General features: G+C 31.8%; 13 protein-coding genes across 21 annotated transcripts; 6 read left to right on the top strand and 7 right to left on the bottom strand.

Moving 5' to 3' along the window:
* Nucleotides 1-2681: 2681 nt before the first annotated feature.
* On the top strand, nt 2682-17284 carry LOC113871229 (tubulin-folding cofactor D). 2 transcript variants are annotated; one of them, XM_027508183.1, is made up of 17 exons: nt 2682-2916; nt 3030-3577; nt 3846-3948; nt 4053-4229; nt 4942-5106; nt 6508-6624; nt 6779-6883; nt 8258-8428; nt 8523-8738; nt 9323-9521; nt 10289-10494; nt 10611-10835; nt 10915-11493; nt 11579-11848; nt 12624-12668; nt 13635-13820; nt 14176-14742. In XM_027508183.1, exons 1-17 carry the CDS (start codon nt 2737-2739, stop codon nt 14464-14466), a joined length of 3783 nt encoding a protein of 1260 aa, XP_027363984.1. In that variant the 5' UTR covers nt 2682-2736; the 3' UTR covers nt 14467-14742. The 2 variants fall into 2 exon arrangements, with proteins under 2 accessions (XP_027363984.1, XP_027363985.1); XM_027508184.1 differs by lacking the exons at nt 2682-2916; nt 3030-3577; nt 3846-3948; ... (2 more) ...; nt 6508-6624; nt 6779-6883 and adding an exon at nt 16336-17284 and having other exon boundaries at nt 8324-8428; nt 8534-8738; nt 14176-14398.
* Nucleotides 17285-17349: 65 nt separating this feature from the next.
* On the bottom strand, nt 17350-25438 carry LOC113871231 (ACT domain-containing protein ACR12). The gene is made up of 10 exons (XM_027508185.1): nt 25159-25438; nt 23879-23933; nt 22677-22799; nt 21966-22060; nt 20719-20803; nt 20472-20531; nt 19415-19470; nt 19126-19231; nt 18970-19038; nt 17350-18717 (listed from the first exon to the last, which is right to left on the bottom strand). The coding sequence occupies exons 1-10, from the start codon at nt 25293-25295 to the stop codon at nt 18655-18657; spliced, it is 849 nt and encodes a 282-aa protein (XP_027363986.1). The 5' UTR covers nt 25296-25438; the 3' UTR covers nt 17350-18654.
* A 3359-nt stretch (nt 25439-28797) lies between these two features.
* Nucleotides 28798-40507, top strand: LOC113872452. 2 transcript variants are annotated; one of them, XM_027510013.1, is made up of 15 exons: nt 28798-28993; nt 30501-30744; nt 31636-31913; nt 34345-34497; nt 34601-35380; nt 35493-35587; nt 35973-36035; nt 36152-36240; nt 36329-36394; nt 37076-37702; nt 38208-38282; nt 38428-38498; nt 38636-38693; nt 38998-39244; nt 39473-40507. In XM_027510013.1, the coding sequence occupies exons 2-15, from the start codon at nt 30631-30633 to the stop codon at nt 40150-40152; spliced, it is 3396 nt and encodes a 1131-aa protein (XP_027365814.1). In that variant the 5' UTR covers nt 28798-28993; nt 30501-30630; the 3' UTR covers nt 40153-40507. The 2 variants fall into 2 exon arrangements, with proteins under 2 accessions (XP_027365814.1, XP_027365813.1); XM_027510012.1 differs by lacking the exon at nt 28798-28993 and adding an exon at nt 29700-30250.
* Nucleotides 40508-41449: 942 nt separating this feature from the next.
* On the top strand, nt 41450-44058 carry LOC113872607 (lipoyl synthase, chloroplastic). The gene is made up of 6 exons (XM_027510295.1): nt 41450-42103; nt 42440-42530; nt 42632-42789; nt 42940-43111; nt 43378-43488; nt 43596-44058. Exons 1-6 carry the CDS (start codon nt 41640-41642, stop codon nt 43683-43685), a joined length of 1086 nt encoding a protein of 361 aa, XP_027366096.1. The 5' UTR covers nt 41450-41639; the 3' UTR covers nt 43686-44058.
* Nucleotides 44059-45855: 1797 nt separating this feature from the next.
* On the top strand, nt 45856-47246 carry LOC113872958 (germin-like protein subfamily 3 member 2). Its single transcript, XM_027510868.1, has one exon. The coding sequence runs from the start codon at nt 45984-45986 to the stop codon at nt 46611-46613; it is 630 nt and encodes a 209-aa protein (XP_027366669.1). The 5' UTR covers nt 45856-45983; the 3' UTR covers nt 46614-47246.
* Nucleotides 47247-47760: 514 nt separating this feature from the next.
* On the bottom strand, nt 47761-49486 carry LOC113872959 (protein trichome birefringence-like 36). Its single transcript, XM_027510869.1, has 5 exons — nt 49140-49486; nt 48718-48889; nt 48467-48648; nt 48152-48310; nt 47761-48058 (listed from the first exon to the last, which is right to left on the bottom strand). Exons 1-5 carry the CDS (start codon nt 49469-49471, stop codon nt 47761-47763), a joined length of 1143 nt encoding a protein of 380 aa, XP_027366670.1. The 5' UTR covers nt 49472-49486.
* Nucleotides 49487-51777: 2291 nt separating this feature from the next.
* LOC113872042 (diphosphomevalonate decarboxylase MVD2, peroxisomal) lies at nt 51778-59121 on the bottom strand. The gene is made up of 10 exons (XM_027509233.1): nt 58533-59121; nt 57148-57346; nt 56035-56098; nt 55867-55930; nt 55698-55778; nt 54148-54234; nt 53390-53547; nt 53227-53275; nt 52408-52529; nt 51778-52312 (listed from the first exon to the last, which is right to left on the bottom strand). Exons 1-10 carry the CDS (start codon nt 58746-58748, stop codon nt 52090-52092), a joined length of 1263 nt encoding a protein of 420 aa, XP_027365034.1. The 5' UTR covers nt 58749-59121; the 3' UTR covers nt 51778-52089.
* A 2411-nt stretch (nt 59122-61532) lies between these two features.
* On the bottom strand, nt 61533-67515 carry LOC113871947 (proteasome subunit alpha type-5). 2 transcript variants are annotated; one of them, XM_027509040.1, is made up of 10 exons: nt 67368-67515; nt 67236-67273; nt 67014-67095; nt 66782-66862; nt 65963-66076; nt 65779-65880; nt 65371-65429; nt 62759-62861; nt 62082-62147; nt 61533-61970 (listed from the first exon to the last, which is right to left on the bottom strand). In XM_027509040.1, exons 2-10 carry the CDS (start codon nt 67247-67249, stop codon nt 61878-61880), a joined length of 714 nt encoding a protein of 237 aa, XP_027364841.1. In that variant the 5' UTR covers nt 67250-67273; nt 67368-67515; the 3' UTR covers nt 61533-61877. The 2 variants fall into 2 exon arrangements, with proteins under 2 accessions (XP_027364841.1, XP_027364842.1); XM_027509041.1 differs by having other exon boundaries at nt 61652-61970; nt 66812-66862; nt 67368-67446.
* Nucleotides 67516-68791: 1276 nt separating this feature from the next.
* LOC113872640 (pentatricopeptide repeat-containing protein At2g35130) lies at nt 68792-72932 on the top strand. Of its 2 annotated transcripts, XM_027510345.1 has the most exons (8): nt 68792-68889; nt 69051-69235; nt 69325-69557; nt 70079-70328; nt 71072-71217; nt 71313-71518; nt 71832-71956; nt 72225-72908. In XM_027510345.1, coding segments are annotated over exons 1-8 (1731 nt in total). In that variant the 5' UTR covers nt 68792-68887; the 3' UTR covers nt 72809-72908. The 2 variants fall into 2 exon arrangements, with proteins under 2 accessions (XP_027366146.1, XP_027366145.1); XM_027510344.1 differs by having other exon boundaries at nt 68883-69235; nt 72225-72932.
* A 4380-nt stretch (nt 72933-77312) lies between these two features.
* On the bottom strand, nt 77313-85704 carry LOC113872263 (protein indeterminate-domain 5, chloroplastic-like). Of its 5 annotated transcripts, none has more exons than XR_003505861.1 (5): nt 83033-85704; nt 82280-82676; nt 79078-80307; nt 78413-78463; nt 77313-77722 (listed from the first exon to the last, which is right to left on the bottom strand). XR_003505861.1 is itself a non-coding variant. In XM_027509686.1 (4 exons), the coding sequence occupies exons 1-3, from the start codon at nt 83184-83186 to the stop codon at nt 79125-79127; spliced, it is 1734 nt and encodes a 577-aa protein (XP_027365487.1). In that variant the 5' UTR covers nt 83187-85704; the 3' UTR covers nt 77325-77722; nt 79078-79124. The 5 variants fall into 5 exon arrangements, 2 of the variants coding, with proteins under 2 accessions (XP_027365487.1, XP_027365488.1); XR_003505863.1 differs by having other exon boundaries at nt 77339-77722; nt 78413-78457; XR_003505862.1 differs by having other exon boundaries at nt 77445-77722; nt 78413-78478.
* A 7524-nt stretch (nt 85705-93228) lies between these two features.
* On the bottom strand, nt 93229-94758 carry LOC113873499 (soyasapogenol B glucuronide galactosyltransferase-like). The gene has a single exon (XM_027511639.1). The coding sequence runs from the start codon at nt 94756-94758 to the stop codon at nt 93229-93231; it is 1530 nt and encodes a 509-aa protein (XP_027367440.1).
* A 10914-nt stretch (nt 94759-105672) lies between these two features.
* Nucleotides 105673-107519, bottom strand: LOC113873479 (soyasapogenol B glucuronide galactosyltransferase-like). The gene has a single exon (XM_027511609.1). The coding sequence runs from the start codon at nt 107436-107438 to the stop codon at nt 105912-105914; it is 1527 nt and encodes a 508-aa protein (XP_027367410.1). The 5' UTR covers nt 107439-107519; the 3' UTR covers nt 105673-105911.
* Nucleotides 107520-110645: 3126 nt separating this feature from the next.
* On the top strand, nt 110646-112260 carry LOC113871911 (protein ACCUMULATION AND REPLICATION OF CHLOROPLASTS 3-like). Its single transcript, XM_027509003.1, has 3 exons — nt 110646-111008; nt 111762-111820; nt 112160-112260. Exons 1-3 carry the CDS (start codon nt 110689-110691, stop codon nt 112258-112260), a joined length of 480 nt encoding a protein of 159 aa, XP_027364804.1. The 5' UTR covers nt 110646-110688.
* The last annotated feature ends 2641 nt before the right edge of the window (nt 112261-114901 follow it).

The raw sequence follows: 114901 nt of genomic DNA on the forward strand, positions 1-114901 counted from the left end.
AAATATTATTAAAACAATGAAAAAACAAAATGTCGTATTCGCTCTCCAATTACTCTCACCTCAAAGAAAATCAATTTTTCCAAATGTGTTCACCTTTTCTTTTATTTTTTAACAGAAATTATATAATTTTATTTCTCACTAAACATGTGTATTACGAAAGCTTTCCAATTGAACTTAAAGTTTTAAATATACCCTATAATAATTTTAAATGACTTGAATTATACCTTTAGTTTAAATAAAATCATAATATTTTTTCTTTTTCTTCTTAATTTTATTAAAACTAATAATATAATCCTTTTTTTTATTTTTTTCTGCCAAACAGAGCGCGAGGGTGAAAATAACTTCTCGCTAATGTATTAATTTGCTCTCTGGAATAGATACTATTAATTTTTTTTAATAGACAAAACAAATATTATTAGAGAGAATTCAAGAGAAACTCAAAACTCATATAAAAAAAAACTTACTCAAAGAAATAAAAAACAAAAATATACTTATACAAAGTTAAAATAGATGCAATTTTACAAGTTCAAATATCAATCAGCTAACAAAATAGTTTCTCTCTTACTAACAAGTGATGGCCATTTCCAGAACTTTAGAATAATAGAATATAAGACTTCTCTCTCATATAAACCATTATTGGAAAACACGATTCTATTTCTATGTAACCACAAATACCACATTGTACTTACCCAAACAATTAATAAGCATATCCCTTCTCTTTTACTACAGTAAACATCAACCCAATAAAGCAAGTGAGTCGATAGATCTAAAGGCAAAACCAGTGAGAATCAAAGCTAACGCGCAGTAAAGTACCAGATTTGAGATGAAACTGAGCACGTTAAAAATAAATGAGTTAAAAGTTCTTCCAAACCATGACAGAAGCAACAAGTTATATTATCAATTTGAACACCATGATCAATCAACAAACTTTTATAAGGAAGTACATTCAACAACAATTGTCAAGAAAAATATCAGACACTTAAAAGGGACATTCCCTCTCCATAGCCTTTGCAAGGTATTTGTTGTATACTGATCTACACTATTAGGACAACCAAAAAGTTTAAATAACCATGAATACGCAGATTGCACTGAATAACAACCTGAAAAATATGTCTTCTATACCCATTTATGTTCTTGTAATAACTTAATAAAAACCCCATCCATAAGCTCCAATAAAATATTAAAACTTTATATCTCATTTTGAAAGAGTCCTTTTCGCCAACTAACATCTCAAACCCACCTAGTGTCATCTTGAAAATTATTCTCCAATATACATGATTCAGCATTCATCGTCCGCAAACAATCGCATAAATGTTTCACACAATCGTACCCCGTCTACCCATTTATCTATCCAAAAAAGTGTGTGTAAACTTGCACACACACTCCTATCAAACTTTTTATCCAGCTATAAATTTCTTTGATGAATAACCTTCAGCAAATCACGCCACCACAAATAACATCTGTTGTAAACTGATGAATACTAAATAGAAGAAACTAATCTACCATACCTAGATTCCAATACCCGCACCCACAATGAACTAGAACAATTAACACTCCTTGGAACGGATACTATCAATTAATTGATCTTTTGCATTATGAAAGATGTTAATTTGGTTTATACCGTCATTTAATTTTGTTGTTCACGTTGCAAAACGAAAATGACAAATATCAATCAATAATCAACATTCTCTCAAATATTTTTCTGTCTAGTAAAAATGTGCTTAAAACTATAAGTTTGTAATTTATGATTATTGTGAAGTCACTTTAAGACTTTAATAATAGATAAAGCATATAATAAATTTACAGTTATATATCTTTCTTTGATAAGCATGAATTTAAAATGTAAAAATTTTAATTATAAAAACCATGAATTGCATATATAAAATTTTATAAATAATTTTAAATATTTAAAATATCATTTAACGTTATATTATTTTATAAGTTATTTTTATTATAAATTAAAATTGAACACATGTATATAAAAAAAAATAGTTATTAATAAATTATTTTAAAATCGAACACGTATTTTAAAAGTAATTATTTTTATTACAAAGACATATTATTATACATGCAAGATTTGCATGAAAAAAAAATTAGCTATCAATAAAATTTTATAAAAATTTATAATAATAAATTTTAAAAGTTGAAAGAATAATTATAAATATAAAACCAGTAATATCAAATAAAAGTAAAAGATATAAACTATTATTTCTTTTAAAATATATCTAACGATTTAAAATAATAACTCATTCGTGTGCCACTTAATTACGTCAGCTGAGCTAATATAGTAAACATGTTTTTAATATTTTTTATTACTCTTGTGTACTTTAATTTAAATTTAAAATTCATAATTAGTAAAATATACAAACAATTTAGAGAGAGAGAGAGAGAAAAAAAAACTAACCAACTTCAACCAAAATAATCTTACGAGGTTTGACAAGAGTTGTTTGCTTTATAAAACTAAACTTAATTTTAGCTCCCTTGTTTACCTTAATTTTAACAAGATCAAGATACAGGGAAAGGAAACGTGAAAAATATCATTATTGATTATTTTAAGGTCCATGGGTGCAACAAAAAGCACTGATTTTGTGATTCTTTTAGTTGGAAGGGTAGAACCGAGACCCGGCCCATTGCCTTCACTCGTGACTCGCAACTGCAACTTGAAACTCCGACGAGTGGTTCTCTACTCTTTTTCTGAGCTCGATCCCGCCAAAATACCATTCAGCCCCAGAGGCGATGGAACCCAATCAAGAAACGGTGACGGTGAACCAAGACGACGACGAATTGGATTCCAAGGAGAGTGTGCTGCAGAAGTACTTCCTCCAAGAATGGAAGATCGTCAAGTCCCTACTCGACGACACCGTTTCCAACGGCCGTGTCTCCGACCCTTCCTCCGTTCACAAAATCAGATCCATTGTACTCTCCCTCCGCTCCTCCCATTTTCACTTCCATTTCTTTCACACTATCACGCTATCACATGCACATGCTTTGCTTCCTGTGAATCTTGAACACTTCTTCCTTATGTACAGATGGACAAGTATCAGGAGCAAGGTCAACTTCTAGAACCTTACCTCGAAACTATAGTTTCTCCACTCATGAACATTATTCGCTCAAGAACAATTGAACTCGGTGTAGCTTCAGATGAAATTCTCGAAACAATTAAGCCAATATGTATTATTATCTATACTTTAGTAACAGTTTGCGGATACAAATCTGTCATTAAGTTTTTTCCGCATCAAGTTTCTGATCTTGAACTTGCGGTGTCTCTCTTGGAGAAGTGTCATCACACAAAATCAGTGACGTCATTGAGGGAGGAAAGCACGGGAGAGATGGAAGCCAAGTGTGTGATGCTGTTGTGGCTCTATATACTTGTATTGGTTCCTTTTGACATTTCCAGTGTTGACACTAGTATTGCTGGCAATGACAATGTAACTGAGTTCGATCTTGCTCCTCTTGTGTTGAGAATAATAGGGTTCTGTAAGGATTATCTCTCAACTGCTGGGCCAATGCGTACTATGGCAGGATTAGTCCTCTCAAGACTACTTACTCGTCCAGACATGCCAAAAGCCTTCACCAGGTTTCTTTAATTTTATTTTATGGCTTATTTAGTAGTGTTAACTTATATTTCTCTCTGTTTACAAATGTAAGAAATGCTTTTCTTATATCTCTTAAAAAAATGTGTATATTTTAATTGTCGCTAGTTCACAACATTATGTCTTATCACTTCAGTCATGTATGCGTGCTTGCATTTGTGTTGTATTGAAGCTTTTGTTTTACTAGTCATCATGGGAAAAAATGAATTGCCTGATAGTTTCTGCGTAGACTTACTTTTCTAATTGCTTCAGCTTTGTTGAGTGGACACATAAGGTCATGTCCTCTGTTACCGAAGATTTACTCCATCATTTCCAATTACTTGGTGGTGTTGAAGCACTGGCTGCTATTTTCAAGGTTTGTTTTTGTCCTTTTTCATTTACACACTCAAATGAAAATGCTTTTATCTTCATTTGTTACCTTCAATGATTCTAACTGTTATAACGTCAATCTGTAAGCAGGCAGGTAGTCGGAATCTCTTGCTTGATGCAATTCCAGTTGTATGGAATGACACTTCAATATTGTACAAGTCCTCAAATGCAGCTAGAAGTCCTTTGCTCCGCAAGTATCTGATGAAGTTAACCCAACGAATTGGACTTACTGCTCTTCCTCATCGTTTACCCTCATGGCGATATATGGTTAGCTTTTCTCTGACCCAATTTTGATGGGATCTCGTATTTAAATTTTTGAAGACATCTTTGTTTGTCATCCATATTTTAGTTATTTTTACTTTTAAGTTTCAATTGGCATATAAAGATACAGGAATTAATTAACTACAGTTATATTATATGCATTATTCAGAAATGCATGTCATGCTGACAAAACAACAAATGCTGCTCATGCAAGTCAAGAGGTGGATGTAGAACTTGAAACAGAATTGGATGGGTGAAATTGGAGCTCTTATTGATAATGGAAATAAGAAAAGTTGAACTCAAAGATCCCTTAGTAATTTGGCTATGGCATGCTAGATAATTTGTCTTCTTGAAAATTTAAGCTACTCTAAGGTAATGAAATAATTTTTATCATGTTAAGCTACTATAAGGTACTCTTCATGAAATAATTTTTATCATGTTACAGAACCAAGTCAACTTAGTTGAGCTAAGCGTTAAATGTAAACATCTTGAAATTAAGTTGTTTGGTCCCTTGATCAAAGCTAACTGTACTGGCAACAAAAATTTTTACTCCAGCATTTGATTTTCATCAGTGTTACATGATTATGGATTACAAATATTTGGGCATCATAGCTTCTTTTAGCAGGACACTTGTGTATTAGTAATTGTCTTATCATAAGCAACTGTAGAAGCTTCATGTCTGTCATCTTGCCTTAATGACTCTATTGCTATTATGCAGGGAAGAATCACCAAACTTAATGTTTCTTTGAATACATCCAATGCTGTGAATGACAACTACTCCAACACAAATGAAGTTGCAGATGGGGAAGAAGATGAGGATATGGATGTTCCAGAATATGTTGAAGAGATTATTGAGATGTTGTTATCTGGTTTGAGGGATATGGTATGTCTAAAGGGTGAGATTCTTATAGTGAATTTTGTGTATCACCTTTATGCTATGCTGCTTAGTTCTGGTGACAAAAGATATGAAATTACGACTAAATGCATGCCAATGATGACACGTCCGAAAGGAAATGGATGACTCGATTTCTTTGTAAATTGTTTGTATATAGGAGCCTTTTAAACTATTGAAAGTTGTAATAACTCTGTTGATATTGTTCATTTGTCATAAATCATGAGATAGTTCTCTTAAAAATATCTAAAAGCAACATTGTTGATGTCATTGTATGAATTTGCATGAGATGTGAAACTATGCTGATATTGCATTTATCTGTGCAATATAAAATAAAATTGATCCACTGAACTGGATGAATGCTGTTGGATATGAAGGAGTTCAGACATTATTTGATATAAGTGAGCTGTCTATGTTTGAGATACCAAAATGGAGAAGTATTCCAAATGACTAAAAACACTGCTCCTGTATTGGTGTGGTATCGTAATGATTTATATTACTGCTAGCCCCTTTATTTTTGTGGTTTCCATAGATCCTCAAACATGTCTTGTCTGATTTGGGTTGTATACTGTAGTATTAGGTGTAGGGTGAATAGCATTGCTCTATCAAAATAATTCAAGGGCTTTTGCTTAACAGTATAATCTATTAGGATGAGTGATTCTTTGTAATAATACTGGAGCCCAATTGACATGGTTTGAACCTTATTGTTTATAATATGTATTTATATTTCAGTTTAAATAATTGTTTTGTTTCAATACCACTTAGAAATAGTTCTGAGCATTTACTTTGTCCATGTCAAAAATCTGATCACCTTTCACATGAGATAGTACTAGACTTGAAGCTTAACAGCTTAAGCTTTTAGCTCATTTCATTTTAGTACTTTAATCTGAAACTTGGTGTGGACATTACTTAATTGGTGCAATTCTCATATCTATCTTTTCCTTCTTGTTGAAAAATAGCAGCCAGTGAAATGACAATAACTTTAAGGGTGTGGAGGAGTTAGAGAAGCTATGAGTTGTCTGAAGCCCAGGCCTGTGTTTATACCAGAGGGAAGAGAATAAAGTAGTTTCATTGTTGGTCAATTTCTCTTCAATTAAAATCCCAACTAACAGCAATCAATTGTCTAGAATCCTTTACTGGTACCTCATTCCTTAGTAGTTTTTCTATAACACACCTCTCCCCCATGCCAAGAAGGGCTTGTGGTAAATTAATTACGTGAATTGTCCGTTGGTGCCTATAAAGAACATGCCATTACCAACGGCATACTATTGTTTAAACATCACAGAAATTCATGAAGTGCTACTTAAGATGATTATATTTTCTTCATCCTGTTTCTCTCTCTCTATTTTTCATCACTTTAATGAGAAAATCAATTCTGGCATTGGATTGTAGGATACTGTTGTCCGCTGGTCTGCAGCAAAAGGTATCGGACGCATAAGTTCACATCTGACATCTTCCCTTTCTGAGGAGGTTTTATCATCTGTTTTGGAGCTGTTTTCACCTGGTGAGGTGTGAGATACTAAACTTTTGTTTGCATAAGTTCCTGAGCACTGTAATTTACTAATTCAATTTACATCCACCTAGTTTTATATCAGTACTGCATGGCAGGTTTACTGTATTAACTATTTCCACTGTTATAGCTGATGTGTAAACCTTTTTTCAGGGCGATGGTTCATGGCATGGAGGCTGCTTAGCTTTGGCTGAACTTGCTCGGAGAGGCTTGCTTTTACCTGCTAGTCTTCCCAAAGTTGTTCCAGTTATTGTGAAGGTGGTGTTTATAATTGATAGATTATAACAATAGATTTATGGATATAGGATTTGTGACTTCAAACTATTTTGGCTGCTTATAATTATTTAGTTTTTTTGGAGTACTTTGTTTATATGCTACTGAGACTTGAAACAAGAACCTTAAGGATAGCCTTGACATCTTGTAGTACCTTAGAGGTGACATGATTATCTTGGCAGCTCAAACATTTAACATGTGAGTTTCTGATGCATATGACTGAGAAAAAGATAGAAGACGAAGTGATCAGTTTCATTTTGAATCATACTAAATGTTAAACCACTATACTACACCTGCCAAACCATGCTCAATAAAATTGCTTAAGACCATATAAGAATTTTTGGAGTTAGCAAACATTTCCTGAAAACTTATGTTGAGAAAAGAAGCCAGGAAGTTACTCCATATATATTTTTTCTATACATTATTGATATCTAATTGATAAAGAGGTCAATGACAAATGATTTCCATAGATAAGATCAAGCAAACAAAGGGCATTTTGACTATAGGAGAGAATGTGTCATCATAATTCGAACAAAAAATTAGGTGTAACTTTTGGTTACTAGACCAGCCTTCAATTGGTTCACTTTGTTGTCAGGACCAACTTTAACAGTGTAGACCCATTGATAACCAACAATAAACAGCACACTTCCTAAGGAGAGGAATGAGGTCCCAAGTACTATTATGTTGGAGCGCACTCATCTAAGTCATAACTTGTTTTCTGTCAAAATGAGCTAGGATATTACTTGTACACTTGAGAATTGAAATAGAAGATAAAGAAGACAAGCAAATGTAATAGAAAAAAGATAAATGATGCTAACTAATATTAAATAATGAGAGATAATGATTGAGTATAACGTATACTTTTACAAATCAAAATGGAAATGTCTGACTTAGGAAAATGGCAAGAGAGAGTGGATGATGTGCCACCAAAGGTAAATCAATAGCAGAATAATTATATGTTGATGGTGGAGTAAGAAAGAGTTGATGTCATTGATAGACCTGCAATAGGCGAGCAAGAAATGAAGCAACAGTGAATCATAAAACATGATAGACTCAAAAAAGAAAACATTAGGGGATATAAGATGATGACAAAGAGTAAGAGAATATAGCATTTGTACCCTATTTCAAATTGAATATAGCCAAGAAAGATACATTTGTTGTTGACCTTACAAGAGTACCAATCATTGTTTTGATATAACTAGATCTATTCTTTGCTGCATATATTTAATAATAATGAGTTTTTTTTTTGGATATTTCTTGCTATTGGCCAAACATTTTATTTTGTTGTTTCTTATTCGAGAGATGGATCCTATGTTGCTATGTAACAGCAGTAATAATAAGTATACATTTTTATATTAGGCACTACATTATGATGTTCGAAGAGGTCCACACAGTGTTGGGTCTCATGTACGTGATGCTGCTGCATATGTATGTTGGGCATTTGGACGTGCATATTATCATACAGATATGAGGAGCATTTTAGAAGAGCTTTCGCCACACCTCCTAACAGTGGCATGCTATGACCGCGAGGTCCTTATATCTTCTATGTCCTTCTCATGACATTATCTGTTTTAGAAAGATTCACTCATGTAAATAAGATGGCTAACTAACCTGTGATACTTAGGTTAACTGCAGAAGAGCAGCAGCAGCAGCTTTTCAGGAGAATGTTGGAAGACAAGGAAATTATCCACATGGCATTGACATAGTGATAGCTGCAGATTATTTTTCACTTTCTTCGCGAGTAAACTCTTATCTTCATGTTGCTGTCTCCATTGCTCATTATGAAGGATATCTTCTACCATTTGTGGATGACCTGCTGGATAGAAAAATTTGTCACTGGGTATGTCTAATTAAATCTCTCTCTAAGTTGCCAAATCTTCTGCTCACTTTTTGACCCTAATTGCACTAGCAATATGGATTTATGGTTTATTTTCTAAATGAAGGCCATATAACACAAGCTATCTGGATGCTGAATAGAATAAAATTTTTTGTAGAGAAATCATTCATAGGAGAGAGGTGACAGAGGTATTTTTTCAGTGTGTGCGTGCTTTTTGGTCACTAATATGACATTTGATGAAATTTTCTTCTTTTCAGGAGTCATACATTAGGAATATTTCTTTATAGTTATATACTTTTATTGTTTCCTCAAATTTATTTTTTAAATCATTCAAAGGATGAAAAGGAGTTATGCCTTGTGTATATATTTGCTTTGTTATACGTGTGACTAAAGAGCAAAGAGGATGGTCTAGCCTTTTTATTTTGTTTATATTTTAGTCTTATTATTCCTTGTCACTATATATATTTTTGGCTTAAATCCATTCAGATCTTGGCATTTATCAATAGTTTATGGTTTTTTTTTGTTGCTTCCTGTTGCTCAATTTTCTTAATATATTGAGAGAAGTTACTTGGAAATTATATCTCCAGGATAAAAGCTTGCGAGAACTTGCTGCAGAGGCCCTTTCTCTTCTTGTAAAATATGATCCTCAGTTTTTTGCGAGCACTGTCATGGAAAAATTAATTCCTTGTACTCTTTCATCTGATTTATGCATGCGCCATGGTGCAACATTGGCAACTGGAGAACTTGTGTTAGCTTTACATCAATGCAATTTTTCTCTTCCCTCAGGTTGATGCTTTCTTGCAACTTTTGATTATGCTATTGCCTTTTGTAATGGAAGTAAAACAGGTTTTCTTCTAAAAAAAATGAAGGAACAAATATGGAATAGGACGCTATTGCTATCTTCTTTCTGTTAATGTATTTTTGGTTATACAGATCTCTGTATGTATCGTCCATAATTTAAATTTGTTTTTAGAAATTGAAGAGATGATTTCCAAGTGTCTGATACACACTTAGAAGCTGAAATCCCAGTCTTATCTCACATATATAAATTCAGAAACTTAACTGTTCAGAGTAGTGACTCCAATATTATCAGGCATACTTTCGCTTTTTTCTTTCCCTCAACTTTATATGGTCATATATAAAGTTGCTGATTTTCCATCTGACTTTTAAGTGAACTTAATGATTACTGCACCATCCAGTTTTATTACAGACGAGTTGAATGATTTATTTTTCTTTTGTTTTCTTATTTACATGAGATTGAAAGAGAATATCATTTATTTCAGAAAAAATACTTTCAGTAAGAAACTTGCGAACTTAAATTGCTGGAACAATTTAACTTTATTCCTTAACATGATAAGAATATGAATACGAGTCTTGGACTGAGGGATTAGTTATGTGGCTTGTGATTGAGGATCAATGAATAACAAGTTTTAGTCAAGTCTGTCTTGCCAACTAATTGTCATGGTTTAACCTTCTCTTCATTGAAGGTGATTAGTTTCAAAATATATATGATGTTTGCTGAACCGTGACATTTTTTAAATTGTCATTGACAGATAAACAGAAAAGTCTTGCTGGCGTTGTTCCTGCTATTGAGAAAGCACGGCTTTATCGTGGAAAGGGAGGAGAGATAATGCGTGCAGCTGTTTCTCGATTTATTGAATGCATCTCCATATCAAAGGTGGCATTATCAGAGAAGATAAGAAAAAGCTTACTTGATACTCTTAATGAGAATTTGAGACATCCTAATTCTCAGATACAGGTTCTATCCCTTTGATAGAAGCAATTTGCATTACCATTAATTTTTGTTTAATTAGATCAGCTTATGTCAGATGCACATGAGACATCATACAAGCAATATCTTCACTTGATGTACAGAATGCTGCTGTTAAAGGCCTGAAACACTTTATCTGTGCATACATGCATGCTTCAGATAATAAAGGTACAAGTAATGTGACAGCAAAGTACCTCAGTATGTTGACTGATCCAAATGTTGCTGTAAGGAGAGGGTCTGCGTTGGCAATAGGTGTTTTGCCATATGAGTTATTAGCCAGTCAATGGAGAGAAGTGCTTTTGAAGCTTTGTGGCTGTTGTACAATTGAGGTGCTTCACGCAGTCACAAATGCTATATATTATAATATCTTGGTTTCACTGATTGTGTTAGATTTTTTCCTCTGTGCAGGAAAATCCTGAAGACCGAGATACTGAAGCACGAGTAAATGCTGTCAAAGGGCTCACATCAGTGTGTGAAACATTAATTAATGAAAGAGAAGATACTGCTACCTCTTTCATTGAGAATGATTTTTCTCTGTTTATTCTGATAAAGAATGAGGTGATGATGAGTTTATTTAAAGCTCTTGATGACTATTCTGTTGATAATAGAGGTGATGTAGGTTCTTGGGTTCGTGAGGCTGCTTTAGATGGCCTTGAAAAATGTACATACATGCTATGTAAGATAGACAAGTTGTTGTTCTGTTTGTCTGGAAGATCAGACGGAAATGAAATTGAATCTATTGCACATCCTTCAACTGATACTGTGCTTAAGAACAACCAAGACTTGTCATTATTCGATGAAAATCTTGCTACCAATTTAGTGGGAGGAATTTGTAAGCAAGCTGTGGAGAAGATGGATAAGCTGAGAGAAGCAGCAGCCAATGTTCTCTGCAGAATATTGTACAACCAGATGATTTATATTCCATATATACCTTTCCGAGAAAAATTAGAAGAAATCATTCCTCAGGAAGCAGATGCAAAATGGGCTGTAAGTTTATATAGATATGTCATCAGTTCTTGATGTTGGTAGCATAGAAATTTTTTTATTGAAAGACAATTCTGCTTTATTGTAGGTTCCTTCCTATTCTTTCCCTCGCTTTATACAGTTACTTCAATTTGGTTGTTATAGCAAAGATGTGCTATCAGGTTTAGTTATATCTATTGGTGGGTTGCAAGATTCTTTGAAGAGGGTATCCCTCTTGACACTATTGGAATATCTTGAAGGAGTTGAATATGAAGACCCTAATACAAGAACATCCAGGGCATACATGCTATCTGTTGACATCCTGTGGGTTCTCCAACAATATAAGAAATGCGACAGAGTTATCATACCCACATTAAAGGTATTAAATTTCTTAAACAATGCTTAATTATTCTTGCTTTGTCAAACTGAGCATTCAAAAGATTTGGTTCTATTTTATACAATTTTTTCTTTCTTGGGAAAAAACAACTTTTGTGTAAACAGAGTGCTAGTTCTAAGCTCAAAATCAACAACCCATCACGCAACAACTCACTCAATTGAAATCACAAGCATAAATAATAGCATGACAAGCAGTCATGTACTCTCATCTTGAATTAGGATATCTTTTCTTTTTACTGAGGAAGGACTTTGATATTTAAGTATCAATTTGATGCAGAAATGTATTATAAAGGGTGAGGGAGAGAAAGAACCTAAGAGAGAAGGAAGGGCTACTGTATAATGGAATACACTATCTTCATTTTAGTTTGGTTTCAATTGCGTATTTATTTATTGTAATAAATCAGGTGTAGTACTAGTGGAGTACAATGTACTACTACTCAAACAGCCTCAAAATCTAGAAAAGGCTACATGTGACTTTCTGACCAAAAACAGTTTGGGTTACAAAATGAAGATTATTTGTAAAGGTCCAATAATTCCACTATATTCAGTTACCTACAAGGTAAGAATGATCCGTGGGTTGTAGTTGAAAGATTTCTATGCTTGGCATTCCTAGGCATTTATGTTTTGAGCATAAAAAATCCTGTTTAGTTGCCTACTTGTGTGCCTCCTCTGTTGTGAAATGTAAATCTACATCCATGATTTGCACTTAGTATTATCCATGAATCTCTAATATACTGATGAACTATTCTGCACTCCAGACCATCGAGATTCTGTTCAGCAAAAAGATATTCCTTAATATGGAGGTTAGTCTGCCATTTTATTCTTTATTTTTCATCTTTCCTGTCAGTAGGTCTTCTAATACTCCTTTTATTGTCTATTTCTGCATTGGTTTGGTGATCAAGTAACCCACTATATTGATCAAGTAAACCAGTAACATTTAAGTGGAACTGTGGAAGTGATGAAAAGGTAAAACGAAAAAAGGAAGAAAAAGAATAATGACAAGTATTAGAAGGGAACTTTCTACAAAGTCTAGATGCATTAAATCTTTATCATGCAGACATCTTGAACCCCAATGATAGCAACTCCATATGTTCATTTAACCTCCTTTAGTTGTGAACTCTTTTTGTGTAACTTGTAGAACATATTGCTCAGTTACCTGTTTGTGCATTAAGACCAACAAGGTTTGTATAATGTTGAAACGTCAGAAAACAGTGCCTACAAGGAAAAAATGCATGACTCAGCCACTGCATGTTAAGGTTATCTGGGTATCCTCCATTTTTGTTTATGAAATACTATATACTTCAGTATATAGTTGTTCATGGGCTTTCAGAAAATGTATTTTCTTTATTGTGACAAGAAAGGGGAGAGTATATAAGATTTAGTAACTTGGAGACAGACAGAATACCGCAATTTCTCTTCGGTAGTGGATTTAAGAGTACTATATGTAGTAGATCCCACTGATTAAACCACCAAGAGAATTATGCAGTAAAATGATTTAATATGCAAAATCATGTTAGCTGAAATTGGATGAAGTACGTACTCAATATAACTTGAGCAACTAAAGTCTAAAGAATGACAGGATTAAGGATTGCAGAGAACAAGACAAGTAAAAAGAATTCGGGGATTCATAAGTAAAAATTGGTCAAGATGCATATATTTCTGTTTAAAAAATGAGCCATGGGAAGTTTTTGGTTCCATCCTTCTATTTCTTGATTTTATCTTACAAATGCTTGGTGCAAGCATTTTGATTAATAAATTATATTTTACAGGCTCATACTCCAACTTTTTGTGCTGCTGTTTTGGATTCTCTGGCAATTGAATTGAAGGGATCAAAAGACTTCTCTAAGTTGTATGCTGGTATTGCAATACTTAGTTATGTAGCTTCGTTGTCAGAACCAATCAATATGAGGGCCTTTTCTCAGCTTCTTAACTTTCTTGGTCATCGTTACCCTAAGGTAAATCCAGAATATTCATCAGTGCGAGATTCTCAATTTGGCAACTTGTTTTTCGCTTAAAAGAAAGCAATCACCTCCAAAGTAGATAGAGCTCTTTTTCCCAATTAAGGGATCATTTACTTGCGCTTATTTTAGAAGGAATTTTTTTTACTAAATATGTTTAAAAAATTTATATAACTTTTTTTTTTTAATGTTTTTTAGTGTTTTTCTCAAACGATAAAAAAGAGTAATTAAAAATACTGTAAAAAAAGGTGTATCATAAAATTACTTTTTGACTTAAACAAATGGGTCATTACTTTTTTTCCTTGCTCTGTGGCTTCTCATTTTGTTTTATTTTGGTTTGTTCGTTAATCAGATTCGAAAAGCTTCAGCTGAACAGCTCTACCTTGTACTCTTGCAAAATGGGAATATTGTGGCTGAAGACAAGATTGAGAAAGCACTCGAAATTATTTCCGAGACTTGCTGGGATGGTGATATTGATTTAGCTAAACACCAAAGATTAAAAATGTATGAGATTGTAGGTTTGGAGGCGGGACCACTTGGCAATAATAGTGATGGAACATCAGGGAAAACCAGCGGTAAGAAGCCTACGGTCTTGGATGAAAATGCATCATATTCCTCATTAGTTGAGTCATCTGGATTCTAATTTTTGTTGGACCGATCCCAGAGTTGCTGTTTTATAATGTAACTTGCTATAGTTGACACTAGGTATGAAATTTTCATGGTCATTGGTCAATTTCCAACCATACTCGTGTCCTCAAAGGATGTTATGCATTCACTGGAGTGAAGATTTGGATTATGTGAGGGTTTTTGTGTGTGTGTGTGTGTATTACTGAGTCTCACTTTTGTTCTACGAGTAATAGATCCCACACATTTCGGATTTTTAAAGTTAACATTCCAATTTGATCATGAGCATTCATGGCCTATGAGCTGTTCTGGTAATTTCGTAGTTGTCCGTCACTGAAGAACTTAATAAGTACAGCCACACTGTCTCTTAAGTTGTATATAACTAAGAAGAATGTCTGTATCGTTTGAGTATGTAAATAGATACGGCTGAATACGCATACAGTAAACTTGCGCAATTTCAAAGAAATTTCTTAGCCTGGCTAATTCTTGCGAACTGTAGCAATTTGTCTTAAAAGAAAATTCAAAGAGAATCTTCTACCGCACACACATTAAGATGAAAGAAAACCTGTGAATTGTATTATATTAAGGCTCAATCCAATCTAATTCAATGAGGGAAAAGTTTAACCACATTTAATTAAATCTCCTGGTGAGGTGGTATTCTGGTAGTTTAAACATATCCTGGGGCGTCCACCTCTATGATCCGGCTAAAATAAGTTATGTCGTAATATAAAGTAATTTGCACTCATAAAATACACTTATCCACACAGATAAACTCAAGTTTTTGAAGGATAAATTTTGTATACCGATACCGTTTCATAACTTAAAAAAATCTAAATTATATTAATTTAACTACAAAATTACCTAATTTTTGTCTCATAATAAATTTACTCAACATTTTAAAAATTATTATACATTAAAATAAAGTAATTGAATATATCGCATGATTTATTTGAAAGTTTCAATTAAGTAGTTCTACTTATGTTATTTTACTTTTAATACACTCTTTTCATTATATTTTATTATTAATTAAAATATAATGAAACTCAAAAAAGATAATGTGAATTTAGTTTTTATTTAAAAAGCTCAAAGACATACACATACAACTTCATCCACTCAAACTCCAACTCTGAATTAATAACAACTTTAAGTATTTAATGATATATTAAATATTAATTAAAACATTTAACGTTACTCATAAGGTATGATAAAAATTTTGAATAGCCATTACTCTTAAGATAATGGTGAGCAAATCACCAAGCGTGTAATAATTATAGGTATAGCAATGACTTACTTTATTCTATCAATTAACTATTGGATTTTTCTTACAATGGACCCCAAATTTCCTATTAGATCAAGAATAAGAAATCCACAATTGCATCCTACCTGCCAATCAGACAAAGTGACAAGCGTTTATTTATACTTTCCAAATGGTACAGTTATACTGTGACAGGACACTGGCTATTGGCCTGAAATTTCCTTAAGGGAAAAGCACCTTAACAACCCAACTTTGGTTGTCCCCGGTTCATGTTTCTTAGCGTAAAATGCCAAATCTTCTGCCTTACGAGACACGCACAACACCTACCTTTTCCCTTGTGAAAGGAGGTTTCAGGCCGTGTTACTTGGCTTTACACACTGAAACTCGCCTTATCCTCATAACCAACTTCATCTCAATCTAGTTGCAGAATAAGAGTTCTATAAAAGTTCATCTCATTTGGTTGGCCTTTTGGGACGATAAAACAGTACTGTGTTTGTGCTTCTTAATTCTTGAGAACAATAAAGTCACTACTTGCATGCATTTCCTTCTTATTTAGTTATTACTGTGTGCTGGAATTTGCTTATTGTCTTCGGTGCACAAGGAGTAAGTTTCTTTCCTGTGTTTGGCTAACAGGCACCATGTTGGAGGGACATCAACTTTTGGGCTTTGGCTTCTTTATGGTTGGTTTATGGCACCTCTTCAACCACATCAAGCTTCATGCTCTTTGTTCCAAGTCTTACTCATCAACTTTATGGTTTCCCACCACAATATCAAGATACTTAGAACTCCACTTCGTCATGGCAAGCTGCACAATCTTCATTGCCATGGAACTCTTCATCGCTCCAGTTCATCACCAACCATTTGACCCTGATGGAACCATTCCCGCCAACCATCTCCACAACTTTGAACACTCCTCCATGGCTTTGGCTTTCTTGGTTTATGCTACCTTTGCCATAGTTTTTGATAGAAAATGCATCAAAGCTCAACATGAGCTCACTCATTTGCTGGGAGCCATAGCTTTTGTACAACAGTTTCTTCTTATCCACCTTCACTCTAGAGATCACATGGGGCCAGAAGGCCAATACCACTTGTTGTTGCAACTTCTGGTCCTTGTTTCATTTGTTACAACCCTGATGGGAATTGGCTTTCCTAAGAGCTTCTTGGTCAGCTTTGTACGTTCTGTCAGCATAATCTTCCAAGGTGTGTGGCTTATGATCATGGGGTTCTTGCTTTGGACACCTGGATTTCAAGCCAAAGGTTGCTTCTTGCATCTTAAGGATGATGGTGATCATGAGGTCAGGTGCAGTGATGATGAGGCCCTTCATCGTGCTGTCTCCTTAGTTAACATTCAGTTCAGCTGGTTGTTGATTGGAGTCACCATTTTTGCAATGTCTTTCTACTTGACTTTGGTTAGAAGATATGGTGAAAAATTGGAGTATGTTTCACTGAGAAAGGAGGAACTTTACCGTGAAGAAGATGGCTCAAACATCGACGTTGAATCCCAATCCCAAAAGAAAAGCATGCATGAGTAAATGTAAAGCACTTTGTAAAATATATCCTCTAGTAATTAACGTTTAAATTGTAGAAATATATTGTTTAAATTCTACTTCTAGAAATAAAAAATTAATTGTATCTAAATAATTCGCGACATTGCCAGTATTCCGAGCATACTCAACGTTAATTAGGAAAACCACTAACAAAAGCAAGACTTGCTTCGACATAACAACCATAGGCACAAGTCTTAGCCCTATAAAATATAAGATAATCTCCCAACATTTGTCACTATGCACATATTGGAGAAACTTAGCAGATTTGTCACATAAATCTCAATAGCACATAACTCGAGAATAGAGCTGGCCCCCACGCTAAGGGATTTCCTTTTTAGCTTCTTGGATTTGATCCTTTTCTATGACTTTTAAATTTTTTTGGGGTTACGGTGTTAATACTTAATTGTCGACATAAAGCTCAGTAACTCATAGCTAAATGATTTCCTTTTCAGTTATTCGGATTTGATCCTTTTTTGTTACTCTTTTTTTATTTTTTGGCTTACAGATTTGATCTTGTTAGATTTAATGCACAAAGTTGTCCTCGAAGTTCCCCTATAGTATTCGAAGCAATTTTAGTTTTTACAAATGAATTCACATGAAACAATTTTGAAAAGGTAAAAATTTTTGTTAATATTGGTTCTTGCAAATTTAAAATTTCATAAAAATAATTTGTTAATACTTATTAATGGAATATGCATTTAGACATATTGCATTACTTATCACCACAAAATATTTGCTAACATAACATAGTTAAATGCGTAGCATGTTATCACAGAAAAGTAACGGACCATTTTTAAAAGTTTTATTGAAACTTTGAAAACCAAAACTAACAAAAAAAAAATTTACATGACTAAAAATAAATATAGTCATATTTATAAAAACTAAAAGCATATTTAAATTAATTTTAACATTTTAACTAACTATTATTCTTGCATATAATTAGCAAAATTTATCTCCAATTATTCTTTTTTTTTATATTAAAAAGAATCTTTTATACTAATGCTATGTTTGAGTTTTTAGAACAAAAAGAAAACAAGAGGAAATCAACAATATCAATATTATCGATGGTTTGAAACAATTCTCTTTATCCAAGCAAATTAAGTGGCCTAGCTTTCCATATAAAGATATGTTCCATATCGAGGAGATCAAGTCTTTGTGAAGTATGAAGTAGAATAAAATCATAGAAATCTTGGAGGAAATGAGACAAAATTCATGTTTCATATTAGTTACAGGTATTCATTCCACAGACAACATGTACTCATTCCATAATCTGGTGGCAGTAAAGTTGCCAGATTTAAAATTGAGATCTACTACTCATAGGTGATCTCGAGCTCATTGGCGATTTGGTATAAGAACCGTAACATTGGCTTATTTTACAAGTAAAGGTGGTTCCTTAAGGTATGGCTCAGTAACTATCAATATCTGTCTCTGGCATCCGGAGGTAGTAACGTAGACAATTCACCAAAACCTGCTCATTCAAAATCACAATCAATGCAGTAAGTAGATAAACAAGTAGTTCTAAAGTAGTTTTACTCCAGTATCTACGAAAATTGTCTCAGATCTCACGTCAACTACAAATCTGGCAAAAAATAAAGGCTAAAACAATCTTCACGAGCTAATTTTTAAGGTTGAGTTAAGGTTAAGTCCAAATTTAAGATAATATCATAGATTTAATATTGGATCACCCTTAACTATAAAAAAAATTAAGAACAAGGATTACCTGAGACATTGAACTGTTCAATGCAGCACCCCCATAACTGACATGAAATTTATCCTTAGCAACCAAACCCTGAGAGAAAAGGGGGTAAAGTTACTTTAGTTTAGAGTAAATGGGGCAAAAAGGGGTGGACAGAGACAAAAGAGGAAGACAAGATACTTCTGTATCAATCTCAGCCGACTCCACATCAATGTTCACATCTGCAATGACTTTGATGATTTCAACAAGCAATCCAGGCCTATCTGCTGTCTCTATATACAGCAAGCTGATAAATATATGAATTAAAAAGCATTAGAAGACATCATGCCCCTATTGCACATTGGGTTGCTAATTATGCAAATTATTTGGTAACCAAACTATGTAAGTAATAAAGAGCTCAGAAATTGTACCAAAAAAACAAGTAAATTCAGCTCAAAAAACAATAATATCCACGTTATAAAATGCAAACCTCCTCTTGGGCCCATCTTCCTTAACTTGTATATGAGTTGCAATATCAGCATCAAGCTGCACAAAACATCAACAATAAAGTTGATTTTCGCAGGACTAAGACTAAGCATTGGATCCATAAAAATCATTCCATTGGATTTAGTAATTGCAACATGCAAAATCTGGTAGCTTTTTCTAGGGTTCGGTTAATGTATGCCCTTAGCCTTTGGAGTTAGGACACATGTTAGGGAATAACAATAGAAAGTAATGAAAAAAAAGTACAAGCATTTAATATTTTGAAAATCCAAAAAGCATTGAATATTTGATTTATTAAATAATTAATAAAAACTTGACTAATCAATGCTATTTTAATCCCTTCAAACATTAACAAAATCCATATTTCTAAATTAAAAGAACCAGGCATCTTTTAGTACAAGTCCAATCCATATATAGAGCATGATAAAATTTATGCACAAAAAATCAACATAGAGACACAAGTCCAAACCATCATTAGGTAATCTCTATGACGAGATTGCAAGAAACCTCTTTTTTTTCCCAACACTGTCATTCTCAATTCTTCAAACAGAAAGAGGCATGCATATACAGGAGTAAAAGCATAATTGGTGTCCGTTCATGTATAAGGTTCAATTTATAGATTATCAAAATCAGGATGCAGCTCCCAAAAGTTTTAATATAACTACAAAAATCACCAGATAATTAAATAAGGAATAGTGAAAAAATTGTCCGCTAGCTGAAAATAAACCAACGACAACATTCTAATTATTTTATAGAAGAAATGTTGTTAACACAAGATTGGCAAAACCAGAGACTGGGAAAATAAAAGCCAACAAGGATATATGAATAAATCAAATATAATGTCAGAGTTTTTTGAGGCCTAAAACTTCACCCCGGCACACAAAACTTTGGACTACCAAATAAATTGGGAAATGTTTTATAAACATTTGCAACCTGAAGGGTAAAGGGGGAAAAAGTCAAAGCAGAGGTCTCCTGAGAAAATTAATGCGTAATCTATATAGCAAACTAAAATATGAAAGAAGAACTGGAAGAGTACAATTCACCTTCTTCTCTGGAGCTTTTATGCCAAACACTTCACCCATCGCTAGTCGTTCACTGGACTCCTACACAAATTATATAATATTTGTGACAAGGAAAACTGAAAATTAAGATCAAGCCAAAAAAGTATATTGATAAAAAGTAACAAGGAAAAATTGTGTTTGTTAGAAATTGCTAATTGCAAGGAAGCTTCTTATATATAAAGTAACCACATCAGAAATTCTGAGGAAAGTATCTATCAAAAAAACTTACAGGATGGTATTTCAACAAATTGTTAATAATGGTAAGTCGAATTCTCTCTAACATATCAGGATCTTCAACTTTGCGCCCTGTGTCTCTGTGACAATATGGTAATCAAATAAATCTGTAAAAACTAAAATTTATGAATGAAGTAATGATAACAAAATAAACAATCAATGATCAGCAAGATTGTTATTTCTTCACATGTTCAGGATGCTCTATAAACAAAGTAATTATTAAGATGGAAAAGAAAGGTTAAAATGCAAGAGATTAAGAAGTTCTTATGAACTAAAGAAGTAATGACTGAAAATAAAAGCAAACTAACAAGAAGAAACATGCAACACAGCTTGCCAATATCTCTGTAGATCTAACAAAGACACCTAAAACTATGAGTAGAACACCACAAAGAAGCTATAAAAACTAACTGATCTCAAATAAACTCATTAGAAGACTGTCATCTATTAAATATTCTAGTATTTCTTTCCAGCCAATGACACCAAAGAATGGCAAACTGAGAACAACTCATAGCTTTTTGGCTCTGCTAGCGAAATTAACACACAAACTACTGAAGATCCTTGGAGCAACCAAAAATACCAAACAAGTTAGTCCAAAGAAGTTGATGCCATATTTACTTTGGATAACCGGATGCATAAAGTTGTCAGTGGGGTCAAAAGCCAAAGCCAATTAGTGCGCCACTATGAAATGTTTTGGGAAACCAATTTTCCAAGAACTAAACTCATTCCTTTCAAGTTCTACAACAAATTTCACGACTAACAAGGTGATTCTAGTAATTCCATTAGCCCCAAAGCGAAGAAAACCCCTCATAACCTTCTCAATTCTTTGAGCAACAGCCACCAAAATACAGAAGAGAAAGAGAGAGATATAATACAAGGTACTGATGATGGAGTTAGGGATATATGAGCACCTAAAGAAAAGAAAGCACATTTCCAAATGTCTAAATAGGAAATCTTTCCAATGACAGGATGCCTAAGGACTAGACCTGAGATTGTTCTTCTCAAGTATCCTAAGTACAGATAAGAACATGGGGTGATCATTGTGTGACTTACAGAACAATCCTCCTGACACATCTCTGTAAAGAAGAAAAAAGCTGACTGATATTGTAATTTATCAAAGGAAAAGAACATTTCTCAGTTTGAGAAGAACAATTCCTCCCATGTTCTTATCCATTTGCTGCTGAAAACGTCATTCAAGAGAAAACAGTGCAAAGAAACTAGTGGAAAAGGACAAAAAAGACTTACGATTCTGTAATGAAAATTTTTGTTTGCTTTACTGCTCCCTCTGTGGAGACAGTTCCCTTAGAAACATCCAATCCCAAATCTTTTAATGCTTTCATCTGCCTTGATATGAACAAACAAATGTTAATTATTGAGAATACTTATAAATTATGTCGACAGAGAAAATGAGGTTAAAAATATAGCAGAATTTTATATAATTGATGCCCTTTTCAAACATGGCAAGAGAACAGTGATCTGCAACCTGAACATGCTCTTTTCCAACATAATCTCAATCAAGTTGTTTATTGTCAACATTCCAACATTTATAATGATTACATTTTTTTTCTTTCTTTAAAAAGTAAACTATAATGGACAAGTCTGTAGTTTTTGGGTGAATTTTATAACAATCAGAATAAATTGGCTTGTTCACCAAGGGAGCCATGACATAATGATGATGAGGATAAGAAAAAAGCAAAGAAAGCCACTTCTGGACAACATAAATTTATCATAAATTTAGATCTGCTTTATCAGATGTGCACGTTTTTACATAAACAAGGGTGTACAATGAGGAAACTTTAGGACCTTCATAAATTGAATAAACCTCCTGTAACTATCATGTAGCGAGGGCATCACTGAAATAACAAAATCACATTTAAAGGATGTCCCATAAAAGAGATCTAACTAGGTTCAAAACTTTCAAAGATTGCATAATTAAGTTTCCAATAGCAAGATCACCGTGTCAAGAAGTGCTCCAAGGCGATCTCCAAAGCTAAGCTGCACAATTGTTGCCTCAGAATCTGAGTCTTGATCAATCAGAACTATTGGCATAGGAACACTATCAGTATTTTCACTGGATTTCTGCAGTAAGAATTAACCAATCAAAGGTCACAAAAGTATATAAAAGCATGGCCTACAAAATCTGAAGGAACATGAAAGCAATAATTAACAAAAGCTCAGGTTATTGGCAACAAAATCGTCAATTGTAGCAGCCACCGACTATCTTAGACTAGCATGAACTCACACATACACACAGGGTGAATATAATACAAAACTGACTTGTAAAATACATCGGAGTTTCAGATGTAATAGTATAAGTTGTAGTGTAGTGCAGTAGGACATCTAGTCCAGAAAATATTAATAATCCACATTGACAGAATGTTCCCAAAAGAATAAAAGAAAAGAAATGCTGCAGGTCTGCATATCACTCAAAAACATAAAATGTTTGAGACAAACATAATCATCATAGATTATAGCTGACAAAATGTCAATTGACTGAAGGATTGAAAGCTGGAAGAATACAAGAAAGATCTTCATGCAGCAGTCTGATAACATTATAATAGGTAAGCTGTGTTGTCTAGATGAAGATCCTCTGGGGTTCAAGCAAAACCCTTCATCAGATATAGCTGACTGCCTCAAAACCATATAAAAGATGCTATAAAACTATTTTCTATGTTTATAAGTATCAGACTTAAATTTCAAAAAGTTAAGAAGTTCAGTAACAAGAGAAAATGAAATGGAGAAGGAAAGGAAATTATAGGACTTAATTCATGGTTCATCAACATATATTAGGCAGCCCCTTTCAGCTTCTAGCAAAGAAAAAAATGACATAAAAAAAGGTAAGAGGCAAAATTGATGGCAAGAAAAAGTCAGAAAGATCAAGAAATAGAAACCATTATGTACTATAAAATCATGATCATAAAAAATAACCTTATTTAGTCCCAAAATAATTTTTTAGCCTTCAATTTAGGCCCTCAAAAATCTTTTTTTTATTGCAATTCAGTCCCTCATGGATCAAAATTTTGCAATTTATGGATAATAACAGAGATTCTAAATCCCACATAATAAATCAATGTATATCACTCCTAATTTACAACTTCAAAATGAAAAAAAAAAAAATGTATCATGGATGATATGGCAGCAAGAAACACATCACTGACCAGCGAAGCTGAACCAACTGCATTCAAATCATAAGCAGAGGCATATAGAATATTCCTGCACAATATTTCATCCAGTAGTAAGACACAAATGATATAGATACATCATGGTGACTCTAAGAAAGAGTATTAAAGTTCCAGTTGTGTTCACAAACAACTAGAACATAAATCCCCTCAATAACAGTGGATGAACCATTGTACGAACTTTGAATGAGTCCACAAACCTGCATTGCCAAACATACCGTACAGAGTACAGACCCGAAAGCAGCAAGAGGATAAAAGATTTCAAGGTACAAAGGATGCATAAGAAGTAAAAATGATAACAAAAACTGAATAAGCATCTGAAAACCAAAAGGTTTATCTATCCGTAGTGGGGTGTGCTAAATGGAAGTTTCGAGCCTAAAGATTTTCAAAGCAGGAGAGAAATAGGTAATTCCCAGCTAAACATTGGTACTATTAGATAGGTACATTAATATGAGAAAGATTCCCCTACATATTAATTGGTACCTGACCTTTTGGTTTACAAGTACCATTGAACTAGCAAGGGCAATATCACAAATATATACATTTAAAATACACACACATTCATAGTGGCTTGGGGGACCAAGGCCCCTGCCTCCTCCTCCTTCCATCCCAGGTAAGGAGCACAATTAATAGCTTTGACTCACTCGAATAATACAAATGTATCAAACATAATTTGAAAGCTGCATATAAATATGAAAAAGGGGGCATTGAAAAGGTGGGTAGAAGAAGTTGACATGCACATCAGAAAGCAAACAGAAAAATAGACCGATGTCAGATGTGCATGAATGATGAAACCATGCAACTTTTACTCATTAACCAGACACTTTTGAAATAAACTTATACATTTGCTCCCTCGAAACACTTGAATTGCTTTTATACACTACAAAAGTAAGGTAAACTAAAACATCCAGAAACAGGCACAGGAGTTCTTGAATCTAACAGCAAAAGCTCACACCTAAATACTGGTTCCATAAGAATCCATTTACCTCAAATTGTTGTTCCTCCGAGAGTTAACTTCAATAAAATTTTACGAAGTTCAAATGAAAAAAATACTATTAAATTTAAAGGGAAAAAAATTAATATATATATATAGATATATTGTTTTCTACTAATTTCTTTGAAGACAAACAGTAACACTCGATTACAAAGCAATAAAAGAAAAGATCGCTGTAATGAGCTCCAAGAAATAGCTCTGAGATAAAAATAAAATAATAATAAAGAAAAAGAAAAAGGAAAGTGCGGCGAAGACGATTTCTCACTTGTCCTTGGAGACGAAGGTTCGGGAGCGGAAGAAGGTGTGAGAGGGAGGAGAGAACAGAGGAATGGAGCGCAGATCGGAAACCCTACCAGCGTGGATTGTGAAGGAAGGAGCGATGAAAACGTTGGTGAAAGCCATGGTGATGAATGGGAGTTAGTGAGAGGTATTATAAAATGAAATTGTTGTGTAGTGTAACTGAAACAAACAAAGCGATTTCTCTCATTAATCACAATTTGTTTGTTTATTGCTTCTGACTACTGAAGACAATGAATTGAGTGTGCGTAGGTGCGTGCTACTCAGTTCGAGAGGGACCGATGAGACAGGCACGTTGGATCCAACGTACGTTATCATATTATTATTCCTTCACAAACGTCACCAATTTTTACTTTTTTAAAGTTAACTTCTCAATATTTGTTTATTATACAGTCTACTAGTTTGTGTATTGGAACATTTTTTTATATATGGTTTTTTTTAAATTCAAAAAATATGAAATTTTTTGTAAAATTATAAAAATATTATTTTTTAAATTATTATTGAGTTTTGACAAAAATTATATTTTTAAATATTTATTTATTTTTTAAAGATTATCATTGGAGACTTTTGATTATTATTATTTTTAAAAATTGCTATTAACAACTTTTGAAACTTTATTATTTTTTGCTTTTTTATCTTTGAATTTTTGTACTACATAAAAAATTACCCATGGCGATTTTTAAATTCCGTATTTTTATAATTTTACAAAAAATTCTATATTTTTTAAATTTTAAAAATAAAAGCTATATTAAAAAAGTTGCCTCTGTGTATATCATTTTTTTATAAAATTTAATAAATGATTAACATTTTATTATATTCAACAAGATTATATTAAAAATTTATTTTTTATATATTAAAAATCATTTTTTAAATTAAGATTGAATTTAAAAAATTATGTAATACAAAAAATTTTATAATACATGGTAAAAAAATTCTGAATTAGATTCCAAATTGACACGTTAATGTGAGAGCATTTGAATGACAATTTTTTTTATAAAAATCTGAGTGTTTGTGAGTTTTTTAGATCCTTTTAATAATTTATGTTGTGGTAAAAAAACATCTATATGATCCAATTGATTGTATAAAATGCAACTTGAAAGAATGTATCAAAAATACAATTCTATTCCTATTTTATTAGTATTGAGTTAATATTATAACAAAATTAACACTTTAAAGCAATTTTTAATATATCAATTTTCAACCCTTTAAATTCAAATTTTTATGCAAACTTTAACTTGGGATAAAATAAAAAATCATGTAATACCAAGCTAATCAACCTAACAGTCATATGCATTATATACTTTTTTTTTTTATATTGCTTTTACCACGTTAGTGTTAATATAAATGGTCTTGATATTTAACCTGACATGGTTTTATGGTCGTGAAATAATAATAGTTATTATTTTAACAAAAATTTAATTTTAGAGGTGTTTAAATTAAATTTAATAATGCTTAAAAAAGTACAAATTTATTTGACTTCAAAACAATTAAAACACGACAGCTATATTTAATAACATTACATGCTTAGTGATAAGAGGAAAATGCAATAAAGAAGTCCAATACGTATTATTGAAGTTCAAAGGAAACTATAAATATGTTTATTGTTATACTATGTATTTAGAAAATAAATGGAAAGATAAAAATGTTATCAAAATATTGAATTATTATTATTATTTTTAAATAATAAAATATTTGAATTTAAAGACAATTTCTACCACCAAACATGTATATTAACTTATAGATAATTATTTGAACTTAATGGTTTCAAGTTTAAGTCAATGTAATCTTACATGACTATGACTTGAAAAATATTGTTTTTTCAAAATTACACATGGTATAAACTAAAATAATGACTTCTCTCAAAATTAGCATGAAGTAAATAACATAGTAAAAAAAGTTAGAAACAATTTGGTTTCGTTATTTAAAAAAATATGTGTATATATATTTAATTTATAAATTACAAAAAATATATTTTATTTCTTGTTGAATACAAAAAATAGAATGAAAACAATGTAATAATCGGTAAAAAAAATGAAATTTATTGTTTTTTTAAATATTTTCTTAATTGGACAAACATTTCTATTTAAAAATAAAAAAATTATAAAAACATAATACATTGTAATAAAATGTTTATATAATTCAGTGAAATCTGTGTTTTTTTAATTAGTATACAAAACTTATAATGTATTTTTTTCACTTACTTCTATCATTTGTCTATTGCGCAATTTTATTTTATTTTTTTGCAGTTTTTATTCTTATTCAGTTAAATAGCACAATTTTATATCCTATTTTTTTATTATTCCTCTGATTTTTGTTATTTGTTTTTTCTCTCCATCTAAATAAATTGTTGGAGAATTTTTTTTGCATAAAATATTAACTGATTATTATGTTTATTCAGCCTTAAAGAATCTTTTGTACAAATCATTTATTGTTAATTTTTAATTTACAGTTTATGTTAGGAATAACAATACACTCTCCATGCTTATTTTCGTATTAGAAAAAACATGAATAGATATACACATGCACGACAAATTCAATATATACCCTTACTCGTTAAGTATACACATACTAATATTTGTTACTTGCATTCTAGTTAATGTAGATATAATTTTTTATTATATGTTTGCTTTTTTAGACTACATGTATGTTTTATTAAAAACAATATTAGTTGAGTCAAATAAAACTAATATTTAAAACAAAACTCTGTAATTAAATACTTGACGTAACTGTATTTACTTTAACTAAAAATTAAGATCATTAGTTAATTTCAAACTATACAATTAATTGATCATGTGTTTGATGATTTATCATATATATATATATATATACATACTTGATAAAATAGTAAATATCATTTTAATATTAATTATGAAAAAAACACTTATTACAAGAAGAAATATACTTGATAAAATAGTAAATATCATTTTAATATTAATTATGAAAAAAACACTTATTACAAGAAGAAAAAAACATTACTTAAACAAACAAAATGTTGAAAGGTAACTTATATATATATATATTTTACTGTTATCATTTATTTTATAATCCATAAATTATATTACTTATAAAAATATTTTTTTAAAGAAATAAAGAAAACAAAAAACTTAATCAAAATCAAACAACGACAATTAAATTCAAACGTGTGCTATTTCAAATTGGCAGTGCGTGGTCCCTTTCGAGCATCTCTTATAGTTTGGGCATCCTTGCCTCCAGGTATTGCATCTTGATGTTCTGATTCCAAAATACATGTATTAAACTTGTAAGGTAATTTCAAAATTATATTTTTGCTATTAAAAACATCTATATAAATTTTTGTAAAAAAATTAAAATTATATTTAATGTCTTTATAAATACATCATAGAATTATAAAGTATATATGACAAAAAAAGTTATTTTATCTTATTAATTTTTAACCTCTACTCCTCTTTTTAAATGAGAATTTTTATCGTAATAAAATACCATGTTAATACAAATTATCATATTTTATTATTTCAATAAACCCTAAAAATAAAAGCAAGACAACTTTTATTATATTCTATCTTCTTCTTCCCTAAATAAAATTGAATAATGTACATATAAATATTTAACCAACATAAGGAATTTTGTGAGATAGAGGATTGTCAACCCTGGAGTTGACGGTGACCACGTTTCCGAAATCGGATAAAGGGCTCTGATTTGATAAATCTTGCGGGACCCCCTCTCTCTCCTCCACGCCTGCTTTGCCCCCAATTCCATAAATCCTTCATTCATCTCCTTTCTCTCTCTACAATTGGATCTTCTGCTCAATCCTCTGGTCAATGCAGGTACTCTCTCCTCCCTCTCCCATTCTCTCCACATTCTCCCCTCTTTCAATTCTTTCTCAGCTTCGCCGCTCGTCAGGGGATTTTGCATTTCGTCGAACCCTAGATTTTTTTATTTCGATTCTGAGGTTGCGAATACTCTTTGCTCGCTTGATTCGTTTGATTTTCTATTTTATTTTCGGGTGACAATTTTAAATTTCGAAACCTTCTACTCGCGCGTTCTTTCAGCTGAGTCCCATTGTCTTCTGCTTCGTTATTTCACAGTTCTTGCTTCACTATCAATCAGCAATGTGCGTTTTATTCAGTGATGCACTTCCACTTCTACTAACATTTATGTGCCGAGGAACCACGCTAGCACTCGTTTACTGAAATTTTAGTTTATCTATAATTACATAGCAGTATTATATATTATATAAGCAAGTAAGCTTTATTTTTATCCCATTCTTATTATATCTTAAAGCCACTTATATTTTATGGTTTTCTGCTTTTGTACAGTGACGTGGTTTCTTTTGTATGTTTAACTGGTTTGGGTTTCTGCTAGGGTCGACTTTTTTAAGCATCTGGGTAACTTATAACATTAACCGTTTAGTCACTTTTTTGAGGTGTACTCTGCATGCTGTCAGTCATCTTTCCATGCGGGTTGAAATTGTATAAAGTTGTGTATTGATTATAGTTCATGGCTATTGGCTTATTGCAGATACATTTCAAGTATCTGACAACTCATACTTGTTTATGGTTTAGTGGCTTGCCCTCACGAGATCCCTTACTGTATGAGTTGCTAAGAGAAAATATGGTGGAAGATACTCGATATATGTGTTGGTTTAGTTAACACTGACTTATGGCGGGAAACACTAGATTTGATTTAAGCTCAGCTAACCCAGAGGAATTGGCTTTCAAGGGGAGCTTTACAAATGGGCAGAGAGGGAATTTGATAAACGACGCTTTGGAGAGTTCTGCAGGCTTTTGTGAGGGTAGTGAGGGGCAGGTGTTTACTTCTGGTGCTAATATGTCACGGGGGAACTCTGCATTGGCAGGGGATTTGGATTCAGTTTCTCAGTGTTTAATGTTAGATCCAATAACTGTGGGAGATCAAAAATATACTAGGTCAGGTGAGTTAAGACGAGTACTGGGGATATCTTTTGGAAATTCTGTTGAAGATTGTGCTTTTGGAACTGCTAATCTGAAGTCTCTCCCTCCAGTGGCTACGGAGGAATTGAAACGATTCAAAGCAAGTATACAAGAGGCTTCTGTCAGGGCTAGGTAGTTAGAGGAACTTTATACAATGCCATTAATTCTTTCCTCAAATCATACCAATCTAATTTTCAATCAATTATGTAAAAGAGAGCTTGCATTTGCAGCATACATAACTGAGCGGTTATCATTTTAATTGTTTATTTTGATTAAAATTGTCCAGAGCTGTTTCAAAACTGATGATCTGAGATTCTGAACTCTTTTTTTTTATTGTCACTTGAGTAGTCATTCTGTTCTGAAATTTTAAGATTCCTCTCAGATATAGATCAAAAAAGTTGGATGAATCTTTACACAAATTGAACAAGTGTTGGGAGGCTGTGACCTCAAAGAAGCAACTTCGGAACGAGTTGTTGCCAAATGAAAGGCTGGGTGGACCACACTTCTCGAAGATGGGAACTCAGACTCATCGTAGCCCATCAGACATTGTGAATCAAAGACTAGAGGACAGACCTAAGAACTACATTCTGAATAAGCGCATACGTACATCAGTTGCTGAGACAAGGGTTTGTAGCCAGTGCTTTTAATTAATTGTTGCATTTCCTGTAGCAACACTGTGGTTCTATGATATGCCAATTAGTTATTATTGCATTGTTTAATTGTAAACCTTAGAAAAATAGAATCCCCATTGTATTAAATAGTAAAATAAAATTGTTCTAGTGCATTGGAATCAAATTTGGGTATGATGTAGCAATGTGATAATCTTCTCGTGATTCTGGTACAACTATATATGCTTTTTTGTTGCATGTGCTTCTCTTAAGATTTAGAAGACAGAATCCCATGGCATTTGACCTGAGTGGAAGGCTGGAATATTTAATATTGCAACCTTTTCTGCCATTTTAATAAGGATATACATGGCTGAATTTTAACATGGTTGTTCTGGTTGAGGATGGGCCAAGTTAGATACCTTTCATAATTTCAATAATCACTATTTAGGAAGGAAAACACCATCAAAGGAGGAACCGAGATAAAGGGAATCATGCCCCTGGAAGAGGCTAAGAGACTGACCAACAGCAAGTATTGAAATTTGTATGTGTATCAAGGCTGTAAAGAACATAAATGGAAGGATTTTACAATCAAGAAGCAATAGATTATCTGTTTGAAGAAATACTAACGGACATACTCCTATTTTTAATTCTACTTCTTCTGTCAATATATTTTTTGTAAATATCTGAAGGAACTTGGGCAAAAATATTTTGCGTTGCTTGTGTTACTCATTGAAGTCTCGCCCTTATGTAAAGAACCATTGGTAACTAATTGTTGTTTTGGTTTTCATGTCTTGGATACTGACTATGATATGAGACTCTTTTAACCTAAATCCTAATAGCTACATATTCTTCTGCCTTATCATACTCTTTTAATCTGACTATGCTATATGTTTTCTTGAAAAATGCTAGGCTGAAGGACTAAGTAATAGCCTTGTGAGGCAGCCTTTGGCCAATGGAAAGGATAGAGACAACATCAAGGATGGTAGTAAAGGTTGTGATATTGTTGAGGAGAAGATTCGAAGATTACCCGCAGGTGGAGAGACATGGGATAGAAAAATGAAAAGAAAACGTTCCATGGGCACAGTTTTTGCCAGATCCATTGATGGTGAAGGAGAGCTGAAAAAAGTTATGCATCTAAAGCTAGCTAATGAGCCAGGTCTGCATTCTTCTGATGCCCAAGGTTTGAGGTAATGCAAATTTTTGAAATGCTTTGATTTCTGAATTCTTATTGTGTCACGAAATTGGGATGATTCCAGAGGTCTGCGAAGTAATCTGACCATCTGTAAAAATGAGTTATGGAACATTTTAATGCATATCAATTATCAAATCAATTTATTATATTGAATTTAGGAATATTTTTTGTTTAATTTATAACTTCTTTCATAAAAATATCCTTTTTGTAGAAGGTTAAACAGTTATCAAGATGGCTAATATTTGATACGGGCTGAGTTCTGGATATGATATTACTAAGGGGCATTTAATGATAGTAGACTGGTATTTAGTAATATGTAGCATTTTCTAATACATTTTATGGCTTTTATCATCTGGGAAATGGCTTGCAATCTATTTTGTGGTTGCTGCTTCTTGTTTGGGAACGAATAATTGGATGTTTCAATTTTCAGGACATGGGCTGTGTAGAAAGAGAAAGGATCTAGAGAGAGAACTCTTATTTCTTTGAATACTATTACTCAAGTGTATAGCATGTGAGTGTTATTTTATTGTAACTGGAGGCTATCTGCTACCTGTAGTGCAAGTTTATGGTACAAATGATAATAAATACAAACAAATGATACTATTTCAATGTTACCCAACGAGCTAGAGCAGATAAATGACAGCCATCATGTTTGTTATTAAAGTTGGAACTTGTGAGCGTCAGGAGAGACCATATCATGCTATGTGGTTAGACACTAGCTCAAAGGGCAATTCCACTAGGGCTCTGCTGAGTCTGATTCTGCACTTAAGGTGGTGATATTTAAAATCCAGAAATTCCTTTGGATCTAGATGTATTGTAAATCATTTATGTTTTCTTTTCTTCAAGAAGGTGTGAAACTTCCGCACATCATCCTTACTAATTTTGCAAATCTTGGTGCATAGCTTCTAATTTTCCTAGTGTCATCCCCTCTGATCTCATAGTTGATCTTAGGCATATAACCATTCTGAAAGATTGACCTATGGTGGCTTGATCCCATATACTGGGAGTTGGCAAAATTAGATTAAGTCAAAACATGGGGGTATATTTATGTCTATTTCTTAGTCATTGTATCTTCCTGAATGTCTTTCTTTTCTCCAATCTTCTATGGCTATTTTTTTAAAAATTAACATACAAAATAAGTATGAATGAGGAGGATAAAAATCTTGCTCATGTAACCAGGACAAAAATATAGGAAAAAGAGTACATTAGTTCATAGGAGTCAATTCCCCATATTTTTACTTGTTACTTCCAGCCAAGTCATTATTGGTCATGCTCTCATCGTCTTGCATTCTCTTATTTGAAACCTTTGAACATTCTGCTGCTAATTTCTATTCCTACAAAATTTCCCTGAGCTGTTTACTGTGGGATCTCTCTCAACTAGTATATATTTCCCCTTATTCACCAGATTCAGTGTTCTAATTTTTGCCTTTTTTAGGTGCTAAGAGTCAGACCTTTAAACAGCCTTGCAGTCTGTAGATAAAAACTTAGTAGATCCTAAAATATTTGCCTCAAAAAATAATTCTTTCTTTCATATCAAACTGTAGATGTTATTCGCCATTTCTTGCTGACTATAATTGTGTAACTATATGCATGTGTCAATTAATGGCTCTGTATCCGCTTACATTACCTTCCTCTAATGTCTTTCTAACATTGGGGAAAAGGTCCGACTCTTCCATGCCAACTGTAAGATTTAAATGTTCAAAGCTGCAAGTTCATTACTTCAAGTACCTGTGTGACTGTGTCAGTCCAATACCCAAATATCCTAGTGAATGGGTCATGTAATGAATAGATTTTTGGCTGACATGACATCTCATTTCAGTTACTGATGTGAGTATTTGACAGCACATTCACACTTGTTAACTTTATCTTTTATACTATATCCGGTCAATTTTCACTTAAAGTACTAAGTTTACCTTCTTCTAAATTGAATGAGCTTAATTTTTAATTATGGAATCAAATCTGAAATGACATTCATGGCCAAGTTGATCCTTGTGACCTTATTTCATGATTTTGTTGTTCTTTTACTTTTATGAATTACTGGTGAGAAAGAGATTATGCTAAATAAGGTTGTTATAATCTTAAAAATGTACTTTTGGATTAACAGTGTCAGAGAGTATCATGGACAGAGCAACTAGTAATTGGTTTAGTTTCAGTTACAGTTCATTCTGTTATGTTAGTCTGTTACTACTGTAACCAGATTTTGCTACAATAGAATCACAGTCACAGTAGTCTGTTACGCAGGACTTGGCATCAACCAAATGTATAAATATAGAACTCTATTTAGAGTTCATTTAGTTAATGAAAATCACAGATCATTTGAGATTCTCTCTTCAATTCTCTTGCTGTTTTTTTTCCTCATTTTCTCATTCAATTTACTCTCAACAAACGCAAAGAATAAACTTCTTGCAACATTCTATTTCTTGCAGATCAGGAAATTCTGGTAGTAATAGCAAGCTTGATGTTGCTCCCCTACCTGCTACTTCCAATGCATGTGCAACTGCCAAGATTGAGCAAGAAAAGGTGTCAAGGGATTCTATGGATGGATCAAATAAGGAACGGGTTTTACTTAAAGGAAACAAGTATGTATCTGCTCTTTCATATCCATGATGCATCTATAGTCCTTTGCTATAAGAAGTTTTAACAACTTTACAACTAATCACATTTTTTTCCTCTTTTTTTTAGGTTTAATGTTCGTGACAATAATTATACAGGCGGTGTTCATACTTTGACGAAAGGAAAAACTTCAAGGGCACCTCGAACAGGTGCTTTGATAGCTGGGTACTTATCTTCTGTTTCTCGTTCTTCTGAAATACTTGAACCTGAGGAACAACCTTCAAATGTGAACAAGTCTCATTCAGTAAGTGGGGCTATCAATCGTAAGCGTTCCTTTCCTGTAGGATCATCTGCATCCCATATGGCCCAATGGGTTGGACAGAGACCCCAAAAAATTTCTCGCACTCGCAGAGCAAATGTGGTTTCCCCTGTCTTGAGTTGCGATGAAGTGCATATGTCATTAGAAGGATGTTCCCCTTCTGAAGTTGGTACCAGATTGACTTCTACTATAACCAGTGGATCACTTATTTCCAATGGTGCTATCAACAGTGGTATTCAACCAGGTAAAATGAAACGTGAAAATGTTTCATCCCCAACCAGATTATCTGAAAGTGAAGAATCTGGTGCAGGAGAAAATGGTGACAGTAAATTAAAGGAGAAAGGATTGGAAAGTAATGAAGCTGATGAAAGAACCATTAATAATTCTTATTCTTATAATATAAGTTCCTCCATATTAGCAACAAAAAAGAAAAAAATACCCAACAAGGAAGAGACTGGTGATGGTCTGCGTAGACAGGGAAGGGGTAGTAGGGCCACTTCAGGTTTGAAGAATGGCATCTCACCAGTGAAAGAGAAGACCTTAATAAAGCCAGTTAAAAATATGAAGCCTGCTTCTGAAAAGAATGGAAGGTATACTTCTCTCTCTCTCTTCCTGTAATGGAAAGGAAAGGGGCACCTTCCCACAGCAATAAAGAAATTAGTGGCCATTTTTTTTTATAAAAGAATTTTGTGTTTGTTTCAGTAAATCAGGGCGTCCTCCTTTGAAGAAATCATGTGATAGGAAAGCTGTTGCTCGTCTTGGGCATCCATCTACTAACAATTCTGCAGATATTGCAGGTATATCTATATGTTTGAGCAACTACTTATTGCATTAAGCAAAATGAAATTGTTTAAAATATTATATTCATAATATGGTAAGTTTTTATTTGTGTGTCTGTTTATTTCTATCTGTATAAAGTATTATAAACCTTAATAATGTTTATATCCCCGTTTTTCCTGTAATTCTTTCAGATGAAAACCCTGATCATATTTTAAATTCTAACTTCTTCTGTACCATGCGTTTTCTTTTATATTCTTACGTTTTGAAGGCAGTTTGTTATTTATCTAGTTTCTTGTTGATATTTTCTCGAAAATTGTGTGTACAAGGTTTATATGGTCATGTATTGCCTGTTCATATTCAATTTGAAATTTTTGTATGATGTACTAAACCATCTGATGCCAGGGGAGCCAGATGATGACCATGAGGAACTGTTAGCTGCTGCTAACTTTGCTAGCAATGCCAGCTGTATGTAACTAAACTCAACTGGTTTGTGCTTTTGCAGTTGTATACTTGCCACTATTGGTCTGTATGCATATATATGTAAAATATTTCCATTTATATGTTACTTTGGGCCTTGGCAGATATTGGTTCTTCTAGTTCATTTTGGAAGAAACTGGAACCTATTTTTGCTCCTGTCAGCTTGGAAGACATATCCTGCTTGAAGCAGCTGGTGGGTGCTTTGACTGTATATATTTTTATGAAATTCAACTGTCCCTTAATGAAAACATTGCTTCCCCTCCTTTATGTCTTTGCATCAGGTTAAAACAACAGATGTTGATCTAAGATGTTTGTCTCAAATGGGTGGCCTTGGAAGTGATGCCCTGGTAATGTATAAGCTAATATATTATATTTGCAATATTTTACTCATTTGATACCTTGTACCTGGTGACATTAAACTAGGAATGATTTTTAAGGACTATTTTAGTCAGCATATTTATTCCTTTTGATTCCCATGCCATCTGGATTTGATTTTCCATCTAGCTGGAGTACATTTGTTTTGTTGATTACATGAACCACCAACAAGTGAATCTAAATATCAATTCAGAAGGTTCGGGTGAGAAAAAAGAAATAGAAACTTAGATTCCTTTCATATTAGGATTATCTAATTTTTATGCTTCTTTCTTTCAGAATATTCTTCCATTCTCTTGGATCATATATTTTAGTCTCTAAGGTGCATCTCATTGCATTGACATGGTACCATCTCTTCCATAATTTGATTGCTGAAATTTCTCTTTCTATATCTAATTTCATTCTTTTCTATAATTGAGATGAGCCAATAACATGTCGCTCATTGTATTATTACCTTTTCTAAAACATGTTTGATGACATCTCTCTCCAACTTTGAGGTTCTGGTCCATTTGTTATTTAATGTATTGCATATGATGATTAAAGTCGTTATTCTACCTCAAAAAACTGTGGAGCATAACTTAAGATTCAAAATATGAGACATGAACTGAAGCATTACTAATCCGCTTTTTTAATACGTCTTCCATTTATATTCTCAGGATGAACTTACACATACTGACAGCCCTGTGTCACAAAGTCCTCTCTCTAGAGAAAGAGGGAGAAGCTTTGTAAATCAAACTGATTTAAAAGAGATATCCTCAGTGGTTGACATGGTTGATCAACATCTGGATGTTAGTATTTTGTACAGACAAATGGATTCAGAGGGAAAAAGAGTTGCACCATTGTACCAAAGAGTATTGACAGCTCTGATCATTGATGATCAAACTGATGAAGAAACTGTTGGAGATGGAAATATGTCTTTTCTGTGCGAAAGAGATGATTCTCCTCAGGTGGTTTGCTTCTCTCAGGATGTTGAAAATCAATCCAGCATCAGTACTAACAACCAAATCAACTCTGACAAGGTTTCTTGTAATGGGAATGCTACCTTTACTACTTGCACAGACTTCCATGATCAAGAACCTGGTGTGTTTTTGCAAGTGGATCAGGGACCATTGCATCCAGAATCTAAAAGGTTCTCTGTGTTATCTGAAAATGGTAATGATGAGTTAATGGGTATGCATAAAATTTCTTGTTCATCATCTTTCAGTCGCCCTTTTGAACAAATGAGTATGGATGATAGACTCTTACTGGAGCTACAGAGTGTTGGCCTATATCCAGAACCAGTGGTAACCTTCTAATTTTTTGAAACTTTAGATAGCCAATAGTCATCATAGTTTATTCATATGTGAGGTTTTCTGTATGTTTCAACAACTGTTTTCCCTCTTTTTCTTCATTTCTATTCTATGTATGCATGCTGCACGCACTACCCATGAAATTTGATTATTTAGAGATATGAACTATTCATATGGTTTTATTGTTTGCTTCCCGTGTAGCAAAATAAACAAAAATTTACCCTCTGTAAAGTTGGCCTATGTATTGTTGATGGTTTGGGCAAAATAACTATTGTGCAATAAGTAGTGTTAGAGATTTACTATTCATATGCCTCAGCCTAACTTAATTTTAGGATGAATGATGCTCGACTCCTTGGCACAAAACATGATCTTTATATGTGCTTGTGGATGGGCATTATGTTTAAGGAGTTTACTGAGTTTTTAATTTGAATTATTTTGTTTATTTTTGAAATCAATGTTTTGATTGCTAACTGATCCGCATATGGTTGTCTTATAAAAGCCTGATCTTGCTGATGGAGATTGTGAAGCTATTAATCAAGATATTATTCAATTAGAGAAGGGACTCTTCCAACAGGTTTTGATTCTTTTGTTTTATGCTTGATATGTTTGCTGAAGTGTAAGACAGTTAATTGCTTATGGAGAAGAATCTGCTTATTGTTTTAGTCATTTATTTATTTACATGGTAGCTGTTCCTATTCTACATTTGACCAATTTTGTAGGTCACTAAAAAGAGAGAACATTTTATGAGACTTATTCAAGCAGTAGAAGAAGGCAGGGAAGTGGAACAACGGTACAATATTTGATATTATCTAAATCTTGTTTCATTTGTTTATACTTTCGATGTTGATAAATTGTCGTGGAAGTAATCCGTATATTGTGTATCTATATTTTGACCCTCACTCTAATATATACCATGTTAATTTGCAGAGCCCTTGAGCAAGTTGCTATAGACAAACTTGTTGAGATAGCTTATAAGAAGAAGCTGGTAATTGCAATTTTTTTTCTCCTTTTTCTGTGCTTTATTTCTTGTTGCTTGGTTCAATGAATTGGTAAGTCGTAGAATGGATGATGTTGAAACTGACAATTAAGGTGAACTATTATTTGCAACTTGTTATTTGTACTCTAAATGTGCCATATTTGGTGTTATAAAAGTTTAGCTCCCCCCCCCCCCCCTTTCTCTTGCGGGTGCTCCAGAATCTTCTTTTGAGGATTATGCTGTGATTTTGTTTTGGTCATGGAGTTAAGGCAGCTGATTTGCACTTTGACATGACCCTTGATAATTTTGATAGGCCACCCGTGGAAGTAGTGCTGCAAGGCATGGACTTTCCAAGATCTCAAGGCCAGTTGCGTTAGCTTTTATGAAGAGAACTCTTGCTAGATGCAGGAAATTTGAGGAAACAGGAAAAAGTTGCTTTTTGGAGCCTGTCTTTAAAGATGTTCTTTTCGCTGCTCCTACACATGACAACTGTGCTGGTTCAGTTGTTGCTGCAAATCTATCACTTCCTCAAAATTCTCGGCAAGAATCTGCACCATCAGGTTTCCTGTTTAACCATGTTTTAATTGTTTTGGAAGTATTTGCTATGGTACACATGCAGATAAATTGAGCTGAGGCATATTGTTTGTCAAGAAACAATTTCCTTAGGCTATTGCTTTTTACTTAATTTATGTTAAGTCTCTATTCCTGGTTACTAGAATCTATTTGATTGGGTGGATGGTTCAATTTTTTTTCTTCTTGTGTAACAAATTGAGCCTTTGCTCTCGCAGGTTATTTTCCCTGCAGGGAGCAGGATGTGTCGGGAAATCTAGACCATCCCTCCGACCAGGATTTTGCTAGGACTGGACTGATACTAAACAGAGGGAAGAAAAAGGAATTGCTGCTTGATGATGTTGGTGCTAGTCCTTCTTGGAGATCTGCATCAACTCTTGGTAATCCTTTAATAGGTGGAGCAAAGGGAAAGAGGAGTGAAAGAGAGAGAGACAAAGACACTTGTGGAAGAAATTGTGTCACAAAAGGAAGTCGTTCTTCTGCAATTTATTCGAGGGGTGAGCGTAGAACAAAAGCAAAGTCCAAACCGAAGACAGCTCAGCTATCTAGCTCTGGAAATGGCTCTCTTAGCAAATTAATGGAGGATACTAACTCTGAGCATCAATTGGCTTATGGCTCTAATGAATTTATTTCCAGTGATAGCAACAAAAAAAGTAAAATTGGGTCTGCACCTCATGACCATAATAATAATCATTTGTCCATTGTAACTGAGGTACCTATGGACTTCACAAACTTGCATGTATTAGACTCTATAGAACTAGGTGTAGCTAATGAACTTAATGGACATCAAGATCTGGACACTTGGTTGAACATTGAAGACGATGGCTTGCAAGATACTGATGCAGTGGGCTTAGACATACCAATGGATGATCTGTCTGAGTTGAATATGATTTTATGAAGAATGCAGGATAGGATATATTTCCATTCCCATGCAGTTTTTTGGTGTTAATGATCAGCGCTGTGTCTGTGGAAAGTTGCTTATACAATTCATGACTCTGATGATTGGAACTTGTAATTATGCCCATTCTTTTTGTATACTATCTACAATACCAAAGATAGAAACCCAAAGAAAAAGAAAAACTTAGTCCTCAATTGTTCATATGATCTAGAGTTCCTTAGGTTGTAACTAGTTCATTCCTCAACAAAATTTTGATCATCCTGCTGTGTATCCTCTCTTATGGAATTCTAAATTATCCCATTCAAATTACAATGTCAGAACCTGACTGCCTAATGATATTCTGCTTTCTATTTGCTCAAATTTTCAAACGCCTTTGAAGCTCTTTACATTGTATAGTTTTCTGATATTTATAAAGTTCTCCGCTTCCGAGATGTTTTGGTCAGACGTGGACCTGCGTAGTGGGTTATTGCTGTTGAAAAGGCTGTTTAGGTTTACTCATTCTGTGGTCCAATGACGACATTATTTATCAATTTATTGCGCTTGGTTTTAGGGTAAATCTTGTAGCGTTATCATAATCTACAAAATTTTCTTTCAATTGGCGTATGCCTGGTTCCTATGGTGATACTTCGTATTCAGTTCATATGATTTTAGCATAATATTATAAAATATCATCTTAAGATATTATGAAAGAAATTTGTTGTTTTTGTCAACTTTTTTAATGCGCTTTTAAAGAAAGTGATAATATCAAGGATATATTAATTTTACTATTTTTTATAAAATCTTTAAGCAAATCTAAATAAATAATACTATTTTTTATATTATTGATAAAAAAATGTAAATAAAAAGAGAGTTTGATGGATTGCTATTCCTAAAAAAATTATTTCTTTCCAAAATCTAGCACTAAAAATTTATGTTAGTATTTTTATTTTTATTATATTATTTAAAAAATTGCTTTTTAATGATTAGTTCTTGAAATAGAAACTCGAAAACGCATTTTGGTTTTTCTTTTATTTATTTTCATGAAATTTTTACTCTCAATCTCTCATTATAAACCACCGTACCTGTTGCAAGTATTATTACAGTACTTCACACTTTAATTGGATGAGAAAAGAGAAATACAATTAAAATTTGAATTAAAGAGAGAACAAAGAATTTTTTTTTTTTACATAAATTTTTAAAATTTTCTTTCTTTTCTTGTTTTGTAATGTTTAATAATGTGAAACAATTCTGTAAAATATAATTTAGAAAAGGAAGAATAATGAATGACTTGTTTTCCCTGGCGGTGTCTATGGAGGTAGGAGATTTCATCAATTGTAATGTGTTTTCTTGGGTTTTTACAACCATTCTCACCGACTTGGATTATTATAAATCAATCTCCAAAAATCACACCAACGCGACGGAGAAACCAAGGGCTACTGTTGCAACCGTAAGATTTTATTAAACCTCAGAGCTCCGTTGAGCATTTGGTATGAGAAGAGAAGAGAAGAATGACTTATCAATCTCTTTACTACAGCCCTTCCATTTCCTTCTCAACCCCCAAACGTCACCGTTTTGCTCCAACTTGGAGAATACGATGCGACGCGTCGTCGGTGTCGGTGGAGCAGAAGGTCGGGCCTTACCCTGGTGGGCTTGGCCCGTACACTGGTAGAGACCCTAATGTTAAGAAGCCTGAGTGGTTGAGGCAGAAAGCTCCTCAAGGCGAAAGGTTCGAAGAGATAAAAGATTCATTGTCCCATTTGAAGCTTAACACTGTGTGTGAGGAGGCACAGTGCCCCAACATTGGAGAGTGTTGGAATGGAGGTGGTGATGGCATTGCAACCGCAACAATCATGCTTCTTGGAGACACTTGCACCCGTGGATGTAGATTTTGTGCCGTCAAGACCAGCAGAAACCCTCCCCCTCCTGATCCTATGGAACCTCTTAACACTGCCAAGGCCATTGCAAGTTGGGGGTAAGTCATTCTACCCTTTCTTCGATAGTCTTTAAATCGTGTGCATCTTAAACTTTGTCAGATCTCATTCCTTGTTAATTATGATGGTTTTATGGTAAAAAACGTAAAATAAAACGAAGAAAAGGAAATAAGCAGAATTGTGAGAAGAATGAATGGAGAAAGAACACAGCAACAATAGTTTATTACGGATTGTTAACAAACTAAATTATTCCTAAAATATCAAAATTACTTATTGACTATGATACTAACCTAATAAATTGAAATAATAGAAAATAACTTACAACAGTTTCAAATGCATATTGTTAACAAATTATACTTTACCATTATTTTTTGCAGTGTGGATTATATTGTCCTAACAAGTGTGGATCGTGATGATCTACCTGATGGAGGAAGTGGCCATTTTGCTCAGACTGTCAAAGCTATGAAGGTGCTTGATATTTTGGAATGTTGTTTTATGATGCAATTTACAAGATATACAATGCAATTTGGAATACATGCTGATTGTTGTCTTTATAATTGGTTTTGCAGAATCTCAAACCAGAGATCATGGTTGAGTGTTTAACCTCTGATTTTCGGGGTGATCTGAATGCTGTAGAAACTCTGGTTCACTCAGGTTTAGATGTCTTTGCTCATAACGTGGAGACAGTCAAACGCCTCCAAAGAATTGTTAGAGATCCTAGGGCAGGGTAAGTTGTGTTGTTGATTCAATTGCTTTGCCATAATATCAACCACAAACCATTATTTTGTTTTAATGGAAATATTGAAGCTTAAATATAATGAATGCATAAAGGAGTAAGTACAGATACATTTATTTCTTATATGTTGTATGGTTGCAGGTACGAGCAAAGCCTGTCAGTTCTAAAACATGCAAAATATAGCAAGGAGGGCATGATAACAAAAACTTCTATAATGCTGGGCCTTGGAGAATCTGATGATGAGGTGAAGGAAGCAATGGCTGATTTAAGGGCCATTGATGTTGATATTCTTACATTTGGTCAATATTTGCAGGTTAGTTAATGGAAAATGCTTTGATGGTTTCGGGACCTGCTTCTCACAGATTAGAAACTAAATCTTAAAATTTTATCCATGCTTACAAATGGCGCTCAGCTTTCACATGATCTTATAATTTTAAGTTGCGATATCATTTTTTATTGAATCTACACGAGTTAACTGTACGGTTGGTTCAGTTGACAATACACCTTGCTGGTTTTCTTTCTTATTGATTGTTGACCTGTTGTGAAGTTTAGTTAATTTGAAAGATTTTATTGCTGCAGCCAACTCCTTTGCACTTAACTGTCAAAGAGTATGTTACTCCTGAGAAGTTTGCTTTTTGGAAGGAATATGGGGAATCTATTGGTTTTCGTTATGTAGCCAGTGGTCCTCTGGTAAGCTCTTAGCAAATGCATTAGAATTTGATTGTACCCTTCTTGTAGTATGAGTTGACATATGAAGGTCTGTGATAACATTCGGAATCCTTATCTGAGCTTTGCAGGTGCGATCTTCGTACAGGGCTGGGGAGCTGTTTGTCAAGACAATGGTACGAGAAAAGGCCAAGAATGCTGCTGGTGACTCATTGTTGTGACCTTTGGTTCTGCCATTATGTATATTAAGCAACAACAGCTGACGAGGTTTTCGCATTGGCAATTGCTGCGGAGGAAAATGGTTAGGTGTGGCGAGAAAATTTTATACTTTTGAAGTCAAATCGTTTTTGCCTAGTCTTTGGACCAGTTATATTTATTAATTTAAATTCTTTAGTAAACAACTGACAATATACGCAAGTTAAAATTGAGAGAGTAAAAAAAAAAAAAAAAGACAACAAAAACATTATAACGCCAGAATAATGATTAGTTTACAAGTTTCTATTTTTTCTCATTGAGTTTATCTAAATGAGAGATACTCAATATTTGTTCCCAACAGCCATCGCTATTATAATTTCATTTTGGAGATTCACTAGTCACTATTTGTTTGGTTCACTCTAAATCAGTCAATCAGGTCATCTCAAGCAGTAAGGTGGTTCATAAATTTTTTATTGTTTAATGATATTTTTTCCACAATTAATAAACGAACAAATTGTTTTGCTGTGGAGGAAATTATAACCTTAATAACAGTGTCAAATTCAAGTATAAGAATAATATAAATGTATTGTCTTTGACGTTTTACCGAGTAGTTATATATATAAGTTGTCTCGGGTAAATAAACTCATGGTTTTAGGAGCAGTTTGGCCCAACTATCCAAGGGTATTTTTTCCCCAAAACTGTTCCAAGGATTCTTGATATTAAATTCATTATTCAAAAATGTAAATTCAGGTATTATATGTTTGAGAACCTAAATGACATGTTTTTTCAGGAAAGTAAAAAGAATCTTAGGTTAGATTCTGTATATATATATTTTAAATTACGGCCTTTTTATGGTAAGCCTTTTTAAAAGAATACATGTGTTTTTTGGGTAAGATAAGGTGCAAAACCCAAATATAAAATTAAATTAAATTAAGACTATACTACGGGAATTAGTAACTCTAAAAACATTATATGAAAGTAACTGTTCTGTTTCACATTAGGTTGGGAATCTAACAAGTCGGGGTACACTATAGATATGCACCACACTAGCTCCCCAATCTTGCTGCAAATACGCTTGATTTTGTTTAATGAGTTATGACCCAGCTATTGTAGCTTAGATGGTATGTTTGAGAAGAATTGTGTTTGTTTACCAAATACAATCATTTAACTCGTTTACTTCCAATTTTTTTGAATTTAAGTTGTACGTATTAACACATTTTTAATGTAATTTGATTTAATTTTTTGAAATGACAATATTTAAAGAGTTCTTGAAAAAAATTAAATAAATTGAGGTTGATATAAGCTAATATTTACACACAAAAAAAATCATTAAATGTCTCATTTTATTAAATTTTGACTCTGTTTATTGATTGTATTGTGTTATATCCTGTGAGAATTATAAATTTGGATTATATAGTCATATATGAATGATTAATATTAAAATTACTATATCATTTAAATAAAATTGTTTTTTCAAACTTATTCTTAATATATTATTTACAAACATAAAATACATTTTGATTTTTATAAAACGTCCTTTTTTAAAGTTGTTTTACATTTAAAGAAGAGGATAAACGTTTACGTTAGTCAATGCAGGGCGAGATCTGGAACACCAACGTTGACCAAGGATTATAACAAGTATGATTTATAAATCACAAGGACTATTCCATCCTAGTCTTACACCAAACTCGAGTATTTGCCACGTGAGGTTTTCAAGCAAACGATGAGAGATCTTAAATATTGCTAAAGATAACTATAAGATTAATTGCAATTATTTATGTTTGTTTTTCAATCAAAATTAGAATTTCATTTGAGTAATATGCAATAACATTAAATATAAATATTTTATCAAAATAAATCCATGTTTTTTCAATTTGGAGCGTTGAAGAGTTTTCTATTATTTGATAGGGTGAGCAGGTTGGCCAGTTCACTATCTTTTTGGTAGGTGTTCTTTAAGCAATAATCTGACCATTGGGAAAAATTCACTACGACCAATCCATTAACTTCTAAGACAGATAAAATGCAATGAATAAAGCAAAAGAATGAGTTGGCCAATGTTGTCATTACATGGCCCAACATAATTAAGGCAACCTTTCTTTATTACAAAGCAAAGTTGACGAGGAAAAGATGAACTTGAGCGCCTATAAATACTAGTGCTCAATAATTGATGAGACAATTTGTGCAGCAAAGTCTTCTATTCTGACTCCACAGCATACTTGATTCACCCCACCTAAATCTCAAATGATTCTAGCCATCAGTGTGTAGAACATTTCAGCCAAATTAACCAATCAATTCCCTTCAAAACCACCTTCCAAATATTGACAATGATCAAGAAAGTAGCAGTTCTATTAGTTCTTTTGCTTTTCGTCACTGCTGCTATGGCTTCTGACCCTGATCCAGTCATGGACTTTTGCATAGCCAAATCAGCTGATAGCAGCTTCACTTGTAAGAACTCATCCACAGCAACAGTAGAAGATTTCACCTTCTCTGGTATAAAGTCACCTGGTAACTTCAAGCAAACTGGCTTTTCTTCAATGGCAGTGAATTCTAATAACTTTCCGGGATTGAACACTCTTGGGATGTCATTTGTAAGAGCCGATTTTGATGTTGGTGGTGTCAATGTGCCCCACTTCCATCCAAGAGCAACAGAGGTTGCTTTTGTGCTGGAAGGAAAAATTTATTCAGGATTTGTTGACACCCAGAACAAGATTTTTGCCAAAGTATTAGAGAAAGGACAGGTGATGGTGTTCCCAAGAGGCCTAGTGCACTTTCAGATGAATGTTGGAGATGGGCCTGCTACTATTTTGGGAAGTTTTGATAGCCAAAATCCTGGCTTGATGAAAATTCCAAATGCAGTCTTTGCTTCTGACATAAAGGAGGAGCTTTTGGAGAAGGCTTTTGGACTGACACCTAAGGAGCTTTCCAAGTTGAAGAAGAGGTTTTCACCTAGTTAAAATGCATTTTCTGTTTATGGAGACAGTGGTTCAAATAAAAACATTGAAGCCTGTTGAATCAGAACTTAAGATCCACATGATGCACAGTGGAAAATTTAGGATGATACTTGTTGCAGAACATGGCTGATGATTAGTTGAAAATACCCCACAGTGGAAAGTCATTCAATTGATTTGTAGTTAGTTATTTTAATAATTCAGTCCTTCTCACTTAAAGGATTGATTTTAGAGCTACCATAATTTAGTATAGAAGTGCTTTCATTTTAACTTTTCACTTCCCTTCAGTTAAGGAAGGAGCTGAAGAGTTTATTTCCAACTTCTTGCCTTTGCCTTCTGTCTATATTTTGAAGTTTTAACACAATCATTGATATCTGGTTCAATTATACACGTTTGAGCTAAATATCAAAGGAGTGGTTGGGGGGCATGTTTCGAATGTGTTGCTTTACTCTTTACTTTCCCATTCTGCTAAGCTTTGCTTCTGCCAAGGGGCTTTAATCCAGCAGCATCATTTGAAAGAAGCTGTAACTGCTCCAGAAGCTAATTTGTTAATGATTCCCCTGCCCTTTTGGTTGTTGCATTTTTTTACAAGCACTTTGCTTTTCCATGTGCGTTTAGGTGTCATACTTTTTATTGGGGAACCAACAAGGCATGACTATTAGTGTCAAACACCTTCAAATGTAGAAGCGACGAAAAGAGGACATATTGTTTTTATGAGACACTCTTTATTGCAAAATAAATTAAAGAAATTAATCCATTTATTTTGTAATATTCTATTTCAAGTTTTCTTCCCTTTTGTAATATTCTAGGTAGAAGCCGTGGAGATCTCCCTAAGAATCTTAAGGTTGTTTGGTTACTTAGAAGGTACCGGTTTTACATTAACATACTTTTCCTAAGACATAACATATATATGCGACTTTTTCCGTTTTATTAATCTTCACTTAAAATTACGAAAAAAAGGTGATTTGTCTGCTTGTGTAAATCAGAATGACAAATCCAAGAGTAGCGTTATCGATCAGATAACATTAATGATAAAAAAGCACTCAAACAAACAACCATGTTCTTGCAGGCTCTAGATGATAAAAATAAACCCTGATCTAGATGACTTGTTTAACATGCTTACATTTTCCATAACATTCCATCGTAGTTATAGTTAGAGCAACGCACTCAGCATCTCATTCCAAATGTCTGGCACCCCAGGAAGGCACCAATGGCTGCAATCAGAGGAAAGACCAATACCTGCTTTCTGCCTCTCTTCATTTATAGCCTTGCTATACACTGAAGGATGTCCATCTCTTCTGAAAGCAGTCATTGTTGTAATATCTTGAAGATATACTGGAAATCTCATTCTTTTTAGCACTCCTTGTAGCACTACAAGTGGTTCAGGAACATGTATGTGGCTGAAAAATTGTAAAGGCTGCCTCTGCTTATAGCATTTCCAACCGTTTTGTCTACATATAAAAATAAGTAACCATAGAGCTTAGAATAGCTATAAATGATAATTTCAGTCTGATTTAATTAGGCAATGAAATAGATCATTGTACCTGTTATGCCTAGGTGACATGCTTCTAAAAAATACTCGGGTTCTTCTAGGGTCCAAATTTAGGTCCACCCACCTTGCCCATGTGCTGAGTCCTTTTTGATAGGCAACCATAGGATTCATGTTTGTGATGATACTATTTCCCTCCATGTAATAATCCCACCTGATTTTAATCAAGAATGAATCCATTAAGATGTGAAACTGGCAAACAGGTACATATTGATACATACTTAAGGACAAGACTACGAAATGTCATTATATACTGAGAATTAAGTTATGGAGGGGAAAAAAATACTAGAGAATGAGAAAGATTTCTTACGAGCTTGTTTGACCAGAGTGAGTCCACCAGTGAGCTGAATCGAATACAAGAATATCAACTCCCCTCCAATACCTTGCATTCTCTTCAATCAAATCCAAATGTAGGATTCTCTTATTTTCAGGCCCTTTCTTCAGTTCTACTAACAATGGTGCCCAGAAGAACTCAATTGATGTCTCAAAATCCTGCATGTAAACAATATACGGTTAATCATTTTAAAAGGAAAAGGAGAATAAGATTGATTGATGTCCTACCATTGCATGGAAAGCCATTGAAGGACCATTATAGGTCACCCTTTTTCTATTAGTTGGAATAACTCCTTGAATTAAGCAAACCAGAGACTCCCATTGGTTTCTCATGATGGAATCACCCACCAACATTATTCTCTTTCCTCTCATTTTACCAAGAAATCCCAGTGCATCAAACCTGTAGGTGTCATCAAGAAGCCAAATTTTTAAGCAGCTTTGCTAGTGGCCAAGAGGGAATTGATTACAAACTGTTAACTGCCTAAGTTCTCTAATTGCAAGTGAACGTCTATTTTCCAACTGAATTTTGAGCCCTGCTTGCTATGGTATTAGTAACAAACAGAAAAAAAAAATGATCATGCAAGCATATAAGATAACAACAGGGTGGCAATATGAACAATTCCTCCAGTTTAGATAATATAAACATGCACCTTGGGATTGAACAACCAAATGGCTTCCATTTCCACTTCTCATAGTCAGAATCTGGCCTTCCATTCTTCTGACAAGTAACTGAAGTGCTGAGATAGGGGCAATTGGAATCATAGAGAGGGTAAGCTTGATCAAAAACCCATTTTCCAACAGAGAAATCACATTTTTTCCAAGAATCTCTCCGGGTTTGCACCATGTTAACTTCTTCAGTTTCCATGGTAATCCAACTTGGCTCATCCTCTGCGTCGATCAGTGATAATGTGCAGTGGAAGAAGCTTAGCAAGAGGGTGTAGAAAAAGAGAAAGGACAGAAGGTCAAGCTTTGGTTTTGCCATGGAAGCACAAGGTGAGAGCACAATGTGAAGGGTCCCAACAAAGGAGGGAAGGTTTTGTAATTTAGAAGGGCCTTATGTTGACAAAAAGTGTTTCATTAAGGCATGACTTCCGGTAGAGTGGACCATGGAAATATGTTACTTTTACTTGTTGACATTACTGTAGTAATTGATATCTGTAGCACTTTTCTGCTTTTTACTTCTCGAATAAGTAGATTGATCTTTATAATATATTTTGTTGAGGCAGTATGCATGTGTAGAGAAGTCCAAGTTGGGTAGACCTGGAAAAAATTTGAGCAAGACTCGTATAAATTAATATTTTAGAATGTTGAGTTAGATGTAGAACATGATCTGCTTACATGATTTGTTCGAGGCATAGAGATTTAAGCTCACATATTTGACTGATATGGGCAGCATTTGCATTTGCTTTTGTTAAGTCGTTAGAGTAAAAAACAATTTAAGGAGAAATCCTAAACCAGTTGTCTATATCAAATAATAATTCTTAAAAAAATTGAATCTAAAAGAAGAGATTAACTCCCAGTAAGTGAAATAATAATTGCTTTGTAAATTTCTTAATGCTACCATTAAACAGAAACGAAAAAAGGGGATGAAAACCCACAGCATAGCTTTTATTTTGAGAAAGAAGGGACGTTTGAGTTGGCGTTGTAGTGAACACATGACAATTAGATGAAACTGAAACTCACTCGAGTTCAATTACTATGCTACTCACTTGGGCCCGTCACATTTTTTCAATAATTTTCTTAACATCGGTCATCTAAGGGCTAATTTTAGGCATATGAAAATTAGTTTTAAAGACTAATGTTAGTTTTTCAAATTTTTTTTTTAAAGAATATAATTACACCCATCATCTTGAAGGTGAAACGACAACCACCCTATTTTTGTCGAAGTATTCTTCTAACCCAAGCTTGAGTTTAGAAACGCTAAGCATTAGTTGTACTATTCATTTTAAAATACAAATTTCTATTGCCAACAAAGATGCACGGGCGTTTGTACGCTCCTGCGTTTTATGGCGCCACTCACACTTTTGACCATATATAACATACGACATCCCCACGACAGAGATAACCATAGCCAAGATATTAACAAATGGCTTTTTTTTTTTAAACATAGGATCCTTAGTTTGTACTATACGAGTGGCTCAAAATTAAGGGAAACCAGTCCTTCCGTTAGCCCAAGATAGGTTTTTGGGGCCTTTCTGCTTCGTTTTCTTGTATATTGTAACTTGCTTCTCTTAACCAAAAAGAAAGTAACTTGCATCTGAACCCAATTCGAACATGCTGGCATCCCAACCCAGGACCAGATTGCTGAGGCTAGAGTTCAAACCACGTAATTCAGAGCGAGTATATTAATCCCATGTTAGTGGGATGCTTTATTTCTATAATATAAATTGCCTCGCTCTTATGCTGAAATTTCAGTTCTTATATAATCTAATGAGGGTTTCCATCTAAGTATTGCGTTTATCATTACAAGCGGTTTAGCTAATCATGCAATGACTAATAAATTGAATCAAGAAATGAAAAGTGAGATATAAAGTACAACATTTAATATATTAAAGTTTTAGGTGTAAGAATAGTTTCTATGTTGCCTCTAATTGATGTCATTTGAGCATTTTATGAAAATAGGTTATTGATCAATCTATAAAAAATAAAGTCAAAATAAACTAAAGATGATGCACTTAATTATTTATGTTTATTAAAACCTATTTGTTTAATATATTGGACGTCTATTAGTATAGATCATCCATATGCTTTACCCATTTAAAACCACATTTCGACTTGGTGATTGGAGTAAAATATTTAGCATCAATGGAGATAGATCATCCAACCATAACCAAGATGGATTACACAACCGATGGTTGTTATTTACGTGTTGTTTTTGTAATGCGAGTATTGCAGTGCTGCTTGGGATAACGGCAGAGACTGGACACTTTTTCTGCAAAGCTGAACTAGGTGGCAAGAATTATTGTTAGGATTGAATAGGAATCACGTTTGACGTCTCAACCGAGTAATGCTTCAGGGGTTAGTTCACATTGGGTAGCTTGTCAAACCAGTGCGGTACTTTCTCCTTTAATCTTGCTATAGTGCTTGCTTGGCGAGTTACGGCATTGACATCAAGTTACAGTATCAAAATACAAGCACGTCTCCTGCGTGGTGCAGGTTCTGTTTGGCTTCCGAGTTACATGTGAGTAGGTTCAAACAAAATGTTAACTGTTGGGGTCATTCCATTAGGTGACTGATCATCTTTTTTGAGCGGAAGTACGATCAAAGAAAATGGAACGCTTCATCAAAATAAAACAAAGTATGGAAATTGTCCTTGTAAGAAACCGACGAGTTCAACTTGCAAGCTCAAGTGAATTGAAGTTGCTTTGCTCACTACAGAAAAGGACGAAACTTATTTTTCTCCAACAAAATAGCCTAACTAGATTTGAAAACAATACAGATACATAAAAAAAGGAAAAAAGAAAAACACAATCTGCGAACTTGGAATGAACAAATAATCATGCCAATGGCACCACGGGCTTCCTTTAAAGGGTCCTCCAGTCAAAATATTTCGGGCTCATAAAGCCTGTTGGTTAAGCCTGATGAAGAATAGACATAAACTTACTTTGGAAACCCATTTTCACCGTTAAGAAGAGCTTGACTTTCATCAGAAAGCAAAACAGGTCCCCTTCCAGGTCTCGTACAGATGAAGTAACTAACATCCCCTTTGTACTTTTGTGATGGAATGTTATCTTTAGTTTCTGGCGGTGGTGGCAAAGCTTCTACATCCTGTATTCCAATGATCCCAGCATCTTTTGCAATTGACTTGTCACCAATAATGTAACTGAAGGGCGGAGAGTTTTGCAGGTAACTATGAAATTCAAGATTTGACAAAAAAATCTAACAGTATGCATGCAACTTGAAAAACTTAGAAAGCACCTGTTGAGGTCATCTGAACTTGGAGGGAAGTAGTAAAGCAGCCTCTGAATCAAAAGGGTTGCAGCTTTCCTGTTACGTGCAATTAGAACAGCATTTGGTCCCGCATCAAATGTATAAGCTACCTGCAAATCATAACTAACCAAATATTTAAATGGAAATCTACAGATTTGTACATGTTTGTTTAAACATGCCCGTGTAATATGAATATCTATGCACAAAGCCCAAACATAGGTATATGCATACATATTATTCACATGGAGATTATAAATAAATTAGATGTGGGGTAGGGGCATATTGACACAGGAAACTAAGTTATGGATAGTAGTGAAGTGGGAAAGCTTCACAGAACGAGAAGAACAAAGAGAATAGGTCAAATCAATCCCCAAATAATGTACACGTCAGATGCCCTGTCTGTTTGAATAGATATTACAGGCATTCAACAAGAAGCGAGCAATGTACCACAAAACTCGAGATAGGAAGTTCCCTTTCCATTGTTCATTGTAAGAAAGAAAAGATGAAAAGTTCAGTAAGAAAGAAACTTTCTGAAGAACACTGATGTTTTGAAGCATGACTAAAAATTTGAGCAAAACTTCAAAAGCTGTACAGTTACAAAAGAGTTTGATCAACATGTCAACCAATTCCTTCTAGACAAACCCATTTGCAAATGCATAACTTCTTCTAAGATTTTATTCTTTTGTTTGGCATAGCATAAAACTTCAAATGAATTTCTTTTAATCTTTGTTACACGTAACAAGTTTTGTCCATTGGAATAAACAGTTCTACATATGATTATAATATGACCAGTAAAGTAATTCAAACCTGGGGAGCTTCCTCTGAACGGTTCCACTTTTCGACGATGCTGATTATCCTGAAGTGAAATAGCACCATTGATGATAAATTAGAAAAAGAACTGTACCACACTTGTGATCTAATCACCAAGATGCAATAGCAATAACCAACTCTCACAATTATCAGCACCTACTTGTGGGATGTATCATTCATGTAAAATATGGGGGGACGTGTATCCAGGCAGACTGCATGAAACTGGTTGCTATCAGCACAGGTCAGTTGTGAAAAAGTTGCAAAATCACGATATTTTATGGCTTCTTCCATTTGCAGTATCCGCTTTGGTACAACTTCCTATTGCAGTAAAAAATGTATAAATGACAAATAAAAAATAATATAAACTAATTTACAATGAGATAGTTGTTTATATACCAATGGGCAGTGAACAGCCCGCAGAACTTACACGCATTCATAATTGATAACTAGTGTTATTCACACTTTCAAATTGATAAAGAAACAGTGGAAAATAAATTATGAAGAATAGTAAGTAGCATGAAGTAAGATCTTAGTGTGAACAAATGAATTGCAATAACAATTTTAATAATTAAAAGCACATAATGTCAGGATTCTAGAAAAGGCCAAGGGGGGTCCCCTTTCTATAGTATACAGGTGCTTTTGGGTAAATAACTAAATTAAGCACTTATTCAACAAGAGGTTATCATATGAGAGTTTATTCATAAGCGTAACTATATAAAAAGGTTACTGAAATAAGTTGAAAGGAACTTATAGGCAGGCCACAAGTAATTTTTACAAGTCCAAACAAGTTTTGTTGAAGCTCTACTCTAACAAAACACCACCTACATTAGGAATGTATCTACTCTAATACACACACACACAAAAAAAAAACCTCATCTACATGATTGGTGCAAAACTTGTACAAAGGGAATGAAGTACCTTTGCCCTGTGTTGCAATAGCAAACTTGTTTCAACACTCTCACGCATTCCTGCAGTGCTACTAGTCTCCTTCTGCCGTGAACTAACCTAGAAAAAGATAATAATATAGGAATATTAAGCAAAGTATGGCATATCCATATGTCATAATCATAATACAATAAAGTAGATACATAGTACTAAGATGAAATAGAAAAAACTAATCGACAAGATAAATAATATGCTTAAACAAATTAAAAAAAAATCAGAATGTGGAAAATCTTGCACAGCTCTTATTTAACCATCAGCAAATTCTACAACTCAAAGTTTAAAGCCTCTATTATCTGAGGCATAAGTAGCAAGGAGTGTAAGATCGTAATCGTAAGATCGTAACACAGATAGTAAGATTCTACTAAATTGTATGAATGCATATAAAATTGTATAAATAAAAAAATGAAAGAAGCTAAACAAAGACAAATGAGGAAAAGGAACCACCTTAACTCAAAATAGAAACAGGGACATACTACCCATTAAAAACAGAGCCCGATAAGAGAAGGAAAAGATTGATTAAGTAATGTATTCTGTTGGAAAGACTATTTTACCCTTAAAAAAAAACTTAAAACAGAATCATTTTAATAACAAAAGGGAAAGTTGACAACTTTTGCTCCAGCAGCACTGTTGCACTGCAAATTAGGCTACGATAGCTACAAATACAGCTGTGATGGTTGCTGCAGCAAAACGCTCCGCTATGACAAGGTCGCTAGTGCAGAGCAGGTCGTCGAAGCAGATTCAATCACCAGAGCGAAAGCTATAGCGATCGCAGAGCAGAGGAAAAAAGTCGCAGATCATAGGAAAGGTTTAGGGATCACAGAACAAAATCAATTTTAGACTTTCAAGCAAACTGGATTACGGGTCATTGAGTTAAAAATTGGGTTTGAAAACACAAGGAGATCGTCCATGCTTACCGGTTTTACGTTCTAGCACGCCGATCCCACCCAATCTTGCTAAATCACGACCCTAGCACCGAACTAGCACGGAGAAGGAGTTGGAGATCGTAAAATTGCACTTACAGTGCAATTTTACGATCCGGTACGCGATTTTGACTCCCATGATAACAACGGTGTTTATATAAGGTAGAACATTAATGAATAAAAACCAGCACTTTTAGCAGAAAAAGTCAAAATCAAAGTTTAGTCATGTAGAAAAAATATTATCTTAGCCTACTTGTGAATAATAAGGCAAAATGAAGCATGAACTGACTGCAACAAAGCTTGAAAGAAAGAAATGGAAACTGGAAACCACAACCAAAGGGCTTTAAATTGTGAAATGAGCACAACAGATCATTTTTATTGAAATATGTTAGTAGTCTGATAGGATCCAATGGCAAAGTATGGAACTTGAGTCCTACATTAAAGTATGGAATTCTAATGTAAGATTTATAAGACCTTGGCCTTGGACTCTTCAACTATAATTGCTAACTTTTAGGGTGTAGTTCTCCCAAGGTTCTTATCACAGTCAAAACTCAATAGCAAACTCATCCATTCAATTAAATAAAGACCAAAAGTGTGTCGTACCACAGCAATGACAATAACAAGATCATCCCAGTGCTTTTCATCAGCAAGTTGAACTGCAAAACTATCACTTCCATCATCCTCCTACAAATGTTGAAAATTATGTTACAAATGGATTCTCAGATAACATGATGCTGTACAAAATTATAAAATAGGAAATAAATAAACTTACTTTTCCCATTATCCACTTCACAAATCCCCCAAATAAGCTGCGGCAAGCACTACCTGATCCTTGCCTGCACATAATGACAATTTTCATAATTGCTACATGATGTTATTAAAGTAATTGTCCAAACAAAGTCATCCCTTGCAAATTTAAAGCCATTGACTAAATAGAGACCTTGCAATAGCAGATAGCTGGCTCTCATCTTCTTTAACATTCATGAGCTTCCCAAGGGCATAAACTGCAAAAGCAAAACAGAAGATGAAATCATTATGACATGTGGTAACTAATATTAAGCATGTGGCAATTAATATTAAGCCTAATATAAAATTAATAAGCACCAAGAACCTTGCTATTTCAAATAAGAAAGCATGCAAATTAGATTGAGATTGCATTAGGCAAAACAAAAATGAAATTTGAACTTCACATAACTCCAAAGAATAGTGTTAGATACAATATTACGAAAATTCTTCAAAAAAGAATAAGGCTGGTCCTCTATGAACCCAACCCTAAGGCATAAAAAATTGAACCAGTAATTAAATTTATCGCAATATTGTCTTTCAGAAACTGAATGTAATTCAGTACTTTAGCCCCTCCATAATGGCTGGCATATACTGCAAACCGTCCAATGGTGACCCGAATCCAGTATCCATACCAACAATATTGTTTTCCTAGTCCAAGTTCATTTATCACCACCTTTGTCATATTTTTAGAGAATTTCCTGACTGTTGATAACAACACAACAGTGTTGAGTGTTGTTCTCTTTTTGGTCTTTCCCTCACTTTTTCTGCCCATCATTCTTTGTCTTAGTCTTTAATGCTCACCTCACATCCCCGAACCTATATTTTGTTTCACAAAATTTTAAAAAGTTTCATTTCCCTTCCCCAAGAAGTCCCCTCCACCTGATGTACAAATAAACAGACTAGCAAGAAGGTACTGACTGATACATTCAAATCCAGATTTTGGAAACCAGGTGAACCAATCAGCCAATGCAATGCCTAATTTAATGCTCTGTTTGGTTTAGACCTTAAACCATGCTAAAGCAGCCAACCAATTACAACCAGATTTGATGGATTGACCCATGCAACCCATATTAAGCTCAAAGCATGAAAAATGCTATTTTATAATATAGAAAGTGATGGAATCCACTCTGTGGTAAGAATTAAGGAACTAATGGATAACTGCTCAAATCCTTGCCAGTAGCCACTAATCCAATCCACTCTGTTGTGATACATAACTATTGAATGAAAGAAAGGTAAATAAAAAATTGAAGTTTATCAAGTGTATTACCGAGGCAGGCAAAACCCGCAGCTGATGAAGCTAGCCCTGCTGCAGTAGGGAAGTTGTTGTATGAAGCAATGTGTACATGCAATTTGCCCCAATCCTCCTTTGTGATCTTAATACCCTTTTTCTTATCCTCAACATCACAAGCACGAGCACGGATCTCCCTTAGACAATTTTGGAACCTGCCCCCAGAAAGAGAAATCTCCTACACTAACCAGTAAAACCAAATTCCATGAATCAAAAACAGAAAGGAATAGAATAACAAATCACTATGCCAGTATCTATACACACCAGAAGACCTCTTTTTTTATCATTTACTATTTTTGAAACATGCATTTTTGTCCATTCTTTTTAACTAGACAGTAAATAGAAACAAATCCAGAAATAAGCAGTTGCTATTCCTATTGTTCTAAATTTATAGGAATGTGAAAGTAAACCCAGGATAATAAAATGGATACGAGACATAAGAAATATTGTCTAATTGTACCTTGACTAAGAGTCAGATTGAATAAACTTCTAAGCACTAACAGGGGAAGAAAATAAAATGAGTCAACTTTTCCCATAAATTAAAAATCAACTTATGTGTCACAAGTTAGATGAAAGAACTTCTAAACAAGTTAAGGTGCATAAGTTGACTTTTTAACTCATTAAAGAAGTTTGATTCATTTTAACTCATTGATTTGTTTTATTTTATTCTCAGAGAAGTGTTTGTGCAGAAGTTTATCCAAACTAGCTCTAAATATTTTTTTAAGGGTAACCGTCTGCATTTTTTCTTCATCTGTATGAAGAGAAAATTTGCCTTCTGCTCCATGTTAAACAGGTATGGTATTAGTATCAGGGGCGATTAACACGTGAATAGGATGATTTCTTTTAAAAATAAGATACGGGTATAACAAAGTATATTAAGCAAAAGGTATTTACTGTTATAAATTACTTATATTTTATTATTTTATTTTTCTTGATTTATTTTTTTATTATAGCTTATATTTGTATTAGTTTGTCATCATTATCACATTAATATTGGTCTTTTACCTTTTAAAATTATTAAAAAAACATAATCCTGGTCAAAATTAAATAAAAATATCATGATTAAGTTATGATAATAATCACTTTATTATCTAAAGAAAAAAGTTCATCAAGAGATTTGAAGACAATGAAATCAAGCTTTAATAGTGAGGCATTACAGTTTGCACTTCTGGCAAAAAAAAAAACAAGTTCCAATAGATGCACATAAGTGTCCATTCCCTATCACACACTAAAGAATCGGGGGAAAAAATTTAAAATATATATATATATATATATATATATATATATATATATATATAAAAGGAAAAGAATGAAAGCATTCATAAAATTGAACCATATAAACCAAATAGAAAAATAAAGTTTACCTTGCCGTTAAGCCACATACAATCATGCTGGAAGCTGGGACTGACAGCAACAGTGGTGGTAGTGCAGAGATGACTAGGATCAAGAGTAACACTGATACTATCATTGACGGGTAAGATTAGGGTTTCGTCCCTCTTCCCCCAATACTTGATGACAGCAATGTTAGTGGGTGTCTGTGCAGTCACCATGAGCACCCAATTTTGCGACTCACCGGCCATTTCCAGCTGCGTCACAACCACAACTAACCAATCGAATTGAACCAAATACAGCTTTAGGAATCAGGGAAATCAAAGTTTTCCCCGGGAATTTCAAATGCCACAATGCCACAGAAAACAGCGGGAAAATGAAGAAAAGAAAGGAAAAAGGAAGTGAAGAAATAATTAGGTTGGTAAGGTGAGGGATCTGAATGCTATGACAATGGAATTGGAATAGAATGGGAAGAAGTCTATTATATAGCATCCAAGAAGAGGAAACTAATCTCCCAACCTTTCCTTCGGGTTCTAAACTCAAGGGTCCCCCGTTATACCCTCAGCCAAACCCAGTGCTGGTTTCCAATTTCTATTGATTAATTTTCCATATTCATTTCATTTTCCATCAAATAAGGTTCGGTAAACCCATTTATCATTAACAATACTGCCAAAACTTTTTGATGTTTAATTAATCTCTGTCTTAAGTGCACTTATAAGCCTCTTATTATTTTAGTTTTTTTATATTTAATTATGGAAACCATTCTTCATGTTTTTTAAAATGTTGAAATTGAATTCGTCTTCATACTTTTTGTCAAATATTTAAGAATATGCTTATACATTTATTTAACATCACATTTTTAACTGCTTTAGAATAAACTTTTAAAAATAATGAAACTGTTTTTTATTAAACACTCTAACTTTATTCATTTTTTCAATTATCATTTTTTTTTCTATCATTTACATTTTACCTATACATTGTTCTTCTCTCCTTTTATAAAATTATATGGTCAGAGCTTCTTAAAACAAAAAATATAATTAAGAATTTTATGCAAAATGTTAAATACACATTACATGTATAACATTAAATTGCATTGTGTCAATTCTTATTTCATTTTATGTCGGTCACTTCTTCATCTATTAAAAATTAAAGTTTGTTTTCTCATTAACTCTTTAATTTTGTTATAATTTTAAAAATTAATTATATGTCATGCTAAAATGATAAAATTATATATTAATAAAAAAATGATACTGAAATATATATATATATATATATATATATGTATTTTAATATTTTTTTAATATATCATTTATCACTTATCTAACTTACAAATATAGTAGCACAGACATTTTAAACGTGAAATGTTAGACAACGAGTTAGTTGACACAATACAGAAACCCTGTGACGGAGTTAACTTGCTCGTGATACACGAGGGCACAAGACTAGTAAATAGAAAAATGGGATCAGAGGTTGGTGTTCCGCGTGGTACAAAGTTTATTTATAATAAAAGACATTACTAACTTATTACTTAAGTTTTGTTTAATTTTAATAATTATTTTATAAGTAGTTAATCTAGTAAAATATATTATAAATATAATCTTTATATTAATTATTATAAAATAAATAAATTTAATAATATAATAATTTATGTTTAAATGATGGTATAATTTTTATGTTATCAGTAAACTTAAATTAATTTTTAACATTTAAAAAACATAATTAAATTAAAACATATATTTATCTCACTTAAAAAAATAACCGACTATTAAAACACATTTTTGAACTAAAAATTTACTTTGGAAAAGTGATACTTTTTTGTGGAAATGACCAACCAGAATTTTGGCACAATATACGGTACTAAGATAACTACTTGCTGGATCTCGCACAAAAGACATAAACACTGTTGAGGGCAAACTACACCACACGCAAAAAAATAAATAATGTGGTTAAATCCCAATGGAAAGACGGTGGCTTCCTCCTCCTTAAAGTTAAAATAAAAAATTATGTGACTTTTCTTCTAGTCTATATCTTCTTAAAAATACATTATACTTTAGCTTAATTTTAATACTGTATTTAACCATTGCTAAGTAATTGATTATTATCTTTTTATTTTTAATATATTATGTAGATAATAAGTTGTATATAATACATTTTTATTTTTATTAAATACATTAAATTATATTATTTTTTATGATTTTTAATAAAAAATTATTATACATCACTATCATGTACAATATTGCACAGGATAAAAAAAAATATTTATTAAATTGATAAAAATACACTTATAAGTTTAGATTCATTGTCCAGAACTACTTATTTTTGGAGTCTTATAAAATCCATCTTCATAACAGATAAATAATATTAAACTAAAATCATGATAAAAAATAAATAAAAAAGATTACTCATATCTTTAAAATAATTAACAACATTTAAATTCATTTTTATTAAAGAAGCATCTCTCAAAAATCATTTAAAAACATTTATGAACTCATTTGAGAGCATGTAAATAATTTTTAAGTATTTTAATTTTTTTGAAGATATAAAACTATTTAATTTTATTATTCATTCTATTAAATTACTTTAATATTTTTCAAAAACCATCATTTAAGTATTAATAATTCTAAACTTTTATTATTACATGAGTTTAAATATAAAGCATTAATAAGATCTGAAAAATGTTTTTGTAATATTTAAAAAACAAGCATTTGAAATAAATCTAAACTTGAAGATATTTTTTGGTGACTTCAATACAAGATATCAATTGACCATTACTACAATCCTACTCAATGTAACATTAAAAATGAGACTAAAGTATAATATAATTTAAAAATAAAAGAAATTGCAAAGGACTTTATAAATAAATAAAAAATTATTAAAGTGCAAATTAGAAAAGATGTTGAAATAATTTATTTACTCATTTTTCCTCAGTCTCCCAATTCTTAACTATTAATTCTATAGCTTTCTCTCCTTCGTTACAACAAATCCTCCTCATTATTAAAAAAAAAGTATTGAATATGCTCAGTCTTTAAAATAATAAAATGTATTTTTCATTGAATACCTACTTTATAAAATAGAAAGAACGTTGTTAAGAAAATAAGTAAAGAGGATATAACAAAACTTTCCTGATACTTTTACAGGGGAAAATAACCAGCACAGGTATAGTTCTCGTTGTGAGCATTCATGTCTTCTTCCCAAACATCAAAACAATTTAGTCCTCAATTTCAACTACACTTAATAGAGCAAATATGACACGAGAATCTAGTAAGCGTACAACTTGGCCGCATGCGTAGCACTAATATAGCATCATCCATCAATAAAGTTTCTTCACAAAAATAAATAGACGTACAAATGCTGAATAAAGAAAACCATGCAACAGGAAATCATAGACGACTTATGACAGCTTCCACCTCAGAGGGGGTATAAAGATGATATGTTGGAGCCACCTTGGCAATGTCAACGTTGTTAGGAGTGACCTATGATGAAAAATACAAAAGAAACAAATTATTTATACTTCCAATTCCATTTTTTTTTGTTGGGGGGGGGAGCAATCAGTTGGCAGAACATTCATCCAATCTTAATCTCACCTTCTCTTCCATGACTTGCTTCAAAATGGATAAAGCAATAGTCTCGGCTTCTTGAAGGGTTAGGTCCTGCACAACACAATAAATAAACACCAAATTTCATTGTTTCATGTCATCGTGATGCCTCTTCGCATAAAAGATAGTCCTTCAAAGCAGCACTGAGAGTGGTGCCAGTGCATAGAGAAAAACTCCGAAACAATTGAGGAACATGTTGACAATCGTGTTGCATTAATTTGACAAGCAAAATTATCAAAACATTTGACCAGTCACCAGGGTAGCATTACAGAGAAAATACAGACGGACAAAAAGTTGGACAAAAATCATTATGCTTTTTACAAATGTTAAAAAAAGAAACAACGTGAACAATCAGCTAAAGTACACTTGGTAAGAAAGGGATATTAGGTAAATCTTGAAGGTGAAATTTAATTTTTGGGATTTTGGATAAAATGAATATATTGTTTGAATAGTATATCATCTTTTATGTTATTTTGATAATTTTATTAATTGTATAGATGTTTTCATTCTACTCAACATGCTCTACCAAGAATTAAGGGTATGAGGTCTCCTCATTCCTTTATGATTTCACCCTTTTCTCACTTTCCAATCCCAGTAAATTATAATTTCACTGTTATGCACAGAATGGGAGGTTTAGAAAGAACTAACTATAAAACTGCGGATACCTTGTTGTACTGTTCTTGCAGAGAACTATCTGCACCTTCTGAACCTGAACCGATAGCTTTTGCATTGCATTGCCAAAATGTGCCAGATGGATCAGTGTAATATCTGTAAATCAGAACATTTCAATTCAGTAAGAGTAAGAAGTCCAAATGAAAAAGGATAAGAACAAACCCAGCATCAAGGAACTCCACATCATCCAGCATTAAGAATGAAAATAGGCTAAGTTTTACATAAATAGGTCTGGCCTATCTAATAATTTTAAAGCTTTAAACCTAGCCTATTATCTGTCATAAGCTTTTTATTAAGCCTATCCCAATCTTTTTAGAAGCATGTTTTGGCCTATTAGCCTTTTTAACGGCTTACTCTATAATATATGATACAACATAAATAAGTGTGCAAGAAGATGATGGATGAGATGAAATAAACTAGTCATAGATATAATTGAGACAATGCAAATGTAATTCATTGTTATAAATATAAGATATACGCAAAAGACTCTAGCAAGCAAGACTCTCTCTCTTTTAGAGAGAATGTAGTAAAAAACACTCTTCAAAAAAATTAGGTTTTTAATTTAAGATTTTATTTATTTTAAAATTTAATTTATTTAAATATTATTATATTATAATTTTTATATAAAATTATTTAATATATTATTATAAATTTTATGAGTTTTAAATAAGTCATTCTAATAGGCCTAATAAGCTTTTTCTTAAACTCAAATCTGGCTTATTTAATTAATTAAACTTTTTAAAAAACATAAATTAAGTTTATCTAAGGACCAAAGTATTAGAACCTAGGTCAACAAAAACCAAAAAAAAAACACTCATTTTGTGCATTTATTTACTGTTTAAACAGTTATGTGCATTAATGTGTTTGACATACATGAATATGAAAATTGTTTACACAATTGAGCCATAAACCTTAAATGTAAGTGACAGACACAAATATCACCCAGCTATTCCAACATAAAGGTAGTCAAAGTTGCTAGTTGCAACCATGAACTGCTTTCAATTGAGAAACAAAAACATCATATATACGTTACAGTGAGTTGAACGTACAGGGTAGACAGTTAAACCAAACAAAGAATCTATTTACACCACAAATCAATGGTAAGAGGAGAAGGTACATTGCTAAACCTAAAATAGCATAGCTTTAAACCATAGTTGTTAATCTCACATAGCAGCAAATGGCAGCTGACCCTAAAACCTTATTGCGGAATTACGTATAGCAGAACGACAAGTATTTAAAAATTTATAATGTGCATATATAATGTCATGTACACAGCAAAACAGAGCATGAACAGCAAAGCAAGAGGATGAACAGAAAAACAAAGCTAGAAAACAAAAAGCACAGCAGATGCCAGAAAAGCTTGATTTCTCCGGTGAATAGAAAAGCTGAGGACACATTAGAGGAGAGAGACACCAGACAAGCTGATTTCTCTGGTGAAATGGGGCAGGTGAGTCTCTGGACAAGCTGATTTCTCTGGCAAAATGGAATGGGTGAACCGATGAGGGGAGAAACTGCTATGTTGAGGTCCAGATCTTTTGTGCAAAGAGGAAGAGTGTGGAGGAAGATGAAATTGATTTTATAATATATATATATATATATATATGTGTGTGTGTGTGTGTGTTTATAAAGGATAAATGACCTTTCTACCCTTAAAAATAATCAAAATGATGCATTTTAGAAAAAACAAAAAAAGGTTTCTTGTTTAGCACAGACGAACTTCTCCCTTTTCTGGCCGCAAACCACCCACAACTGCCGCGATGTGACGAACGCCCCGCAACATGGCAGCTGTGGTGGCTGACGGCCACACTGGTGCCATAGCACTGCTATTAACAACTATTGCTTTAAACAATTAAAAGAATGATCAGGAAAGGTGAGAAGTACAACATGACTATGAAATGACAGCAAAGAACTTCACAGTTCCTATTTTCTTTAATAAGAAAAAATACAGAGTGCAATTCTTCAAGTTTTTCTCTTTAAAAAACATTTTTTTTTGCTAAAAAAGTCACTTTTGAAATATGCTAACATGTTTGGGTGAACTTCTCAAAAAAAATCAGATTATATATTATTTTGAGACTATAATGAATATCTTCTGCTAAAAATCTCTACAAAAAGTCACATTTTTAGACAATCTTTAAATCATTTTTTCAAGCTTAAACAAACAGTCTCACAATAGAAAGAAAGGCAGTGACAAATTAAGTAGAAAAGTTGTCCCCAAGGAACCAGAGGGGGAAAAAAAGAGAAATTAGATAAAAGGAATTTTCAGCAAAAATATGACCAATTTAGAAACCATTAAACACACAGTAGTTAATCTAGTCAATGATTGGTTACTAATTAACCACTCTTTGATCATGGTCAACCAGTGAAATTGTAATTGTTCTTGAAAAAAAAAATTACCAGAATTCCGTTCTTTATAATTTCACTGATCCCACGATAAAATCATAAGATAATAGAAACAACAATATCAATTGAAAAAGATCACGAATATCATAGATTCAGACAAACCAACATCTAAAGTAATCACAGGACACAGAAAATTAGCCCAAAGGGAAACTCCACCACATTACTGACAAGATGCCATTGCATATTAGAAGGAACAAATACTTACAAACTAGGTCCATTCTCATCATGTCCAGCAATGAGGAGAGATACTCCAAACGGTCGAGACTGCAAGAGAAAAATGGTGTACGTTAAAATGCATACACAATGATATACTGCTAGGAACACTGCCACTTAGTATTTTGTACAAAAGAAAAAGGTTTATGACATATGCAACTGAACCAGTCAATCTGAAAAGCACCTTACATGAGAGATTATGCATTTGATTATAAAAGTTTCACATTCAACAATTGCTGTAATATGAGAATATGCATGTGACCTGAAACTTTTAAATAAATAACAGTTTATATCTACAATCAACATTTGTCCAACACAATATATAAGGCATCAGTATTTCTATCAAATGCATAAATAAGTGACAACCTAACAAAAAAATTCATAAAGCTGTGTTCTTTACCATGGACTCTTCATCACCTTCACCAAAACGCAAGGCTAGATCACAAAGTGCTTGGGTAGTGGACTCAACAGTCATTGGTTCACCATAGGAGAACCTATGATTCTGAGAACAATGAACCAAAATATATCAATCATTAGCTAATCAACTACTTAGAACTTAAAATATCCCATAGGGCTAAAAATACCTGAGTTTCCACCCGTGCATGCTCAACAAGTGTTCGAGCATCAGCAATCAATCCACTCATTGCACAACCTATATGCTCATCAATTTCCATAATTTTCTCCACACTACTAGGCTCCTGAAAGAGAAGTTCCATGCAAGCAAATCAATCACAGTACAAGGCAAAAGTCATAACAACACAATAGATTTGCTTGTTCACAGAATGATTTCCATAATTTAATTTTAAGACCTAATAAGAAATGATCTAAGCCTTTACCCCAAAAGAGAGATTTTTTTTCACCTAAGGATACATTTGGAAACACAACTTAATTAAGTACTTATTCAATGAGCTCTTGTCACATAAGGGCATGACATATTTTAATCATGAAGTAAAAGTCCTTATTTTGATAAGCTACATCAAGAAGTTTATTAAGATGAGTTGAAAAGAGCTTACGGAAGTCATAAGCTATTTTCACATGTTTTTCCAAACACTCTCTAAAAACAGAATTAAAAGAAAAATATGATAAAAAGAAGATCAAGGTAAACAACAACATTTTCCATGGGATACGACTACACACACAAGCACAACACACATTGCATTTAAAATGAACATCAATAATCAAACTTCAGAAGTACATCCAAAAACCAACAGGATGCCCCCAAAATCCGATTCATGTGAACCCCATCTGTGTCAACTATCAATATTCTGCACAAGCATCTTTCTTATTTTCCATCAAATTGTGCACTGACAGATAATGGCACATTTACACGAAGATGGGTCACCCTAAGATGATAAAATCCCACCACTGTAATAAAAAAGTAATTAAATGGAGCAAGGCAAGACCAATAGCGGCGAAGTGATGCGCTTCTCAACTGCAAGGACGACGCCCTCTTTCGTCTTCAACCCAATCGCAGTTGATCCCAGCTGCAAAACAATCAAAAACCATTTACAAACACAAAAACAAAAGGACAAGAAACCTAGAATAAAACAGATTCTTATAGGTGCAAACCCTCTCATTTTCTTATAAATGGATATAAAAATCATGGAAGAGAAAGATCAGGGAGAAGCGACACACCTTGATGGCCTCGATTGCATATTCAACCTGAAACAAACGGCCTTCAGGAGAAAAGGTGTTGACTCCTCGGTCATACTCAGTCCTAATTCACTCACAGTATAAACGATTAATCAACAGAAAACCCTAATAGACTTCAGTAAAACCCATTCGGCCACGAAATCGAGCAAAATGGAAAAACCCTGAAATGGAAAATTGCAGCAACGGAAGGGAGAGAGGGTTCACCTTGTGAGAAACATGTTGGATAAGATTCGATGAAATCACTGCATAAAATTGGAGCGAGAGAAACAGATTAGAAAAAAGAGGGAGAAGAGAAGAGAATGAGAAACGTTGGGGATTGGAGGAATTGGGGGTTACCGATCGCAAAGGTTTGGTTCTCAGTCTCAGTGTGGTTTGTGAGGGTGGCCTTGCGCTTATTTGCTTCCTTGCTTGCTCGAGGGGGCTTGTAAAAAAAAATTAATTATTAAAATTAAAATCTTTCCTCAAAAATTGTAAGAAATAAAACTCTCTGTAGCCGTACGATTGGACACCTTTTATGATGGCTTTAAGATCGTGTGGCCCATATTAGCTGGCATGCGAAGATCGTTTTTTTTTTCTTTTTTTCATCTAATTAAAAAGTTGAAGAAAATTAAATTTAGAGCATATTTAATTTATTTTTTTAATTTTTAAAAATAAATTGTAGTATAAATTTATACTATTAAGGTTATTAACTTATTCAAAATTGTTTGTTTAAAAATTAGTGTTGAAAGAATTAATATTTAAAATAAACAATGTGTTTAGAAATTCATTTTTAAAAGTTAATTTTAATGTAAATAAAAATGTGAGGTCTATTTTAAAATGTAAGTATATTATACGATTCTTGTATTTAAAGTTAAAAAGAAAAAAGTTTAAACTTTGTTGTAAGTTGATTTGGTATTCTTTGATGAGCCCAGTGAAAGGAGAGCCCAAAAATAAGACTTGAAATTTTATAAATAGATAGATACAACAATGGAAAGCTTTATAATATTTTATTAAATAAAAACGTTGTTATATTATTCACAACATATTAATTTAAGTAAAAATATAATTCTAAATTACGAGAAATTGTAAAATATTATATAATTGAGTTACATAAAATCAATTTAAACTATTGACCCAAAAAAAAAAAGGTAACAATAAACGTCATCACTCTCAGTGAATGTATGCATACTTTATAGTTTAAAATCAAAATTTTACAAAAAATTCTTATAGAATTTAAAAAATAAAGTGATTAAAACACGTATATAGTAGTTCAATAAATGAGAGAAATTTCTTACGTAATACGATTTCTTAAGAGAAAACAAGCAACTTCGATAATCTTATACATATATATGATTCAGTCTTCAATAAATGAGAGAAAATTTAGAAAAGAAGAGTAATTTCTTGTAATTTAATTTAATTTTAAGAAGTATTTATCGTTTCATTATCCATTGTTAAAAAAAACTTCCGAACTTGAATGATTGCACTTTTAAATTGTATCATCATCGTCACTCTTCAAACATAGCATTAATATTGAGAGGTGTGAATTTCTGAAAAGCTAAAAATTACATTAAACTTAAAGGAAAATAATTAATCACATGAATTATTTTTAAGTTACTAGTGTATGAATCTGTAAAAAAAATAACAAAAAACATTACCAATCGTTTTGGCGAACATGGTACCTTGTTTTCTACTTGGCTTGGCCCTTACTGAACTCTTTCTGAGATATTTTGATGGATATTTCATATTTGCTCCTTAGTCCATTTGTTCTTATCATTTGTTCCATGTCATATCAGAAGCAAAAAAACAAACCAATTTTCTGGCCTTAAAAAAATCCGTTCTTTCATTATCCAGATTCAAACCTTCTCCTACGTGCCTTCATGTAAGCTTCATTCCATTTATTTCCCTTCATTTCAATTTTGTGTTCCATTCTTTCTTACCCATGTTTGGACATAGCCCGTTGCATTGACATCAATCCAATAGGATGTTAAGAATGGTCATATTGAAGTGGCACTCAAACTTAACTAATTAACTTATCTGCAGGTTTTATTCTATATGCTCAGTAAGGCACATACTCATAGAACCAAGAGCTTGCATGAATGAATCTGAATGGAAAGCAAATGATTCCAGTAGAGTTGCCTTGGAGAAGTTCAAAAGAGACAGTGTTTATATTGACAAAAATGGAAAATTAAGGAACTTTAATCACAAGAAAGTGTCAAGGAAAAGATGTAATTAATACACAAGTTTGTCACTTTTCATTGAAACATGTGTTGGAATGTGTGTCATGTTTGAAAAGTGTTTATGTTTCTTTAACCAGGTGGTTCTCTGAGAGGACGAGGATGGAAATACGGTTCTGGTTTTGTTGATGGGATTTTCCCTGTGTTGAGTCCCATTGCAGAGAAGATTCTGGAGTATGTTGAAAAGGGTGTGGATGCTGAGAGCATTTGGGCTTCACTGGACAAGCTACCTGCCTCTCTTGATGCATGGGATGATATTTTCACTGTGGCTGTTCAACTTCGGATGAGGAAACACTGGGATTCAATCATTTCGGTGAGAAACTCATGCTGCTTCAGACCTTCAAAATTTAATTTATTTTTCGTTTTTGTATGAATATTGACTTTTCAGGATTATTCAATGGAACACTTAATGATATCTCTGGACATATTTAATAATGTACTTTTCTGTTTGTAACAGATTTATCTTACCTGGTACAGTTTTTATCAAGTCAAATTATTTTTTGTTTGTAAAGTTTTACCACTGAGTGCATATTTGGATTCCAAGTTTGAATGACCATGGATTTATGTTTACTTCAACCTTACTAGTAATAACTTCTGCGTGTTTTTAGACTGTTCAACATGTTTCCAAAAACACAATGAATCAATCATCCAGTCATGGTTCATGTGTCAGTCTGCATCTATTTCATACGAGCTGGGAAGCGATAATGATAATAATATCATTATGTACATGTGAATCATTGGGCAGTGCACTTATTTTTTTTCTTTTCTGTTTGGCGTTTGGCTAGTGGATTTATATTGTTGGACATAACAAAAAAAAGGTAAAAATCTGTACAGATATGTAGATGGATACTGCTAAGGAGCTCATTCAAACCAGATGTCATATGCTATAATTTACTTATAGATGCTTTTGGGCAAAAGCTTCTGCACAAGGAGGCAGAATCCACATATCTTCAGCTTCTTGAGGCTCGATGTGTTCCTACTGAAGATACTTATGCCCTTCTTATAAAGGCCTACTGCATGTCTGGCCTGCTAGAGAAAGCTGAAGCTGTCTTTGCCGAAATGCGAAATTATGGCCTTCCTTCAAGTATGTTCCTGAATCAACTTGTTCACCCATATATGCTGAAAGAGAAATATAATCAAGCATTTGGAACTTGACACGATGTTAGTTCTCAAAACTATCAAAAGTATACCAACTACAGAAATGTCTTTTATTGGTTGGAATTCTTTATAATAAATAAACCTTTATAGTGGTAGTATCAAATCCACCATCAGATCTGTAACATTTACATATCTGTGTTTTTGGGTCAGTCTACTGTATGTTCAGAACACTCTGTTGCTGTGTCTTCTTTAGATGTGATCATTTAAGTTGCTTTCTAGATATTTAGTACTTTACACTCATGTTAACCTTCAGAAATATTTGAGTGAAATGGAGCTTGTTATTCTCTTAAATGATATAATTTTCCAACTCTGATTTTAAGGACCTGAGTGATGTAGGTAATCTTAGTATTCAGAAGTCTAAGGAGCCCTGCCAATTTACACTAGTACAGATCCTAATAGAAGGGTTACATAAAATAAGAAGAGGAAAAGATGCTGCATTTTTTATTTAGTTGGGAGAAGGTTACCAGGAGTCTAGGACAGTGAAAAAAGGTTTTCTTGCCAACTTTTCTGTTCAATGACTTGTCAACATCCAATTTTAGATAAGTATATTGAATGCAAAGTGAGTTTATTCCAAACTTTTAGTAAAAAAACTTATATATGCATCCATATATGATAACTGGAAATTTGATTCTTTAAAATAGCTAACCATTTATCAGAATGAAAATCCAGATGCAGTTGTATACAATGCTTATATAAATGGATTAATGAAAGGAGGAAATCCTGAAAAAGCAGAAGAGATTTTCCAAAGGATGAAGAGGGATGGCTGCAACCCTTCTACTGAAACTTATACCTTGTTGATTAATTTATATGGAAAGGTGAGCTTACTTTACTAAGTTTTTTTTTTTTTTTAACATTTTCTTGATAGTGCAGTTATAACAATGTTTTTCAAGTGTGAAATTCATATATGCAGGCTGGTAAATCCTTTCTGGCTTTGAAATTGTTCAACGAAATGATGAGCCATAAGTGCAAACCCAATATTTGCACATACACTGCACTGGTGAATGCATTTGCGAGAGAGGGACATTGCGAGAAAGCAGAGGAAATATTCGAGCAGATGCAAGAAGCAGGGCTCGAACCGGACGTGTATGCTTATAATGCCCTCATGGAAGCTTACAGGTGGTTACATAAATTCCTTCTTGCATAGAGATTCTCGTTGAGCATGTTGATATTGCAGGGTTTAGTTGCTCACATTTCATTGGAAATCTTTTAACGAAGGAGAAAATTATTGATATATTCACCCAAACTTTAATCTAACTTTATTATGCACCCAATGAAACCCAAAAGCCTACTAATTCTTGTTCTATTGTCCTAAAGAAAAACTAAGTGGCATGAACAAATTAAATACTTAACTCATTTCAAGAGATATTTGTATCTAACAGTGGAATTTTTATATCTAGACTAAAGATCAAGATTTTTCTTCCCCCAACAGTCGTGCAGGTTATCCTTATGGGGCAGCAGAAATTTTTTCACTAATGCAGCACATGGGATGTGAACCAGATAGAGCCTCATATAATATCTTAGTCGATGCATATGGGAAAGCAGGTTTTCAAGATGGTAATTACCTTCCCTTGAAAATTATCATTTTGTTTTGTTTCTTCAAATGATCTATATGAATTCTTTCCAAGAATTCGCATCATATGTATGCATTTTGCAAATAACATTACTTCAAATACACCCCCCCCCCCAAAAAAAAATAATATCTGTTTTCAACATATTAAAAGGTGAATTCTCTTAGAAGTAATGATCATGAGAGTTTCTTAAGCTTTTCTAAATATCAAGCTATGTCTTAATCTTCTTTCACGTCCTTTTTAATGAAATGCAGATGCTGAAGCTGTTTTTGAAGATATGAAAAGAGTGGGAATAACACCAACAATGAAGTCCCACATGGTACTTTTGTCTGCCTATTCCAAAATGGGAAGTGTGAGTAAATGTGAAGACATTCTTAACCAAATGTGTAAATCTGGTTTGAAACTAGACACTTATGTCCTCAATAGCATGCTGAACTTGTATGGACGATTAGGACAATTTGGAAAGATGGAAGAAGTTCTGACAGTGATGGAAAAAGGATCATATGTAACTGATATTAGCACATATAATATATTGATAAATAGGTATGGACAAGCAGGATTTATTGACAAAATGGAAGACTTGTTTCAGTTGCTGCCTTGCAAAGGTTTAAAACCTGATGTGGTGACTTGGACTTCTCGTATTGGAGCCTACTCTAAAAAAAAGCTTTACATAAGGTGCTTGGAAATATTTGAAGAAATGATTGATGCTGGTTGTTACCCAGATGGAGGTACAGCCAAGGTACTTCTTGCAGCATGCTCCAATGAAGATCAAACTGAGCAGGTTACTACTGTGATTAGAACAATGCACAAGGATATGAAGACTGTTCTGCCTGTTTAAGTAGTTTAAACTTCCATATGGCAGTAATAAAAGATAAATTTTGTTTACATTGAGAGTATTTTTCTCTCAAATATAAACTTTAATTATTTTAAATTTAACTTACTAAAGTTCCTTTGTTTTTTCTCAAATCTCACTATTCATACTTTTGAATTAATTTTATTTCTAGATTAAAAAAAAGATATTATTGAAAAAAAGTTTGTATTCAATATTTTATTGAATACAAAAAGTTTGTATTCACTTTTGTTTAAGATTTCGACCAATATTATTGAACAAAAAGTTTGTATTCAATTAAATTATATACAAAAGCAATTAGTGAAATATTAGTCTAATTTAAGAGAGTTTGTGAATAAGTCTTTATATAATATATATATATATATATATATATATATAATAAATAAAATTTTGTTCATAAATTAAAATCAATTTATTCCTTTAAATTTTAAAAGCGTATAAATTAATTTTAATTTATGAAGAAAGTTTTATTTATATTATTAAATTTTTAAAATTCTTATAAATGTTTAAAAATTATTTATTTAAATTTAATTATTGTAACATTTTCATTTCTAAATTTAACTAATGACAACTCTAGTGATACAAATTAAGTTATTTAATATTAAAAAAATATTTTCACTTACTAAAAACAAAGCATAGACAACTTATTTCTAATTGTTGTCTTCGATGTAACATTATTACTTAAAGAAAATAACAAAATGTTGTACAATTTTTTTTTAAGTCCTTTTTGTTTTTCAACCTTTTTCCAAGTGTGACTAGTATAAGTATTCAAGAAAGCTAGGCAATAGAGGAATAGTCTCAAGTCCAGTTTATGAGAAGAATGGAGACTTGTTGAGCCACATGACTTAAAAAAACTAGTCCTTTTCGATTTGGACAACGCTCAAAAGATGGACCCAATAACAATGACCCAACACCAAGAACCTCCCCATGGCTATACCATTCACATTGACTCACCCAAAAGAAAATTACTGAAAATTGACCCCAAATAAAACCCCAATTTGGACTCAAAAATTTTACCAGAAAATCAATGAGTTTGAATATACTCTTATCTACTCAACTCACAATCAATTAAGCATACAGTGACTCAAAACATAACCCTTTTGGTTCTGGGTAACATTCAAAAGATGGCTCAACACCAAAAACCTCCACATGGCTATCCCATTCACATTGACTGACCCCCCCCCCCCCAAAAAAAAAAAAATTCTGAGAATTGACCCAAAAATAAAGTTGACTGAAAAAACTCCAATTGGGGCCAGAAAATCAATGAACTGGAATTAGTATCTAGTTTTCTCAATTTACAATCAATTAAACATAGAGCGAACAAGCTCCACCAATAAAAAAAACCAGTAAAACTTTGATTTATAGCTCACATAGAAATAAAAGGAAATGGCTTAAAAGATTTAGGAAAGGAAGAGGATTATCCTCCTCTTATGAAATGTTTAAAATTGAAAGAGAGGGTAATAAAAGATTTAATATATAAATGATATTATTATTTATTTATATTTAAAAAAATATAAAAAAAATATTTTTCTCTTTCTAAAAATTTATATTTTTAAATTTTTCATTTTTATTTCTTTTTTATTTTATTCTAAAAATTAACATTTAAAAAACTATTTTATTGTTATTCTAACTTTAAACTATACTAAATATTTAATTTAAAAATTAGATTTATAAATAATAAACTCCACTGCATAAATCAATCAATGAAACTTTCTAAAATAGATAAACTCTAAAAACACTTTCATGAAAATTAAACTAAGCAATAAAGTACTTTGTATTTTTTTTCTTCTGCATTTGGTTGTCACGCAATCCCCTCTATAGCTTGCCCATTAGCAATGCTTTAACCAACCTTAGGTCTAATAGAAGCAAGCCTAATGGCCAACCCAACAGCAACAAAAAAAGCTGCAGAAATCATTGAATTGTGATAAATTCCTCACACTTCAAATAAATTTTAATTAATAATATAATTAATTAATAAATTATGACTTAATTATTCAATCACTGATATTTATCCCAATGAAATAATTAAAAATTCTAAATAATAATAATTATTATTATTATTGAACTATCTAAATTAAGTTAGTTTAATATATATTTTTTATTCTTACTTACATAATTTTTTTAAAAGTTTAAGAGAGTTTTAAGAGATTTAGAAAAGTCTCTTAACATTTTTCTTTATATTTAATTAATTTTCTAATAATAGTAAATAATTATTAATCCTTCTTTTTTTTTCTATATAAAGCCTAAAAATAATAAAGATAGTCTGAAATTCAATCTTTTATTTTTTAAGTTCAAAAAAAAAATATGGCAAAAGGAAAATCAACATTGAGATAATTTATCTCCCATTGGTTTTTATATATGTTGTGAGCTTCTGTATTTCACTCACTGTTTTGTACGCGAGAGTTGAATATAATTTTTCTCTTAACTTTATATTATGTATGTACTGTCTAATGTGGAATTTTGAAGTACAAAGTAATATAATAATTATTATTTATTCACTCAATGTAGAACAACTAGGGAGTTTAATTTAGGTAATTTTTAAAGAAAAATTTTAAAATAATTAATTAAACACAAGTTGAGTTATACTGGATTTATAATTTTTAAGCCGGTTGCTAAAGTTAGTTTAGATATATTTATATTAGAACTGAATCTTTTCACATCATTGAAAGTTTAAAAGTTCTTACACTTAACTTGAAGATTTTATTTAATTTATATTTAATAAGTTATAATTTAATAGTTTAGTTACTATTAAATAAAAGATGAAAATTGAATATAAGAATTTTAAATTTATAATAACGTGAGAAGTTCATTTTCTATTTATATTTATATTCTTAAAATATTATTTTATGAATAAAAATAAAATAAATATAAAAAGGGAAAATTTTCATGTGGTGTAAATTTTACAGTGTTAAATACTTAAGAAATTTTAACAAAATATCGTTAAAAAATTAAAACTACTTTAATTTAAGTTAACTAAGTCCTTATAACTTCAAAACTTTTAATTAAATTTTAGAATTTTGAATTTTGGCAAGAAAATCCGGTGGTGTCCTCCTCTTGAATCGGATCAAAGAATACATTATTTACATTTAATTTTAAAACTACATATTTAATGTATACCGCATTTTCTAAAATTCAATAATCAGTATGATTTTAAAAGAATAATTCTAAGAAGCATGTGATATAAACGGGACCATCACAGTCTGAAGATGTCTATGCACATTTATGCACAAAAGGCCAAACTATATATGAACAAAGTCATTACTGGCAGTCAAGTTTAAATAACAGATACATTGTTAAAAAAATATATATATTTAAACCATGAAAATCATGAAGTAGTTTGTTTATAATCCAAATGAACTTCTAGAAATGTAAAGAATTTCAGAATAAATATAGGAGCTAATTATAATATTTGTGTATTACACGAATTTATTTTAATTTAAAAAAAGTAATTTTATTATACAAAATATGTTAAAAAAAATATTTATATATATATATATATATATTATAAATTAAAAATAAAACTTTATAAATTTACTGGAAAAATTAAGAAAAAAAAACTAACATTTAATAATTATAATAAAATTTAAAAAATTATCATAATTATGTCTTATATGTAGTATTTTAATATAGGAGGGATATGATATTTTTTATTAAATATTTTTAATATTAATTTAAAATAAGGTTACATCTAATGGTTCGGAGACAATATAACAAGGGTATTAATTATCCTAAAGTATAGATAGATTACTATAATCAGGACTTAAGCATTTTCAATTAAAAGACAACAAAAGTTAACACAAAATTATGTTAAAAAAAAACCTTAATTAACCCAAGGACAAATATTTGCATTTATAAAATGAGTAAGTAGATATAACAATAATGTGAATACTTTACAAGCGATTGAGAAGATAACTAAAAATTTCCAAAAGGGTACACAACAAGTAGGTGGAATAATTTCCCCAAACATGATAAAATGATTAATCAATTAATTAAAGAAGTGTAACGTGAAGGACTTCTGCAGGGTCTCTGTATTCAATAAATGGAACCCAATAATATATTAGATGTTGAAAAAATTAATTAAATTGCGGTCAATCAAGAACAATGATTGTGGTCTTATGCTCAAACTGGGCAAGTTTTCACTCCAAAATTGTTAACAAGATGTACCAAAATTAGTTTTAGATAAAGTTAACTCCGCAGAATTAATGAATTTATCTATTTTTATTATGTGATTTTTCTCAACTTTTTTTTTATTATTTGGCTTAAACTATAAATATCATTCACTGTATATAATAATTACTGAGTAATAATTTAAAATATAAAATACAGTTGTATTTATTAAAATTTGAAATTAGAAAATAATAATTTTATAAGTTAATCATGTATTTAAAGATAATAATTAAATAGTTATTACATAACTCTTTTTTAATATATTGTTTGATTTTTAAAATATATTTAATTAATATATACCACATTCAAGCCACGATTCAATAATCACTATGATTTAAAAAAATATTTCTAAGAAACATGTGATATAAACGGGACCATAATGGTCTGAAGATGTCCATGCACGTTTATGCACAAAAGGCCAAACTATGTATGAACAAAGTCATTACTGGCAGTCAAGTATAAATATAACAAATGCATTGTTCAAAAACAAAATCTATTTAAACCATGAAAATCATGATGCTAGCTAGTTTGTTTATAATCCGAATAAACTTGTAAAAAGGTAGAGAAGAAAAAGCAGAAAGTTGTAACGGAGTTGAAGATGCCTAATCTTGGAGCCTAATTTGCTTGCGCTATTAGTAAATTCCAGAAACTTTCACATGCTTCCCTAATCCTGCTCTCAGAAGCCTTAATTAGATGAGCTAGACTGTTAAGTTTCAACAGAACGGGTTGAAATACCTGAAAAAAAAAAAATACAATAAATGACTGTGATTCTTATTATTGCTGAAATCCAGAAAAGATAAATCTAAAAATTTGCTATTTAATTACTTAGCTAAAGTAGAACAACACCTAATTTGAGTTTGCCTATGCATAGGACTACAGATAGTTGAAATATATATTCTAACAACAAGGCAGTTTCAAAAAGTAGAATTAGACATACAATTCAAAAGTATTCATACAATATATTTCTGTAACCTTTTTTATGATATTGTTTTTCTGTTACCTCACTCTTTTATTTATAATATTCTCTCATGATCATGTATTTTGTATAATCTTATTATCTGCCAATAACTTCCCTAAAATTAATTAAAAGGTATTATTATTTTTTTTAAAAAGTGTAGAATACAGAAATCTGCCAACTATATACATTTTTTATTTTGAAAATAAAAAAATTATTGGAAATATCAAAATATATTTTTTGTAATTTTTAATATGATTTAACAAATTTTAAAAATAATTTATTTAAAAACACTGGTTAGAAAGACCTTTAAAAAACTTATAGAATAGGAATAATTTAACATGCATCCTCTCTTTATAATTATTAATGAAACCCAATATTAATATTTATTATCTAGTCAAATCTAGTTAGACTTTAAAGCAAATAAAACATCAAACAAAACACTACCAGTCAACTTAAATTGTCTTTACCTGTCTCGTAAATAAATCTTGCAACCATTTGCTACCATGCAGCAACTACACCTTTGTACAAAAATTCTTAAAATAAAATTAACAAGCAAAACAAATAAATCACAAAATATCATAATTTAATATTAATAAGTTATTTAGTCTTGCTATATTGCAACATTATATATACCATACTACACGTATAAAAGCTTTTGGATTCGTCCATATCAAACATTCTCTGTAAAGTTATAAAATAATGAAAAAGCATGTGCAGGCTTTTATGATAATTATTGTATATAAATTACATAGATGAGATTGGAATAAAATGTTGATAAGAGCAGGTATTTGTTCAGTCACCCTCGAGTTCACCAGTTTGACACTCGTGACTCTGCCAACCCAAAGTATATACAAAAATGAAAGAAAATGAAAAGGAGAAGACAATAGAAGAAACAAAGTACTGTAAGACGTCACTGTCAGCTCCATGCAAGACAACTTGTCAGAGCACACACTCCTTTTTTCAATAAAGTTTTCTTTTTTCTTTTTAAAAAAGGGTATAGCATCTTTTAAACTCACTCATGGACCAATAACAAAACATACACAAAAGCAACCCCTAATGATATATCAAGAAAATGCTTATTTAATCATCAAAGTAATCATTCCAAACAAGTCACTAATTTCATTGCACGTACCTTTGTACTTTCTTTGCATCAGATGGATGATTATGCCTTTCCCATCGTCACTGAAAATTCCCTCCACCACCTCCAAAAGATTGCCCTGATGCTGCTGCATTGTTTCTTTCTGCCTCCATAGAACTCAAGTTGAACCCACGTTGCTGATGTTGTTCTCTGTGTGAAACTGAAACTCCTCCACCACCACCACCACTCATGCTTCTCACTATCTGCCCAACACCAAGAAAATCGCGGGTGAGCCTATCAGAACCTCCAATGTTCATTGGATGCAATTTTGGGTCCCTGTTGTTATGATCATATGCTTCAAACCCAGTAACAGAAAACCCTCCAGAAGATCCACTTTCAAAAAGTGAAGAGTTCCCACTAACAGCAAAAGAGTTCATAAGATCTTGCAGGTTGCTATTACTACTATGCTCACTTCCTCCAAAAATGCCACCATAGTTTGCAGCAGCAACCAATGGCCTATGATCAGATTTTGATCCTCCGCTGCTAGAAGAACCGCTTCCAAAGCTTTTCAACAGTGAAGCAGTGCTGTTGCTTGAAGTTGCACCCATTTGTGCAGCTTTCTGAAGCAGTGCAGTTGCTGACATGTGAGAGATAGCACTGTTGTTGTTGTTGTTATTGTTGCTGCCACCTTGAAGAGAGGTGCTGAAGAGAGAAGGTGCACTTGAAGTTGTGAAGAAATTGGTCCCTTCATTGTTGCCTCCTGCATTGCCATTATTGGTGGCATTGTTGAAGTGTTCAGAGAAGGAGGTGTTGGTGGTGTTAGTGGTGTTGCTTGAAAGAAAGGGAAGGTTGAAGAGGGTGGAACCAGCTGATGGAGAATTGTTCACGCTGTTATTATGATGATGATTGTTGTTAAGATCAGATAATTGCATTAGTCCCTGGAAAGGTTTGTTTTGAACCAAACATTGTTGTTGTTCAGGGTGGTGATGGTAGTTTTGGTTCGGTTCGGGCATGAAGAAGGGTTGCTGTGAAGATCTGAATGGTGAACCGATAATGTGGTCAAATTGACCGGTTCGACCAGCACCACCACCGAGTCGCAATAGTTCATTTGGTTGGTTATTTTGGTCTTGCATGTTGGGACCCACCTGAGATAAGTTTAAAGCCATGTTGTTACTTCCATATAAGTTGTGGCCGCTAATGGCACCGCCCAGGTTCGGTGGTTGCCTTGCACTCTCTTGAGCCAGTGCATCGCAGAAGGCCCTATGGGTGATGAAGCTGTCTCGTCTGCAATGATCATGTTCCAAGTTAATGATATCATTTAGTTGAATACTATGTCCCATGTAATAACTAAATCCAATTTTCAATATTCATATTGTGTCTAGCTTTTGCCAATTCATGATGATTGAGTGAATTGAAATCAAACTATTTGAGAGGACTGTAATAAGAAAAATAATCCAGCTGAAAGGCAAGTGGTTTGTTTGGATATATATACTAGTTGAAACTCATCAGTTTAAGCATGTTAATTTGTTAGATTTATTTTTTTTTGGTGTTACTAAAAGAAAGTATTAAATTGTCTCAGCTGAATTGTCCAAGAAACGAAGATTCGTCAAGGATAATGCATAGAATCATATTAAGAATAGCTCACTTCAATAATAATTATAAAGCATATATCTATAAACATGCAGTAACTAATTATAATGTCAGTGAAATGCATAAAAATTGAAAACATAATTTTATAATTTTATTAAGAACATAAAATTATTTTTAAGAAAATATATTTAATAATTATAACAAAATTTAATTTGTTCAATATTCTGTATTAAAACTTTTCAACGTTAATTTTAAATGAAAAAAAAAAGTTACATCAAATAGTTAACTACAGAGAAAATATAACAAGGGTATTAATTATCCTAACGTATAAATAGATTACTAAAACCAAGACTTTGCCTTTCCAACTAAAAGACAACAAAAATCCTAACTACAAAATTACGTAAAAAAAACTTAATTAATGCAAGGACAAATATTTGCGTGTATTTATGAAACCAGTAATTAGATAAAATAATAATGTGATAACTTTAAAGGCGATTGAGAAGATAACTAAAAATTTCTAAAAGGGTACACAACAAGTAGGTGGAATAATTTTCTCAAACTTGATATATAAAAAAAAAAAAGTTTAATCAATTAATTAATTAAAGAAGTGCGATGTGAAGGACATTCGGCAAGGTCTGGGTGTTCAATAAATGAAACCGAAGAATATATTGAATGTTGAGAAAATTAAATTGAGGTCAATCAAGAACAATGATTGTGGAATTGTGCTCAAACCCAACTGAGTTTGACTCCAAAACTATAAAAATTGTCAACAAGATGTGCCCACATTGAATTTAATCATTAACATTTAATGGGTACATCAGATCTCTGATCTGAGCACAGCATGACCACTTGTTCCACCACCAAATTCATTTAACTTCAAATCATGTGGAAGAAAAAGAAAATAGTACATAAGAAATAGTAGTATATATATAGAGAGAGAGGGAAGAGTTGATTACTTGATTAGGCCCTAACGTTATCATGAAAAGGAGAACCTGCAAGAACACAGTACTGAACACGTCTAGCCAACCCGGAAGAAAACAAAGCTGGTAACAACATATCACAACACCACACACATACTCTCTCTCTTATTCATGCCATAGCAACACGTGAATAGGAGAAAAAAGAGAGAGAGAAATGGGCGAAAAAACAGCAGTTTTTCCTAAGAAAAATGGGAAAGGAAGAGAGAGAGGGTGTTGTTCCTCCGTGTGTTTGTTCTGAGATCCCTACCTCCAAGGCAGTGTCCAGAGATGATTCACGTGGGGGGATGTTTCCTTCCATTTCACTTGGTTGGCCACCGTACCAATAGAAAGGAAAGATGACAAAGGAAACCATACACTAGAGAAGAAACCAAGGAGTGGACAGAAACTTAATCAATCAAATAATGCAAGGAAACCAAACTCAATGGATAAAGAAAAGCATATCCAACCCCTTTACCTCACTATAGACATTGTTTTCAAGAAGAATCTAAGATGAGCCTTAAGCCAACCCCAAACATGCCAAAACCATACCAAACACTGTTCCTCCTTCAGCATGTTTATGGCCATTTATAGCCGTGTTAGACTAAAGTTGTATATTAAACAAAACCACATGCTTAGTAAAACAACTGTTTGGAAAAAAGGTAACAATAACAAATAAGTCAATTGAATTGCACGTTAGTATGTTATACCTGGAGAAGAGGGTGCCACAGTCACATCTATATTCTCTGGTGCCGCAAGTCTTAGAATGGGCTTTCCAATCTGATTGAACAGCATACTTCTTTGAGCACTTGTCACACTTCCACTTCTTCTCACCATGTTTGCGAGAGTAGTGCTTCTTGATCCCTGTGAGGTCACCTAAAGCCCTTGAAGGGTCATGGTGGACGCATGTGGGCTCAGGACACAGATAAACCTTTTTCTTTGGCTCTTTTGTAGTCTTCTGCTTAAGCTTCCAAGGCAGGTTGTGTCCTCTTCTGTGTAGCTGTAGGTTTTGCTCCCTTTGGAACCCTTTGTTGCACACCTCACATATAAACCTGTTTGTTGCCATTAGGGTCTTGGGAGATAGTGCTATCACCTCCGCATCTGGATCTGTTACCGTGGAAAAATGCCAAACAACAAATTATTAGAAAATTAATTCACACAATCAAGCAAAAAATAATAATAATTAAAAGACATGCAATCAAATTGAGAAAGCTTCAAGACAAAGATTTACAAAGACAAATTCATTTAATTTCAATCCGTTTTACACTTCTTTTTAAATTAGGGTTCCCTCAGCCGGAATTCATTTATGTGTGTGTATATATATAAAAATGGGTAGCTTCCCCAGATTAAAAAAATTGTAGAATGAAATAGATAAAATCTATGAAGTAGAAAAAAATTGTTTAATTGATATGGGAAACGATTTAGAGGTTAGATCTTTCCGATAAGATTTTTAAGATACTTGCTTGGTGTTCCAGGTTGGTTTCTCTTTTTCTTCGGGGGTGGGGGTGCAGCTGGAGTTGCAGATGATGTTGGTGTCAAGGAATGCTGTTGCTTCATCTGGTTCTGATCCTCTTCTCTAAATCCAAAGAGCGATGCTGAGGAAGATGATGCCGCCATCTCTTATAGAAAGTCCTATTTATAACAATTAACCTTCTTCTGCTTCACCTGGGAGTGTTCTTTTCTCTCCTTTAACCTTAAACCTTAATCAGAATTCTGGAAAACCCACATGCAATTTGAGTCCTCCTCAATTCATATCCCCAATCCCAGAAAAAGCAATAGAATTGTCGCAGATTGATAGCAAAAGAAAAATCTAGAGGGGGAAGAGAAGGCTAGAATAGACAGAAGAAGAAATAGTAAATCAATCCCTCCATGGACACTGCTTGATGTGGTTTTCCTCCTGAGGTTGGGTTGTTTTAAATGAGAAAATTGAGCTAGCAATAACACTGAGTTTCTTCACTGATTTGGTGTCATGCATATACACCAACACATATACACACAGCATTTTGCTCCTTTCTTCTTTTTTTTTTTCCTTTTTCTTTATTATTCTCTGCCTTTTTTCCCTCTTCAAAAGTTTTTCCAGATTTTGCTCACATCTCTCTTGTCATAAATGAAATTTTTACAATATGGAAAATTAATGAGAGAGAGAAGGTAAGGCCTACGGGTCGGTGGACCCAATCCTTAGCCACATAACGACATAGGATGTGTGAAAGCAGCATGAAACAGCTACACCACTCTCTCTCTCTCTCTCTTTCTATCTCTTATTTCGTATCTTCTTACTCACTTCCAGACAAACTTTCACTCATCACCCAACCCCACTGGACCTCACAGAAAATTCAAAAAGGAAAAAAAAAGGACAATGGAACAATGAAACCGTAAACCAACACTGGGAAATCAGTAAGCATTGGTAAAAGAAATGGAAGGAACTAATTTATTAAACTAAGCAAAAGAAAATACTAAACAAGTAAATGGTAAGGAAGGAATAATAATAATAATAAGGCTGTTTCGTTTTTCTTGTTTTTATATTATTTTTTTTCTTTTGCTTTGTAAAGTGGAAAAACAAAACACCTGATGGTTGATTGGGTGAGGGGTAAATGGCACTGTGTGTCTGAAATTCAGCGGAGGCAGTGTACTGTACTGTTACCGTTTAGGGTCACTGACATGGAAAGGGCAAAAAAGGATTCTGAAACTCTATTTGCTGTGTTTGGCTGACTTGGGTTGGGGTCCTTTCTGTTCTCTTGTTGCATGCAATGCAATGCCTTGCTGGTCCTTCCTAAAAGTCACATCAGAAGAGGGTCACAAGCAAGGCTAATTTGGTCTTTTTCATTCAAAAGTTGGGAAAATCACAATCAGAACACCCAAGAAAAGACCTAATCCAACCACTATGGATAAACAAATCACAAGGAATTTTTTAGAATCAGGGTGCTCATGCTAAGGTCACGCCTGTCTCTTGTTTTCATGAGACAGCTGAATTCTACACCGTGGATCCTTTGGAAAAAGTAAATCACTGTCAACTGGATTTTTATTCTCAGATATTACCATGGAATAGAATAAAGTGAAATGTGTGCTTTTCGGGAATTATGAGGTCTTTTGACAGGGATAGTTAATAATATTATTATCAACTTTCTTGTAATTATTTTTGTCGAGACAGTTTTTATTCCATTTCTTCTCGTTATTGTCTTTTCTTTAAGTCTTATTTTATTTGCCCAAAAAAAGTTCCAATACACAGCCAATAGTTGCAAAGGATGTTGTCAATCTTTCAAAGAATGACAGCGTAGCCATAAATAACTATGAATTTTTTGACATTGATGTTAATAAGAGATAAAAGTCTCATTTTTTGTGTCACACACGGGTCAAGTTTATATAAGGGGTTACTATAATTTTAAGCATGCCCTCTAACTACCTTTGGTAGCTCTATCTTCTAAACCCATCACATAGTAGCAGCAGAATTGAGTCTATTTATTACTCCTGTTGTTGTTAAAACGGCTTAACCCATCACAATTTTTTAAAATATATATATACATAACACTACATGTGCTTTGAAATAATACACAACATCAGAGACCAAATGGAAACACAGCCAATTTTACAATCTAACAAATTAATAAATTATATAGTACTAAAGTTACTTAAACTTCGGTTTCTTAATCTGATCCCTTTCCTTAATACACACAGCTAAGCATGGGATCGTAAAATTCGCTTCCAACGTATACTTTTTATTATTATTATTGTTGTTTTATTTCTTGTATAGTCAAAATATGACAAGCATATAAACTGGCCAACAAAGCTCTAGTTTAGACACCCACTTTCCAGACTTGGTGAAAATTACAGTGTTGCTTCCGTGGCTAATAATCTTAACATCAATCAAGCTGTATTTTATTTTAATTTGTTTTAAGTTGATCAATGAGAAGGGACCCCAAAACAAATAAAATTAAATAAATTTTATGCAATGAAGTCCCAATCATCGTTTTCTTTGTTGGTTTCTATTCTGTTGCCATTCATTTAGACAAAGATCCAAAGTACAAGAAACCAAATGGAAAATCTTAAAGAATTATGGTGTATATATAAAAGGATAAGAGCCTGCATCCATAACTGTACTGCTTCTTTTTTTAGTCTTAAAGTCCCTAAAATATTCAAGCATGGGGAATACAAAAACAGTCAAACAAAATAACTAATGCTAGCTTTTAAAACAAAACTGTCCAGCTTTTTAACATATCTTTTATTTTAAAAATATATTCATATTCAAATGACAAACGTTTCTACTCCTAGGTCAGCAGCAATTTATAAAAAGTAAAAATAGAAAGAGTTACAAGAACAATGAATGAAAAAGGAAAACAATAATGTTATTAACCTCAAGTGCAAACACATTACACACATTTATAGTTAATTGACACGACTATGCAATTATATGAACAAAACCCGTATTTTTCAATCAAAAGCATTTGGAGACAAGGACTATGGGGAGACTCTTTTAGACTTTTAGTGACAACTCATATAGTTCATGCTGCTACACGAAGACGATGGTCTCCTTCAGAAGAAGGACACGCATGCACGCTCCAATGTGATTTTCAATGGCGGCGGCATTCTCTTCTTACAAAAACTAGCCTTGTCTTTTCTCATAGTTTCTCCATTGTCCTCTTACCAACTACAATCCAAACTCATTCTCACATACACAGCTATGTATTGAAAAGGGTCAAATGCTGTTTTGTCATTCTTGGTGAAAACGTTATAGGAGCTAAAAATGGAGCATTAATAGGAGAATACTTTCTTCTTTTTATTTTCTTTGGTCCATATGGGAGAATAATTTCGGACTTCCTTGTCAAGAATAGATGACCCAATATTGGGCTTATAGAGTCAATGGGCTTGTCGGTAGAAGAAACCCATCTTTAAAAAAAAAATTATGAAGGTGTAAATGAATAGTATGAATAAAGTAGAAACTCGTGAATTTAAGTAAAAACAGTTGGTTGAACATATGTTAACATATGAAATTATTTTTCGCCCGACCAAATCCAACTACATGATTCGAATGATGTGATTAAGCGATAGTTTATTAATGTTCTTCCATTGAAAATGCTATAGCCGACAAGCATATCTGCATAGATACTTTTTTATAATCAATAAAATCCCATTCATTTGAGACTCCGTTGCCAAAAGTACAAATTAAATGAAGTCCAACTTAATTCGTAGACAGTTAGCTGAGTCGTTTAAACATGTTAATCTTGTTTTATAACATTTTTTTAAAGAAAATAAAGTTTACTGTGATACTGTTTACAATTTTAAAAAAAATAGTCTTTCCTTTACTACCTTTAAACCAATGTAAGTAATTTAATAAAATCATCAAATCTTTTTTTACAATGTAAAATTATTAAAATGATAATATAAATTTATTCGTATTGTCTTATTTAATAAATAAATAAATTTATAATCAAATTAAAATTTAAATTAATTATCTTAGTTTATAAGATGATAAATGGTTTTAAATAAGGTAATTAATGATATTTTTATTCATTGTTTTATATTTATTAACTAAATATTAATATAGTTGACTTAACTTCAACATCAAAAGTTAAATTAAAATTTATCAACGGAAGATTATGGAAATTAGAATAAAATTCAATTTATCTTACAACAATTCTTATTTTTATATGAATTTTTTTATCAAATATATTTTCATTAAATAGTTTATCAATAAACTATAAAAAAGCACGTAGATTTATTTCTTATCCGCTCTTAATCTAAGTTTCTCTTAAGCAGATTGTAAGATTTTAACTATCTAGCCAATTCGGATGAGATCCAACCAATTTTACAACTACGTCTATGAAAAAGCGATAAATCAAAACCATAACACTATATTTTAAGAGAATATAAAGTCTAAATGGAGTTGGTGGAAATTAAATGCAACTCTTACATTGAATAAAACATTTAAAATATACTAACATTTCCCACCTACTATCACGCTTCCAAAGTTAACCCATCAAAGTTATTTTTAAAGTTGAACTCGGATATTTTAAAGAAAAATGACTAGTACACTCGATTTTTAAGCGTTAAATGGGTTTAAAAAAAGAGAGAGAGAGATAAAAAGAAAAAACAATAAAAAATAAATATAAAAGAAACTAAGGGTATGTTTAATATTTCTTTTAAAAACTATTTTCAGTTTTTTTAAAAAAAATTGTAAAATAAACATGCTTTAAGTATTTTTAAAAAGACAATCATAATACGGATAGAGATTGGCTTTGTGGTATAGATGTTGAGCAAACATGTAATGTTTTTAGGAAAACAATGAAAAGACAAGTCGAAGGCTTGAAAGGATTTCAATTTTTTTAATAAGAAAGTTGACATTCTATTTTCAAATTATTTAAGAAACAAAATCAATCGGATGGTCTGTAATTAATGATGATGAATAAGTTTTGATTTGGCACGGTAAAAAATGTCTAACCATATTTGAAGATTGAAATTAAATATATTATTTTGGTTCATTGTAAATTAAATAATTAAAATATATTATAAAATTAATTTTTTATATTAATTACTATGAAAATTTACCGATTCATGTTGATATGTTAATTCATGACTAAACAATAAATATAGTATTCAATGTTAATAGAATAATTTAACCATTTTACTTCTATATAGGTATGTTATATATATATATATATATATATATATATATATATATATAATTAAAGAACCTGTTTTTTTTTATAAATATTTAATTTAATTATGAATAAAATGTATGAAAATGGTAACAAAATTAATAAAATTAAATAATTTTAAAATATAACTTACTTTAAAATAATAATTTAATATAAAATATAAAATAAATTTATATTAAATTTTAATCATTAATATATATTATTACCATAAATTTAAGAGATGAGACCCTTGAAAATTAATTTTAAATTAATTTTTTTAAATTATAAACATAACAATAAGTATTCAGAAAGAATAAAAAGATGTTAAATAGTAAACGCAATCTTTAAAATTTAAAACAAAACTAATAAATATGTAGAGATAAAATTAATTACAGCAATAAAACGTATTTACACATCATTTATAATATAAATGTTAATTTTAAGAGTTGGAACCTTATTAATGAGTTTTTTTAACAAGCATTTTTTTAAAAATAATGTGTGTTTTAGTAATAACTAAATTAAAATTATATTTGGTAAATTTTTTATTAAAGATTGATGTCATAAATTTATTTAAAATTTTATTAACATAAATTAAAAATAATTTATTTTGTTAAATTAGATAATTATTAAAATAAAATTAAAAGAAAACGAGAATGTAATATTTTTTATTTATGTTTTTTCACAAACATCTTAATTAGTAATTAAATTTTATCAAGAATATAATTTTTTATGTGAGAACTAGGATTTACGTATGCATATAATTTGTAATAAAAGTTAATCACTAATAAATAATGTATATAAAAATTATTAAACATGATGTTACTAATATTATTTCTCTTGTTAGAAGAATCATACTGAAATATTTAATTAAAAAGTATAATAAATTGTTTAAAAAAAAATTATTGTAGTTGTTATTTTGCTTAATAATTACTATAAATGTTGAATTTTATTCATTTAACACATTAGTTAACACTTATTTTCACTTTAAATGTACATATTAAACATTAAAATAAATTTATCTACAAAATTATTAGTTATTTTGTCATTTTTATAATTTATTTTAAAAACTTTTAATTTAAAATTAAAATATTATTAAGCAAAATAACTATTATCTGTCTTATAAAAATATTTTGATGTTTGTTCGTGTTATGTGTTAAAATAAAATAAAAAATAAGTTTTTAAAATTTTTTGTAGAATATATTTGAAGGTAACATAAATTATGAAACCAATGTAAATTAGAAGATTTCAATAGTAGCCTTATAATTTAGACGGTGTAGGAACCGTCTAGTTATTAACCATAATGTCTTTTTATTTTTTTATTTTTAATTTAGTCCCTACAAATTACATATTTATTTTTACAAAATAATCATTTGTCTAGCCAGTTTTCTTTTAAATCCTATAGTTCTAACAAACAAAACATGCTCAAGTGGCTTCAACATAACTTTTATTCTCATAAATAGAAGTGCTCTGAAAAAACACAGAAAGAATTAAAGGGTTCAATGAAGGGAATTTCTTTAACGAAGAACAAGTGTGTGAAGATTTCGCATAACTGCTAACATCGAAGACATTCATGAAATCAAATTCTTGTTCGAGTACTGGTGATTTTTGTTCGGGCTTTTTTCTCAATTTATATAAGGATTATATTACAAAAATTATTAAGAAAAGTACTAAATGCAAAGTTTCATGATTAAAGATTTAAAAGTTAATTTGAAATTAATAACATATTAACTCAAATATGCAGTAGCCACGTTGCAGAGGATACCAAAACCCTCCAATTTTCAAGGGTTGCTGAGTAATGCCCTGCAAATTAACAGGCAACTTTTGCAATCTAAACTTTTGCTGTGATTGCTTATTTTCGTGCTTCATTGCAACGGCCTTTTTCTTGTCATCTCTGCAGTTTCCTAAATTCATGTTTATTGACCTTCCTAAAGTCATGTTTATACCAGTGACTTTGCAGATATTTTGTATTTAATGTGTAACACATGTAGGGCTTCTTATGTTGCTTTAAGGAATTGCGTTGTTTGCAATATCGTGACAAGTCTTAGCAATGGCTATTGTTTTGTCAATGGTGTTTGATTTTACCAATCGAGGCAACCCTTATTGGCAGAGGCAGTGCCTGGTGTAAATCATGAGAGGCCTTCCCTCCTGCCCACCAAGTTTTTAAGGACTCTACATTAAAAAATATATATTCCCCAAGCCATCATTTTCCAGTGTGTCCAGCTCTTCCACTGCTAATAATCAGTAATGAGATGGATACGTAGTGATGTCATACTTTTTAGAATCATCGAGAGTATACAAGAAATGACTTATGGTTTTAGTCTATTACATGGTTTTTTCCATTTCAGATAACATTATTTAGATTCTTCTAGATTTTTATTTTTTTATTTTCTGTGTTTGCATTTTGAATTCATTTTAACATAGCAATCTTGTGCAGGAATATTCTTATGAAAGAAGCACAAGAGGTGCAATTACAGCAAAGGTCAATTGAAGAAGGTTTTCCTTTTATTTAATATTACTGTGACTATCTTTATCTTATAATTCTACTCCGTCTAGTTTAATATAGAAACATGTATTGACTTATTTTCTTTGATGTCTAATTTGATAGAAAAATGTTAAATTGCAATTACATTATTCTTTATTTTACTGTAAAAAATGAAGTTTAAATCTCTAATCAGACGACAGATTCATTCTAGAAATCATAACTTTTTAATGAAAAGAATACAGAAAGAATGAATTTCAGTTCAAATAAATCCCACCTTGTTCTCCCGTGTTAGAAGGTACTAATATTTTGGGCTATTTTCGCATAACCTTGTCCAAGAATTGTCAAAGCTCCAGTATTTTTGAAGTCGTGTTCAAAGACTATATTCCTTGTTTGTACATTCCTTACCTTCGAACTCCTGTTGTAAAACCCTTGTTTCTAAGCCATCAAATTACTATGGTGTCAAGTGATCTAGTTTACTTTGCCCGTTTCAGCTGATGATTTTGAGAAACATGCACAAGTCAATTGAGTTACTTAAATTGATTATTCATAGTAAATATAATTATTTGATTAAACGAAGTCATGTCATTATTTATTGTATTAGATATTTTAAAGTTGACTGATGTGACTTAATGCCACATTCCTTGCATGGTTAAATATTTTATGCAAAATCAAATCATGAGATGGATTTTTCCGGATAGAATTTGTTAAAGCAGTCTCATGGTCTTTGTCACCTCTCTACCTCTCTTTTTCTTGTAACAAGGAAGGAAGTAAACTAGTTAAGCTAGTCGCATTCTTAGCTATTACTTAACAGTCTTTATTTTATTTCACTTGCAGTTATATAAGACATTCAGGGGCTGCGTTGCAAAAATTAAGATGAAATAAATTCAGTTTTAATAAAAATAAATCTAGTTTTGTAAAATAAAATTTAAATCATGTCTGAATAAAAAATAAAGTAAATTAAATATTTTATTTTTTTAATCTAAATTTTTTAATCCAGTTTAACTTGAATTATAAATTAAACTTCTATATCCAGATTTTTCGTCCACCGCTAATTTTCGTGCTTCATTGCAACGGCCTTTTTCCTATCATCTCTGCAGTTTCCTAAATTCATGTTTATTGATTGACCTTCGATTTTTTGGCTGGTTGCAACTTTGATCCGTGACTTTTCTTCGTTTTGGTGCTCACAATTTTACACCTTTTCTTTCTTAAAATTCGTTTTTCTATTACGGGTAACTCTCACGAGCTGTCTTACACCCCTCTTTCTTATTATTATTATTTAAATAAAAGAATAATAATGATAAGAGATATCATATTCTTACAATATATATACATATATACAGTGATTCATATAACAAGTGAGATAGAGAGACAGAGAAAAGTGTGATAAAATAAATAATGTAATTAAGAAAGATATAAAGAAAGGAGTATTCATAAATTATTATACAATTTGTCAGTCTCGCTGATAACATGTCAGCTTATTTTTCTTCCGAAAAATCAAATTCCGCTACAGTTAAAAAAATTTAATCAACATAATAATATGTTTGATATTTTATTTAATAATGCAAAAAAAATTATTTAAATTAAATTTGAAACATATTGAAAATGTAAACAAAAAAAAGTTAAAAATGTTTGAAGGTGTGCATTATAAAAAATATATATAATAGTTAAATTAAAAAATGATCCTTCTATCAAGATTATAAATTTATTTGAATGAAGAATGTTTTATAATTTTTTTTAAAAAATGGAACCGTGTTTGTTAGGTCGCTCCTTCATTGCGGGACTGTCCCTGTTTTTCTTCCCTTCCTCTGTCTAGACTAGACTATGCTATCGTTCGGCACCATTCCGAAGAGGGCCAGACCTTCCTTCAATCCCATTCCAACCCCCAACCATTCTCTGTCTCTAGATGAATAAAGAATAATACACCATTCTAGATCGAAGTTAGATCATCAAGACTATCACGCGTTCATAACTAAGTTTATTTTTCCACCGGTGTGCGTGTCAAGGAAATTGAAAGGTCAAATAATAGAAGTGAATCGAGTTTATAAACACTAAATTAATTCCAAAACAAAGGTTTAAAATCATGTAAAAATAATGGATACAATACAACACAACAAAAAAGTTACATTCAATAGGGTAAAAATATGTAATGATAAATATTCAAACACAAATACAAACAAAACTGTTGCTTTATTTGAGTATCAGAGGCAAAGGCGCTTGTTTTTTACTTTGACATGCATTTTGACTGGCGAGTATATATTATAATATTAAATTGTTGCAACCATAAAGAAAACAACCTTAGCTGTTTAGGTTTCACAGTGTTGTGTATTGATTTTTTACACGATTTATTGCCCATTCAACTGCAAGGACCAAGCTGTAGGATTTTTCTGAATCCCCGAACATGGTGTTCATAATACAGCTGGAACTAATTTAGATTATTAGCTATGCTATAATTACTATAGATGTTTATTGAAGGCAAACCCCTGTTCATCGCTTAATATCATATTAATGCATATTAACTCATTACCTGAGATCACTCACTAACTCTCCACTAAGCCTCTGCCTCCACTTTGCGGTTGTCCTTTTGAAGTTTGATTGATTTTAGCTCTTCAATTAGATCTTTCAAATTGTTGTAAGAAGACCCACCAACTTCAATGGCTTTCTTTGCAGCAACACTGAGGGCTTTCACTCGCTTCTTCATTTCCAGAGACTCTTCCCCACTATCCATCAATAAAGCAATCGCTTTTACCATGTCTTCCCTTTTCACTATCTCGTCTCCAAAATCACTCCAATGCTTCCATTTTTTTATTCCAACTGGCACTCCGATTTTGAGCACATCCACCAGTAACTTCTCATTGAAAAACTGTTCCGCAAAAAGAGGCCAAGTTACCATTGGCAAGCCTGCATCAACACTTTCAATAACGGTGTTCATTCCACAGTGAGTCACCACAGCTCCAGTTGCAGGATGCTCTAGTATGAGAAGTTGTGGTGCCCAACCCCATATTAGATAACCCCTGTTGCTTGCCTGCACCCTCTTCTCAAATTCCTCAAGAAAACCCCTAACCCCTTCATCTTCATCTTCATCAATTTTCTTAACCACCCAGATGAAATCATGGCCAGAATCTTCAAGGGCATGAGCTATTTCAACAAGCTGTGCAGAAGAGAACTTGTTCATGCTCCCAAAACACATGTAGACTACAGAGTCCTCTTTCTTAGAATCAAGCCACGTAAGCAACCCTTCTTTTCCTTTTTCTTCTTGTCCTTCTTTGTTGGCATGTCCTCTACCGGCTTTATCCGCATCATCTTGGTTCACCCATGACGAAATTGGTCCCACGTTCCAACTCTTGGTTCCCATGGTTGCCTTGTAATGATCCTCGTAAGCTCCCTCAAGCGCATAAAAGCTTTTGAACACTGATCCATAGCTCCTTTTCTCTGATTCTTTCACTTTCTTCATAAGATCAGAAAACTCATGATTTTCTACTTTAAACCGTTCAGGTATCTGCCAACGTGTCATCTCCAACTTGTGAGGCAACCCAGGAAGCAAAAAACTCTCATCATCCGAATCGACCTTGGTGTGAGGTGCAAACCGTTCAAGAGAGTCCATTGCACAGTGTGCAAAGTAAGTCCCACCAACATAGATCAGCCTTGGAATTCCCAATTCAGCAGCAGTATCAACACTCCAAGGGTAGAACATGTCAGTGACTATGAAATCAGGTTTCATCTCACGGAAAAGTTGTTGAAATTGCCCTTCAAGAATGTACACTCCCTCCATGATTTTGGAAGCCATGTCTTTAGGAGTGTCAGCGTTTACGATCTCCATGCCTTCTGGCAAACCAGCAACTTGTGGGAACTTAACAACATGGGTCCTAATGGATCGACCACGGCTAGAGTCACGGTCGATTGAGCTTTGAAAAACGGCGGCATTTGCTGGTGTGGTGATGATGGTAACATCCACACCGTGCATGGCGAAGATCCTGCCTATGTCTACAACGGGAACGAGATGACTTATTGATATAAAGGGAAGGAAAATAGCCCTTAGCGTATCACCTTGACCTTCAACGTTAACACCAAAGGACTCCATGATAACTAATGTGTAACGGTGGAGAATGATTCTTTGTTGATGAATGATGATGTGTATATATACTTAGGTTTCTGTCTAACCTGGGAGAGAGAAAGATAAAATGATTATCATACATTTTCTCTTACGTACACCATCTTCTCTTTGTTTATTTTTATTTTTGTCTTTCTTTTTTTCGTGACAATATTTATTACATAAAAAATAGGTTTACTTAGCTTTTTATCTATTCATTCGTTTTTTTAGTGACGACTTTTGTGGAAAGCTTATCTTTACAAAATATTTTTTTTATTTAGTCGTTTTAAATGCCTGTTTAGATAGAAATTTCTTAATGTTTATACGGATCAAATAAAAAGCTCATAATATTTAAATAAATTAAGTAAACGGTTAAAAAATAAAGAGCGAAAAAAATGTAAGAATAAAATATAATAATTGATAGAGAATATATAACTTGGTGGGTGGATACTTTAGAATATCCTGAATTTTTAATTTGAATCCACTAATTCCAAACAATTATTGAACGGTGCGGTGCATTGGACAACGGTGGTCATATTTGGAGGACTGCCCATGTTTTAACGTTTATTTTTGTTTATATTTTTATCATATCATTTAAAATTTCAATTTTTTTAATTCTTTCTTATTTTCACTTATTTTATGTCTTTTCATTAGGTGCGCAAAAATATTACTCGTATTTAGATGTTTATGCATCTTTAAAAAAAAAAGAAGGGAAGAGAATGTAATAAATGGAAAAATGATAAGCGTGCCGTTGATTTTTGGATATATATGCATAAGAAGTATGAGAAAAAAAAAGTATAAAAGAAAACTTATACGAAGAAGTTGTATCGTGTTCGACTTCTCTGCATCTTGTCCATCATTTGTTTATTTCCACCTTAATTATTCACATATTGTCTTCTTAGTTGATTGGTTTTATTAAGTTCCTGATTTGTTGGTTTTAAACTGGTTTAAGATTTTTTTCTGGTTTGTCAAGTCTCTTGCATTGGTATATTCTTTTTCTTTGAATGTGAATTGTGTGAATATTCTTGTCTTTTTTTAACCCTTTTCATGTTAGTTCTCGTCATATCTTTTTCATTATTTAACTATAATATTTTATTGCTAAAGATTTATAAACTTTTAATTTAATTTTAAATATATTATTTAGTCTACTCAGCTTTAAAATGTGGTGATTTAAATATTTACAAATCAACACCCCATGTAATACATAGGTTTCTTTATGTTTACAATAATTAAAGAAGCAAACTAAACATTTATTTATAAAATAATAAGTTAATATTATTGTCAGAGAGAGAATTCCAAACATGGACGGCAGCACCACCTTCACCATCCATGCCAGCTACGTTTCGCGTGCCGTCTAGGCTCTGACATTATTTGTGTAAATTGAGCATTGTTTATATAAAAGGTAATAAAATAAGAGAGGCAGTTAACCATTGTTATCTTTAAAAATTGTATCTTTGTTGGTTTGGGATCATCCAATTCTCTCCCTGCCTGCCGTCTAATAAACAAGAGCTTAAGAGTAGGCATGATTTCTATTTTAAACCCTAAACCTTAAATTTGTATTAAATTTTATTTTTTTTAAATGTTTTTAAAATAGTAATCAAACATATCTTAAATATCTATTTTATATTTTTATTTCTCTTTCGATATTTGTAAAACTGATAAATGAAATCTTTGTATTATACATTCAAATATGATTTTATAATGAAAGCGTTTAACTAGGTGAAATATATATGAGTTTATTATTTATAAGAAACTATTAAAAATTAGAGAATTGTTAATATTATATAATTTGATTAAGTCTTATGTTTTTTTTATTTAATCTCTTATATATATATATATATATCACATTTTTCTGTCATAATTTTTATACATAATATATTTTGTATATAAGTATCAAAATATAATATAAAAATAATGAATATGTATAGTATGATAAAATAAACAATCCTTAACAAATACATGTAATGTATGAAATGGACTATATATTTTGTATTGTAAATACTGTTTCTATTAAATTTTTAAAGAGTAGTAAAAATTAATAATTTTCTATTTCATATATTTTTCTTTTTTATAACAAGACAATAATTTATCTTATTAAACTATTAAATACTATATTCTAATAATATTTTTATAATTATATTAAATTATAATAATATTATCGAAAGTCAATAAAATTATCCTTCCTGACTTATCAATTATTATCATGAATAAAAAAACTCTAAAATATGTTTAAAACCTTAAATTAACTATTAAATATATTAATATAAAGCGTTTAAATATCTCTTTATATTATAATTTTTTATATTTTTGAAATAAAAAAATTATTTGAATAATATATTTATAAATTTCTAAATTATATACAATTTTATTTGATAATATATTTTTTGAAATAAAAAATTAAATTATATATATATATATATATATATATATCTAAAAGGATAAAAAATGACTAGTGAATAAATAAAATTATCAAATACATTTTAAAAATATAATACTATTGAATAAATATTTAAATAATATTATTATTTAAGTGAAAAATCAATTTAATAGTATAAAAACTAAGTTTAAAGGTGAAAATTTCTTAAATATTATACTAATAAATTTTAGAAATTAAACATTTGCATAGGTAAATCTAATTATTTATTAATATAAATTAAATTATTATTAAATATAATATTTAAAATAATATTATTAAATGAACATTTTAAATATTATAAAATACTAATTTATAATAAATAATTTGATTAAAATAAAAATTTTAAATAATTATTATACTGAATAAAACACTTCGTCATCACTATAAAAAAAGAAAATAAATATTCATTGGATTTGATACTAAATTGAAAGATATTACACTCTTTTGGCTTAACTTTAAAACGAACATATGTCATCTCTCTCTCGTTATGTTAAAATAAGATAATTTAATATTAATAATCAATAATTAATATAAAAAAATTAATTACTTAAATAATTAAAAAATTAAAATAAGACTAAGTGATAAAGTTTGTTAATAAAGGAAAAAATAAATATAAGAGATTGACTTATAATATATAAAATAATATATTATTTTATACTGAATATTAATTTTACTTGTGCCTTTATAAGTATTTTACGTCAAAATAAAAACACGTTAAGATAAGTTATGGAAGATAAATATATTTTTATCATGAACAATTATAATATTTAAACATTAATAAATATTTATAAATTTAAAACTAATTATTATTATTATTATTATAAATTAATTTAAATTAAAAAATAAAGTTTTATAAATAAGTTAGTATAAAAATATGCCAATAAATAAAACCAAGGTCTCGTTTGCTTAGTGAAATATTCACAATCCCCGTCGCTAGAGACGAGAATACACATTGCTTAATGGAAGCCTTATCTCTTGTACCACGCGCGTCCCCATTATAAATGGAGCTTTCTGCATTTCCGAGCTTCAAAGCAGCTTCTAATGCTTCGTTACTTCCATTTTATTCGAATCAAGTTTGGTGCCGATGTTCTTTTCGTCTTCGTCGTCGAGATTATGGCTTTCGTTGGACTCGCAAGTCAAAACCGTTTGTTCGGATCAAGATGTGCTCGGAGAAAGGCTCGTCGTCAAACGGTTATGGTGGAATCGAGAGCGGAGAAACGAAATCTGATTTTGTCGAAGTGATTGGCATTGGCTCTAGGAAGGACGCGGTTTTTTATTTCTGCTTGAACTCGCCGTTTCAGCTATTGTCGCTGCGATTTTGGTAATCTTTCTAGCTTATTTTCATCGTTTTCGTATTTATATTTTTTTTTATTTCTAATAGTAAATTCAAAACCTATGTGATTTGCGATATTTTCCTTTTCTCCTTGAACGCGTTCAAATATCATATGGCTTGGTATGGTTGAAGATCCTTAGTTTTATCTATAGTGAAAGCATCGACTGATAGTTTTAGTATTTTCTAAATCTCCGTTGATTATTTGTTCTTTAGTGGCGGGAACAGACAATGTTGACAATATTATACCAGTGCCTTCGCAGATATTTTGTATTTAATGTGTAAACATGTAGGGCTTCTTATGTTGCTTTAAGGAAGGAAATTGCATTGTTTGTAATATCGTGACAAGTCTTAGCAATAGCTATTGTTTTGTCAATGGTGTTGGATTTTACCAATCGGGGCAACCCTTATTGGCAGAGGCAGTGCCTGGTGTAAATCATGAGAGGCCTTCCCTCCTGCCCACTAAGTTTTTAAGGACTCTACATTAAAAAATATATATTCCCCAAGCCATCATTTTCCAGATTGTCAGCTCTTCCACCGCTAAACATCAATAATGAGATGGATACGTAATGATGTCATACTTTTTAGAATCTTCGAGAGTATACAAGAAATGACTTATGGTTTTAGTCTATTAAATGGTTTTTTCCATTTCAGATAACATTATTTAGATTCTTCTAGATTGTTTTATTTTTATTTTCTGTGTTTTCATTTTGAATTCATTTTAACATAGCAATCTTGTGCAGGAATATTCTTATGAAAGAAGCACAAGAGGTGCAATTACAGCAACGGTCAATTGAAGAAGATTTTCCTTTTATTTAATATTACTGTGACTATCTTTATCTTATAATTCTACTCTGTCTAGTTTAATATAGAAACATGTATTGACTTATTTTCTTTGATGTCTAATTTGATAGAAAAATTTTAAATTGCAATTACATTATTTTTTATTTTACTGTAAAAAATGAAGTTTAAATCTCTAATCAGAAGACAGATTCATTCTAGAAATCATAACCTTTTAATGAAAAAAATACAGAAAGAGAATAGGGGAAAATGTCTTGTTTCACTAATGAATTTCAGTTCAAATAAATCCCACTTTGTTCTCCCGTGTTAGAAGGTACTAATATTTTGGGCTATTTTCGCATAACCTTGTCCAAGAATTGTCAAAGCTCCAGGATTTTTGAAGTCGTGTTCAAAGACTATTGTCCTTGTTTGTACATTCCTTACCTTCAAACTCCTGTTGTAAAATCTATTGTTGCTAATAATAATTAATAATCAGTTTTGATATTTAAAAAATATGTTTTGTTATTATTTAGTTTTGATTAGATCTTTTTAGATACTGCTCAGTTTCTGGTTATGTTAACCTTTTGTATAAACTCTTTTGTGGCATCAGAGCTCTCTTGGTGAGGACTCTACCATGATCGTCCTTTTTCTTCCGCTAAGCACTCTTATACCTCCATGGCTGAATAAGAAAAATAAGAAAAACTTTATGGTTTCTCCAAAGAAGATGAATCTCAAAACTTTAATAGCCCATACTATATGCATCTTGGTGAAAACACAGGAGTAATCATCTCTACGCCGCAACTCGATGGAACCAATTATCATCTCTAGAGCAAAAACATCAAGCGAGCACTCCTTTCAAAGAATAAACACAAGTTCATTGATGGCTCCATCAAAGAACCAAAGAAGACTAATCTACTTTATGATGCGTGGGAAAGGTCAAACAATCTTGTAGTAGGGTGGATCACCAAAATCGTGTCACCACAAATTGCTCAGAGCATTGCCTACATCAATGATGCACAGGAGATGTGGGAGGATTTGAAAGACAGATTTGCGAAAGAGAACCATTTTAGGGTTTCAGATTTACTTCAAGAATTGCATTCAATCAAGCAAGGTGTTCTATCTCTTCTTATCACACTGATTTAAAGATTCTATGGGAAGTATCGGAATCATTGAGACCAATTTCTTCTTATACCTGTGGAGCCCAATGCACTTGCAACCTCACCAAAACCTTCGAGCAATATAGGGATTCATAACATGTTATATGTTTTCTAAAAGGATTAAATGATCAATATGCTCATGTAAGAAGTCAAATATTGATCATGGAACCCCTTCCATCAATCGACAAAGTCTTCTCCTTGATTCTCCAGCAAGAAAGGCAATTTGAGAATCCTATGATGGTAGAGTCCAGGATTTTTGCCACTACCACAGCAAATGGTTCTAATTGGAGAGGAACTACAAGAGGTAGAAATAACTACCAAAGTGGCCGTCGAAGAGGCAAAAACAATTCCAAAGGATCTATAGGTGAAATGACCAAGGTTTGTAGCTTTTGTGGTAAGGAGAATCATATTGTGGAAACATGCTACTTCAAGCATGGTTTCCCACCAAACTTTAAATTCAAGAACAAAAATACTAGTTCATCTATCAATTCCTTCTCCACGCGTTAGATTTCACAAAATTAAAATACTACTAATCAAAACAGTGAGCAATTGGAATCATTAAGTAATATTACATCTTGACCAACATGGACAAATCATGGAAATTCTCAAAACAAGTAATTCATAAGGTCCAAATCGTATGATAAATCAGGTTTTTTATAATAAACCTGATGAAGGTAAGATTCATCAATCCTTTACTGGTATTCTTCTTGGCCCCAGTGCTTGGATTTTAGACACTGGGGCCACTGATCATGTGACTAACTATTTAAATAATTACATTAGTTATTATTTTATAAATTCTATACAAGTTAAACTCTCTAATGACACTATTACACATGCTGAATTTTCTAGGACAGTTTCTTTTACTCATAATTTCTATTTTGATCATGTTTTTTTTATTCCTAACTTTCAGTTTAATCTTATTTTTGTTCAAAGGTTGATAACATCTTTAAATCATATCCTAATATTTGATAAATCTTCTTATGTCATACAAGATATGAGCACTTCGAGGACGATTGGACAAGCTAAAGTACAAAACAATTTATATCTACTACAACATCCTAGTAAGCTTATTGGAACTGTTGTTCCTGTTTTGTATTCTTTTAATGAAAACATGTATTGAACACTATTAGTAATATTAATTTGTGGCATTATTGTCTTGGACATCCTTCTTATAAGGTTTTACATCATGTGAACAAAAAATTTTCTTATGTTCAATTCAATTCCAATACAGTTTGTGATTTTTGTCATTTTGGCAAACAAACCACACTCTCATTTCCCATTAATCATAGTAAAAGTAATACTTCTTTTGAACTTGTACATATAGACATTTGGGGTCCAGTTTCTGTCCCTGCAATACATGGCCATAAATATTTCTTAATTGTGATAGATGATTATTCAAGACATATTTTGATTTTTCTCATTAAATCTAAAAGTGAAACTAGATATCTTATTGAGAATTTTATAAATATGGTTTATACACAATTTGGTAAAAGAATCAAATGTATTATATTAGATAATAGAACTGAATTTGTTATGCATCCTGCATATGCTAAGCATGACATCTTGCACTAAACCTCTTGTGTGAAGACTCCATAATAGAACTCTGTTGTTGAAAGGAAGTACAGACACATCCTTAATGTAACTAGAGCCCTATTGTTTCATTCTCATATGGCAAAGGTATTATGGGGATTTGCTGTCAAGCATGCAGTATACCTCATTTGTAGACTTCTATCACTAATCTTGCAAGGTAAGAGTCCTTTTCAATTACTTTATAATGAAGCACCTAATTTGCTTGATCTTAAAGTTTTTGGTAGTCTCTTCTACGCTTCTACCTTAATCCAAAATAGATCCAAATTTGATAGTAGGGCTAGAAAATGTGTTTTTCTAGGATATAAAGCTGGTACAAAAGGGTATATCTTGATGGATCTTTTCTCAAGGCAATTACATGTTAGTAGGAATGTTATTTTTTATGATGATATATTTCCATACAAACATATTGTTTCTGAAAATATCTTTCCTATTGACAATACTTTCTTTGATTTTTTTCCTCAAGACATTGCTCTTTACTCTCAATTTACTTCTCCTAATGATGAGCACCCTCATATTGCTTCTGCTCCCTCTCATGAAGAACAAAACATTGCTGAAATTGATATCAACACCAATAATACTCCTTTTAATAACAGTGATAGCCAACACATTAGGAGATCTCAAAGAATTAAGCATCCTCCTAGCTACCTTTCTGATTATCACTGCAACTTGTTACATACCCACTCTAATGTTAACCCCTCTATTGATGTTAAACATCCCTTGAGTTTGATTCTTTCTTACCAATCCTTTTCACCTACTCACCTCACATATACCTTATCCATTTCTACTCACATTAAACCACACTCTTATTTTGAAGCTATCAAATTTGATCATTGGGTTAAAGTAATGAATGATGAAATACAACTTTAACTGAAAATGGACCTGGTCTATAGTCCCTCTCCCTATAAAAAAGACTCTCGTTGGTTCTAAATGGATTTATAAAATCAAATACAAATCAGATGGTTCTATTGAAAGATATAAAGTCAGGCTTGTGACAAGAAGTTATAATCAAATAGAAGGGTTAGATTACTTTGATACATTTGCTCCTGTTGCTAAAATGAGTACCATTAAACTTCTTTTGGCCATTGCCTCCTGCCAAAATTGGCATCTTCGTCAATTGGACATTAAGAATTCTTTTTTGCGTGGCGATCTAGATGAGGATGTTTACATGACTATTCCTCAAGGAATCCTTTCACCTGGTCCTAATTATGTATGTAAACTTCATAAATCTCTTTATAGTTTGAAACATGCTAGCAAACAATGGTTTTCAACATGATCATTTTTTATTTACTAAGCCTTTTAACAATCATTTTACTTTCATATTGATTTATGTTGATGACTTGATTTTAGCTGGAACTGATACCATAGAAATTCAATTTGTTAAGCAACAACTTCATAGCAAATTTAAAATAAAAGATTTGGGCCATTTGAAATATTTCCTTGGGTTAGAAGTGGCTCAGTCTCAAACTGATATTACTCTTTCCCAAAGAATATATACTTTAGATCTTTTTTTTGACACTGGATATCTTGCAGCTAAACTAGTCTCAACCCCCATGGTTAAATTCTTCAAGAAACAGAAGCTGAATACTCAATCCTATCATGATGCCCTTGGTTATAGAAGTATAATTGAGAAGCTTCTTTACTTAACAACAACTAGACCTGACATTACTTTTTCTGTGCAACAACTTAGCTAGTTTATGTTCTATCCCATTAACTCACATCATTAAGCTGCTGTTCAAATTCTTAGGTACTTAAAAGGTGCCCCTAGCCAAGGAATCTTCTATCCAGCTACATTCTCTCTACAACTTAAAGCTTTTAGCGATTCTAATTGGGGGACTTGTTCAGGGACTCGACGATCAATCACTGGTTATTGCATATTTTTGAGTGATTCTCTCATATCATGAAAATTCAATAAGCAATCCGCTATATCACGATCTTCCTCCGAGGCTGAATATAGAGTTTTGGCTTTCACTGTCTGTGAGCTTCAATGATTGACATATTTACTTCAAGACTTGAAGATTCCTTTCATCACTTTTTCATTACTATATTATGATAATCAGTCTGCTCATTATATAGCTCACAATGCTGTCTTTCATGAACGTACGAAACGTATAGAGTTGACTGTCACCTAGTTCGGGAATGGCTAAACTTTTTTATTTACTACTGATTTCAACTCGCGAGCAAACTGCTAATATTATGACTAAGGCTCTTGATTCTTCTCCTTTTTCTTATTTGGTTTCCAAGGTGGGAGTAATAAACATATACTCTTCAGCTTGAGGGGAAATATTGGTGCTAATAATAATTAGTAATTAGTTTTGATATTCTAAAAGATATGTTTTGTTATTATTTAGTTTTGATTAGATCTTTTAGATATAGCTCTGTTTTTTGTTACATTAATCTTGTATATAATTTCTATTTTTCTTTTGTAATATTGTGAATTCACAATCAATGATAGATATTCAATTAGTTTGTATAAACTCTTAAAATCTTTATTTCAATTATGATAATTTTAATCCATCAAGTTACTATGGGTATCCAAGTGATCTAGTTTGCTTTATCCCTGTCATCTGATTATTTTGAGAAACATGCACGATTTTGAGAAACATGCACAAGTCAATTGAGTTACTTAAATTGATTATTCATCATGATAGAGTGAATATAATTATTTGATTAAATGAAGGCATGTCATTTTATTGCATTAGATATTTTAAAGCTGACTGATGTGACTTAATGCCACATTCCTTGCATGGTTAAAATATTTTATGCAAAATTAAATCATGGTCTTTGTCATCCATCTACCTCTCTTTTCCTTGTAACAAGGAAGTAAGTAAACTAGTCGAGCTAGCTTCATTTTTAGCTACTACTTAATAGTCTTTATTTCATTTTCACTTGCAGTTTAATAAAAATAAATCTAGTTTTATAAAATAAAATTTAAATCAAAATTGAATAAAAAATAAAATAGATTAGTTATCTCATTTTTTTTAATCTGAATTTTTTAATCTAATTTAACTTAAATTATAAATTAGACTTCTATATCTAGATTTTTCGCGCATTCCTAATTTTCGTGCTTCATAGCAACGGCCTTTTTCCTGTCATCTCTGCAGTTTCCTAAATTCATGGTTGTTGACCTTCGTTTTTTTGGCTGGTTGCAACTTTGATCCGTGACTTTTCTCCCTTTTAGTGCTCACAATTTTACACCTTTTCTTTCTTATAATTCGTTTTTCTATTACGGGCAACTCTCACGAGCTGTCTTACACCCCTCTTTCTTATTATTATTATTATTATTCTTATTATTATTATTTAAATAAAAGAATAATAATGATATCATATCCTTCATTGCGGGACTGCCCCTGTTTTTCTTCCCTTTCTCTATCTAGACTAAACTATTGTATCGTTCGGGACCATTCCAAAGAGGGCCAGACCTTCCTTTAATCCCATTCCAACCCCCAACCATTCTCCTTGTCTCTACATGAATAAAGAATAATACCATTCTATATCGAAGTTAGATCATCAAGACTATCACGCGTTCATAACTTATATTTTTCCAACGGTGTGCGTGTCAAGGAAAGAAAAGTGTTTGAAAGGTAAAATAATAGAGGTGAATCGAGTTTATAAACACTAAATTAATTCCAAAACAAAGGTTTAAAATCATGTAAAAATAATGGATGCAATACAACACATCAAAACAATTACCTTCAATAGGGTACAAATATGTGTTGATAAATATTCACACACAAATACACGATTTATTGCCCATTCAACTGCAAGGACCAATCTGTGTACTACAGATGTTTATTGAAGGAAAACCCCTGTTCATCGCTTATTATCATATTAATGCATATTAACTCATTACCTGAGATCACTCACTAACTGACTAAGCCTCTGCCTCCACTTTGCGGTTGTCCTTTTGAAGTTTGATTGATTTTAGCTCTTCAATTAAATCTTTCAAATTGTTGTAAGAAGACCCCCCAACTTCAATGGCTTTCTTTGCAGCAACACTGAGGGCTTTGACTCGCTTCTTCATTTCCACATACTCTGCCCCACTATCCATCAATAAAGCAATCGCTTTTACTATGTCCTCCCTTTTCACTATCTCGTCTCCAAAAACACCCCATTGCACCCATTTTTTTACTCCAACCGGCACTCCAATTTTGAGCACATCCACCAGTAACTTCTCATTGAAAAACTGTTCCGCAAAAAGAGGCCAAGTTACCATTGGCAAGCCTGCATCAACACTTTCAATAACGGTGTTCATTCCACAGTGAGTCACCACAGCTCCAGTTGCAGGATGCTCTAGTATGAGAAGTTGTGGTGCCCAACCCCATATTAGATAACCCCTGTTGCTTGCCTGCACCTTCTTCTCAAATTCCTCAAGAAAACCCCTAACCCCTTCATCTTCACCTTCATCAATTTTCTTAACCACCCAGATGAAATCATGGCCAGAATCTTCAAGGGCATGAGCTATTTCAACAAGCTGTGCAGAAGAGAACTTGTTCATGCTCCCAAAACACACGTAGACTACAGAGTCCTCTTTCTTAGAATCAAGCCACGTAAGCAACCCTTCATTTCCTTTTTCTTGTCCTTGTTTGTTGGCAAGTCCTCTACCGGCTTTATCCGCATCATCTTGGTTCACCCATGACGAAATTGGTCCCACGCTCCAACTCTTGGTTCCCGTGGTTGCCTTGTAATGATCCTCGTAAGCTCCCTCAAGCGCATAAAAGCTTTTGAACACTGATCCATAGCTCCTTTTCTCTGATTCCTTCGCCTTCCTCATATGTTCAGAAAACTCATGATTTTCTACTTTAAACCGTTCAGGTATCTGCCAACGTGTCATCTCCAACTTGTGAGGCAACCCAGGAAGCAAAAAACTCTCATCATCCGAATCGACCTTGGTGTGAGGTGCAAACTGTTCAAGAGAGTCCATTGCACAGTGAGCCAAGTAAGTCCCACCAACATAGATCAGCCTTGGAATTCCCAATTCAGCAGCAGTATCAACACTCCAAGGGTAAAACATGTCAGTGACTATGAAATCAGGTTTCATCTCACGGAAAAGTTGTTGAAATTGCCCTGCAAGAATGTGCAATCCCTCCAGGATTTTGGTAGCCATGTCTTTAGGAGTGTCAGCGTTTACCATCTCCCTGCCTTCTGGCAAACCAGCAACTTGTGGGAACTTAACAACATGGGTTCTAATGGATCGACCACGACTAGAGTCACGGTCGATTGAGCTTTGAAAAACGGCGGCATTTGCTGGTGTGGTGATGATGGTAACATCCACACCGTGCATGGCGAAGATCCTGCCTATCTCTACACCGGGAATGAGATGACTTGGTGATATAAAGGGAAGACAAATAGCCCTTAGCATGTCACCTTGACCTTCAACGTTAACACCAAAGGACTCCATGATAACTAATGTGTAACGGTGGAGAATGATTCTTTGTTGATGAATGAAGATGTGATGTGTAAATATACTTACGTTTCTGTCTAATCTAATCTGAGAGTGAGAAAGATAACATGATTATAATGCATTTTCTCTTAACTTCGCTTAGTTTATTTTTATTTTTGTCTTTCTTTTTTTCGTGACAATATTTATTACATAAAAAATAGGTTTACGGAGCTTTTTATCTCTCTATAATTCACGTTTTTTTTTATTTGTTATCTATTCATTCATTTTTTTGGTGACGACTTCTGTGGAAAGCTTTTCTTTACAAAATATTTTTTTATTTAGTCGTTTTAAATGCATGTTTAGATAAATAGAAATTTCTTAATGTGTATACGGATCAAATAAAAAGCTCATAATATTTAAATAAATTAAATAAATAAAATAAAAATTACTAAGAATTATTTGATAAATAAAAATATATTATGAATTATCTGTTTAAAAAAAATTTAAAATAAAAAACCGAATACTTAATAATTGTATCTTTGTTGGTTTGGGATCAGTAGCACAATAAGAAAGACAATTAAGCGTCGTTATCTTTAATAATTGTAGCATCAATAAGAGGCGGTTAACCGTAGTTATGCTTAATAATTGTATCTTTGTTGGTCTGGGATCAGTAGCATCCCCCGATGCCACCGACACTCATCCAATTCTCTTCCTGCCTGTCGTCTAATAAATAAGACCTCGAGAGTAGGTATGATTTCTGTTTTAAACCCTAAATTTGTATTAAAATTTATTTTTAAAAATAAAAAAATATTTTTAAAATAGTAATTAAACATATTTTAATTGTCTGTTTTATATTTTTATTTTTCTTTCAGTATTTTTACAACTGATAAATGAAGGCTTTACATTATACATTCAAATATAATTTTATAATAAAAACGTTCAACTAGATGAAAAAATATAAGTTCATTGTTTGTAAAAAACTATTGAGAATTGGACTAAAAATAAAAAAATTGTTAATATTATGTAATTTGATTAAGTTTTACATTACTTTTTTTTTATTTAATCTTATATATATATATATATATATATATATATATCACATTTTTCTGCATAATTTTTATACACAATATATTTTGTATATAAGTATCAAAATATAATATAAAAATAATGAACATGTATAGTATGATAAAATAAACAATCCTTAACAATTACATTTAATGGTATGAAATTGACTATATATTTTGTATTATAAATACTGTTTCTATTACTCTTTTAAAGAGTAGTAAAAATTAATAACTTTGACATTTAAAACTATTTCGTATATATATATATATATATATATATATATATTTTATAACAAGACAATAATATTCTTTATTAAACTATTAAATACTATATTCTTATAATATTTTCATAAGATATTAAATTATAATAATATTATCAAAAGTCAATAAAATTATCCTTTCTAACTTATCAATTATTATCACTTGTCACTGTAATATTTTTTAAAATTTATTTATATTGCAAGTTTCACTTTATTTATTATATTAATTTAAATAAAATTAATCTTATTTAATTAAGAAAATTATTCAATTCAATATAAAAAGTGATGTTTAAAACTTAAAAAGAATATATTTTAATTTTATTTATTATAAATTACTAACATGGGACATTATGAATGGAAAAACCATTAGTTTTTATTTTTATTAAGCATAACAATAAAACCTTATTCTTTTAATTATTTTTTCAATGCCCATGACATATATTAATAAGTATTAAATACATTTGATCAAATATTTTAAATTGTTATAAAAATATACGTTATTTTTTTATAACTTTTAAATAACAGTTTTTTTAATATTTTCTAAATATTTGTACAAAGATTAATTAAAATACTCGTTAACAAGCAATTTTTCTATTCTATTCCTTTATCTACGACGATTAATTAAAGAATAAAATAAAAATTAAAATAAAAGTTATGATTAAATTTTTTTATTATATACAAAAACTAATATAAAAATATATTGTGAAAAACGGTACTATAACGTGTGAGATGATAGTAGAAACATTTTAAAAATATTTGTTTTCTTGGTAGAAGTTATTTATCAGTTAATTTTATTATCATAGAATAAAAAAACTCTAAAATGTGTTTAAAACCTTAAATTAACTATTAAATATATTAATATAAAACGCTTAAATATCTCTTTATATTATACTTTTTGATATTTTTGAAATTAAAAATTTATTTTTGAATAATATATTTATAAAATTCTAAATTATATAAAATTTTATTTGATAATATATTTTTTAAAATAAAAAATTAAAATTTATATATATTTAAAAAGAGAAAAAATGACTATTGAATAAAGAAAATTATAAAATACATTTTAAAAAATATAATACTATTGAATAAATATTATAAATAATATTATTATTTAAGTAAAAAAACTCAATTTAATAGCATAAAAATTAAATTTAAAGGTGAAAATTTCTTAAATATTACAGTAATAATTTTTAGAAATTAAATATTTGCATAGATAAATCTAATTATTTATTAATACAAATTAAAATATTATTAAATATAATAATATTTAAAATGATATTACTAAAAAAACATTTTAAATATTATTAAATATTAATTTATAATAAATAATTTGATTAAAATAATAAAATTATAAATAATCATTGTACTGGATAAGATACTTCGGTCATCATTATAGAAAAAAGAAATCAAATACTCATTTGACTTAACACTAAGTCTACGCACACTCTTTTGACTTAACTTCAAAATGAACATTTCTTTTGTTGTATCAAAGATAATTAAATATTAATAATTGATAATTAATAAAAAAATTAATTACTTAAATAATCAAAAAGCTAAAATAAAATTGAGTTATAAATTTTGTTAGTCGAATATTTTGTTTATAAAATAAGTAATAAGTACATATTAGAGATTAACTTTTGATATATAAAATAATATTTATTATTTTATATTGAATATTGACTTTAAGATCATTTAATAAGAATAGTTATAATATTTAAAATTAATGGATATTTATAAATTTGAAACTAATTATTATTATTATTATGAATTAATTTAAATTGAAAAATAAAGTTTTATAAATAAGTTAGTATAAAAATATGCCAATAAATAAAGCCAAGGTCTCGTTTGCTTAGTGAAATATTCACAATCCCCGTCGCTGGAGACGAGAATACACATTGCTTAATGGAAGCCTTATCTCTTGTACCACGCGCGTCCCCATTATAAATGGAGCTTTCTGCATTTCCGAGCTTCAAAGCAGCTTCTAATGCTTCGTTACTTCCATTTTATTCGAATCAAGTTTGGTGCCGATGTTCTTTTCGTCTTCGTCGTCGAGATTATGGCTTTCGTTGGACTCGCAAGTCAAAACCGTTTATTCGGATCAAGATGTGCTCGGAGAAAGGCTCGTCGTCAAACGGTTATGGTGGAATCGAGAGCGGAGAAACGAAATCTGATTTTGTCGAAGTGATTGGCATTGGCTCTAGGAAGGACGCGGTTTTTGATTTCTGCTTGAACTCGCCGTTTCAGCTATTGTCGCTGCGATTTTGGTAATCTTTCTAGCTTATTTTCATCGTTTTCGTATTTATATTTTTTTTTATTTCTGAATTGTAAATTCAAAACCTATGTGATTTGCGATATTTTCCTTTTCTCCTTGAACGCGTTCAAATATCATATGGCTTGGTATGGTTGAAGATCCTTAGTTTTATCTATAGTGAAAGCATCGACTGATAGTTTTAGTATTTTCTAAATCTCCGTTGATTATTTGTTCTTTAGTGGCGGGAACAGACAATGTTGACAATATTATACCAGTGCCTTCGCAGATATTTTGTATTTAATGTGTAAACATGTAGGGCTTCTTATGTTGCTTTAAGGAAGGAAATTGCATTGTTTGTAATATCGTGACAAGTCTTAGCAATAGCTATTGTTTTGTCAATGGTGTTGGATTTTACCAATCGGGGCAACCCTTATTGGCAGAGGCAGTGCCTGGTGTAAATCATGAGAGGCCTTCCCTCCTGCCCACTAAGTTTTTAAGGACTCTACATTAAAAAATATATATTCCCCAAGCCATCATTTTCCAGATTGTCCAGCTCTTCCACCGCTAATCATCAGTAATGAGATGGATACGTAATGATGTCATACTTTTTAGAATCTTCGAGAGTATACAAGAAATGACTTATGGTTTTAGTCTATTACATGGTTTTTTCCATTTCAGATAACATTATTTAGATTCTTCTAGATTTTTTATTTTTATTTTCTGTGTTTGCATTTTGAATTCATTTTAACATAGCAATCTTGTGCAGGAATATTCTTATGAAAGAAGCACAAGAGGTGCAATTACAGCAAAGGTCAATTGAAGAAGGTTTTCCTTTTATTTAATATTACTGTGACTATCTTTATCTTATAATTCTACTCTGTCTAGTTTAATATAGAAACATGTATTGACTTATTTTCTTTGATGTCTAATTTGATAGAAAAATCTTAAATTGCGATTACATTATTCTTTATTTTACTGTAAAAAATGAAGTTTAAATCTCTAATCAGAAGACAGATTCATTCTAGAAATTATAACTTTTTAATGAAAAAAATACAGAAAGAGATAGGGGAAAATGCCCTGTTTCACTAATGAATTTCAGTTCAAATAAATCTCACGTTGTTCTCCCGTGTTAGAAGGTATTAATATTTTGGGCTATTTTTGCAGAACCTTGTCCAAGAATTGTCAAAGCTCCAGTATTTTTGAAGTCGTGTTCAAAGACTATTGTCCTTGTTTGTACATTCCTTACCTTCAAACTCCTGTTGTAAAACCTTTGTTTCAATTGTGGTAACTTTAATCCATCAAGTTACTATGGGTGTCCAAGTGATCTAGTTTGCTTTATCCCTTTCAGCTGATGATTTTGAGAAACATGCACAAGTCAATTGAGTTACTTAAATTGATTATTCATCATGATAGAGTGAATATAATTGTTTGATTAAATGAAGTCATGTCATTATTTATTGCATTAGATATTTTAAAGCTGACTTATGTGACTTAATGCCAAATTCCTCGCATTGTTAAATATTTTGTGCAAAATCAAATCATGAGATGGATTTTTCCAGATAGAATTTGTTAAAGCAGTCTCATGGTCTTTGTCACCTCTCTACCTCTCTTTTTCTTGTAACAAGGAAGTAAGTAAACTAGTTGAGCTAGCCTCCTTTTTAGCTAACACTTAGTAGTCTTTATTTTATTTTCACTTGCAGCTATATAAGACATTCAGGGGCTGTGTTGCAAAGATTAAGATGAACTAAAATCAGTTTTAATAAAAATAAATCTAGTTTTATAAAATGAAATTTAAATCATGTCTGAATAAAAAATAAATTAGATTAATTATCTCATTTTTTTTAATCTGAATTTTTTAATTTAATTTAACTTAAATTATAAATTAGACTTCTATATCCAGATTTTTCGCCCATCCCTAATTTTCGTGCTTCATTGCAACGGCCTTTTTCCTGTCATCTCTTCAGTTTTCTAAATTCATGTTTATTGACCTTCGTTTTTTCGGCTGGTTGCAACTTTGATCCGTGACTTTTCTCCGTTTTAGTGCTCACAATTTGACACCTTTTCTTTCTTATAATTCGTTTTTCTATTACGGGTAAAAAAATGCCTATATAAATCTATTCCAAGACATATGGAATTCTCCGATTAAGACGTAGCCGGGTAGTCTCCGATCGGGTGAAGGAATGCTAGTGCGCAAGCTCGTCTCAAAACAAAAGAAGAAAGGCCTATTCAAAGGTTCAAAGCCCTATAGCGCTAGCCAGCAAGCATTAGATGAAGCCTATTTTGTCTATTTCGCATAGCCCTTTCATACACCCCTCTTTCTTATTATTATTATTTAAATAAAAGAATAATAATGATAAGAGATATCATATTCTTACAATATATATATATATACACACAGTGATTCATATAACAAGTGAGATAGAGAGACAGAGAAAAGTGTGATAAAATAAATAATGCAATTAAGAAATATATAAAGAAAGGAGTCTTCATAAATTATTATACAATTTGCCAGTCTCGCTGATAACACGTCAGCTTATTTTTCTTCCGAAAAATCAAATTCCGTTACAGTTAGAAAAAATTAATCAACATAGTAATATGTTTGATATTTTACTTAATAATGCAAAATAAGTATTTAATTAAATTTGAAACATATTAAAAAATGTAAATAAAAAAAGATAAAAATGTTTGAAGGTGTGCATTATAAAAAATATATATAATAGTTAATTTTAAAAATGATCCTTCTATCAAAATTATAAATTTATTTGAATGAAAAATTTTTTCTAATTTTTTTAAAAAATGTAACGGTGTTTGTTAGGTCGTTCCTTCATTGCGGGACTGTCCCTGTTTTTCTTCCCTTTCTCTATCTAGACTAGACTATGCTATCGTTCGGGACCATTCTAAAGAGGGCCAAACCTTCCTTCAATCTCATGCAGAAATTTTAAATATAAAATTAAAGATAATATAATTATATATAATACACATCATAACATCTCAATACAATTTCAACATTAAATAATTACGTTAAACGCGTACCTGATGAGAACCCATGAGTCATAAGCAATCCTGATGAGAACCCATAAATCATAAGCATTCCTTATTTTCGAGTAAGTGTGTACTACTCTCTTATATGATTGCTATTATCCTACACTACTAGTTATAAGCAATCATGATGAGAACTCATACTGATGAGAACCCATAAATCATAAGCATTCCTTATTTTTGAGTGAGCGTATATTACTCTCTTATGTGATTGCTATTATCTTACACTAGTAACTGTCTAATGGGGCAACAGTTATATAAACTTAATCAGATAAGAGCACCTCACTGAATACATAGAATAGTCCAACTCATCTGTCTAATGGGGCAACAGTTATATAAACCTAATCAAATGACAGCACCTCACTGGATACATAGAATAGTCTAACTCATCTGTCTAATGGGGCAACAGTTATATAAACCTAATCAGATGAGAACATTCCACTGGGTACATAGAATAGTCTAACTCATCACGGACTATTCACACTAAGAGCCCAATTACAAAAATTTATATAATAATAATAAAAAATTATTATACACATTTATTTTACGTCATAATTAATAACAATATAACCATAATAATTTAATAATGCTAATCCATAAATTAATATAAATATTAATATTAATGTTAAAAAAACTAACATTCTCCCACTTGGATAGCATTATTAAATTATTAAGTCCACAAACTATGTCATCATAACAAGTTATTAATTATCACCAAAGAAATAATAAACTTTCAATAGTATACAATTATATCCGATAGGGATATACATCACGTTCTTTGTGATATGTACAACAAAAATAGGGTAATGACGAACGCAAAATGAAAGAAAGAATAAATTCTCAATCTAAATTGAACGAAATAATAAA

Source organism: Abrus precatorius, unplaced genomic scaffold (assembly GCF_003935025.1).
Source record: "Abrus precatorius isolate BTA unplaced genomic scaffold, Abrus_2018 Scaffold7, whole genome shotgun sequence".
Classification (NCBI taxonomy): domain Eukaryota; kingdom Viridiplantae; phylum Streptophyta; class Magnoliopsida; order Fabales; family Fabaceae; genus Abrus; species Abrus precatorius.

Coding starts and splice junctions, on each gene's coding strand:
- LOC113871229 (XM_027508183.1), top strand. CDS start 2,737: ATGGAACCCAATCAAGAAACGGTGACGGTGAACCAAGACGACGACGAA. Junction 5,107..6,507: donor TATCTGGTTTGAGGGATATG/GTATGTCTAAAG, acceptor ATTGGATTGTAG/GATACTGTTGTCCGCTGGTC. Junction 10,836..10,914: donor GTGGCTGTTGTACAATTGAG/GTGCTTCACGCA, acceptor TCCTCTGTGCAG/GAAAATCCTGAAGACCGAGA.
- LOC113871231 (XM_027508185.1), bottom strand. CDS start 25,295: ATGGCTTTCACCAACGTTTTCATCGCTCCTTCCTTCACAATCCACGCT. Junction 20,532..20,718: donor ATTTGTTGAAATACCATCCT/GTAAGTTTTTTT, acceptor TAATTTGTGTAG/GAGTCCAGTGAACGACTAGC. Junction 18,718..18,969: donor TGAACAGTTCAATGTCTCAG/GTAATCCTTGTT, acceptor TTGAATGAGCAG/GTTTTGGTGAATTGTCTACG.
- LOC113872452 (XM_027510012.1), top strand. CDS start 29,829: ATGGCGGGAAACACTAGATTTGATTTAAGCTCAGCTAACCCAGAGGAA. Junction 36,395..37,075: donor GCCTTGGAAGTGATGCCCTG/GTAATGTATAAG, acceptor TTATATTCTCAG/GATGAACTTACACATACTGA. Junction 38,694..38,997: donor TAGCTTATAAGAAGAAGCTG/GTAATTGCAATT, acceptor TAATTTTGATAG/GCCACCCGTGGAAGTAGTGC.
- LOC113872607 (XM_027510295.1), top strand. CDS start 41,640: ATGACTTATCAATCTCTTTACTACAGCCCTTCCATTTCCTTCTCAACC. Junction 42,104..42,439: donor AAGGCCATTGCAAGTTGGGG/GTAAGTCATTCT, acceptor TATTTTTTGCAG/TGTGGATTATATTGTCCTAA. Junction 42,531..42,631: donor AGACTGTCAAAGCTATGAAG/GTGCTTGATATT, acceptor TTGGTTTTGCAG/AATCTCAAACCAGAGATCAT.
- LOC113872958 (XM_027510868.1), top strand. CDS start 45,984: ATGATCAAGAAAGTAGCAGTTCTATTAGTTCTTTTGCTTTTCGTCACT.
- LOC113872959 (XM_027510869.1), bottom strand. CDS start 49,471: ATGGCAAAACCAAAGCTTGACCTTCTGTCCTTTCTCTTTTTCTACACC. Junction 48,890..49,139: donor TTTGGTTGTTCAATCCCAAG/GTGCATGTTTAT, acceptor TGACACCTACAG/GTTTGATGCACTGGGATTTC. Junction 48,311..48,466: donor CACTCTGGTCAAACAAGCTC/GTAAGAAATCTT, acceptor GATTAAAATCAG/GTGGGATTATTACATGGAGG.
- LOC113872042 (XM_027509233.1), bottom strand. CDS start 58,748: ATGGCCGGTGAGTCGCAAAATTGGGTGCTCATGGTGACTGCACAGACA. Junction 56,099..57,147: donor TGCGGGTTTTGCCTGCCTCG/GTAATACACTTG, acceptor TTGCTTTTGCAG/TTTATGCCCTTGGGAAGCTC. Junction 54,235..55,697: donor TTGTTATTGTCATTGCTGTG/GTACGACACACT, acceptor ATCTTTTTCTAG/GTTAGTTCACGGCAGAAGGA.
- LOC113871947 (XM_027509040.1), bottom strand. Junction 66,863..67,013: donor ATGCAATCGAGGCCATCAAG/GTGTGTCGCTTC, acceptor ATTGTTTTGCAG/CTGGGATCAACTGCGATTGG. Junction 66,077..66,781: donor GCATCACTTCGCCGCTATTG/GTCTTGCCTTGC, acceptor CTTCTCTTTCAG/GAGCCTAGTAGTGTGGAGAA.
- LOC113872640 (XM_027510345.1), top strand. Junction 70,329..71,071: donor AAATTATGGCCTTCCTTCAA/GTATGTTCCTGA, acceptor ATGAAAATCCAG/ATGCAGTTGTATACAATGCT. Junction 71,957..72,224: donor GAAAGCAGGTTTTCAAGATG/GTAATTACCTTC, acceptor AATGAAATGCAG/ATGCTGAAGCTGTTTTTGAA.
- LOC113872263 (XM_027509686.1), bottom strand. CDS start 83,186: ATGGCGGCATCATCTTCCTCAGCATCGCTCTTTGGATTTAGAGAAGAG. Junction 82,677..83,032: donor AAACCAACCTGGAACACCAA/GCAAGTATCTTA, acceptor CCACGGTAACAG/ATCCAGATGCGGAGGTGATA. Junction 80,308..82,279: donor TGTGGCACCCTCTTCTCCAG/GTATAACATACT, acceptor TGATCATTGCAG/ACGAGACAGCTTCATCACCC.
- LOC113873499 (XM_027511639.1), bottom strand. CDS start 94,758: ATGGAGTCCTTTGGTGTTAACGTTGAAGGTCAAGGTGATACGCTAAGG.
- LOC113873479 (XM_027511609.1), bottom strand. CDS start 107,438: ATGGAGTCCTTTGGTGTTAACGTTGAAGGTCAAGGTGACATGCTAAGG.
- LOC113871911 (XM_027509003.1), top strand. CDS start 110,689: ATGGAGCTTTCTGCATTTCCGAGCTTCAAAGCAGCTTCTAATGCTTCG. Junction 111,009..111,761: donor CTATTGTCGCTGCGATTTTG/GTAATCTTTCTA, acceptor AATCTTGTGCAG/GAATATTCTTATGAAAGAAG. Junction 111,821..112,159: donor GCAAAGGTCAATTGAAGAAG/GTTTTCCTTTTA, acceptor CTATTTTTGCAG/AACCTTGTCCAAGAATTGTC.